The sequence below is a fragment of the Schistocerca cancellata genome, chromosome 9, assembly GCF_023864275.1.
Source record: "Schistocerca cancellata isolate TAMUIC-IGC-003103 chromosome 9, iqSchCanc2.1, whole genome shotgun sequence".
NCBI lineage: Eukaryota > Metazoa > Arthropoda > Insecta > Orthoptera > Acrididae > Schistocerca > Schistocerca cancellata.
This window is the reverse complement of record NC_064634.1, coordinates 486,891,656-487,035,834: the sequence shown is the minus strand read 5'-3', so window position 1 is coordinate 487,035,834 and position 144,179 is coordinate 486,891,656. Positions and strand designations below refer to the sequence as shown.

General features: G+C 43.0%; 2 protein-coding genes across 3 annotated transcripts; one reads left to right on the top strand and one right to left on the bottom strand.

The window, feature by feature from the left end:
- Positions 1-77,431: 77,431 nt before the first annotated feature.
- On the bottom strand, positions 77,432-80,565 carry LOC126100291 (elongation of very long chain fatty acids protein 6). Its single transcript, XM_049910898.1, has 2 exons — positions 79,901-80,565; positions 77,432-78,758 (listed from the first exon to the last, which is right to left on the bottom strand). Exons 1-2 carry the CDS (start codon positions 80,218-80,220, stop codon positions 78,206-78,208), a joined length of 873 nt encoding a protein of 290 aa, XP_049766855.1. The 5' UTR covers positions 80,221-80,565; the 3' UTR covers positions 77,432-78,205.
- Positions 80,566-80,830: 265 nt separating this feature from the next.
- On the top strand, positions 80,831-138,215 carry LOC126100292 (fas-associated death domain protein). 2 transcript variants are annotated; one of them, XR_007522146.1, is made up of 6 exons: positions 80,831-81,253; positions 81,336-81,404; positions 113,362-113,492; positions 113,585-113,708; positions 138,009-138,092; positions 138,141-138,215. XR_007522146.1 is itself a non-coding variant. In XM_049910899.1 (5 exons), exons 1-4 carry the CDS (start codon positions 80,944-80,946, stop codon positions 113,705-113,707), a joined length of 633 nt encoding a protein of 210 aa, XP_049766856.1. In that variant the 5' UTR covers positions 80,831-80,943; the 3' UTR covers position 113,708; positions 138,009-138,215. The 2 variants fall into 2 exon arrangements, 1 of the variants encoding a protein (XP_049766856.1); XM_049910899.1 differs by having other exon boundaries at positions 138,009-138,215.
- Positions 138,216-144,179: the final 5,964 nt, after the last annotated feature.

Genomic DNA, 144,179 nt, shown 5'->3' with positions numbered 1-144,179 from the left:
CCGACCTTTATCAAAGTCGGAAACGTGATATTACGCATTTCTCCTCCTTACACGAGGCATCACAATAACGTTTCACCAGGCAACGCCGGTCAACTGCTGTTTGTGCATGAGAAATCGGTTGGAAACTTTCCTCATGTTAGCACGTTATAGGTGTCGCCACCGGCGCCAACCTTGCGTGAATGCTCGGAAAAGCTAATCATTTGCATATCACAGCATCTTCTTCCTGCCGGTTAAATTTCGCATCTGTAGCACGTCATCTTCGTGGTGTAGCAATTTTAATGGCCAGTAGTGTATTTAACTGGTTGTTTTTTTTACTAATATGTCGCGATTTACGAGGGTCCATTGACACACGTTACTTCGGTAAAAATCGATGCGGCCAAGACAGTCGATAGCAGTTGACAACTGTGCTGGATAAGCACACGTTATTTTGATGCCACTTCCCATTAAGATTCCAGTGAAACTAGCATTTCGCCTGGCTGTTGTGGTGAGTCTACAATCGCCATCTTAATGCATGCGCAGAATACACAAAGCGCATTAACAAACTGCCAGATGGAAGGAAAACTTTTGTCAGTTTACAATGTCTCACCAGAGAATGACTGTCAGGTGTTTGGTCGAAATATCGTGCAGTGAAGTGAACGACAAGCGCGAAGCTACTGTGAACAACGTGTAACAGCTCCGCAGGCGTCGCAACATTTGCGGTCCGCTATGACGAGGACCGAACACATTTCTGAATGCAGTAGCCGTCGACGAAATACGTGGTGCAGTGGCGAGGCGCCATAATCAGACGGCGGTTCGAATCCCAGTGCGGCCATCCAGATTTAAATTTTCCCTGGTTTTCTTAATACTCTTTGGGACACTGCTGCGGCGGTTCCACCGACTCACGCGGCCTGCGCGACTTTTACCCGCGCAACACACGGAGCAATGCTAAGTTAAAGAGTGCTACCGTATTTCTGTTACAAAATTTTAAAAAGGCAAATTATCTTCTTAAATACCTTAACTGACGCAAGGATGACGAAAAAGTGTTTGAAGGAAAGCAATTGTAAAATAATGAGCTTCAACTGAAAGAATATTTACTTAGAAGATAACTTCAAGCTAACGATAACATTTAAGTTTCATACCAAACACACTGCATAAAGTGCAATATTTCCATTTCACCATTCACCCATTGCACAATTTTGTTCTCCATAAACTTTGTCTTTCACTATCTTTTCTTATCAGTTTTTGCTGTAGAACCAGGGCCGATATCATTTAGCAGAACGTAACAGCCTTACGTGGCACAGTTCACCCAGTTCCCGTAAATTACGTGTCGGTTGATTGTCGGCGCGGAGCTAGCGCCCGATTAAGACGCAGATGCTTTACATCAGATTCAGATCAGCACATTTGGTGGCCAAGACTTCTACGTCAGTTCACTATTGAAACGTCGCCATGTGAATCGTTCCATTTGAACTTCTGCACGACTGTGCCTGCAGAGAAAGTTGGACGAGAGAGTGCGTGATATTACAGCGGCATTTCTCAAAAATGGTTCAAATGGCTCTGAACACTATGGGACTTAATATCTGAGATCATCAGTCCCCTAGACTTAGAACTACTTAAACCTAAGGACATCACACACATCCATGCCCGAGGCAGGATTCGAACCCGCGACCGTAGCAGCAGCGCGGTTCCGGACTGAAGCGCCTAGAACCGCTCGGTCACATCGGCCGGCGCGGCATTTCTCACTGGCATTTCAACGCCAAATGAGAATCTCTTTCTCCATTTCAAATTTATAGCTATGCTCTGTATTTATCTGTGTAATCCATTAGCACGCATTTATGTCATATCTTTCCTGTCCTGACAGTCGTCTGCTAGTATGAATGCTTGGTTTGTCTGTAGCTGACACTACGGGTTTTCTTAGTTGCAAGGAGGTTTCCTTGAATGTTAGGGGCAGTTTAGCCAACCTTCACGTACAGCTTTGAACACGGCTACGTTGGCTCAGAGAAGCATTAGTGGCCGCTGGTCAGCATCCATTGTTAGGTTGGTAGAGGTAGAAACCGCTTACGCTCTCTCGGCCCTTCCGGGTTGCTGCGTAGACCCCGATGACAAGGCAGGTTAGTTTTACACTTCCCTAGGACGCCGGTGAATGAGCATGCTAGTTGCTAAGTTGAAATGCGTAAGAGTTAGCTTCATCTGAGTTTCCAGTAGTCACTCTGGTTTGCGGCACTAACTAATTCAGTCAGGGAAGGATAATAATTTCATTAGTATTCAGTTTATTCGATGGGGTCTTTTGTGCAACTGCAATTTGGCGTGGACGAGCAGTAGCGCCACGTGAAGTACAGTTTTAGTTAGTTTCGTTTATCGTGTATGAATGTGTCGTGTGCTTTGTAGAATGCTTGTGTTAAATTTTTTCAGCTTACCGTCCAATTTGTGCCTATGTCCCACGGACTTAGTAGCTCATACTATGCTGCACTACATGCTTTTCTTTGCAAACCATGAGCCTCCAGTTCGACGTAAACACCTCTCGCGTTCGAATTGAAACCTCTGTTTCAGTGCGGAGTAGATGTGCTCACGTTTGGTAAATTTATTTACAGAATTAGTGAGTAGTACGGAATTTAGGAAGTGGGCTTTTTTTCCAGATATTGACTGCCTCTAAGTACGCAGTAACATTGCGAGGTCCCTAAAGAACATATACGTAGACGACTATAGAATACTCCTAATAATAGCTCCAGAAACGTTGTAATTTGACTTTTACTGGATAGTTGAAGTCAGTTTCAAGCGTCTGTGAGATCAGTTTTTTGAGCACTTCTGTGAAAATTTTTTGGCTATTCGGCTGCCCTTCTTTGTATGCTTCAGTATTTCCCCATACACCTGAGGAATATTCCACGACTTGCCGTAAGAACGTCTTGTGAGTAATCTCAACGAAGACAGACTACGTACCAAATATAGAAGAAGATCTGAAATACGAAGCAGAAACACCTGCAGTTTGTTGGCGATCGAGTGCGTAATGGTGTTTATCTCTCCTGCTGCCTTTGACGGTACCTCACGTGCGGACCTTTACACAGATTCACGGTTACGTCGGCGTGTTACGACACACGCAGGCTTTCGCGCCTGATAAAACGCCTTATCTCAACGCAGTCTGCGGGCACGGTCCGATTTCCGAGCCACGAAACGCAGATTTCAGCCACTTGACTGCGGGCCTGTAAACATAAGACCGGCTTCTACAACTCTGGCTGCACCTGCTGATTTCACTGCAGCCGGGTAATGCAGTAGCTCCCACACAGAGAGGCGATACCGCTCCATAGCAAACAGGTTGTGGGTTTGTTGTTTCTGGCTCCCCTGATCTTCTAATTACGTGAACGGTGTTGTTGTTCCTGAGATACAGCTGGTTCTTTTCAAATGGGTCAAATGGCTCTGAGCACTATGGGACTTAACATCTATGGTTATCAGTCCCCTAGACCTTAGAACTACTTAAACCTAACTAACCTAAGGACAGCACACAACACCCAGCCATCACGAGGCAGAGAAAATCCCTGACCCCGCCGGGAATCGAACCCGGGAACCCGGGCGTGGGAAGCGAGAACGCTACCCCACGACCACGAGATGCGGGCTGGTTCTTTTCGTCAATCCGTGAATTATTCAAGGAAAATATGAAAAACCCCGTGAATGAAAGAGCGTGTACGTTGTCAGTTCATAATGTTCTGATACTGGTTTTATTCCTGGCTTATAAGAGACATCAGATCAGTACCTGTAGTGGCAGCTTGAACAAATCATTGTAAACAACATATGTGGATTCTAATAGTAATTGTGGGCAGGCAGTCTTAAGTAGTGGACGTGAGACTCTAGTGTCTCTAAACCAAGCGTTGAAGACATTCTCCAGAATGTCTTGAGAAACAGAAAAGTGTGTGCAAAGTCTGTTCCGCACACACTGATTCCTGAAGAAAATGCAAAACTTGGATAATTCTTTTCTAGAAAAAAAAATGCTCAAGGTCACGACACTTGGTGTTGTCAGTAAGAACCTACCACAAAACGACAAAATGCAAAAAGTGACACGAAGGGTCAACCCTTTGACGGCGTAAGCGACATTCGAGCCAATGCGGTGTGCAAATTGAACAGCATCCCAAACAAGGATTTTTCTGACAGTTCCATATTGTTCTATGAGCTTTCTGCATGTTGTAGTCAAATAAAGGAAGACTATGCAGAACACTTCAAGCATTTGTAATGCCTGAGCACATGAAATGAGGAGTAAAGACTTAAGTACAGAATGACATACTGTACATACTTGTCTGTTGAGAAAACCACCTGCCGGATTTTTTTTTTTTCGGCTTGCGGTAGTTATCTGAAAAATATTTTCAACCGCTTCCTGAATTCGAACAGAAGGCTTAAGCTTACGGAATTAGAAGCATCGCCATTGAATCGCCATTTTTTATCAACTTCTGAACAATATTTCTCTGCAGGAATGCTGGAGTTTGGAAGTTGTTTCTAAAAAACTTTACTTGTCTTCTCAAAAGAACCAGTACAGATGCTTCGACTGATGATTGTACTTGAAGTATCTGTACTGGTTCTTTTGAGAAGACAAGTAAAGTTTTTTAGAAACAACTTCCAAACTCCAGCATTTCTGCAGAGAAATATTGTTCAGAAGTTGATAAAAAATGGCGATTCAATGGCGATGCTTCTAATTCCGTAAGCTTAAGCCTTCTGTTCGAATTCAGGAAGCGGTTCCAAATATTTTTCAGATAACTACCGCTAGCCAGAAAAAAATCCGTCAGGTGCCTTCTCAACAGACATGTATGTACAGTTTGTCATTCTGTACTTAAGTCTTTACTCCTCATTTCATGTGTTCAGGCATTACTCGCAACTGATAAGCAGAAAAGATCTAAGCATTGCGAGTAGTTGCTTAAAAATTCTGGATAGCTAACTGAACCAGACAAGGTATTTTATGAGTGCAGAATGTCGGTTTCACCTTTGTCGCCATATGAATAGTCACGCTGATCGCTACCAGTCCGCTGAAAAGCCTCAGACTCTGTATCAAATTCCGCTTTGCAATAAAAAAATCGCTTTTTTTGCGTATTTCTGGTAGTTCGTTATGTTGTTTCAAACAACTGACGATACGTTTATCTTCAAATTTTCGAGAACTTCTGGTTTCAGTTAAACGAACAAGAAACGGAAAGTCACATTACTACTGTAAATTGTAAGTTGAAACTGTGTTTAGCTCTATTTCTCGCCAACAGTCTGAAAACTAATGTCTAAATTTCGGTTCCAGATTCAGATCTAGAATCGACGTAGCTATCTTAATTTTGAACATGAACTTATTTATCCAAATTGTTTTTATGAATGTGATTTTAATAAATCTAAAATGCATCTGGCTCATTAAACTGAATAAAAGAAAAGTTCACAACAATATTCAGAATGACTGTTACGTAACTTAAATGCGCCCTATTACAAAAACGCATCTGAAATTTCACCAACGGAAAAATTTTCCTAAAATTCTGTCAGAATGTTCATTTAGGGGCTATAGCAAAGTCTTACCGTGTAACGGATAATTTGCCCTGACTGCACTGCAAATGAGGATCTAAAATAAGTCACTGCACGGCAGTTTCACTTCTTACTGTTATTTTTTTTAAGTTGCTGTTTTAGCAAATTAGTTTCTTATTCTTTTTTCGCAGTTGTTAATTATTTTTCACGCGAAAGTGCAAGGCGTGACAGTGAAAATTTTACCGAACCTGTTTCTTTGAACAGCAGAAAAAGATTTGTGAAATATTTATAAATGACAAAAGGGAGTTCTTTGACATTTAGTCCTTTTAATGACACAAAAGGAACTCAACTAACAGGAACAACCAGTACTGTCTCTCTGCGCAGTGCCACATTCGATAATTTCGGCCTCTACCAAATATTTCTATTATAAAATCTGTTTTCTTGAATTTCTAATTCAGTATTATTTATCTAATATAAATGGGAAAGAACCAGTTAGAACAATGAACACATGACTGGTGGTTCTCCCTGATTACCGACATCTAGATATTATTGGACACAATGAAATCTTTGCACACCAGTAATTATGGAACTCGCATTTGCAGATAACAATCTCAAAATAATTTACGTTCTTCTGGACTACTGTCTCTTAATACAGTCATCTTAGAAATCGTCTTTCATCTTTAGGCTACACATCATGGACCGCCCCCGTGCGGCGCCTTTGCTATCTAAGCTGCTCATTCCGCCATCAGCCAACACCCTCTCTTCATGACGTCACGCCTTCTACTCATTAATTCTTTTCTCATTAATGCAACCTCTGGAAAACAGAGACTGTGAATCGTTCATGCGTTCAGCGAGCAAAAATATTTAAAGATTCAACATTTCGAATAAACAGATAATTTTCATTATATTCGCATTCAAAGATGCACAAAGTGGTAATACACAAAACTCTGATTTATTACTATTTCATTTAGTGTATAATATGATAATTATATGATAATATGATAATATGATAATTATTTTTCAAATATGATAATTATTTTTCCAGCAAGACAGAGCCACGTACCCCACCTCTCGACAATTGTCTCATATTCATGTAACCGCCACAGCAGAACGAACAACAAGCAAACGTTTGTGGCCATCTCATTCACCGGACTTGTCTGATTGTGATTTTTATCTATGGATGTACTTAAAAGGAAAACTTTTACTTAAGTAACCCTTACACGATAGATAATATAAACGAAAAATTTGCGATGGAGTATTGACACAAGTGATGTTACGATTCTGCATTAAATTAAATCTCACTGTGATTCCACGGGCACAAAGAAGTAAGTAACTGCAAGGCGATTAGATTCAACAAATGTAATTTTTTAATTATAGTAATTTTAAGTGTTTTTTCTCATTTGAAATAAAATTGTATTTTACCTCGACTTGATGTATTTAACATTAACGCTGACCAGAAAGCAGGAGCAAATAAATGGGATCTGAAGTTTTCCCGGCGTATTTCCAATTTGAACAGTTCTCGGGTATCCGACCGGGTAGCGTCGTAATTTCTCCACAATATTTCGCTGCCATCTTCAGGTGGTTCCTGACGAATGCTGTGCTGTTCCTCTCGGCGCCCTATATATACTAGCCGTTGCCCCCTCCACCGTTCCTCTCCTGGTATCTTCGGTGCGGCCAGCGCGGCGGCTACTGGAGGTGGTGGGGGAAGCGGCGCCTGGGTCTGAATTGGGGTCTGCAGTCTCCCTGCTGCCGCCGTAGGGGGCGGTCCTCGATCTCTGGGACCGTATCTTTCCAAGCCGGACTAAGTTGAAGGCCGCTGTCTTTATTAATTAGATCGTCCTGTAGTCGGATTTCGCCTAGACAAACACATGAACTGGATGACTCACCTGAACTACCTTCTCGACAAGACTAGAAAACGCCAAAGACTTATATGACAAGTACAAGGACGCCTCCGTGGCTGCAGCATGGAAACAGCCATACACACTTACAAAACCTTTATCAGAGCTGTGCTAGAATACGCCAGCGCCCCGCTGGGAGGAATTCCGCACACGGTAGCAGACAGACTTTACAGTACAGAACGACGACTGCTCCGCAACCTTGCGAGACTCCCGGCAAGGGCGCCCAGCAACGACGTATACGAAATAGTTAACGTGGAACCACTCCAGACACGACTGACAAAACTGCGCGCGAACTACGGACAACGAATACTAACGCAAAGACCTGACATGGAAAACCTAATTACAACAAGACCTCGCACTCAGCGACTCCCCAAACACAAGTATATCTGCCCAGCGCGTACGGTAGCACAAAACACATCACACCACTTCCCAGACCTAGCCCCAACTATGGAACCGCTGACAACCCATACCACTACCCCTCCCCACCTAGACGTCAGACAATAAAACACAGACAGACATATACCCTCTCTCCCTCGTTCTCTCTCTCTCCCTCTCTCTCTCACTCTCTCTCCCTCCCTCTCTCTCTCTCTCACACACACACACACACAAACACACACACACACACACACACACACACACACACACACACACACAAGCAACAAAACGACAACACTCGCACAATTAAACAAGCCGGCACACTCTTCAACTACTCAATCCTGTTCTGCCACTGAAAAATATGAGAATAGAAAATAGCAATAATTGTACAACAAAAGCAAGTAACAATAGTAACACCATTATACACTACTCACAGACTAACATCCAAAACCTCTTCTCATATGCTCTTCTCATATGCTCTCCTCACCTCTGCTCCACAACCGAACACAGACGTAATTTCGGAAATATTACACACAAATCACACACAGAAACACTACACACTCCAACGTAAATAACCACATTTATATATCACCATATGTCAATGTTTATACCTTCAAACCTCACCAAATGCCAATGCTTAAATCTTTATCTCTTACTGTCACACCCCCAAATCTCTCCCTTAACCTCTCCCCTTCCATATTCTATTATTATAAACATTGTTAATTCTAGTACTATATACATTAAGAAACTAAAATATAACCTTGTAAATCAGATCTCGTTGTTAAATTCTTCTACTATATTCTTTGTTAAACCAAAATATAACCTTGTTAATTTTATTATAACATTGTTAATTATATAAACTTGTTAATTATGTAATGTAATACTAAATGTTAATTGTTAATGACCACATCAAAGTGCAAAAAAAAACTGTAAAGCACCTTTCTGCAAGCACTTTAAATTGTATAAAAAAGAAAATAAAATTGTAAATCTCGTTTAAGGCTAAAAAGTGCAAGGCAAGCACTAGAATAGCCCGCCCTCCCCCCTAAGGGAAGGGAATGAAATGTGCTAAAAAAAAAATAGCACAGCATTCGTCAGGAACCACCTGAAGATGGCAGCGTGTACGTCTGCCGAAATATTGTGGAGAAATTACAACGCTACCCGGTCGGATACCCGAGAACTGTTCAAAATAGCAAATAAATTTTTTGAGGCATCACCTACGAAAACAGCACAATATGAATGCGTGCTGTCTCTTCTCTCGGACATGGCCGGAAAGACAGACTCCGCGTAGGATAAACAGCTGTGACATACATTATGGAAATTGAAGGTAGACGGGAGAGAAGGAAAAGGAAAGTGAGGAACTAATGACATCAGCTGCATCAGGGGTACACGCAGAATCAGCGGCGACGAGCGAAAATGTGTCTTGACCGCGACTCGAACCTCGGGTCTCCTGCTCACTGGGCAGTTGCGTTAACCACTGTGCACCCGGAGACAATGTTCACCGCATACGTGCGGAACATCTCGGCACACTGGGGAGTGTGCTGACCCACATTCCCACCTAGCGCCACCGATAGGCAATCTCGTCCATGTCCTCCACGCTCGCTGATTCCACGTCCCTGCTGGAGGTCGAACGTAAACGTGCGTCCGCACTCAAGGTTGTGGGTTCATTGTCCACCGGGGCGATTCAGTTATGTAAATGTGTGGTGTCTGTTGTTTTGGATCCACCATGCCAGGCGTAAGTAGGATAGTAAGGAGAGTTCGGATAGTCGACGCTGCTGATAAGATAAGGACATCCGATGTCAGGTTATATTCGAGGCTACCCCCACTGCCTCTCATCAAGGTCACCTAATGGAATCATGTATTCAAGGTCATGACGTAACTAGATAGTGATCATTCCTAGCTACACTTCTTGTGCAAGTCGTCTCGATATGTTGTTGTGGTCTTCAGTCCTGAGACTGGTTTGATGCAGCTCTCCATGCTACTCTATTCTGTGCAAGCTTCTTCATCTCCCAGTACCTACTGCAACCTACATCCTTCTGAATCTGCTTAGTGTATTCATCTCTTGGTCTCCCCCTACGATTTTTACCCTCCACACTGCCCTCCAATACTAAATTGGTGATCCCTTGATGCCTCAGAACATGTCCTATCAACCGATCCCTTCTTCTGGTCAAGTTGTGCCACAAACTTCTCTTCTCCCCAATCCTATTCAATACTTCCTCATTAGTTATGTGATCTACCCATCTAATCTTCAGCATTCTTCTGTAGCATACTGATGACGTAATGTAAAATTTGTGGTATCGCCCTCTCCTCCCCTTGCACTAATGAGAGTCAGGCGACCCCTCATCGCCCTCCCCATCATCATCTTTTATAGCTGGACCACTTGGGTGAGTGCAGTTCACTCAGTTCACTCAGGAGCCCGAGAAAGCCGCGGTGTAAACCTCCCTCTCCAATCAGGTGGCCCACAACTGCTGCTGTATCAGTTCTGCCAGAGGGATCTCCCACCTGTGGTAAAAATGGCAAACGGACCTCAAGACGTCGGTGGAAATACGAGTGTCAAAGACTTCTACAAATGCACACCCAGATGACGAGGAGCTCAGACCAGCATTCGCAGATTGAGCAAGCCAAGTTGTAAGTAGGCTGTTTACGTTTTCTTTATGTAAGTAGGCTATTTATGTTTTCTTATTGGCAACGTTACGTAGCACTCTGTATGAAAATCACTGGCTGTGCTGTGTGCAGTCTGTGGCTAGTTTGCATTGTTGTCTGCCATTGTAGTGTTTGGCAGCGGCAGCTGGATGTGAACAGCGCGTAGCGTTGCGCAGTTGGAGGTGAGCCGCCAGCAGTGGTGGATGTGTGGAAGGAAATGGCGGAGTTTTGAAATTACATATATTATGACTTTTGATGATATTAAGGTAAATACATTGTTTGTTCTCTATTAAAATCTTTCATTTGCTAACTATCCCTATCAGTAGTTAGTGCCTTCCGTAGTTTTAATCTTTTATTTAGCTGGCAGTAGTGGCGCTCGCTGTATTGCAGTAGTTCGAGTACGGAAGATTTTTGGTGAGGTAAGTGATTTGTGAAACGTATAGGTTAATGTTAGTCAGGGCCATTCTTTTGTAGGGATTTTTGAAAGTCAGATTACGTTGCGCTAAAAAAATATTGTGTGTCAGTTTAAGCACAGTCTTGTATAATTGTTCTAAGGGGACGTTTCCAAGTAAGATGCTGGCCGAATACAAACCACACCATTTCCTCAGGTATAGTAGAGAGATTCGCACAATGTACGCGTAATCATGCCCAATCTCGTGGCTGGCGCAAAAGACAGTGAATCATTCAGGGAGGTGGACCACCACCTGGGCAAACCATCCGTAACTCCCAGATGCCTACAGACTCGCTAGACCAAACCAGTGAAGGCCTTTGTAGATAAACGATGCTAACTGTTAAAGCGACAAGCACTTCCATCCCCTCTACCCTTTCTCTCTGGACGAACCGGGAACATGCTGTTCCGCCTCCCTCAACCATCATACTTTTAAAACTAGCATGGGCAACCGGATTTTCAGCCGCACTACACTCCCAGGTAGAATGAAGACACATAATTACAATCACGATAACAAAAGCAAATAAACCCTCCGCTGAGATTAGTATATGAAACATTACTTTAAGTCTTTTACGTTAACTACAGCAAAATCGGTGTACTCGTCATCGCTATTAATCTAATTTCGCCTGAATCATAGAATTCCAAAGACACAGGCTGGTCAGCTCGCACACTGCTCTATGTGGCGATGTGTAAGACTCGTAAACACAATCCTGCATGAACACTGAGTGTGGACGACATCCGCCACGGATTCCAGGCAGGATATAAAGACCCGTAACACTGGCAATATTAGTGTGCGACGTCACTAGAAGACCAGTAAATAGATGAGGAAACAAGTACAAGTCCTTGCCACACACAAACGAGACTGAGTAAAGGCTACAGTACAACAAAAACTCTACCTACATACAAAGTCATAGACTCACAGAGGTCCCGACATCTACCCCGCTATACGATGAAAGATGCGACCTCGGAGATCGAGCACCGTCACAACAATATTCTCCAAAGACCGACTGACCCACCATGAACGTGATTCAGATTGCGAACAACTCACGCTCAATGAATGGTGAAAAAAAAAAACGGACTGCATACATGTGATAACAGTGCAGTCTCCAGCATATTCATGACGAGATGCTATCCGTCTCTACCGTTAGAGGGTGGTGACTCTTAACACAGTGAGCTCGTCACCTCGTCCGCTAAACTCGGGGGAGGGGGGGGGGGGGGGGGGGAAGAGCCGTGTCATTGGCTCGAAGTAACAGCACAAAAAATCATCCTGCGCAAACTGATAAATGGGGGGAGTTGTCGACCAGGGTATCCATCCAGTTAAGGTCAGAAAACTACTCCCCCTATACACCCGCTACCATTGCGTCCGGAAGACTGTGACTGCAATGCCGCCGTTATGAAACGATATCTGAGCAGCGCCCCACACGCTAGCAGTGACGTATGTAATCACCAGAATCTGTTGATAAGGCTATCGTTGTGTCACCTGTGAAAACGCGACGCAGCCAGACGAAACAGTATGAATAAAAATCTTCTCGCATTATTTTATAACACGTCTGTGAGCAGTTGGATACACCCATACAGTCTTATCATTAACAAAAGTGCATTGCTTAGTAGCAACGTGTAAACTGTTCAATGATGTTATTTCACCACGAATCCACCTATCGTCCGCTTCCCATATATCGCTAGAGGTCAGACAACGTCCCGTCTACGACACCGCCATTGATGTCGAAGCATAAATCAGGTAATTTCAGAGTCAAGTACAGAGCCGGATGCTGCCAAGAGAGGAGAAGTCTGTTGATAGGATATTACTAAACTTTTTTTCTTCTCGTTCTTCACAAGGTGATAAATGTGACAAATCATTTGGAAAATGCCTATAATTCCTGCATGTGACGTTTTCTTCTTTTAGCACTCTACTGCGTAATTTGTTCGGGGACCATACTCTTAAGACAGGCTCTGAGACAATGATATCCCACATCTATTAATCCAACCTGGTATGGGTGAGATTGATGAACAATTCCTGTAATGTCGTTTTATAAATTGATTAGCACACTTTGTAGCACTAAATCTTCTATCGCTGTAACACACGCCTTACTAAGCAGGAGACATCTCTCAAAACCAGTAAACTAGTGCTACACGTGTTACCAATATATTCAATCAAGAAGCTTGAAAACACTATTGTGAACAGGCATTCGCAGCCAACTTAAGATAAGAGAAATCAGAAAGCTTTCCTCCCTCCCTCACACTCTCTCTCACTCTCTCTCTCTCTCTCTCACACACACACTCTCTCTCTCTCTCTCTCTCTCTCTCTCTCTCTCTCTCTAGATCGTTTTTCGTGAGTGGTACCATACAAAGTGTATAGATTGTGTCTGTGAGTAGGCGGGGGCGGGGGAGGCGGGGGGGGGGGGGGTGCTAAGTAATTTTGAGGATAGCATTCAAAATCACGTGATCCGCTTATCCAGAAACATAAGCATTTAAAAACCTTAATGAATCTGCGTCTAATATTTGACCGGAGTTATACTAGTAAGCATTTGACTGTCAGTAAAATAGTCTTCTATGCAAGTGGTTCTTGCTATAATTATAGCCCATTAAACCAATCTCGTAAGACTGTCGATCAGATCTCGTTTTTGTTGTAACACACCACGAAAATTCTAAACATGTTATGTCTGTGATAAAAAAATTATTGATTCTAAGACCAATCGTAGGTGTTTATTTACGACACCAAACTGACACTAGCACTGCGTAGTGTAGCCGTGACACAACTGGAAAGGAAATGTTTCCGCCACCTATGGCTGCCAGTGGATAACACACAATCTTGGTTCTATAGGGAGTAACATGAGATGATACCAATCTTCAGTCGAAGTAACTCTGAATTGTACCACCAGATTTGACTGGAAAACAGGTGACAGTGTCGCTGTTTTTCGTGTAATCGATTTCCACGTTAAATCTACAGCCATACAGCGAATGGTTTTATAAAACCATTATATGTCGTAGCTGTCTTTTTTTTGGCTAATTATAGTGTCGTGGTATTACATCCCGCCATTACTGAATAAGCAATTAAAAGTACAGTCTACCACAAAATCTACACATCCACCTAAAAATATAACACTCACGTATTTCAATTGAAGGTATCATGACAGAAATAAGACGGCATGATGAACAACACTTAATCTACATTACTGGCCATTAAAATTGCTACACCACGAAGATGACGTGCTACAGACGCGAAATTTAACCGACAGGAAGAAGATGCTGTGATATGCAAATGATTAGCTTTTCAGAGCATACACACGAGGTTGGCGCCGGTGAAGACACCTACAACGTGCTGACATGAGGAAACTTTCCAAACCGATTGCCTGGTGAAACGTTGTTGTGATGCCTCGTGTAAGGAGGAGAAATGCGTACCATCACGTTTCCGACTTTGATAAATGTCGGATTGTAGCCTATCGCGACTTCGGTTTATCGTATCGCGACATTGCTGCTCGCGTCGGTAGAGGTCCAATGACTGTTAGCAGAATATGGAATCGGTTGGTTCAGGAGGGTAATACGGAACGCCGTGCTGGATCCCAGCGGCCTCGTCGTATCACTAGCAGTCGAGATGACAGGCATCTTATCCGCATGGCTGTAACGGGTCGTGCAGCCACGTCTCGATCCCTGAGTAAACAGATGGGGACGTTTGCAAGACAACAACCGTCTGAACGAACAGTTGGACGAAGTTTGCAGTAGCATGGACTATCAGCTCGGAGGCCATGGCTGCGGTTACCCTTGAAGCTGCATCACAGACAGGAGCGCCCGCGATGGCGTACTCAACGACGAACCTGGGTGCACGAATGGCAAAACGTCATTTTTTCGGATGAATCCAGGTTATGTTTACAGCATCGTGATCGTCGCATCCGTGTTTGGCGACTTCGCGGTGAACGCACACTGGAAGCGTGTATTCGTCATCGCCATACTGGCGTATCACCCGGCGTGATGGTATGGGCTGCCATTGGTTACACGTCTCGGTCACCTCTTGTTCGCATTGACAACACTTTGAACAGTGGACGTTACATTTCACTTGTGTTACGACCCGTGGCTCTACCCTTCATTCGATCCCTGGAAAACCCTACATTTCAGCAGGATAATGCACGACCGCATGTTGCAGGTCCCGTACGGGCCTTTCTGGATACAGAAAATGTTCGACCGCTCTCCTGGCAAGCACATTCTCCAGATCTCTCACCAATTGAAAACGTCTGGTCAATGGTGGCCGAGCAACGGGCTCGTCACAATACACCAGTCACTACTCTTGATGAAGTGTGGTATCGTGTTGAAGCTGCATGGCCAGCTGTACCTGTACACGCCATCCAAGCTCTGTTTGACTCAATGCCCAGGCGTATCAAGGCCGTTATTACGGCCAAATGTGGTTGTTCTGGATACTGATTTCTCAGGATCTATGCACCGAAATTGCGTGAAAATGTAACATGTCAGTTGTAGTATAATATATTTGTCGAATGAATACCCGTCTATCATCTGCATTTCTTCTTGGTGTAGCAATTTTAATGGCCAGTAATGTAGTATTACTGCCCCGGTAGGCACGTTGCAGAACGATCTAAGGAGTACATTTGCGAAAACCTTAAAAGGTAATGATCTAGGCCTGTATAACGAACATTTCCTCCTTTACGTATAAGGAAGGCATAATTTTCTCTGTATCAGCAAGACAGACAGGGCTCAGCTTTGCATTATCAAAATTACTGTCACTAGATTTTTTTTCCACATTTTTAACACACTAACAAAAACGTCTGGAGAAGGTTTGACAACCATAGTAACAGCAAATAACGAACATGTTTCCGACACTTCTAACTCGGCTGAGGGAGGATCAGATGAATAGACAACTATGGTGTCACCGCCAGACACGACACTTGCTAGGTGGTAGCCTTTAAATCGGCCGCGGTCCGTTAGTATACGTCGGACCGCGCGTGTCGCCACTATCTGTGATTGCAGACCGAGCGCCGCCACACGGCAGGTCTAGTCTAGAGAGACTCCCTAGCACTCGCCCCAGTTGTACAGCCGACTTTGCTAGCGATGGTTCACTGTCTACATACGCTCTCATTTGCAGAGACGACAGTTTAGCATAGCCTTCAGCTACGCCATTTGCTACGACCTAGCAAGACGCCATATTCAGTTACTATAATTACTATCTTCAAGAATGTATTCTGAACAGATAATATTGTGAATCATGTACCGTCAAGAGCGACGTTCGTCATTAATGGATTAAAGTTAAGTATCAAACTAATTACGTCCGCTTTCTGAATTCTCATTCCTTGTCATGTTCCAGACCTCACGTCAGTATAGTTCCTCCCTCGTCACGCCAGCCTGCGTGAGCTAAAACGCGTGCATTTCGGCCTCCACTCGTAACACGGTGTTGGCTCTTCTGCTAACACAAAAACAACCACATCCCTCTGCCATTAGCAAATCATTATAGGTCGCGACTGTCTTTTATTTAAGGAGAGCACTGAGGTATTGAATCGTGCCATTACTGTACTCTATTAAAATGCAGTCTTCCACAACGTGTATACATCCACGTAAAAAACATAACGCTTACTATTTTAATTTTAGGAGCCATAACCAGAAAATATGTCGTGATCAACACAATCTGAACTACTATTACTTCCCCGGTAGACAAATTGCAGAACGATCTTGGGATTACATACAGCCGGCCGGAGTGACAGAGCGGTTCTAGGCGCTACAATCTGGAACCGCGCGACAGCTACGGTCGCAGGTTCGAATCCTGCCTCGGGCATGGGTGTGTGTGATGTCCTTAGGTTAGCTAGGTTTAAGTAGTTCTAAGTTCTAGGGGACTGATGGAGTCAAATGTTGAGTCTTATAGTGCTCAGAGCCATTTGAACCATTTGATTACAAACACCGCACGGCACAGCGGACACACCAGGAACCGCGGTGTTGGCCGTCGAATGGCGTTAGCTGCGCAGCATTTGTGCACCGCCGCCGTCAGTGTCAGCCAGTTTGCCGTGACATACGGAGCTCCATCACAGTCTTTAACACTGGTAGCATGCCGCGACAGCGTGGACGTGAACCGTATGTGCAGTTGACGCACTTTGAGCGAGGGCGTATAGTGGGCATGCGGGAGGCCGGGTGGACGTACCGCCGAATTGCTCAACACGTGGGGCGTGAGGTCTCCACAGTACATCGATGTTGTCGCCAGTGGTCGGCCGAAGGTGCACGTGCCCGTCGACCTGGGACCGGACCGCAGCGACGCACGGATGCACGCCAAGACCGTAGGATCCTACGCAGTGCCGTAGGGGACCGCACCGCCACTTCCCAGCAAATTAGGGACACTGTTGCTCCTGGGGTATCGGCGAGGACCATTCGCAACCGTCTCCACGAAGCTGGGCTACGGTCCCGCACACCGTTAGGCCGTCTTCCGCTCACGCCCCAACATCGTGCAGCCCGCCTCCAGTGGTGTCGCGACAGGCGTGAATGGAGGGACGAATGGAGACGTGTCGTCTTCAGCGATGAGAGTCGCTTCTGCCTTGGTGCCAATGATGGTCGTATGCGTGTTTGGCGCCGTGCAGGTGAGCGCCACAATCAGGACTGCATACGACCGAGGCACACAGGGCCAACACCCGGCATCATGGTGTGGGGAGCGATCTCCTACACTGGCCGTACACCACTGGTGATCGTCGAGGGGACACTGAATAGTGCACGGTACATCCAAACCGTCATCGAACCCATCGTTCTACCATTACTAGACCGGCAAGGGAACTTGCTGTTCCAACAGGACAATGCACGTCCGCATGTATCCCGTGCCACCAAACGTGCTCTAGAAGGTGTAAGTCAACTACCCTGGCCAGCAAGATCTCCGGATCTGTCCCCCATTGAGCATGTTTGGGACTGGATGAAGCGTCGTCTCACGCGGTCTGCACGTCCAGCACGAACGCTGGTCCAACTGAGGCGCCAGGTGGAAATGGCATGGCAAGCCGTTCCACAGGACTACATCCAGCATCTCTACGATCGTCTCCATGGGTGAATAGCAGCCTGCATTGCTGCGAGAGGTGGATATACACTGTACTAGTGCCGACATTGTGCATGCTCTCTTGCCTGTGTCTATGTGCCTGTGGTTCTGTCAGTGTGATCATGTGATGTATCTGACCCCAGGAATTTGTCAATAAAGTTTCCCCTTCCTGGGACAATGAATTCACGGTGTTCTTATTTCAATTTCCAGGAGTGTACTATTGCGGACCGCCTGCATCCCTACATGGTTGAAGTCTTCTCTGATGGCGATGACATCTAGCAGTAGGACAGTTCTCCGCGACACGAGGCCAGAATCGGACTACAGTGGTTTGAGGAACATGACAGTGAACACAAACGATGCCTTGACCAGCGAATGTGCCTGATCTGTGCCCATTGCAACACATATCGACCGCCCGCGGTGGACGAGCGGTTCTAGGCGGTTCAGTCCGGAACCGCGAGACTGCTACGGTCGCAGGTTCTTATCCTGCCTCGGGCGTGGATGTGTGTGATGTCCTCGGGTTAGTTAGGTTTAAGTAGTTATAAGTTCCAGGGGACTAATGGCCTCAGATGTTAAGTCCCATAGTGCTCAGAGCCATTTGAACCATTTTTGAGCACAGATCGGGCGCTAGCTGCGTGGCCACAAACCACCGTCCCGTAATTCGCGGAAATTTAGTGAGCTGCGAGTAGACATCTGGTGCCACATACTTCTGGAAGCATACCAGGGACTTGAAGAATCCATGCCAAGCAAAACTGCTACTGTACTGTGCTTGAAAAGTGGACCGACAGGTGTTAAGCACGTGGTGACAATGTTTTGGCTCATTGGTGTATACGATAATATTAGTAGGTCTGGACAAAGCACACAGCCTCCTTTACGTATCATGAAAGTATAATTTGTTATATGTTTCTGCCATCAACACAATCATACCTCTACATCTACATACATACTCCGCAATCCACCATAAGGTGCGTGGCGGAGAGTACCTTCTACCACAACTAGCATCTTCTCTCCCTGTTCCACTCCGAAACTGAACGAGGGAAAAATGTCTGCCTATATGCCTCTGTACGAGCGCTAATCTCTCTTATCTTTGTTGTCTTTCCGCGAAATATTAGTTCGCGGCAGTAAAATTGTACTGCAGTCAGCCTCAAATGCTGGTTCTCTAAATTTCCTCAGTAGCGATTCACGAAAAGAACGCCTCCTTTCCTCCACAGACTCCCACCCGAGTTCCTGAAGCATTTCCGTAGCACTTGCGTGATGGTCAAACCTGCCAGTAATAAATCTAGCAGCCCGCCTCTGAATTGCTTCTATGTTCTCCCTCAATCCGAGCTGATAGGGATCCTAAACGCTCGAGCAGTACTCAAGAATAGGTCGTATTAGTGTTTATAAGCGGTCTCCTTTACAGATGAACGACATCTTCCCAAAATTCTACCAATGAACCGAAGACGACTATCTGCCTTCCCCACAACTGCCATTACATGCTTGTTCCACTTCATATCGCTCTGCAATGTTACGGCCAAATATTTAATCGACGTGACTGTATCAAGCGCTACTCTACTAATGGAGTATTCAAACATTACGGGATTCTTTTTCCTATTCATCTGCATTAATTTACATTTATTTATATTTAGAGTTAGCTGCCATTCTTTACACCAGTCACAAATCCTGTCCAACTCATCTTGTATCCTCCTACAGCCACTCAACGACGACACCTTCCCGTACACCACAGCATCATCAGCAAACAGCCGCACATTGCTATCCACCCTATCCAAAAGATCATTTATGTAGATAGAAAACAACAGCGGACCTACCACACTTCCCTGGGGCACTCCAGATGATACCCTCACCTCCGATGAACACTCACCATCGAGGACAACGTACTGGGTTCTATTACTTAAGAAGTCTTCGAACCACTCACATATTTGGGAACCAATCCCATATGCTCGTACTTCAGTTAAGAGTCTGCAGTGGCGCACCGAGTCAAATGCTTTCCGGAAGTCAAGGAATATGGCATCCGTCTGATACCCTTCATCCAGACCCTCTAGGGAGGTATAGTTGCTCTGTGCATTCTATGCACTCTCACTAGAATCTTCCCATATTGTTAACACCATAAATAAAATAAAAGTATTGGAAAGGTATTTTATCACATACTGGTTGGCTTATGACCAACAGACAGGCGTCCAACCTAGCATCGTTGATTCGTGGCTGAGTAGCGCCGCTATGAGGATCCAGATCCGGTTTGCTTTAAAGACACGCTGTAACGGTCATCGGCGTTACTTACCTTTGAGACTGGACGTGGTGAGCCGATGCTACTCAGTAATGACTTTAAGGCAACAAAGTAGCCATTATCAAAACCTCCAAACCTCCCTAAACTTGCACGACAGCCTGTAATAGGGCTACAGGAACCTGGAAGTTCCTTTCAACGCCTGGCAGGTATGTAGGCACTGTATCTGATTGCTGGCCTCCAGACGGTCACGTGGCACTACCGAGAGCGAAGATATTATACTTGACGTATGGCTGTGGCGCACCGTACTGTCTCTGCAGCAACAACCTGAGTTCCAGTTGCGGCCACAGTGACACAACGAACTGTTACGAATCGGTTACTTCACAGACAGCTGCGAGCCAGACGCCCTGTAATGTGCATTTCACTGACCCCAAGCAACAGCCATTTGCGACTTAAGTGCCGCCAACCGAGACCTCATTGGTAGGCAGGGTGGAGGGTCCGTTGTGTTTCCTGATGAAAGCTGGTTCTGCCTCTGTGCCTATGATGGGCGTTTGTTGGTTAGGAGGAGGCCATTTGAGGGCCTGCAACCAGCCTGTCTGCATGCTGGACACAATGGACGTACACCTGGAGTTATGGTCTCACGCACCCAAAATTCAAATTTGTACGTCAATCTGGTGATTCGCTATGTTGTGCAATCATTCATGAACAGCATTCCAGGAGGTGTTTTTCAACAGATAACGCTCTCACACACACCGCCGTTGAACCCAACATGCTCTGCAGAGTGTCGACATATTGCCTTCACCTGCTTGATCACCAGATCTGTCTCCAGTCGGGCACAAATGAGCGATCATCTGACTCACAAGTCCAGCGTCTTCCACAAAGAGCATAAATTGTTCCTATATTGACCTATCAAGCGCAGAAGGCATGGAACTTCACATCACAAACTGACATCCGATATCTGTACGAGGTGCATTCAAGTTCTAAGGCCTCCAATTTTTTTTCTCCAGACTGGAAAGAGATAGAAACATGTGCATTGTTTTAAAATGAGGCCGCGTTCATTGTCAATACGTCCCAGAGATGGCAGCACCGTACGGCAGATGGAATTTTACCGCCAGCGGCGAGAATGAGAACTATTTTAAATACTTAAAATGGCGACGTTTTCCTTACTTGAACAGCGTGCAATCATTCGTTTCCTGAATTTGCGTGGTGTGAAACCAATTGAAATTTATCGACAGTTGAAGGAGACATGTGGTGATGGAGTTATGGATGTGTCGAAAGTGCGTTAGTGGGTGCGACAGTTTAATGAAGGCAGAACATCGTGTGACAACAAACCGAAACAACCACGGGCTCGCACAAGCCGGTCTGGCGACATGATCGAGAAAGTGGAGAGAATTGTTTTGGGGGATCGCCGAATGACTGTTGAACAGATCGCCTCCAGAGTTGACATTTCTGTGGGTTCTGTGCACACAATCCTGCATGACGACCTGAAAATGCGAAAAGTGTCATCCAGGTGGGTGCCACGAATGCTGACGGACGACCATACGGCTGCCTGTGTGGCATGTTGCCGAGCAATGTTGACGCGCAACGATAGCATGAATGGGACTTTCTTTTCGTCGGTTATGACAATGGATGAGACGTGGATGCCATTTTTCAATCCAGAAACAAAGCGCCAGTCAGCTCAATGGAAGCACACAGATTCACCGCCACCAAAAAAATTTCGGGTAACCGCCAGTGCTGAAAAAATGATGGTGTCCATGTTCTGGGACAGCGAGGGCGTAATCCTTACCCATTGCGTTCCAACGGGCACTACGGTAACAGGTGAATCCTACGAAAATGTTTTGAAGAACAAATTCCTTCCTGCACTGCAACAAAAGCGTCCGGGAAGGGCTGCGCATGTGCTGTTTCACCAAGACAACGCACCCGCACATCGAGCTAACGTTACGCAACAGTTTCTTCGTGATAACAACTTTGAAGTGATTCCTCATGCTCCCTACTCACCTGACCTGGCTCCTAGTGACTTTTGGCTTTTTCCAACAATGAAAGACACTCTCCGTGGCCGCACATTCACCAGCCGTGCTGCTATTGCCTCAGCGATTTTCCAGTGGTCAAAACAGACTCTTAAAGAAGCCTTCGCGGCTGCCATGGAATCATGGCGTCAGCGTTGTGAAAAATGTGTACGTCTGCAGGGCGATTACGTAGAGAAGTAACGCCAGTTTCATCGATTTCGGGTGAGTAGTTAATTAGAAAAAAATCGGAACTGGAATGCACCTCGTACAACACGATGAATGCACGTTTGCAATGCTTACATTCAACATTCTGGCGTTTACACCGGTTATTAATGTACTGGCATTGCGCAGCTTTCTTGGTCGTTAGTGGTTTGGGGGGACAGTGTTCTGGCTATACCCTATACCTTGAGGGATCGGCTATCCTTCAACTGACATGCTTCTCGAAGAGGTTCTTGCAGATACTGCTCGTCTCCTTAGAGGCGTATTTTGTAGCACTCTGCTACACACGGAGTATCTTTGGTTCGTAACATGACAATTTTATTGTGACATCATACAATCTAGTAATGTAGTGGTTGTCTGGCAGCGGTTTGTCTATCGTAATGTGGTATTTCTGATACATACAATATCTTTGGTTAGAAACTGGTAGTGCTAATAGAATTTGCTGTAACATCATTTACACGATATAACGTTGTTATTTCTACCGATGTGTTCATTTCTGACATGTACACTATGATGTCACAAGTACATTAGTAATGGAGTGGTGGCTTAGCAATTATAAATATATCAGGCCCTTGCTCCATTGTGATTGGCTGAGAGCTTCATGTTGCTGGTGCGACGTCGTTAACAGTGGGGTGAATCTTGCTTAACTGGATAATGCAATTTTGTCATATGATGACATGATGGAGACCGTGGCTGTTGTTTGAAGACAAATGTTGATGGTGTTAGGACAGCAACCAGCCACAAATTTACTTTCAGTTCCTTTATTCAAAGGGTACCGTTACCGGTTTCGAATCGTTGGGATTCATCCTCAGACGGTTTACAAGCTGTTTCTTAGAGATTCATTGTCCTAAAATATAAATAATACATAATTATAAACACGCCACACACAGATGGTTGCGTTACAGATTTTCGTTGCATGTGACTTACGTGAAACGTCGGTTTGGAGTGGTTGTTTTCATAACATTCGTCGAACATATGTAAATGCATTCCCACTGCATTCTTATTGTTGCACAAGTAAATTGTTCTCACTGAACACTTTAGATTTCTCACTGAGAAGATTTCTACCACGCACCACATGTTTTGATACATACAAAGAGCTTACAAACATGAGTATCACAGATGTTATGATATATCGTAACATTTGACGATGATGTCCTATATTTGGAAAGGATCATATATTCATTTACGCAACTGTAATGCCTTTTACACTAGTACAGAGGCACTGAATTTTTGAGTTGATATTGTTAAATTAATTATGAAGTTTTTTAATATATATACATATATATATATATATATATATATATATATATATATATATATATATGTGTGTGTGTGTGTGTGTGTGTGTGTGTGTGTGTGTGTGTGAATGGGTAAAATAGTATATTATTTAATTACATTTAGCATCATGAAAATTATAGTAACGTATAAAATTTGCTACTTGAGCTGCAGATAGGTGTACTAATATTATTTGCTTTGGAGGCTGGAAAGTAATTTTTGGAAATTTTTCAGGAAAGGGGTGTTAGCTAACTCTGTTTGTTCGTTGTTTTTGTGTGTGTTTATTTCTAATTCTTCTGATATATTCATAGTGGCTCCTTTTTCTGCTAGATGCAAAATTTTTAAGTTGTCTTCAATGTTTCCCACTGAATGGTTTTCTTCAGCAATATGGGCTGCAAATGCTGATTTGTTCAAGTTACCAAGTCTTAATGCATCAATATGTTCTTTGTATCTAATTTCAAAACTTATGCCTGTCTGTCCAATATAGAATTTTGGGCATGTATCACATTTGAGTTTATATATTCCTGATTTACAGTAGGGACTTTTGGAGGTATTTACATCATGGATTACTTTTTGTTGTAATTTATTATTTGTGAAAAAGCTAATTGTGATATTTTTCTTCTTTTTAAATAAGTTTCCTATTTGGTATGAAAGTGGGCCTATGTATGGGAGAGTAGCATATTTAGGTTTGGCTTCAGTGGCACACTGATTTGGCTTGAAGTGACTGCTGTGAAGTGGATCTGTGGTTTTTGTCAGCATTTTGTTGTGGAGTTTTTCCATTATTGTGGGTTTACTGGATAATATTGGAGAAATGTGGGAAAATAAGGGTGTTTACATATCTGTCTGGGTGTGGTGTCTGTTGCTGCCTCAAATGACGAAATATTAAATTCTTATTAACAAATAGGCTTTGAGTAACGTAATTTGTTATTGACAAATACAGCCTGCAACATTTCCCAAGGGTGCCCACTCAGGTGACGCAATTATAAAAGACGGAGTTGGCAAGGTGCGCTTCATCAGCAGTGATAACTAATTCGGGCACATACTGTATTTGTGATTGCCTGGCAGCATCCTGACGTCAACGCAATGTCGTGAACAGTGTAGTGAATCGTGCATAATTCGGTAAAAAACGAAAAATCGTGGAAAGCCCAGTAAAAATACCAAAATGGGTAAAAATATGTAAAATTGGGGAAAATACGAAACATATAGAGAAGAATGTAAAATATGGAATAATGAGAGTACTTACATGTATGCCAGGATGTGGTATCTGCTGGTGCCTCGAATGTCGAAATATTAAACTTTCATTAACAAACAGACCTCGAGCGACGTAACTTAATCTAATTTGCTATTACCAAATAGACACAGTCTGCTCTTCTACCTATGCTGCCCTGCTTCTGTGTGATCTACACCCACTCAAGTATGTCAGTTATAAAAGATAATGAAGCGGAGGGAGAAGTAGGCGGTGCATGATCCTCATTGGTCCAGGGGAAGGAGAGGGGGTATACCCAATTTTATTTTTATTTTACACACCTAGTTCCGCAGGACCAAATTGAGGAGCAAATCTCCAAGGTCATGGAACGTGTCAGTACATGAAATTACAACACGGAGTAATAACAGATAAAACAAAATGTTTATGACTCCAAAAAGGAGAAGCCATAAGTTTATGTAAACGCAATCAATAATATAACACAGGAATCAGCTTAATTTTGTAAGGAACTCCTCGACAGAATAGAAGAAACTCTTCAGTTACGATTTGAAAGCGCGTGTATCACTGCTAAGATCTTTGAATTCTTATGGTAGTTTATTGAAAATGGATGCATCGTTATAGTGCTCACCTTTCTGCACAAGCATCAAGGACGTGCGATACAAAAGTAGGTTGGATTTCTTTCTAGTATTAACTGAGCGAAAGCTGCTAATTCTTGGGAATAAGATAATAGTATTAACAAGAAACAACAGTAAACAATATACACCCATGCTCATGAATTAAGGATAATTGCAGAATGTGGTGCCATACAACGTGGCACTACACAAAACTGGCGCTAATAGCATAGGCACATAGAGAACACACACGACACAGATCTGTAAGTCCACGGTATTGGTGATAAGTTGAGAAAACCGACCCGAAACACATGTGCTACAAAACGCTACTGTTTCCTGCGCATGTACCACTACATCAATATGGGATATGATCACCATGCACACGAACACAGGCCGCACAACAGGTTGGCATACTCTGGATCAGGTGGTCGAGCAGCTGCTGAGATATAGCCTCCCATTCTTGCACCAGTGCCTGTCGGAGCTCCTGAAGTGTCCTAGGGGTTTGAAGGCTTGCAGCGATACGTCGACCGAAAGCATCCCAGACGTGCTTGATGAGGGCTAGGTCTGGAGAACAGGCAGGCTACTCCATTCGCCTGATATCTTCTGTTTCAAGGTACTCCTTCATGATGGCAGCTCGGTGGGGCCGTCCGTTATCATCCATCGGGAGGAAGGTGGTACCCACTGCACCCTTGAAAAGGCGGACATACTGGTGAAAAATGACGTCCTGATACCCCTGACCTGTTACAGTTCCTCTGTCAAAGACATGCAGGGGTGCACGTGCACTAATCATAATCCCACTCCATACCATCAAACCACGACCTCCATACATGTCCCTTTCCAGGACGTTAAGGGGTTAGTATCTGGTTCCTGGTTCACGCCAGATGACAACCCGGCGAGAATCACTGTTCAGACTATACCTGGACTCGTCCATGAACATAACCTGCGACCACTGTTCCAATGACCATGTACTGTGTTCTTGACACCAGGCCTTACGGGCTCTTCTGTGACCAGGGGTCAGTGGAATGCACCTTGCAGGACTCCGGGCGAATAAACCGTGTCTGTTCAGTCGTCTGTAGACTGTGTGTCTGGAGACAACTGTTCCAGTGGCAGCGGTGAGGTCCCGAGCGAGGCTACCTGCAGTACTCCGTGGCCGTCTGCGGGCACTGATGGTGAGATATCGGTCTTCTTGTGGTGTTGTACACTGTGGACGTCCCGTACTGTAGGGCCTGGACACGTTTCCTGTCTGCTGGAATCGTTGCCATAATCTTGAGCTCACACTTTCCAGCACACGGAGGGCCTGTGCTATGACCTGTTGGGTTTGACCAGCCTCCAGTCGAGCTATTATTCTACGCCTCATAACGTCATCAAAATGTCTTCTTTGAGCCATTTTCAACACACAGTCACCATTAGCACGCCTGAAAACGTCTGTACATTTACTCGCTGCACCGCACTCTGACATGCACCAACACACCTCTGCGTATTTGGATTGCTGCCAGCGCCACCGTGCGACGACCGCAGGTCAAATGCACTGCATGGTCATATCCCGAGGTGATTTAAGCCCGCAAACCGACCACCAGAGCGTGGTTTCACCATGTATCAGCATTATACTTCATTTATGAGCATGAGTGTATATGTTGAAACTCTCGGTTCGGCGCACAGTTTTGATCTTCCAGGAAGTTTCATGTCAGCGCACACTCCGCTGCAGGGTGAAAATTTCGTTCTGGAATAGTATACAGGGTGTTACAAAAAGGTACGGCCAAACTTTCAGGAAACATTCCTCACACACAAAGAAAGAAAATATGTTATGTGGACATGTGTCCGGAAACGCTTACTTTCCATGTTAGAGCTCATTTTACTACTTCTCTTCAAATCACATTAATCATGGAATGGAAACACACAGCAACAGAACGTACCCGCGTGACTTCAAAGACTTTGTTACAGGAAATGTTCAAAATGTCCTCCGTTAGCGAGGATACATGCATCCACCCTCCGTCGCACGGAATCCCTGATGCCCTGATGCAGCCCTGGAGAATGGCGTATTGTATCACAGCCGTCCACAATACGAGCACGAAGAGTCTCTACATTTGGTACCGGCGTTGCGTAGACAAGAGCTTTCAAATGTCCCCATAAATGAAAGTCAAGAGGGTTGAGGTCAGGAGAGTGTGGAGGCCACGGAATTGGTCCGCCTCTACCAATCCATCGGTCACCGAATCTGTTGTTGAGAAGCGTACGAACACTTCTTCTGAAATGTGCAGGAGCTCCATCGTGCATGAACCACATGTTGTGTCGTACTTGTAAAGGCACATGTTCTAGCAGCACAGGTAGAGTATCCCGTATGAAATCATGATAACGTGCTCCATTGAGCGTAGGTGGAAGAACATGGGGCCCAATCAAGACATCACCAACAATGCCTGCCCAAGCGTTCACAGCAAATCTGTGTTGATGACGTGATTGCAGAATTGCGTCCGGATTCTCGTCAGTCCACACATGTTGATTGTGAAAATTTACAATTTGATCACGTTGGAATGAAGCCTCATCCGTAAAGAGAACATTTGCACTGAAATGAGGATTGACACATTGTTGGATGAACCATTCGCAGAAGTTTACCCGTGGAGGCCAATCAGCTGCTGATAGTGCCTGCACACGCTGTACATGGTACGGAAACAACTGGTTCTCCCGTAGCACTCTCCATACAGTGACATGGTCAACGTTACCTTGTACAGCAGCAACTTCTCTGACGCTGACATTAGGGTTATCGTCAACTGCATGAAGAATTGCCTCGTCCATTGCAGGTGTCCTCGTCGTTCTAGGTCTTCCCCAGTCGCGAGTCATAGGCTGGAATGTTCCGTGCTCCCTAAGACGCCGATCAATTGCTTCGAACGTCTTCCTGTCGGGACGCCTTCGTTCTGGAAATCTGTCTCGATACAAACGTACCGCGCCACGGCTATTGCCCCGTGCTAATCCATACATCAAATGGGCATCTCCCAACTCCGCATTTGTAAACATTGCACTGACTGTAAAACCACGTTCCTGATAAACACTAACCTGTTGATGCTACGTACTGATGTGCTTGATGCTAGTACTGTAGAGCAATGAGTCGCATGTCGACACAAGCACCGAAGTCAACATTACCTTCCTTCAATTGGGCCAACTGGCGGTGAATCGAGGAAGTACAGTACATACTGACGAAACTAAAATGAGCTCTAACATGGAAATTAAGCGTTTCCGGACACATATCCACATAACATCTTTTCTTTATTTGTGTGTGAGGAATGTTTCCTGAAAGTTTGGCCGTACCTTTTTGTAACACCCTGTATATATTGAGAGGCCAATGTCAGAATACACAGACTAATGAACACGGGTCGACAAGAGGTTCGCGGACATACACCACTTATTGACCGAACCGCCCGTTTCGGAGCCAAAAACGTCCTTTGAGAATGGGAAGAGTTACCCCAATATATGATACCATACGTCATAAGCTAATGAAAATAAGCAAATTAGACTACTTTTTGTGTCGAACCATCACTTACTTCAGATACCGTTCGAACAGTAAAAATGGCAGCATTAAGTGTTTGAACAAGATCCTGAACGTGGGTTTTCCACGACAGCTTACAATCTATCTAAACACCTAGAAATTTGAACTGTTCAGTTTCATTAACCATATGCCCATTCTGTTAAATTAAAACGTCGGGTTTTGTTGAATCCTGTGTTAGAAACTGTAAAAACTGAATATTGCTATGATTTAGTGTTAGTTTATTTTCTACACGCCATGAACTTATGTCATGAACTGCACTATTTGATACAGTGCCAAAGTTACACACAACGTCCTTTCCCACCAAGCTAGTGTTATCAGCAAACAGAAATATTTTAGAATCGCACTTTCCTTTCAACAATACCTGAACATATTTTACCCACAACGCTGATTAAAGGCATCAGTGTGGGTTTAGGCCTCTTAGAGGTTGTCAGGACCAGATCTTTAGCTTACGACAAATAATGGAGAAGTGTTTTGAGTGGAACAGGGAATTGTATCTATGCTTTATAGATCTAGAAAAGGCATATGACCGGGTTCCTAGGAGGAAGTTATTGTCTGTTCTACGAGATTATGGACTAGGAGGCAAACTATTGCAAGCAATTAAAGGTCTTTACATAGATAGTCAGGCAGCAGTTAGAGTTGACAGTAAATTGAGTTCATGGTTCAGAGTAGTTTCAGAGGTAAGACAAGGCTACAACCTGTCTCCACTGTTGTTCATATTATTTATGGATCATATGTTGAAAACAATAGACTGGCTGGGTGAGATTAAGATATGTGAACACAAAATAAGCACTCTCGCAGATGCGGATGACTTAGTTGTGATGGCAGATTCGATTGAAAGTTTGCAAAGTAATATTTCAGAGCTAGATCAGAAATGTAAGGACAATGGTATGAAGATTAGCATCTCCAAAACGAAAGTAATGTCAGTGGGAAAGAGATAGAAATGGATTGAGTGCCAAATAGGAGGAACAAAGTTAGAACAGGTGGACGGTTTCAAGTACTTAGGATGCATATTCTCACAGGATGGCAACATAGTGAAAGAACTGGAAGCAAGGTGTAGCAAAGCTAATGCAGTGAGTGCTCAGCTACGGTCTACTCTCTTCTGCAAGAAGGAAGTCAGTACCAAGACTAAGTTATCTGTGCACCATTCAATCTTTCGACCAACTTTGTTGTATGGGAGCGAAAGCTGGGTGGATTCAGGTTACCTTATCAATAAGGTTGAGGCTACAGATATGAAAGTAGCTAGGATGATTGCAGGTACTAGTAGATGGGAACAATGGCAGGAGGGTGTCCACAATGAGGAAATCGAAGAAAAACTGGAAATGAACTCTATAGATGTAGCAGTCAGGGCAAACAGGCTTAGATGGTGGGGTCATGTTACACGCATGGGAGAAGCAAGGTTACCCAAGAGACTCATGGGTTCAGCAGTAGAGGGTAGGAGGAGTCGGGGTAGACCAAGGAGAAGGTACCTGGACTCGGTTAAGAATGATTTTGAAGTAATAGGCTTAACATCAGAAGAGGCACCAATGTTAGCACTGAATAGGGGATGATGGAGGAATTTTATAAGGTGGACTATGCTCCAGACTGAACGCTGAAAGGCATAATCAGTCTTAGATGATGATGATGATGATGATGATGATGATGATGATGATGATGATGATGATGATGACGATGATGATGACTAGATGGCATATCATTTATGTAAATAAGGAACAATAGTGGCCCGAGCACTGATCCCTAGCGTATCCCCTATTTGACTGTGCCCCACTCACACCCCACATCATAGCCCTTCTCAACACTGTGGATAATGACCTTTTGCTGCCTGTTGTAAAAGTAACAGGTGAACCAACTGTGAGCTGTTCCACAATAGTTCAACTTCAGGAGGAATATTTTGTGATCAACACAGTCAGACGCCTTAGTTAAATGAAAAAAGATGCCTTGCGTTCGAAATCTTTTGTTTCATCCAGCCAGTATCTCACAGACAAAAGAGAATGTATCATTTCCAGTTGTTAAACCAGTCCTAAACCCAAACGGCACATCTGACAGCAAATTCTGTGAAACAAAATGATCAATTATCCTTGCATATACAGCCTTCTCAATAACTTTAGCAAACACTAATGGCATAGAAATAGGTCTAAAATTGTCTACATGATCCCTTTATTCCTTTTTATAAAGGACCTGAACTGACAGCTTTAATCATTCAGGAAACTGACCATTATTAACGGAAAAATTACAAATATGGCTAAGTACAGGGCTAACATGTGCAGCACAGTACTTCAATATTCTGCTAGGCACTCCATTATATCCATGAGAGTCCTTAGTCTTCAGTGATTTAGTTATTGACTCAATCTCCCCCTTGTCAGTATCACAGAGGAGTATTTCCGACATCAATCTCGGAAAGGCATTTTCCAAGAGAGTTATGAGATTCCCTGTAGAAACTAAGTTTTTATTTTATTCGCAAGCAATGCTCAGAAAGTGATTGTTAAATACTGTACATTTATCTGACTTATCAATAACAGAAATATTTCTACTACGAACTGACTTTATACCGCCGACCTTCTGCTGCTAACGCTACGGTCGCAGGTTCGAATCCTGCCTCGGGCATGGATTTGTGTGATGTCCTTAGGTTAGTTAGGTTTAAGTAGTTCTAAGTTCTAGGGGACTGATGACCTCAGATGTTAAGTCCCGTAATGCTCAGAGCCATTTGAACCTTTTTTTTTCTGCTGCTGACCAGGCACTTCCGTCACGACTAAACACACCGTTTTAATTTTGTCCTGCGAATTATCTGTTCAACACTGAAGAACCAAAGAAACTGGTACACCTGCCAAATATCGAGTTGGGGTCCCACGAGCACGCAGAAGTGCCGCAACACGACGTGGAATGGACTCAACTAATGTCTGAAGTAGTCCTGGAGGGAACTGACACCATGAATCCTTAAGAGTACGAGGGGGTGGAGATCTCTTCTGAACAGCACGTTGCATGGCATCCCAGATATGTTCTATAATGTTCAATGTCTGAGGAGTCCGATGGGCAGCGGAAGTGTTTACTCAGAAGAGTGTTCCTGGAGCCACTACGTAGGAATTCTGGACGTGTGGGGTGTCGCTTTGTGCTGCTGGAATTGTCCAAGTCTGTCGGAATGCATAACGGACATGAATGGATGCAGGTGATCAGCCGTATGCGTCACCTGTCAGCGTCGTATCTACACTCCTGGAAATGGAAAAAAGAACACATTGACACCGGTGTGTCAGACCCACCATACTTGCTCCGGACACTGCGAGAGGGCTGTACAAGCAATGATCACACGCACGGCACAGCGGACACACCAGGAACCGCGGTGTTGGCCGTCGAATGGCGCTAGCTGCGCAGCATTTGTGCACCGCCGCCGTCAGTGTCGGCCAGTTTGCCGTGGCATACGGAGCTCCATCGCAGTCTTTAACACTGGTAGCATGCCGCGACAGCGTGGACGTGAACCGTATGTGCAGTTGACGGACTTTGAGCGAGGGCGTATAGTGGGCATGCGGGAGGCCGGGTGGACGTACCGCCGAATTGCTCGACACGTGGGGCGTGAGGTCTCCACTGTACATCGATGTTGTCGCCAGTGGTCGGCGGAAGGTGCACGTGCCCGTCGACCTGGGACCGGACCGCAGCGACGCACGGATGCACGCCAAGATCGTAGGATCCTACGCAGTGCCGTAGGGGACCGCACCGCCACTTCCCAGCAAATTAGGGACACTGTTGCTCCTGGGGTATCGGCGAGCAACATTCGCAACCGTCTCCATGAAGCTGGGCTACGGCCCCGCACACCGTTAGGCCATCTTCCGCTCACGCCCCAACATCGTGCAGCCCGCCTCCAGTGGTGTCGCGACAGGCGTGAATGGAGGGACGAATGGAGACGTGTCGTCTTCAGCGATGAGAGTCGCTTCTGCCTTGGTGCCAATGATGGTCGTATGCGTGTTTGGCGCCGTGCAGGTGAGTGCCACAATCAGGACTGCATACGACCGAGGCACGCAGGGCCAACACCCGGCATCATGGTGTGGGGAGCGATCTCCTACACTGGCCGTACACCACTGGTGATCGTCGAGGGGACACTGAATAGTGAACGGTACATCCAAACCGTCATCGAACCCATCGTTCTACCATTCCTAGACCGGCAAGGGAACTTGCTGTTCCAACAGAACAATGCACGTCCGCATGTATCCCGTGCCACCCAACGTGCTCTAGAAGGTGTAAGTCAACTACCCTGGCCAGCAAGATATCCGGATCTGTCCCCCATTGAGCATGTTTGGGACTGGATGAAGCGTCGTCTCACGCGGTCTGCACGTCCAGCACGAACGCTGGTCCAACTGAGGCGCCAGGTGGAAATGGCATGGCAAGCCGTTCCACAGGACTACATCCAGCATCTCTACGATCGTCTCCATGGGAGAATAGCAGCCTGCATTGCTGCGAAAGGTGGATATACACTGTAGTAGTGCCGACATTGTGCATGCTCTGTTGCCTGTGTCTATGTGCCTGTGGTGCTGTCAGTGTGATCATGTGATGTATCTGACCCCAGGAATGTGTCAATAAAGTTTCCCCTTCCTGGGACAATGAATTCACGGTGTTCTTATTTCAATTTCCAGAAGTGTAGACGTATCAGGGGTCCCATATCACTGCAACTGCACACGCCCCAAACCATTATAGAACCTGCACCAGCTTGAACTGTCCCCTGCTGTTTTGCAGAGTCCATGGATTCATGAGGTTGTCTCCATACCCATACACGTCCATCCGCTCGATACAGTTTGGAACGCGACTCGTCCGACCAGGCAATGTGTTTCCAGTCATCAACAGTCCAATGTCGGTTTGAACTGCCCAGGCGAGGCGTAAAGCTTTGTGTCGTGCAGTCAGCGAGGGTACACGAGTAGGCCTTCGGCTCCGAAAGACCATATCGATGATGTGTCCTTGAATGGAAGGCACGCTGACACTTGTTGATGGCCCAGCATTGAAATCTGCAGCAATTTACGGAAGGGTTGCACTTCTGTCGCGATGAACGACTCTCTTCAGTCGTCGTCGGTCGCTTCTCGCATGGTCTTTTTCCGGCCGCAGCGATCTCTGATGTTTTACCGGATTCCTGATATTCACGGCACGCTCGCGCTACCTCGGAGATGCTGTGTCTCTAAGGTCGTGCGCCGACTATATACCACGTTCAAACTCACTTAAATCTTAATTACCTGCCATAAACAGCAGTAACCGATCTAATAACTGCGCCGGACACATGTTGTCTTATATAGGCATTGCCGACCGCAGCGCCGTATTCTGCCTGTTTACATTTCTCTGTATTTGAATACGCAAGCCGATACCAGTTTTTCAGTGTACTTGCGTACCACATACTCTTTGCCTTCCTAATAACATTTTTTAAGCTCGTTACAATATTGTTTGTAACGGGAAAATGTAGCTTGATTGTGACTACTTCTAGCATTTTGATATAACTACCACTTTGTTGTACACGATATCCTTATCCCAGTACTCAGCCACCCAGGCTGACTTTTACTGCTATTACCCTGTTTATCACATTATAAAAGAAAGCAACTTCCAAAGAGCGTGAGAAACGTGTTAAGAAAACCAATGTATTTGTCATCTATGTTATCGGCACTATAAACATCCTGCCACTGTTGTTTTGTTAATGAGATTTAAGAAGCTCTCTATTACCGCTGGAATAGCTTTTATACAAAGTTTGTATATATATATATATATATATATATATATATATATATATATATATATATAACGTCTGTTTGAATACAAAAACCTTTCAGTGTTAAAATATGCGCATCATGGTCTGACAAGCCAATCACCCTTCTACTAACAGAGATCAGTATCCCCTTGCATAAAGAGTTTATCTAGGACCACTTGATCACTATCGAGTTACGTCATAACCTTGAATGTAGCTAGCTCAATTGCCTTGGCGATTCGTCTGGGTGACGATCAATTCCCGATGGTTGCGCGGGGGAGAGGGAGTGGGGATGACCTAGAACGTAAGTCGCCAAAGTGTAAACACTGACATCGGACTCTATCTTATCAGCTGCGCCCACTATATTCCAAACTTGTCTTACTGATGTAAACTCGACCGGAAGATGGAAACAGTGTGAAACAATACCCTTCCGAACAAAGGACTTTCTTCCAATGCTCCATGGTTCAGGTTTCACGGCTGCGGTACTACGTTTTCCCGTTACGGGAATTTGCGTCATCGATGAGCGGTTCACTTCTACAGCGATTTTTTCAGTTGCCGTCCTCCCATTTTTTGCCACAATGCTCTTCAATGACTGACCCTCACAATCAATCAACTAACACTTTGGTTGGCTTTGCAACTTAGCGTTGGCTGTTTTACCGCTATATCAGCATGCGGTATAAATCTTCGATATGGCTCCTCTTGAAACACCAAACACTTCGGCTACCTTGGTTACGGAAGCACCCATCATGCGAGCACCAACAATTCGCCCACGTTCGAGTTCACTGAGCCCCTAAATGGTGGACTCAGAACTACACAGAACACGACTGATGCATTGAGGACACTGCGCAGCTGCCGTTCGAGATCAAATACACCGGCGAAACTTGCTAGCTTGACCAGCACCTCCATTTACGTCCAAGCGTGCCTCTCTCGTGGTGTTTCAATAGTTTTGTCCAAGCTCTGCAACTTGATACCATCGCCAGCACATCCTCCAGATTTGCCACCCACTGGACACTTCTGGTCATGTCTTTCTGAGGGACTGGCACGCCACCACAGACAGCCAGCAACACTGATGAACTCTGTCATGGAGATGCAACATTGTGGAATGACATACCGGCTAAGCTGGACTCCATCTATGTCCAGCATTGTTAGACTGATTCTTACTGCCAGAGGTGGTACATCCGTGTGGCCCAAAACAGCTCTAAGTTTAATTTCATCGTGTGTTCTTGCCGGCCGGTGTGGCCGAGCGGTTCTAGGCGCTTCAGTCTCGAACCGCGCGACAGCTATGGTCGCAGGTTCGAATCCTGCCTCGGGCATGGATGTGTGTGATGTCCTTAGGTTAGTTAGGTTTAAGTAGTTCTAAGTTCTAGGGGACTGATGACCTCAGATGTTAAGTCCCATATTGCTCAGAGCCATTTTTGTGTGTTCCTCGTACTACACTGCATACACACGATAAGGGAGATTTCCTTATTTCCTATACTTGCTGATGTCAGAGTTTCACGGTCAGCAGTGTGTGAGTATCTCATATTTTCTGTATACGGCATGAAAGCGATGTTTCTGATCAGGGTAATTACATGATGTGCAAAGGCCAAATATTCTTCACCGACAATATTTAGCCTAACAAAGTGACGTGGCGAAAATAACTTACAGCACATATAGCAAATTAAGATTACAACTTACGTCGAAAAAGAACTACTATGATTCTGAAACTTCCTGGCAAATTAAAACTGTGTGCCCGACCGAGACTCGAACTCGGGACCTTTGCCTTTCGCGGGCAAGTGCTCTACCATCTGAGCTACCGAAGCACGACTCACGCCCGGTCTCACAGCTTTACTTGTGCCAGGAAGTTTCATAACAGCGCACACTCCGCTGCAGAGTGAAAATCTCATTCTGGAAACATCCCCCAGGCTGTGGCTAAGCCATTTCTCCGCAATATCCTTTCTTTCAGGAGTGCTAGTTCTGCAAGGTTCGCAGGAGAGCTTCTGTAAAGTTTGGAAGGTAGGAGACGAGATACTGGCAGAAGTAAAGCTGTGAGACCGGGCGTGAGTCGTGCTTCGGTAGCTCAGATGGTAGAGCACTTGCCCGCGAAAGGCAAAGGTCCCGAGTTCGAGTCTCGGTCGGGCACACAGTTTTAATCTGCCAGGAAGTTTCATACCAGCGCACACTCCGCTGCAGAGTGAAAATCTCATTCTACTATGATTCTAGTGTCCTCCTATGTCACGTTCGTGAAAGAGGGCTGTGACTGGCACTTCGACTATCGAAGATGTCTCAACATACCAGAGTGTAAGAGGGCATTCAGGCCCACTAAATGAAAGAATTATGTTCGGTGACGAATTTAGCTCAGCTGAAGGGTTGATTTCACAGTAAGCGTTTAGTTGACTGGAGTGGGGAGTTGCTCATTTCACAAGGGCGCATGTTAAGCTGCAGAGGTGAAAGACTTATCCCGGAAAGGATCGCTAGACTGGGCAAAGCTATTTCTCCGAGATATCATTTCTTCTGGGAATGCTAGCTCTCCATCGTATGCAAGAGAATACCACTGAGGTTTGGAAGCTAGATCGCGACTCGTAGCTCGACAGCTAAGTAGGTAAGAGCATTGTAGGCGTTAGCTGAGGGTATGGTTTCCGGTGCTACCGGGTACAGAGTTTTAACATTGCCATAAACGTCTCGCAGCAACACAGACTCCGCTGTACACAGCAAGGTTACTCTGGGGACGTTCGGTCCGGTTTGCATATAAATTGGTGAAGTGTCGGCAGAAGTGCCAACACTGTTTTGTGTGAGGAGACCGAAATGCACGCTATATGCTCACGCAGGCTGGCGTGAGGTCTGAAACAGGATACGTAATAAATGCTATAAAGAAAAGTACGTAGCTTCTGGAATACTTAACTTTAATCCACATTTGTAGAACATCTCTCGTTACTGTACAGGCTTTATAATCACAATATCTATACTGGTAATGGCGCCTTGCTAGGTCGTAGCAAATGTAGCTGAAGGCTATGCTAAATATCGTCTCGGCAAATGAGAGCGTAATTCTCAGTGAACCATGGCTAGCAACGTCAGCTGTACAACTGGGGCTAGTCTAGTACGTCTCTCTAGACCTGCCGTGTGGTGGCGCTCGGTCTGCAATCACTGACAGTGGCGACACGCGGGTCCGTCGTATACTAGCGGACCGCGGCCGATTTAAAAGCTACCACCTAGCAAGTGTGGTGTCTGGCGGTGACACCACAATTGGCAAGGAGATATACGGAGCATGCCGTTTTTCTGGCTACTATTCGCTGTACGGGGATCTGCAGATGGGATGCGTCATCCGCTGCGTCACTGTCGCAGCATCAAATTATCGTATTCGAGAATTGAGAGCTTCTGTTAACAGCATAACAAGTAATCATGTTCGACGTAAACAATCCTCTATTCTTACAACATACAGATAACGGACATTATGTGATAAGAATCCGTGTAATCATATAAATATTAATAACGGAATGGAAGATAAAGTGTTGCCACTTGATATAAGTGAGGAAGCAACAGATATTTTTTTTCCATAGTTGCGACGTTCCTGATAATTTCTCTGTGCTCGTTTTACCTCGTGCAAGCATAAACAGTTGAATTCAAAACAAATTATGCAGAACACAAAACTGGCTTCTAACAACTGCGTCTTTCTTAATGTACATTTTGACTCACAGTTTCATACTATTAACGAACCCTTTCAATTAATGAATGAATAAACAATGTTTTACGTTAATCGACTGGAGTGGACTGACTTCACTGGCGAGCAATATTTCGATCCTTCAATGAGTACCAAAGAAACTTCAAAAGTGGTAAAATAATACATTACTCACCTGTCCATCGGCCATTAGTTCTGCAGTTCTCGGGGTTCTGAAATGTTAACTCTGTCACTATGAGAACTATAACCTCCCTGCAAATGTACCACAAGATATTCGTGACGAAAGAGTTTATACTGATTTTCACAACTACTTGCGGGAGCAGCATTACCATCACGCTGCCTCCAAACGTTTATAACAAACAAGTGAATGCGAATTTATGTACGACAAACTTGCGACTTACCCGTCAAGTTTCGAATGCCGTCGCGGTACCGGTGTTCTGGGCCCATAGTGATCCCTCTGCCACAGATAACAGTACATCAGTGTCCATACTCCACGTACCACTGTGAAGTGTGTGGCAGAGAGAACTTCCCATCGCATTAGGGTTGCGGTTCCTGTCCATTCTGTAGGCGTATGGAGCGCGGCCAGCACCCCCCGCCGTCCTTTTCCGTACACGTTTAGGACCCGCCGATGTAAGCCGCGTACACACCAAACCCACCGATCCGCGCAGACCACAAACACGCGGCGCAGAGCGGCCGAGGACATCGCAGCCTGGTGCGCAGGATTCGTGAACTGCAAATGCTGCGTTCGTAGTTGTTTATCATCAGTAGAAGACAGTAGAAGAGGGGTGGAGAGGAGGGAAAGGGGGCACAAGTACTGAAAAGTAGGAAGACATATTGCGGAAAAAAATCTTTTAAGTGATGTACGCATCGCCAGTGACGGAAAGTTTGGGACCCGCCACGTGAGCCGAGAGCGCTGATGCGCTGCTTCCTTGACTCGGGTAGGCGCGCCGGCCCCGGATCGGACCCGCCCGGCGGCTTAACAACGGAGGCCGGTGTGTCGGCCAGCCTGGATGTGGTTTTTAGGCGGTTTTCCACATCCCCCTAGGTGAATACCGGGCTGGCCCCCACGTCCCGCCTCAGTTACACGGCTCGCAGACATCTGAACACATTCGCGCTACTCCGTGGATTACACTAGCCACAGACAGTTGGGGTACACTAATTCTGGTCTGGGGGGTACGGGGTGGCGGCAGGAAGGGCATCGGGCCACCCTTTCCATTAACCTTGCCAAATCCGATTAACCATGCCGACCCAGCGTCGCTGCAGGAAAAAGGCGCAAGCTAAAGAAAGTAAGAAAGAAAGTGATGGAAAGTTTGGAAAATTTTGCCACATGACGTCGCAAGACTTTGAACCTTTGGTCAGTTTGATTGAACCAGAAATAGAGAAACACGAAAGTAATTCAGAATGAGATTTTCACTCTGCAGCGGAGTGTGCGCTGATATGAAACTTTCCTGGCAGATTAAAACCGTGTGCCCGACCAAGACTCGAACTCGGGACCTTTTAATCTGCCAGGAAAGTTTCATATCAGCGCACACTCCGCTGCAGAGTGAAAATCTCATTCTGGAAACATCCTCCAGGCTGTGGCTAAGCCATGTCTCCGCTGTATCCTTTCTTTCAGGAGTGCTAGTTCTGCAAGGTTCGCAGGAGAGCTTCTGTAAAGTTTGGAAGGTAGGAGACGAGATATTGGCAGAAGTAAAGCTGTGAGGACCGGGCGTGAGTCGTGCTTCGGTAGCTCAGATGGTAGAGCACTTGCCCGCGAAAGGCAAAGGACCCGAGTTCGAGTCTCGGTCGGGCACACAGTTTTAATCTGCCAGGAAAGTTTCAAGAAAGTAATTGTCGAAGTGCAACCTCTGTATACAGGGTGGAGAAAAAAATGTCGCACTTGGAGGTCGGCTTCCCGTTGCTCATCCAGATTCGAGACAAAAGTTTGTCTGGCAAAATCAGATTCTTTGAAAAAAAAAAAAAGAAGAAACATGTGTGAAGACGAGGCAACACTATCACAGCGTGAAGGGCAAAGGAATGTACAGAGGGATATGTACCGTCATTGTAGGTCACTGAGTAGCCGGCACGGTAGCTCAGTGTTTTCGGTTAGGGGGCAAGCAGCTCTCTCTAATAAAAAACTAAGTAAACGGATCGACGATGAACCTGAGCAGGTGTCATGGGACGTCTGCCCCGGACAAATACAACGAACAATAACGAATGAGATTAAAAAAAGTAGAAAATTGGGACATCAAATCCACATCTACTGTGAAGCCATGGTTGGAATACACGTCAGGTTCGTTTTTATTACTTTTTTAGACGTCTGTTCGTTAGTGCTCGTCATTTATATGTAGGACATCGTTTTGTCACATGACAAAAGTCTATCACAAGACAACGGAGTCCGTTAAACTGAATGCATACGTCTACGAACCGCACAGTGCACAACCATAACTACACTCCTGGAAATTGAAATAAGAACACCGTGAATTCAGTGTCCCAGGAAGGGGAAACTTTATTGATACATTCCTGGGGTCAGATACATCACATGATCACACTGACAGAACCACAGGCACATAGACACAGGCAACAGAGCATGCACAATGTCGGCACTACTACAGTGTATATCCACCTTTCGCAGCAATGCAGGCTGCTATTCTCCCATGGAGACGATCGTAGAGATGCTGGATGTAGTCCTGTGGAACGGCTTGCCATGCCATTTCCACCTGGCGCCTCAGTTGGACCAGCGTTCGTGCTGGACGTGCAGACCGCGTGAGACGACGCTTCATCCAGTCCCAAACATGCTCAATGGGGGGCAGATCCGGAGATCTTGCTGGCCAGGGTAGTTGACTTACACCTTCTAGAGCACGTTGGGTGGCACGGGATACATGCGGACGTGCATCGTCCTGTTGGAACAGCAAGTTCCCTTGCCGGTCTAGGAATGGTAGAACGATGGGTTCGATGACGGTTTGGATGTACCGTGCACTATTCAGTGTCCCCTCGACGATCACCAGTGGTGTACGGCCAGTGTAGGAGATCGCTCCCCACACCATGATGCCGGGTGTTGGCCCTGTGTGCCTCGGTCGTATGCAGTCCTGATTGTGGCGCTCACCTGCACGGCGCCAAACACGCATACGACCATCATTGGCACCAAGGCAGAAGCGACTCTCATCGCTGAAGACGACACGTCTCCATTCGTCCCTCCATTCACGCCTGTCGCGACACCACTGGAGGCGGGCTGCACGATGTTGGGGCGTGAGCGGAAGACGGCCTAATGGTGTGCGGGACCGTAGCCCAGCTTCATGGAGACGGTTGCGAATGGTCCTCGCCGATACCCCAGGAGCAACAGTGTCCCTAATTTGCTGGGAAGTGGCGGTGCGGTCCCCTACGGCACTGCGTAGGATCCTACGGTCTTGGCGTGCATCCGTGCGTCGCTGCGGTCCGGTCCCAGGTCGACGGGCACGTGCACCTTCCGCCGACCACTGGCGACAACATCGATGTACTGTTGAGACCTCACGCCCCACGTGTTGAGCAATTCGGCGGTACGTCCACCCGGCCTCCCGCATGCCCACTATACGCCCTCGCTCAAAGTCCGTCAACTGCACATACTGTTCACGTCCACGCTGTCGCGGCATGCTACCAGTGTTAAAGACTACGATGGAGCTCCATATGCCACGGCAAACTGGCTGACACTGACGGCGGCGGTGCACAAATGCTGCGCAGCTAGCGCCATTCGACGGCCAACACCGCGGTTCCTGGTGTGTCCGCTGTGCCGTGCGTGTGATCATTGCTTGTACAGCCCTCTCGCAGTGTCCGGAGCAAGTATGGTGGGTCTGACACACCGGTGTCAATGTGTTCTTTTTTCCATTTCCAGGAGTGTAGTAACGTCAAGTTCGTGTAGGGCGGCTTCCCGATGGAGTATACAAACGTTGACAACGTCGATATGCTTTTGATGGTGACTCACGGCACCCAAAAAAGGTTTTCCGTCGCCTGGAGCAACGCCTTCGGCAAACTGGTAACGTTCGTTCACAAATAAGGAAGAGAGGTCTTCCAGTGACTAGAGGTACTCCAGAAACAGGGGACGCGATTTCTGAAGTCCTTCAGCAGTCACCTCGGCGAAGTACCGTGATACTGGAAGGCAGTTTCAGATAGCTCAAAGACTGGTTATTGAAGTGCTGCACCATGAAGAACTGCATCCATATTATTACACGTTAACTCAACACCAGTGGCCAGAAGTCTCCATATGATGAATACAGTTTTGTGAACTGCTTTTGCACCAAGTGGAAGATCAGCGCAGAAACAACGACCCCCAAGCCGCTTCCGCGGTAACCACAGCACCGCCAGCTGGCGTGCATACGGAAAATACACTACTGGTCATTAAAATTGCTACACCAAGAAGAAATGCAGATGATGAACGGGTATTCACTGGACAAATATATTATACTACAACTGACATGTGATTGCATTTTCACGCAATTTGGGTGCATAGATCCTGAGAAATCAGTACCCATAACAACCACCTCTGACCGTAATAACGGCCATGATACGCCTGGGCATTGAGTCAAACAGAGCTTGGATGGCGTGTACAGGTACAGCTGCCCATGCAGGTTTAATACGATACCACAGTTCATCAAGAGTAGTGACTGGCGTATAGTGACGAGCCAGTTGCTCGGCCACCATTGACCAGACGTTTTCAATTGGTGAGAGATCTGGAGAATGTGCTGGCCAGGGCAGCAGTCGAATATTTTCTGTATCCAGTAAGGCCCGTACAGGACCTGCAACATGCGGTCGTGCATTATACTGCTGAAATGTAGGGTTTCGCAGGGATCGAACGAAGGGTAGAATCACGTGTCGTAACACATCTGAAATGCAACGTCCACTGTTCAAAGTGGCGTCAATGCGAATAAGAGGTGACAGAGACGTGTAACCAATGGCACCCCATACCATCACGCCAGGTGATACGCCAGTATGACAATGACGAATACACGCTTCCAATGTGCGTTCACCGCGATGTCGCCAAACACGGATGCGACCATCATGATGCTGTAAACAGAACCTGGATTCATCTGAAAAAATGATGTTTTGCCATTCGTGCACCCAAGTTCGTCGTTGAGTACACCATCGCAGGCGCTCCTGTCTGTGATGCAGCGTCAAGGGTAACCGCAGCCATGGTCTCCGAGCTGATAGTCCATGCTGCTGCAAACTTCGTCGAACTGTTCGTGCAGATGGTTGTTGTCTTGCAAACGTCCCCTTCTGCTGACTCTGGGATCGAGACGTGGCTGCACGATCCGTTACAGCCATGCGGATAAGACGCCTGTCATCTCCACTGCTAGTGATACGAGGCCGTTGGGATCCAGCACGGCGTCCCGTATTACCGTCCTGAACCCACCGATTCCGTATTCTGCTAACAGTCATTGGATCTCGACCAACGCGAGCAGCAACGTCGCGATACGATAAACCGCAATCGTGATAGGCTACAATCGGACCTTTATCAAAGTCGGAAACGTGATGGTACGCATTTCTCCTCCTTACACGAGGCATCACAACAACGTTTCACCAGGCAACGCCGGTCAACTGCTGTTTGTGTATGAGAAATCGGTTTGGAAAGTTTCCTCATGTCAGCACGTTGTAGGTGTCGTCACCGGCGCCAACCTCGTGTGTATGCACTGAAAAGCTAATCATTTGGATATCACAGCATCTTCTTCCTGTCGGTTAAATTTCGCGTCTGCAGCACGTCATCTTCGTGGTGTAGCAGTTTTAATGGCCAGTAGTGCAGCAACCTACCGACTAGGGGCCAATCACGGCATGCCATGCCACAGCGGACTCACCGGCGGCCTGTGAACACTCGCGCACTAGAACAGTTAATAGCGCACGCCCCACCACGGACGGCAGCGCAAGTCCGTTTGCAGTCTCACAAAGTGTTTGGACTCTCCGTTTCTAACTACGGATATATACAGACCTGAAGTGACAGTGTTGTACGTTTGTGGTCAGGACTCAGTATATAATACCGTCTGACAGTATTTGTATTCAGATATTGTGTGAATTTCAGACTTTCAAGACTAAACTTCATTTTCCACTCACGCCTCCAATCTTTGTTGTTCCGGACTTCCTGGACACTACAAATTAGTGGTGTCAGAGGCTGGCTGTTGGCTTCGGTTTTGGTTTCGTCAGTCCTCCCTTGCTTCTGGTCAGGTATCTCGTCGCCTCCGACGAAGGGTTCACTCTGCGTATCTGTCTTCTCTTCTTTTGTGCGAACGGCCTTTGTGAATATCCATTCGTTCCTTTGCTTTTGTCTTCCTTGTTTCTTCTCTCGTTTTCGCCACGGCAGCTGCCCAACCTGAGGAACCTGTGTCGCTCGAAGACCTTCTTAAGTACCAATCGATGCAATTGTCTAAACTGATGGCGAAGCTGACACTGTTGTTGGACGACCGGCAGCTACTGCAGCCAGCCCTGCATCAGCGCCTCGCCCGGGCTGACCAGAGCGGCAGCCGACACCGATGGGCCCCGACGTTCTGCAGTCGAAGAATACAATACGAATACAAACGGCAACTGTTTCAACACTTTGCGGGCTGCAATATTTCAGGTGATGTTCAGCGCTCTTACTTCTTCTCTTGGGTTGGTGCTGCGCATCTCCATTACGTTGTTTCACCTTACTCAGCCGGAAGCAGTTCCTTTCTCGGACGTCATTGATGCTCCTGGTAAATATTTCGACTCTCAGGTGTCGGTCGCCTCTGCTCGCTATAAGGTTTTTCGCAAAAAACGCCAACATTCCCACTCATATCGGCAATGGGTCATGGAGTTACGTGGTATGACCTGCTGGTGCAAATTTGTCTCTCCTTGTGGTAAGTCATAACCTGATGCTATGTTGTGGAACGCTATTGTTCAAAATGTTACTGATTTCCGACTTCCTGTGGGGATTCTCAAGCTCTCAGACCCTTTTCTTGAGGATGCCATTCGTATAAACGAGGCACAAGAATTATTCGACACTGCTGAACTGGAGATGTCGCACCCCCCCTCCCCCCCCTCGCCCCCCGTGGTTGCCGCCCTTAACACTCCTTATTCCTCTCCACACAGGACTTCTGTTTCCATTAGGCACTGTAAACAATCTACATCACGTCCGTGGCAGCTCCGTCCCACTGGCAAATTGCAATCCTGAACTCAGCGCTACATTTCTCGTCACAGGGATACCTGCTGTTTCCGCCGGTCCAAATGTTTGTTTTGCAAGAAGGCTGGCCACACTCAAGAAGTTTGCTCCAAGAAACTGCGTGGCCAGTCTGTCCACTTACGGCTCGGAGGAAATGGATGTCAATCAGGCCGATGGCGACGATGCTGTGTTCCTGTAGCAGTCAGTTTCTGACAAATTTTCTCCGGTTCAAGCCTGTTATAGTGTTTCCACTGCACCAGGTCAGCTCCAGTTTTCACTCATCTCCAGCGTCCCTCCTTGCGTATACGGGAACCGAAAAAAAGGGGGGGGGGGGGGGAGCCTACCGCACGGGGTAGCCGTGCGGTCTGAGGCGCCTTGCCACATTTCGCGCGGTTCCCCCCGTCGGAGGTTCAAGTCCTCCCTTGGGCATGGGTGTGTGTGTTGTTCTTTGCATGAGTTACTTTAAGTTAGGTTAAGTAGTGTGTAAGACTAGGGACCGATGACCTCAGCAGTTTGGTCCCATAAGAACTTACCACAAATTTCCAAAATTTCCAAAAAAGCTGCTCACCCAGTAGCGCATCTGAACAAGATAGTACAATGCCAGCTGGTTACTAGGGCTTTGGGGTCTTTGATTAATAGAGGCATGTATGAGAATCCCGGTTCTCCATGGCTCGATGCTCAAACCCAGGCTCTCACTGCATACAATGGGGACTGCAGTGCCGTCCTGGGCACCTGTTCTGCCTTCGCCGATACAATACCGATCTACCTCAAAGATAGTTCCGGTCACGATGCTCCACTCCTATGACAGTCCTAACATTTTTGGCCTGAACGCCCTTGACATTTTCGTTTTTCAGACCTCAGATAATGTGGCGCTGATTAGCTCTTATGACAGAATCACAAAGCTCTGTGACGAACTCCACCAGCTTTTCGAAGACTCTCTGCGTAGGGCTAAAAGTTGAAGGATGCGGCATAGGCAAGGTTTGTCAAAGCTCAGCAAGTTCCTCATGCTATTCCAGGCACTGTTGCAAACGAATTGCATTTACGCAGAAGCTGGAGGTCCTGTTTCTGCTAGTCAATGGGCATCCCTCCCCCCCCCCCCCCCTCGTCATTGTCAGGAAACCCAACGGCGGCGTTCGCCTGTGTGTGGATTTTAAGTCCACTGTTACTGCACTGTCAGTTATAGATTCCTACCCTCTCCCTTGTCCTGAGCAGTTAATGGACAAATTGCAAGAAAGGATACTCTTTTGCAATATCGATCTGTGAGATGCTTACTTGCAACTCTTGCTGGATGATGAGACAAAGTCCTTCCTCATCATCAACACTCACATCGCATTCTTCCAATATCAGGATCTCCCCTTTGGCAGCGCTTCTGCCCCAGCCATCTTCCAATAATTTCTGTGCTGTCCCACAAAGTCAGCGCCATGGACCACCCAACTGTCTCTGCAACGAAACTGCTTAACAAAGCTCAGGTCAACTACAGCCAGCTGGAGAAGAAGGCCTTGGCAATCGTCTATGGCGTTTCCAAATTTCATCAGTGTCTGTATGGATGGAAATTTTGTTTGCTGACAGATCACTAGCCCCTCACTAGTTTGTTCCACCAGTCTAGTCTGTATCTGTCTGGACGCCACAAAAACTTCAGCATTGGGCGCTTATCCTCGTGAACTATGATTACAAGATTCTCTATCGCTCCACTGCCTGCCATGCCAATGCAGATACCTTGTCTCACCTCCCTGAAAGTTCAGATACAAAATTTGATTCTTCTGAGTAGGCGTGTTTTCACACCGATCAGATTGAGGAAACTGCAGTGGCTTCGTTTCCACAATCAACTTGCCGCAGGACAAGATGCTACCATCTGGCTCCTCCGCCAGTTTTTCCAGTCCAGCTGGCCAGAGACTAAGAGACTAAAGCATTCCTTCTTACTGAGTCGCTTTGGCGAAGGTTTTACCGGCGTGATATCCGACAGGTGGTTTTCCTTTTACAGAGACCAAATGAGCTGGGGCATCGTCCATATAAAGCAGCTGACAAGGCATCACTGTACATGGTTAGGTATGGACAAGCACATTGTACACCTGATCACGAGTTGCAAGGATTGTGCTGAAAACTGCCTACTCCTCCCCATAAGTTTTTCGACAGGCCCTGACCAGATGGCCCCTGGCAACAGATTCACATCGATTTCACTGGACCATTTTGTAGTTCGTGGTGGCTTATCACAGTGGATGCTCTTCCAAATTTCCTTTCATGAGCCCTCTGACTTCCACAACGTCGGCCAGCATGATCCAGGCCTTGGTGACTATTTTCTGCCAAGAAGGATTGCCTGCCACCCTTGTATTGGATAACAGCCCACAATTCACATCTGCTGAATCTGCATCCTTTTGCAGGGCTAATGGCATCACTCATATCCGCTCATCACCTTTTTCACCACAGTCCAAAGGAGAAGCAGAGGCACCAAAATCAGCTGCATCCTTATGCTACTCCCAACCCTTCTGCTGATTACAGAGCAAGCAGGCGCCACCATAGTTCCCCGCAGTGGGTGTCATCCCACCAGCCCGGCACTCCCTGCAGGGCTTCAGCATTGGCCCACTGCTGTCGCTGCCATCACTGCCTTGGAGGCTTGCACTCTCTCCATTGTGGGCTCTGCTCCTTCCACCACTGTCATTGCCACCCCTGCCACTGCAGCCCTCAGCAGTGCCTCTTCTGACGTCACTGCCGGTGGTACCGCTGCCGATTCAGTTGCTGGCCCTGCCTTCATATCCACTGCCTACTTCGTCATCTCCACAGTCGCCCCTGGACCTAGACTTCCCTCTGCCACATTGGGAGCCCCCTCAGCTGGGTGAGCATCTGACACATGCTGCTTGTGGGTTTTCTTTCAAGTTCCATGGGAGTGGGCCAGCAGAACCCACACCAGGCCTGCCTGAAGCATCCTGCCTCCAGTCCAGACCTCCCCCCCCCCCCCCAATCGCTGCTGTGGCCATGAACATTACACTACCACAATGTGGTATTGGGGGGGGAGGGGACGGAATAGTGCAGTACCATCAATGACCACACTGTGGCACACAGTGTTTCGTGGCCAGGAACCAGACAGCATTCGGCTCACGGCCAATTGGTAGTGGCACTACTGCCACTTAACAGTGCAGGTGTAACATCCCCTAAGCTGCTAGTACATTATAATAAGAAGAATTCATGATCAAATCTGTGTATGATGTTGTGCAAAAACTAAATAACACATTTCCTGGAAGATGGTTAGGACGCCATGTTCCTTATGAATAACCCACTCAGTTTCCCGATTTAATACCAGTGGATTTCTTTTTGTGGGAATATCTAACGAATCATGCTCATGTCAGCAAACCCATAATCGAGTTCCTACTGCGAATATAGGAATCTTGTTGCTCTGTGTCACCAGCAACTTTACATCTCGTCCGGGGAGTCAAGTATTCAGGAAAATAGTCCACACCACAGGTGCCACACTGCACTGAGCCCCCTTCCTTGGTTTTGTATGGCACAGTCGACGTGGTGCAGCTTTAGTCCTATTTGGCCAGGTCTCGCAAACTTCAGCGAAATTCTAGGACATATCGCATGAGGGTTTTCTTCTTTTTTTTTTAATTTTTTGTAAAAACTGTCCTTCATAGACTGAATTTTCCCAGAATTCTACCAATGAAATGAAGTTTGCCTCCTGCTTTATCATCGATTCTGCCTATGTGATAATTCTATTCACATCTCAACAAATTGCTACAGCCAGGAATTAGCATGAGTTAAGTGATTCCAGTTGTAACTCATTTACATTGAAGTCATAGGATATTACATTCTACATGCTGCAGAGCCCTCATTTTTGAATTTCTGAATATTTAAAGCAATTTGTCAATATTTACAGCATTTTTAAAATTACATTTTTATATCGTTATTGTTTCACCTCAGTTGCTCATGTTCTTATTTAAATTTTAATTTTAAATATCAACGCAGTTGCTGAATTCTCTCCACTATGACGGCATAACTGATTTTGAATCTTATCAAGATCTGACTGAATGTTTGTGCACAGTCTGCGCAATAGATAATGGAATCATCTGCAAAAAAGATTGAGGTTACTATTAGTAGGCAGGTAGCGGGTGCTCAGGCATGCTTTGTATTCTTGCCACTTTCCCCCACCCCACCCCCCCGTGATGTAATCGATGTCACACGCTGTTGCAAGATTTCTGATGAAGCACAGTTGTCTTATGTATAAAATGGTGGGAAATTCAAAAGTTGGCAGCAAATTCAAAAATGGTGGCGTTTTCCCCAACTTCTAAGATGTAGGACTACTGTCCTAACTATAAACTGATGGGAAATTCAAAAATCTAAGATGGGACATTGTCTTGCTGGAATTCAAGGTGTCTGACCTGGAACACTGGCACTATGATGTCAGAATATTTGTTTTCCCAGCAGGTCCATGCCTATCTTTTAATCTGCTGACCTACTTATCCTGTTTTCCCCAAGCTATTATTCACTCAGACAGGTACGGACCGACAGTCATGGTTGTCAGATCACTTGTTCTAAGTATAGACTTCAAGGTGGTCGCTGGTTTCTCCCCTACCGTTACTGACCGTCTGCCCCAGGTTATAGTCCAGCTGTCCAAAGTTTAAACAATTTCCCCTCCCCTCTGACATACTTTAAAGAGTTAAGCTGCTACCGCCTCACGCATCAACTGGGAGATGCGCCACCATCAGCCAATGACAACCAACCATGTTTGCAGTGACTCGTGCAGGGCCGGTGGCTCCGATTCTCATTCACCTAGAGTTGCACAACAGTCAACCTAAGAGAGTTCCATGCAGAAAGACATCACCTACATACCACCAATTCAATAACCTAACATGAAGTGGTGTATAGAAGTTCCGATCACAATGCTAGTATCCTGTTGTGGCGGCACTGTAGCCACAGCCCGTATGACCCCATGTTAGGATAACAGGAAACACTAAAAATGTGTCGGGGATACAAAATTCTCGTAAGTTGAAAAATAACCTACTGAAAAATTGAAAAGTCGAGAGATGCACATTTGTCCTCTTGATGCTGGACAATTGAACGGGTGAGTTGAACAGAACAGAACCTTGCCTCCAGCAACAGCCATTTAATGGAAACGACTGCAGAAAGTACTAGATGTTCACTTGTGTGAGTATGGTTTATGTGCCATCACCATTGCAGCACCTTCCTGACGGCTCACCAAGCAAAGACCGTTCATGCCAGTCCACATTGGAGGAGTATACTGACTCCATCCACAAGTTGCTGCTATGCTGTTATTAGCCGGGTTCGATTTGTGAAGTATTTTCGTGACTGTAACCGATTGACAGTGGGTAATAAATGAAACTATAGAAGTTTCTCATCATTTTTGCGTTGAAACAGTGAATATGGTACCAAAATCAAGTGAATTTGTACCTAAAGAAGTGTAAAAGTACTCTCCAGGTTCAGTCTTATGCTTGTTACAACGAATACTGCATCGACAACATCGACTCTTGCGTTGAAATTGGCGAATATTCTACAACATAGTAAATTTTCTACATAAAACAGAGAATTTCCACTGCAGTTCTAGGTCCGCTACCGCTGGACATATACATCCAAGAATCAAATGTAGTTATCCACTCAGAAAATGACACAGAGGGCAACCACGTAACAGAATTTCACATCTAAGGGTTTCCAGCTCAGCACTGCACATTGCACACATAACACGGCATTTCTAAATAGAGACAGTTGACATACATACAGAAAATCATTGAATCTACGTCGAAATTAGTCAATTTTGTGCTAAAATTATTGACTGTTGTACCTAAAGAACAGAACTTCGTGTCAAATCACTACAAGTTCGTCAGAACTTGATATGTTATGTTACACTGTTACAGTCCTAGCAGAGTGTTGTTCGATATCTGTTATCATGCACTCTAGAGCTGACTGTACTAGCGTTGTCTTTACAGTACGTATCATTTTCCAACAACTCTTCCAGCAAATCTAAGTCTTCCGTTCGCCTCCCTGCTGCAAAGTCCAGCCTCACAGTCAAAGTTGTTTTGTAATATGCGTAGTAAGCTGGGAAAGTTGTTTTGTAGATATTTAAACTGTAGGGGACGTCAGCAGAATGCAGCACCCATCGATGTGCAGACGAGAGACCGCCTAATCGTGTGCCAAAGGCTTGCAGCCATAGCAGAGCTGATCTAGTGTTGAAGATATAATGATGTTTTGTGTGTAACTTGACGACAGAATCAGAGATTGAGTGAATTATGTTATAATAACAAGTCACTAAATACCTGACATTCCTTGGACATGGAGCAGCACATTAATTTATTTGAGATTGGTGGGAAGCAACATTATCATTTCCGCGCGTTTACATGACCGCGATGCAGTCAACCCCGTATCGACACTAAGGGACCAAAAGATTTACTGACTTTAAAGGAAATCAACACAACACAATTGAAAAGGATTGTTTCAGAAATGATAGGAAAACGATAATGTTCCTTTTGCGTTCGGTCCATCACTGTGATCGTAAATAATGGAGATAAACTGATGTAAAATGATTAACATTCAAGTAATGAGGAGATGGAGAGACTTGAGGATAATTTGTCTAAATAAGCACACGGCATATATAACACACATTTTTAATGTTACGTACCTTTTTATATTACAGTTACAATAGCTGGTGCGTATTAACAAAAGTTTTGCAGATCACAGGCAATACTTGATATTAATGCCCTCTTCATGGTGCCTGCTCGTAATTAATTACATAAAACGATATGTTTGCTGATTGAGAAGACAATTAGCACATTTACAGACTATTTTGCACAAATTATAAAATACAGATTGCGGGACGCAGCAAGTCCGCAGCCGCCTCTCATGGAATAGAAACAGTAAAAGGCCTCATTTGTCTTGAAAAAACAAAATTATTTTTATATCATTAATCGATACGTGTACATAGAGATTTATAGCCGCCGCGCAGCAGCGGCAAAGACAAAGAATAATAGATTCTGTTGCTGCTATGCGACGGTTCATTTCTTTTACATTACAATTGATTGATAACTTCAGGCCATCAGGCGTTTACTATTGAGCGTATACTAATGTTTGTGAGGCGAAAATTACCGATAATACAACAGACGCCACAGGCTATGCCCACTCAGCTAGTGCTCGAGAGACTGGCAGATTTCGTCAGATACTTCTAACCCATCCAACGAACGAAATGTGCAGCGTAATTGCATTTCAATGCTGTGACTATCGCCCTGCGAAAGCTACACCTGAATTTCTCGACATACATAGACGTTTGCTGGACAGCTGTGTTTGAAGTCCAAACTTAGACAGTATGCTGCATTCGAATTGTCATAGGATGGGTCGGCAATGAAACGTGTTTCTGAGGAGGAGATAACAGACGTTGCAGGACAGGTGGACAACGGTAGGGGTAGTTCTATCATATGGCAGTACTATCTGTTGAATTTTCACATTAAGGTGTTCCCATTTCTGCGACAACCACAAAACCACACATTTAGAAAACCGAGAGTTCCACACACTATTTTTTTTTTAGCAAATACTACCGCTAGTGATATAACGGTTTCTTGCTCCCACGAAGTCTAAGTCTTCTATTCGCTTGGCATGGCAGGGTAGCCCTTTTGATTTCGACTGTGAATGTCATACAACTCAATATACATAAACAGCTGACATGTACATCATTCGCTGAGACTCAGTAGTAGTAGAAGAATATTCAATAAATTCAAACAGGCGAATTTAGAGTGCAATAGGTACCCAAGTAGCTGTATTAGCAGATTCGTAACCAAGGATCGCTGCCAGTTGTACTGCAGCGGCCCCAAACGCTGCAGGTATACCTTGATGTGATGGAAATTTCATATCGATGTAGATGTGATGTTAAACTCCGACCATTCTTCCTAGAAACAGAATGTGATCTAATGTTTGGGCTAGCATGCATTTTGATGTGACTGCATTGTACATAGGACATCTAACATTTCCAGCAGATTTCTACCCACCACTTACCCATAATGTCCGGGCTTACTAGCCAACAAGAGTATAGACGTACCGTACCTAGTTTTACGGCAATATACATACTTCCTGGGGCTTGAAATATAGGAAGAAATGTAAAATCAACACAGCAGATGCAGCGTCAACAGGATGCAGAACTGGTTTCTGACAATCGCTACGATGCGTTGCAGCAGGACATGTAGAATTGTTTCTAGTCTTTGCTTTGATGAAACATAGCCGGCCGCTGTGACAGAGCGGTTCTAGGCGCTTCAGTCTGAAACAACGCGACCGCTACGGTCGCAGGTTCGAATCCTGCCTCGGGCATGTATGTGTGTGATGTCCTTAGGTTAGTTGGGTTTAAGTAGTTCTACGTTCTAGTGGACAGATGAACTTCGATGTTAAGTCCCATAGTGCTCAGAGCCATTTGAACCATTTTTTGATGAAACATGCTTTTCTAGTCTACACATCCCTATACCGCCAGGTAGTGACCAGCTTGGGTATGTCTAAACCAGAAGCACATGCCATCAGCTATTTATAGCTGTCCTGTTGCCACCTCAATACTGTTTCAAGTCTACATACAAGCCTTTCATTCACCTGGACTGTAACACACTATTCCATGTAGCAGGTAATGGTATTTCTATAACGTTACCCTACAGGTACTGACCTGTGTCAAAGTGTCTTACAGTTCCCAATGTAACGAGAGCACAAGTCAGTTACCGAGAAGTGCAGTACCCCTTTGTAGAACAAATCGTTACCTATTTCGATAAATAATACTCGAAATCGCCCTGGTCATGAAACTAGAGGCTTAAGGCTTAGATTTTCTGGTGCAGCTTGTAATGGTCGCCTGGTCGTAGATATTGCTAATTGCTATAATCGCACTATTTCACTCCCATTTACGGAGCTTGTTAGCACTTGACGTTAGGTTGGCACCATTAAAATGCATTGTGTTGTGGTAATCGCTGCTACTTGCTGGATCGCTGCTGTGTCTCGATGCTGACGCTGGCTCTAAATCTGGTTGTCTAGGGTTAAAAACATGAGGTCCCGTGTTTTTTATGTGCTTCTGATGATAAAGAACGAGCGAAACCAACAAATATGTAAACTTCAAATATTTATTACTCTGGTGGCCATCTTAATTCCACTGTCCACCAAAGATTATGACTCAACACAAAGTAGAACTTCCGTTACATGTTCTTTGCATTGTTTATCCATCTCAAACAATAACACACAAACACACTTTACCAAAGTGACATTCCGACTGCCTCTCGACCCTTCTTGCTGCTCGTATTTATAACATTGTCAAAGAACTACTAAAAAGAGATATAGTTTATAAGTCACATGTACATCTGTTATCATAATTTGTGCAGAAAAGTTATTAATTTGCATCGAGTGACATAATTTAACATGTTATTAAAATGACAGACAGATTTGTTGACTTGACAGAATAATTCTCTGTTACAAAAAGGCCGTTTTTTAGAAGTTTGTCAATTGACTTCTCTAATTTGCATAAATAAGTAAATGACATGAATTATTAAGAATTACATTGGTTTTCATCTAAAATAGGATTGATTTCGTGAATACTGAGTGAAACTGCTCCTAGTGAACAAATAGGTTTCACTGGGTGATTTTTATTGAAGGAGATCTAAAATACCTAAGTTGGCCACTATTTTTCGTACTTCATATTAATTATTTAAGATGAACTTAGTGTTTTTACATGATGACATTTGCTGTATCAGTGATCAAGTGATATAAACTTTAGTGTGGGTCAGTTACTCAGTATAATTTAATAGGTTGACTATTTATGCAGACATGTTATGCAATCATTGTTAACATACACAATACCTTTGCTATAATCATAAATACTCATTAAACTGGTTGAATTTGGAGGGTAACGCATACTTCGGTACAGTAAAGCCTTTAATATGTTCCGTTACAAGCTTCTCCCAGTTTTTTCCAGCATAATTACCACGTATCTTCCTACCATATTCCTGCAGTGATGGTGGAAATAATCTGCGACACATTCAGCTGTCGAGAAGGCAGGTTTCTGACAAGACAGTGAAAACGGGTTTGAAGTTTTACGAAAAATAAGCACAGGCTATAGAGAAAGAATTCTAATCAGCAACATATAAGTAGAACGTACTGAAATGTAAGTTCAAGAGCGAGAGGAAGTTACTGTCATACTAATCTACATCAAATAATAATCGAGAGCGAGTGTGGTATTCCAGACAGTTGCTCCATAACAACGCGAATCTTAACATAAGCCAAATCTAACTTGTATGGTATGATCACGGATCTTTTAGTTGTTTTCTTGATGATTTCAGTCGGCTATTACGTTGTCATCCCCCTATGGGAGAAACTATTTGCAACCTTGACCCTATCTCTCACAGACATGGCCTTGACGAATTTACCATCTAGGTAGCTGTTAAATGTATGACACACATTTGAAAAGCGGTCACCAATTGGACTCATCATTCTACCAGGAGGTTGAAGGCTGCTTATGCTAAGTATCGAACAGCTGAACAACACAAGGTGTTTGTAACACGGGGACAGAGACTGTCGATTGTGAGCGTCAACCTTACATACAGGTGGTAAAGTTCATTAGCTGGATGGTACAGTATAGCAGTGTACCCAGACGCGGTTTCAGATGGGATAGTACACCATGAACCATGGACCTTGCCGTTGGTGGGGAGGCTTGCGTGCCTCAGCGATACAGATAGCCGTACCGTAGGTACAACCACAACGGAGGGGTATCTGTGAGAGGCCAGACAAACGTGTGGTTCCTGAAGAGGGGCAGCAGCCTTTTCAGTAGTTACAAGGGCAACAGTCTGGATGATTGACTGATTTGGCCTCGTAACAATAACCAACACGGCCTTGCTGTGCTGGTACTGCGAACGGCTGAAAGCAAGGGGAAACTACGGCCGTAATTTTTCCCGAGGGCATGCAGCTTTACTCTATGATTAGACAAGAAGAGAATAGAAGCTTTCGAAATGTGGTGCTACAGAAGAATGCTGAAGACTAGATGGGTAGATCACATAAATAATGAGGAAGTATTGAATAGGATTGGGGAGAAGAGAAGTTTGTGGCACAACTTGACCAAAAGAAGGGATCGGTTGGTAGGACATGTTCTGAGGCATCAAGGGATCACCAATTTAGTATTGGAGGGCAGCGTGGAGGGTAAAAATCGTAGGGGGAGACCAAGAGATGAATACACTAAGCAGATTCAGAAGGATGTAGGTTGCAGTAGGTACTGGGAGATGAAGAAGCTTGCACAGGATAGAGTAGCATGGAGAGCTGCATCAAACCAGTCTCAGGACTGAAGACCACAACAACAACAACAGTACACAGCACCTTAGATGGACAGTTAAGTGCGGTACCCGAAAGCAGTTTCAAACAGGTGGTACAGCAGTTAGGTCGGGTGGTCGGGTGATACACTGCTCGCGACGGGCGCTCGCTCTCTCTCTCTCTCTCTCTCTCTCTCTCTCTCTCTCTCTCTCCGCCCCTCTCTCTGGAACAAACACCTTATTTTCGTCATATGCTTGAAACATATAATTCCAGTTATACATGACTGTGAATCATCACATAACATAGTATGAGCTGCCTTCAACCTCTTGGTGGAATGATGAGTCCATCTGACAAATGCTTTTGAAATGTGTGTGGTACATTTAACAGCTATCTGTACAGCAAATTCGTAAAATCCGTGTCTGTGAGAGATAGCGTCAGGGCTGCAAATCATTATGGGAGTGCCAATCGAGGAGATGAAGGTGGGTGTGTGCACTTTAGCGTTTCTCTACAACATTCAGTATTCTTGCACAGCACTGAGCGATTTCTCTGAGTCCACATGCAAGATTGTTTCACATTATATCTCCTAACACTCATACCACTGCAATTACAAATCAAATTTCGTAAAATATATTTCCCTCTATACAACAGCATTGTAAATCAACAATCTTTTAGTGCTGCTGATCAATCTGCTAAATTGTTTATGTATACTAAGACGTGTGACATTCGCCATCCAGTACAGCGCACTGTATTTCTATTGGTTAAATATTCCTTGACTACAGGCGCAAATTTTTTTAGAATGTCTCAAACTCCTTCCATGTGCGGCACACCAAATATAACTTTTACCCAGCGATATTCTGTTTTACTGACATGTATGACAAGGGCTGTTAGTGTTGATAGCAGGAAGCATTCCAAACTTGAAGGTAGGTCAGATGGTCATGGTATAGAAGGTCTGTGAACTATAAATAGTGATAGAGGTGTATTCCTGAAAATAGTTTCCCACAACAGTTATATCGTATTCCTTCCAGCACACGAGACAGCTATGTAGTTCTGCGACCTTGATTCATCCTAGGCGATCTCTGTTCATAGATGAATTTACAAAGCAACATTACTCCAGGATCATATTATTAAGCTGTTTTTTGCAACTCCACGGTGCTGCTAGGTATATTTCACGCTAAGAACCGGTATTGTAGTGCATCCTATGCCATAAGCTCCTGTGTGATATACACTGTGTAACGATGTCCTGTGACACGTTCGGGGGATCATAAGAAGACCACAATAGGCATCTACAAGCTGGAAAGTAGTTTGACGAGTTTTGAAACCGGCGGAGTAACTGCATTTCGTTTGCTATATTGGTTAACTTGCATGTAGACTACCTGGAACTCGACTACACATAGTCCGACACTATTTATGACTGTATAGACATAGCACTGAATTTACAAAGTGCCTGCATAAAACGAAGGACACAAGGTACTGGCGCAAGCAAATCTGTGAGGACGGGTCGTCAGCCGTGCTCGGGTAGCTCAGTCGGTAGGGCACTTGCCACCGAAGTTTGAGTCTTGGTCTGGAAGACAGCTTTAATCTACCAGGAAGTTTCATATCAGTCCACTGCAAAGTAAAAATTTCGTTCTCCTTGACTGAAGATAGAGGTGACATTAGAGTATGATTTATAGCCTCTGTGTTTGGTGGTAAATGGTAAGTGATACGAGGGCAGTTCAATAAGTAATGCAACACTTTTTTTTCTGAAACAGGGTTTGTTTTATTCAGCATTGAAATACACCAGGTTATTCCCCAATCTTTTAGCTACACAACACTATTTTTCAACGTAATCTCCATTCAATGCTACGGCCTTACGCCACCTTGAAATGAGGGCCTGTATGCCTGCACGGTACCATTCCACTGGTCGATGTCGGAGCTAACGTCGTACTGCATCAATAACTTCTTCATCATCCGCGTAGTGCCTCCCACGGATTGCGTCCTTCATTGGGCCAAACATATGGAAATCCGACGGTGCGAGATCGGGGCTGTAGGGTGCATGAGGAAGAACAGTCCACTGAACTTTTGTGAGCTCCTCTCGGGTGCGAAGACTTGTGTGAGGTCTTGCGTTGTCATGAAGAAGGAGAAGTTCGTTCAGATTTTTGTGCCTACGAACACGCTGAAGTCGTTTCTTCAATTTCTGAAGAGTAGCACAATACACTTCAGAGTTGATCGTTTGACCAGGGGGAAGGACATCGAACAGAATAACCCCTTCAGCGTCCCAGAAGACTGTAACCATGACTTTACCGGCTGAGGGTATGGCTTTAAACTTTTTCTTGGTAGGGGAGTGGGTCTGGCGCCACTCCATTGATTGCCGTTTTGTTTCAGGTTCGAAGTGATGAACCTATGTTTCATCGCCTGTAACAATCTGACAAGAAATTGTCACCCTCAGCCACATGACGAGCAAGCAATTCCGCACAGATGGTTCTCCTTTGCTCTTTATGGTGTTCGGTTAGACAATGAGGGACCCAGCAGGAACAAACCTTTGAATATCCCAACTGGTGAACAATTGTGACAGCACTACCAACAGAGATGTCAAGTTGAGCACTGAGTTGTTTGATGGTGATCCGTCCATCATCTCGAACGAGTGTGTTCGCACGCTCCGCCATTGCAGGAGTCACAGTTGTGCACGGCCGGCCCGCACGCGGGAGATCAGACAGTCTTGCTTGACCTTGCGGCGATGATGACACACGCTTTGCCCAACGACTCACCGTGCTTTTGTCCACTGCCAGATCACCGTAGACATTCTGCAAGCGCCTATGAATATCTGAGATGCCCTGGTTTTCCGCCAAAAGAAACTCGATCACTGCCCGTTGTTTACAACGCACATCCGTTACAGACGCCATTTTAACAGCTCCGTACAGCACTGCCACCTGTCGGAAGTCAATGAAACTATACGAGACGAAGCGGGAATGTTTGAAAATATTCCACAAGAAATTTCCGGTTTTTTCAACCAAAATTGGCCGAGAAAAAAAATGTGTTGCATTACTTATTGAACTGCCCTTGTAGATACAAATCCTACGACTTACAATACATCAAATACCGATACTTTCCGATAAATAGAGTGGTACTTCCACCATAACGGTCTGATAGAGTGACTTGGGTTTACTAGTAGCACCGTACACTATGTGATCAAAAGTATCCAGACACCTCCAAACGCATACGTTTTTCACATTATCTGCATTGTACTGCCACCTGCTGCCAGGTACTCCAAATCAGCGACATCAGTAGTCATTAGACATTGTGAGAGCAGAATGCGGCGCCCTGCGGAACTCACAGACTTCGAACGTGGTCACGTCATTGAGTGTCACTTGTGTCTTTCGTATGTATGTGTGATTTCCACACTCATAAACATCCCTAGGTCCACTGTTTCCAAAGTGATAGTGAAGTGAAAACGTAAAGGAACACGTACAGCACAAAAGTGTACAGTCCAACCTCGTCTATTGGCTGACAGAGACTGCCGACAGTTGAAGAGGGTCGTAATGTGTAATAGGCAGACATCTATCCAGACCATCACATAGGAATTCCAAACTGCATCGGGATCCACTGCAAGTACCATGACAGTTAGACGGGAGGTGAGAAATTTGAATTTGACGGTCGAGCGGCTGCTCATAAGCCACACATCACGCGTCACTTGGTGTTAGGAGCGTAAACATTGGACGATTGAACAGTGGAAAAACGTTGTGTGGAGTGACGAATAACGGTACACAATGTGGCGATCCGATGGCAGGGTGTGGTTATGGCGAATGCCTGGTGAACCTCGTCTGCCAGCGTGTGTAGTGGCAACAGTAAAATTCGGAGCCAGTGGTGTTATGGTGTGGTAGTGTTTTTCATGAAGGGGGCTTGCACCCCTTGTTGTTTTGCGTGGCACTACCACAGCACAGGCCTACTAGATTGATGTTTTAAGCACCTTCTTTCTTCCCACTGTTGAAGAGCAATTCGGGGAGGGCGATTGCATCTTTCAACAGATCGAGCACCGGTTCATAATGTACGGCCTATGGCAGAGTGGTTACACGACAATAACATCCCTGTAATGGACTGTCCTGCAAAGAGCCCTAACCTGAGTCCTATAGAACACCTTTTGGACGTTTTGGAATGCCGACTTCGTGCCAGGCCTCAATGCAGCACTCCGTGAAGAATGGGCTGCCGTTACTCAACAAACCCTCCAGCACCTGATTGAACGTATGCCTGTCAGAGTGGAAGCTGCATCAAGGCTAAGGGTGGGCCAACACCATATTGAATTCCAGCATTACCGATGGAGGGCGGCACGAACTTGTAAGTCGTTTTCAGCCAGGTGTCCTGGTACTTTTGATCACATAATATATCTGTGTGATCAGCGTGTCAGTGCCGCAGGTCTACCATGATGCAACAGTGGTCTGCTTGCACGTAATACCCTAATGTAATAAGCTGTATCAAACAACGATACAGAAGGATAAAGTGAAGTTTTTGCGTCCTGCAGACCAATGCAGTATTGTTCTGATGATTTTACTTCAAGATAAGGATGCAACAACTGTTGGATGGCATTAAATCATCAATAAGTTCACACTCAGAAGACAGTAACATAAGAAATCACCTGCATATGTAAAACATAAAACATTTATAAATTTGTACAAATGCATGCTTTGGCAGCAATATCCAATAATAAAATACACTCCTGGAAATGGAAAAAAGAACACATTGATACCGGTGTGTTAGACCCACCATACTTGCTCCGGACACTGCGAGAGGGCTGTACAAGCAATGATCACACGCACGGCACAGCGGACACACCAGGAACCGCGGTGTTGGCCGTCGAATGGCGCTAGCTGCGCAGCATTTGTGCACCGCCGCCGTCAGTGTCAGCCAGTTTGCCGTGGCACACGGAGCTCCATCGCAGTCTTTAACACTGGTAGCATGCCGCGACAGCGTGGACGTGAACCGTATGTGCAGTTGACGGACTTTGAGCGAGGGCGTATAGTGGGCATGCGGGAGGCCGGGTGGACGTACCGCCGAATTGCTCAACACGTGGGGCGTGAGGTCTCCACAGTACATCGATGTTGTCGCCAGTGGTCGGCGGAAGGTGCACGTGCCCGTCGACCTGGGACCGGACCGCAGCGACGCACGGATGCACGCCAAGACCGTAGGATCCTACGCAGTGCCGTAGGCGACCGCACCGCCACTTCCCAGCAAATTAGGGACACTGTTGCTCCTGGGGTATCGGCGAGGACCATTCGCAACCGTCTCCATGAAGCTGGGCTACGGTCCCGCACACCGTTAGGCCGTCTTCCGCTCACGCCCCAACATCGTGCAGCCCGCCTCCAGTGGTGTCGCGACAGGCGTGAATGGAGGGACGAATGGAGACGTGTCGTCTTCAGCGATGAGAGTCGCTTCTGCCTTGGTGCCAATGATGGTCGTATGCGTGTTTGGCGCCGTGCAGGTGAGCGACACAATCAGGACTGCATACGATCGAGGCACACAGGGCCAACACTCGGCATCATGGTGTGGGGAGCGATCTCCTACACTGGCCGTACACCACTGGTGATCGTCGAGGGGACACTCAATAGTGCACGGTACATCCAAACCGTCATCGAACCCATCGTTCTACCATTCCTAGACCGGCAAGGGAACTTGCTGTTCCAACAGGACAATGCACGTCCGCATGTATCCCGTGCCACCCAACGTGCTCTAGAAGGTGTAAGTCAACTACCCTGGCCAGCAAGATCTCCGGATCTGTCCCCCATTGAGCATGTTTGGGACTGGATGAAGCGTCGTCTCACGCGGTCTGCACGTCCAGCACGAACGCTGGTCCAACTGAGGCGCCAGGTGGAAATGGCATGGCAAGCCGTTCCACAGGACTACATCCAGCATCTCTACGATCGTCTCCATGGGAGAATAGCAGCCTGCATTGCTGCGAAAGGTGGATATACACTGTACTAGTGCCGACATTGTGCATGCTCTGTTGCCTGTGTCTATGTGCCTGTGGTTCTGTCAGTGTGATCATGTGATGTATCTTACCCCAGGAATGTGTCAATAAAGTTTCCCCTTCCTGGGACAATGAATTCACGGTGTTCTTATTTCAATTTCCAGAAGTGTATTCTCAGGTTTCAAACCGCTTCAAGTGTTTAACTGCTCACGAGCTTTCGGTAGAGATCTCCTCTGCCATTTTCATGTGGTTGTCTGTCATGCAAATGCCACTGCCATGCTCATATAGCCACGGCTCCACCACTGACATCACTGGTGCCCAGTCCCGCACCGTATATGACAATGCTACGGTAGCACGGCCACTGCCTGCATTACCTTGGACACAGCTCCTGCAAAGCATAGTTGTTTTTATTGCAATATTAATGATACCTCCGTCACATGGCCTCATGAACATGAAAAACTGTAAGAGTTCCTGGAACACTTCAACAGCATTCACGACCACAAAATGTTTATGATGGAAGTAGAGGGGGACTGTTCCTTGCCATTCCTGGACGTCCTTGTCTGCCATAAACCCAATGGGTGTCTCCGACACAGCGTTTAACGCATTCCCACCCACACAGATCGATACCTACACGCCGCTAGCTACTATCGTCCAGCACAAAGACGGTCTTTTCTGAGCACCTTCGCACATCGAACCGAAACTATGTCAGATGCCACATGTCTGCCAAGGGAACTGAGTCACTTACGCAAAGTTTTAAAGGAATATGGTAGCAAAAACAGACAAATTTTGCAATCAATTTAATCTAATCTGTGAAATCAGAAGGCCTCCAAATAAGACAAAGATCGTGTTTTTACTGTTTTGTGGCTCAATAACAAGGAAGAATAGCGTGTTCCTGAAGTAACCTAAAATCGACAGTCTTCAGGTCTCCAGCAAAGATCCAGCAAGTAATGAATCCTGTGAAAGGCGATATACGATTCAAATGGCTCTGAGCACTATGGGACTCAACATCTTAGGTCATAAGTCCCCTAGAACGTAGAACTACTTAAACCTAACTAACCTAAGGACATCACACACACCCATGCCCGAGGCAGGATTCGAACCTGCGACCGTAGCAGTCCCGCGGTTCCGGACTGCAGCGCCAGAACCGCTAGACCACCGCGACCGGCGGCGATATACGCTTCAGAACTCCTGGAATATACAAAATACAATGTGGGTGTGGTAGTTTGTCAGCCAGACTGTCCCCAACACTGAACAGTGCTGCACAGAACATGAAAGGTATTTCCGACTACGTTATCCCGAAAAAGTCCGCTGTAGCTGAGCATGAACTGGAAAACGGACACCGAATTGCATTGAATGATACTTTTTTTTATTAAACAGACCAATAGCTTCTGAGACAGCGTAATAAATGAAGGAACAGAGATCAAAACATCGGACAACACCTTTAATAAAGACGGTGGATTGCTGCTGAGTACGTGCTGGGCTACTGTGATAGGGGAGTTGAAGCTGGTGTGGTGGCCATGTCACCAAAACATTGTTGTATATTGTGCAGGATGAGGCACCAGTTATGTCACTAGCGGCAGCGCATGGCAGTGGTATTCACACGGCAGTCAACCACTTCACAATGGCAGAGATCTCTGCAGAAAGTTCATGGACAGGTAACTAGTTGGCATGGCGTGAAAACCGATACTATCTTATCAACTTAGGTTTTTGGTGAGGTTCTGCCAGCTCTATGCATGCGTTTCTGAAGTCAGTTATTGAGTGTGAGAGAGAGAGATTGTAGTGATCTACTGTTGGGTTTAGTCATGTTGTGCTGTTCTGTTCTCATTGTTACTGCAGGATACTGTACGTTCAGATGTCAAATGCTGCTGTACTGCACATGACAGTTTCTGTCAAGGAGTTCACCTACAGTTTTTGCAGAATGATAGCCATGACTTTCTTCATTCATTTGAGTGTGTGGAAACATGCAACGTCTGCCCGTGTCGCGTGCACCAGCAGAGGAAGCATGGCCAGCAGCATCGGTCAGCCCAAGCTATCACACAAAAATGATGAAATAGTTTCGGTTATGATGCTGGGCTTTGTGGCAGTCGGCGTGCAAGATGTAATGACCTTCACATGCAATGTTTGTTGAGATACGAAATGTTCCTGCCCTTTTCTATTCTACACGATTAAGATTTGTTACCAGTAGCTTCGAAGAGCATGTAAGTGTTATGGAGATGCTTTGGGAACTCAAATCGGAATCCCTGTGTGGAATGCTATGTTCTTATCGAAAATACTATTGAGAAAATTTAGAGAATCAGCATTTACAACTGACTGCAGAAAGGTTCTGCTGCCGCCAACATACATTTCGCATAACAGCCATTAAGATACGAGAAATCGGGACTCATATGGTGTCAAACAGTCGTTTTACCCTTCCTCTATTTGCTAGCAGTACAGAAAAGTGTGGCACAGGATACCCTCCACTGCATACAGTACATTGGCTTACAGAGTACATATGTAGACATAACACATTGACCAATGAGTTGTAGGTCTCATGCCTCCTCCCAGTACAGTCCGCGTCTAACACTGTTACATGACACTTTACAAAGAAACATATTAAACCATAAGTGACAACACTTTAGCGATGGCAAAACAGTTTTATGCCTTTGCACGAGTCACGATTTCTCTATCTTCGAGGTTCTTATGTGAGATGTTATTTGTTCTGATGCCTGCCTAAATTTTTCAGCCATAATGTGCAGAACTTGCCAGCTGAATGTGTATCAGGTGGTGGAAAGATATTTCCTACACTGGAACATTAATTGCGCTGCATTCTAGACGACTAGTGTAGGACATCAGTTCATCTTAGGGGAGGATGCCTAGAGGAGAGGTGGATGAAAGACAGATTCCTTGGAAATATGCTGTTACATCACCAGCACCACCATTCACCAAAAATGTGTGTTGATCTCTCTGTTTCGTCGTCGTCGTAGTTGTCGTTTTGGATCTATGGCAAAAATGAGAATAGTGGGCAAATCTTAAACTACCCTTCAATATTGCTGTCAGTATGTGTCAGAACTCCCGATCGGTGTTAAACATAGTTCAAAGATGTCAGCTGGAAATGAGGGTTAATGCTTCTTTAGGTGGAAATTTCAATATGGTGTTGATTTCAGCATAAAAGTCAAGGAAAATTCAATGTTTTGTTGTGTATATATCTGCCATGTCGTCATTTTGAAAAAGGTTGCAGTAGTATCCCTGGTTTCAGATCCTTACAAGATCAAGCTGCCAGTATGCACTGGTCAGCCAATGATAGTCATGTGCATTTCTCACTGTACGAGGTGGTGCCTGCTGCTCTATTCTTATGGGTGACAGCAACTTATTGTTAATGGTGCACCACACAGCAGCCCTGCGACTCGCGGCACACGGACGGTGTGACGTGCGCTAATCGTGGGGTGGTGGTGGCGGCAGCAGTGTGCAGAGATCAGGTAGGCTAGTCCAGCTATGGAATATCAGAACCATTCCATTGCCTTCCTCTAACAGAAAAGGATGCAATCCTATTCTAAAATTAGACTATGATTAAGTGAAAAATCTTGTCTTAGAAATACATCATAAAGCATGTGAACTATGATGTGGATGCACTGCCTTAGAGGACAAGGTGCTGACCAGATCATATAAGTACGTACTGTAGGTGAAAATAGCCTCTACGTAGCAGTGAATTTGAGAGCCATGTGACGACATGCTGTGAGCTCCAAGCAATACTGGTAGTTAGTTGAGACGTGATGTGTCAACCTGAGAAGATGCCTCCAATGTGGCACGGTGAGCTGGAGCAGAGATGACTTGAACCAGCGTCCACAAGCTGACCGACAGTCAGTGCAATATAAGATCAGTGTTCAAATGAAGATGCAAGTGAATGCCTCTCCTACTGCTTTCTCCTCCCTCCCCCAGCTACATACGACAGTGACAAGTGTTTGACAACCATACAGGCTGCATCGGTGGGCTATATAGTTTTAAGGTTAAGATGAGTGCATTATAGTTTGACAGCCAGCAGACTTCCCATAACTTGAAACTTTTAGTAAGTGGATTTTTAATTTTGACTCACTGTCATTTGGGTTAAAGTACATTTTTCATGTTTCCCAAGACGTTAACTCCAGTCATGCAGGCTATAATTGCAGTGCTGTCACAACAGCATACTAGCATTTGGAATCTGAACTTCTACACTCCAGTCAGCATTAAGTTATCAAATCTGTAGTATGTGCCTGTGTGTCTCTGAACTGAGTTGTCCCCAGTGCATTGTGGCATGACTTCAGAGTGACTTGGCTAGCCGCGGACTTCTCGACCAGTCTGTATGTCTATCCTTCTGATTTAGGGTTTGTGAGACTTTGGCCATTCGGTTATGTAACAAAATGAAACACCTGTACTATCGTTTTGATGTTATTTATTATACTGCAATGAGTTTTGATGACTCAGTACGCCATCTTCAGGCCTTAGCTGAAGCTGATGTGGTGAACTCTTTATTCATACTCTATTCCATCAGTGGCTTAGAAGATTCTGATGTCATAGAGGCAGGCTCAGTATTCCAGCTCTGGGACAGTATGTCCGAATTCCACACTGCTATAAACAGCCCAACAGGTCTAAGTTGGATCATGATGTCTTAGAGCTGCACTAGAATGTCTCAACTGCCAAGTGCAATAGCCAATTTTGTATTCCAGGTCCGCCATCTTGAATCCTCATGTCATAGGCTGGTGCTCACATTTCACGTCACTGATTGTGACATCACAGAGCCTGCACCCAGCATTCCCAGTCTGCCAAAATGAATGTGTTGTCTTGAATTTTCCACTAATTTATACTTTTGAACGAGTCTTGCTTCCTTAGGAAACACACTAGATCAATTGGTCTAATTTTTAATTTCCTTTTAATTTTGAATTTCCTACCAAAATCTGAATCCTCTTCCTTTTATACATAGGGCAAATGGCCTTTGTCAGAGGGAAAGCAGTGGGGTACGAAAATCCCATGAATAATTGGTGACATTAGTCCATGAATCGGCACTACTATACTACTACTGTTTTGACTGCACTGACTTAGAAGCCTAAATTTTTTATGATACCAAAAGATCCTAGACCTTGCTAATTGACAGATTTCAAATTGATATCTGTACTCATTCCTGAGAAAGAGTGGATGGACAGACAGACAAGGTGGTCCTATAAGCATTCCATATTTATCAGCTGGGATACAGAAGCCTAAAAAATAAAAGAACATGAAATATATAAATTCCCCGACAGATGCTAGAACAGATTACAGAACACTTCATTGTTTTTCCTGCAATGGACCACCATATATTAACATTGCTGTGATTATGGACGGCACTGAGGATGTTATTTCACCCATATGCTCATGAAACCAATCTAGTTTCCACTTGTGGATTCATTTGCAATGGCTGTCTATCTTAATTCTCAAGCTATCTGTACTACTGAAGTACACTCCTGGAAATTGAAATAGGAACACCGTGAATTCATTGTCCCAGGAAGGGGAAACTTTATTGACACATTCCTGGGGTCAGATACATCACATGATCACACTGACAGAACCACAGGCACATAGACACAGGCAACAGAGCATGCACAATGTCGGCACTAGTACAGTGTATATCCACCTTTCGCAGCAATGCAGGCTGCTATTCTCCCATGGAGACGATCGTAGAGATGCTGGATGTAGTCCTGTGGAACGGCTTGCCATGCCATTTCCACCTGGCGCCTCAGTTGGACCAGCGTTCGTGCTGGACGTGCAGACCGCGTGAGACGACGCTTCATCCAGTCCCAAACATGCTCAATGGGGGACAGATCCGGAGATCTTGCTGGCCAGGGTAGTTGACTTACACCTTCTAGAGCACGTTGGGTGGCACGGGATACATGCGGACGTGCATTGTCCTGTTGGAACAGCAAGTTCCCTTGCCGGTCTAGGAATGGTAGAACGATGGGTTCGATGACGGTTTGGATGTACCGTGCACTATTCAGTGTCCCCTCGACGATCACCAGTGGTGTACGGCCAGTGTAGGAGATCGCTCCCCACACCATGATGCCGAGTGTTGGCCCTGTGTGCCTCGGTCGTATGCAGTCCTGATTGTGGCGCTCACCTGCACGGCGCCGAACACGCATACGACCATCATTGGCACCAAGGCAGAAGCGACTCTCATCGCTGAAGACGACACGTCTCCATTCGTCCCTCCATTCACGCCTGTCGCGACGCCACTGGAGGCGGGCTGCACGATGTTGGGGCGTGAGCGGAAGACGGCCTAACGGTGTGCGGGACCGTAGCCCAGCTTCATGGAGACGGTTGCGAATGATCCTCGCCGATACCCCAGGAGCAACAGTGTCCCTAATTTGCTGGGAAGTGGCGGTGCGGTCCCCTACGGCACTGCGTAGGATCCTACGGTCTTGGCGTGCATCCGCGCGTCGCTGCAGTCCGGTCCCAGGTCGACGGGCACGTGCACCTTCCGCCGACCACTGGCGACAACATCGATGTACTGTGGAGACCTCACGCCCCACGTGTTGAGCAATTCGGCGGTACGTCCACCCGGCCTCCCGCATGCCCACTATACGCCCTCGCTCAAAGTCCGTCAACTGCACATACGGTTCACGTCCACGCTGTCGCGGCATGCTACCAGTGTTAAAGACTGCGATGGAGCTCCGTATGCCACGGCAAACTGGCTGACACTGACGGCGGCGGTGCACAAATGCTGCGCAGCTAGCGCCATTCGACGGCCAACACCGCGGTTCCTGGTGTGTCCGCTGTGCCGTGCGTGTGATCATTGCTTGTACAGCCCTCTCGCAGTGTCCGGAGCAAGTATGGTGGGTCTGACACACCGGTGTCAATGTGTTCTTTTTTCCATTTCCAGGAGTGTATATTTGCACTCACACACTTCACAGCAAATTTTACATGACTGCAGACATGGCCATACTGAAAACAAAATTAAGAGATTGGACTTGTGCTAAACATATCGAAAAATCGTGTCCTATAAAATGGGAACGTTGCCAGCTCAAAGGCTCTACAGACTGTTTACACTACTGGTCAAAAGTTTTATCATCTATCAGAAGTATGGATTTGTGGTTAAAGAAGGATTTCATTTTGAATATTCTATCATATTCTGACAATAAAATAAGTACACACATGTAAACACTAAGCACCTCTGTTATATATTTACCTGACTGTTTGGCTAAAGAAGCACTGAGAAGTATCTACAACACCACTGATGTGCCTTTACCTAAGATGGTTTCATTCAAAGAGATCTCATTTCTTCTACTGTCTGTGTGGCAATCATTTTGCATGAGCTTACAGTACACTGTGTGCATCTTGCAGTGTGCTTGTACACCTGAACAGGGTCATACCATTATCTCCTAAAGGGACGTAAGTAGGAGACTGGAATTTAAAAACATGCTGTAATTTTAGTTCTGCATAAGGAAGGCTAGTCTAGTAAGACAATAGCAACAAAACTTGGTGTAGCACAATCTACAGTAGTGTATACATTGCCACAGTTTAAGTAAACAGATGTAAATGCAAGTGTGTTGCAAACTAGAGGACACCAGATAGCATCCTGCAGTGAAGATCAATTCATAAGTGTACCATGTAAATGGTAGAGGGCTCTTACAGTACCTGAAATTCACAAGGAAATAAATTGTATGCCAACAGCTCCAATCGCCACTCAAAACCACAATGCCATCTCTGTCAACAACATTTAAGGGGCTGCATACTTTATGCAAACAAAATAGGTAGGATTACAATGGGCACAGCAACATAAAAACTAGAGTTTACAGCAGTGGCCCGAGTGTTATTCACAGACGAATCCAAGTCTGAAGTTTCTGGTAGCCATCATTGAATGTCCGTTCATCACCTTTGTGGAGAACATATAAAAAAATCAGTGTGTGATGCCACGATGAAGCATAATGGAGGGTTGGTCGTGATGTGGGGATGTTTTGCGGGTCAAAGTCAAAAGTCTAATTGGGAAGCATAGTGATGGAAGAATATCAGAATCAACAATGCAGTTCCATCTGGCAAAAAAATTATTAGTTGTGGGTTTGTTCTGCAGCAGAACAATGGTCCCAAACATGCTTCTATATTGTGCAGGAGGTATGTCAGTATAAAAGATAAATGTGGGGGACTGAAGAATATGCTAATTCCATTCATTTCTTATGGGATGAATTTGACAGCGAGGTCAGAAAACTGAGGTCATTTAACATTCGAAGGTCTATGTAAAATCTAAGGCATATTGTGTTTTACTTAGAGATAGAGGGAGAAAATATGTAGTTTTTATGGTGTGTATATTGAAATGAAGTACATCATGAAATGAAGTATATAATGTATGATTGAAAATTTCTGACCAGCAGTGTAAGAAAATCTATACCTCAAAGATCTGGGCGATATTAAGCCTGAGATTTACTGCTGTATAAAACTAGGGTGAAGAACATGTAGCAGAAACTTTTACTGTCCAAAATGCCTGTGGACTTAGAGGAATACGAAATGTAAAGATCACAAGGACATAGTTGTAGGTGGTAGACTTTGATTTAGTAAGTAAACACAATGAAGTCCACACAAAAGGTTGCTTGCAAGACACCCATGTGACCCTTTCTAGAATAATGCACAAGCATGTGGCTCCCACACCAAAGAGTACTGAATGTGGATATTGACTGCATACAATAAAGAGCAGTATAAATGGTCACAGGTTTGTTTCACTCCTGGAAAAGTGTCACAGAGATGATAAAAAAATTAAATGGCAGATGATTCAAGAGAGAAGCAAACAATCCTGTAAAACCTTACTTGTAAACTTCCAAATATCTGTTTTACATGCCAATCTACACTTGCCCTATGTATCCCTACTGTAGGGAACATGAAGACAAGATTAGAATTTGTTAAAGCATGCACAGAGTCATTTAAGCAGTCATTCTTCTAGCGCTCCATACATGACGAACGAGAAGCAGCTCTAGTAACTAGTAAAATGTTACGCACTCTCTGCCATATATTGCACAGATGTTTGCAGAATATGGATGTAGAACAAGAGTTTTCCATCAGTGTGTTCTTCGTGTTTTAACTTACGACTGAGGAACCAGGAGGTTAAGAGAATTCACAAAAGCGAAATTTAGAAAACACAGGGGTGAAAAGATCAATACTAGGACTACGCCGAAGAGATTGCAAAAGTGACTATATTCATGTAGTGTACATATTCAGTGGTGTAACACAGCGGGTTGAAACACTGCAGTGGAAATGGTAGGGCATGTTGCAATACGAAATCGTGGAAGGACGATAAAAGCAAACCTCCAGTTGAGCCCAAGATAAAAATCACCAGACAGCTGGCATAAAGGACTGCAGAAGAGCCTTGGGTGTCAACTAGCAGCAGACAATTCGAGAATGACAGTGGCGTCAGTTTTCAAAAAATTGCTGCTCGACTTGCTTTCACACTGGCAACTTCGTCGTGGCGATTCAGCTGCGCTGTTCAGTCGTTGCAACACCCGACTACAGCGCGCTTGAAGTGCCGTACACACGACAACCGTGAGGCTGAAGCTCTGTGGTGAGAGATGTCGGGGCACTTGGGCTAGCCTGGTACAAAAGGTAATCTAAAGCGCAAGCGTTGCTCTTTGTTTTGTTATTTAGAAGAAAATACGTCGACGAAAGTGTTGGATTTTCGAAGTCCGGAACAAAGTCTTTTTACACGTCTCCTCCAAAGCATTACTTTTTCTGATCTTACTGCTGTAATTATTTTCCAAGTTCCAAACAGCAGGACGACGTTCATTTCGACGATGATGAAAAGTTCCACGTCGAAAGTCGTTTTTGTAGCAGGAAAGTACACAAAATTCTTTAAAAACGACAAAGGAAGTCACGTGATTCGACAACCGCAGCATAGACTGGCAATACGTGCGGGCGGCAAATGTTTTAAATTTAAATATCGTGCCGGAGCAGCTTTCGATTTTTTTTCTTGCGGATTATCGTCACACATATGTCCCATGTAACAGTTCTGTAAGCTCAAATTCTTAAACAGTTAGTACAAAAGTAACCGTGTTTCTAGTCATTAAGTACGATCCAAATCGGAGATTAAAACATCGAGGGGGGGGGGGGGGGGGGGTAACGCTTGGTGCTGGTCAAAGGTATAAGAAGTAACTAACGCCGTCAAGTACATCAGAAGAAAGCGTGGAGTACACTTTAATGAATTAACTTTGAGAGCAACCGTCCTTTGTGTATTATAGCTCCTCTAACTTCCATGCTTGCAAAGTAACGTATCACACCCGAGCTGGCGGTTGAAACCTAGAGTTTCCGTGATAAAATACGCTTGTAACTAACTACTGAGACACAAAAGTATTTCACCACGCCTACTAGAATTCTAAAATCACTGTGTCAGAAAACCATGATAAGCGGTATACAGTACTATATAACTCACACTACCGGTATAACTGGCAGCGTTATACAGATAATAAAAACATTGGAGATTACGCATTCAGTGCTGAGACGTGAACGACTTCAAAAAAGCAAACTGCCAGGCGTACGGAGGAAATTCCTTCCAGTTTAACTTCGAGAATGTCTGCGTCACGTGGGCCGCATTTGCTGAAAGTTGACGAAAAGCAACCGCGTAAAAGACTTTTCCCCATGAATGTATATTCTATTTTAGAAACACAACTGACTTTGCGCATTAATTTTCACTATGGTTAATACCTGGCAAGCCAACCTCCAACCTGATGAGGGCGTCTTACGATAAGATGTTCGTTTTTTCCGTGTTCCGGAGGTCTGAAATGAGGGCTATTATTCATCACTGGGGCTCTTTTCGTAGAACTGCCAACGAAACTGATAGCCAGGCCGTGAAGAATCGCCACTTGGAAAGGCTCGCTTCTGGCTGGAGGCCCCCCACTACATTCACTTCACCACTACAGAAGCCGGTTGCTGTGGCGGGAAAGAAGATAGAATCTGGTGTAATGTTCGTGACCAGCGTTTTCCTCGGATGCAACAGAAATACCTATTGATTAACTATAAAACTCTGTACTTACTGGATGAAAAATTACATGCAAAGATACTGTAAGTACATTGCAAGAGTTACTCACCTTTCTCCAATAGAATGTACTTGCAATAGAGGTTCTTTGGACACAGGAAAGCTGTGGGATTTAAGTAGAAATTGTTGGATTATCCACCCTATTCAACAGATCTGGCACTTCTGGGTTCCAGCTTATACCACATTAAAGAAATCTGAGGCTGTAAAAAAAGCCAAAAAAATGAGGTGGCAGTCACAGATGAATCCCACTTCAAGGGCAGGGACAAGGATTTAATAATTATATCTTTCACCAGCATGCAGCATAGCAGCCCCTTTCACTTGTACCCTGTACATTTACAGAACAGTTTTGTGTTTACACGTTTTACCGTTTCACACCATAAACTGCTCTGCATATAAACTATGCAATAAGCAAGTCATCGCTACCGGCCTACCATAGAGAGAGAGAGAGAGAGAGAGAGAGAGAGAGAGAGAGAGAGAGAGTGTGTGTGTGTGTGTGTGTGTGTGTGTGTGTGTGTGTCAGATAGCACAGTAAGCCGGTTTCAAACTTGTTTCCAGCTGTAAAGTTCAAGTATATAAGCTTGATCAAAGCTGGAATATTCAAGCCTGTTAGCTGGATTCTAACTTGAAATAAACATCAAAGTTGGCAGAGTTCAAGCTATATTTCAAGCTTGACTTATCAAGCTTGGCTCCAGCTGTATCTACACACGTGGAATACAGCCTGATATTTACAGCTTGTTTTAAGCTATATAAATATTAATCTGAATTTATTGAACCTAATTAATTACGTTACGTAATATTTAACATTTGTAACATTAACGTACCGAACTGTTTTCTAGTATAAAACAAACTTGTCAACAAACCACAACCATTAACGCGCGTCACAATGGTAAAATGGCCGTAAACATAGAAAGGCTCAGAAAAGTAAATAAAATAAGATAAAACAGAACTGGAGACAACCACACTCAAACCAAACTCCGCGCCATCATGACGTCACACACGACAACACCCTTACGTCACGGCTTATAAACGCTTGTGGCGCTTCCCGTGGACGTCTATGGAAGCTATGCTGCGCGCGCATCTGCTGTACAGCCTTCCAGGGAAATTACAGTTTATTTCAAGCTTGGGAAAATTATTTTAATTCAAGCTAAATTTTTACAGCTTGATATAAACTGTGTAACAGGTTGATTTTTCAATCTTGAATTTTCAACTGAACATAAACTCAATATCCACCTTGAAATAAGCTTGAGTGCTAGCTGGGGTGTGTGTGTTTTTGTTTGGAGGGGGGGGGGGGGGGGGGGGGTGGTAGCATACTCTCGCTTTATCTATATCTATGCAAGTACACAGAGGAAAATTTAATGACTACACTCCCTCTAACTGTAAATTTCATTTTAGCGTACTATTTACTGAGATGAAGCTAACCAATGCTATATTTACACTAAACTTTGGCTAGAGCCATTATACAATAATTCAGAATCTATTTTGGAGGTTCTATGAATGTATTGATAAATAATACATTTCTCGATGTCCAGCCAAATCTAAATTGTCAAACTACCTCAACTACTAATTAAGTACAGATTTTTATAAGTTTTAACAACTTATCTTTCATTAAACTACATTTGTGCCACTAACTTAGGTTGTCATTAACAAAATAATAATAATGCCAAAAAAGAGTATTCACTTATCCTGTATAATTTCCATTTTAATATTTTAGATTATCAATGAAGGTGTGTGTTAGTTATGCATTTTGTAATTTGTGCTTTCTTTTCTAATGAAACTTCATTGTTTACTTTTCCAAGAATGACAGACTTAAGTTACTGAGTCATTTACTGCAACTAGAACTCCCTATAGTTATGTATTTTCATATGATATTTGATTACCCACCCCTTTTTAAGCCTAAACATAGTACATAAAAGGCAAAACTAGGCAAGGAACTTACAGGCAGCAGCTAACAGAGTCCCACCCTACAACAACAACATTGCAGTACACACTTCATTTAACATGTCCCCTCAAATAAAAAACCTGATGGCAATGACAGTAAATGAAATTACTCATTTACTATCTGAAATGTCATGTACACCTTATCTATTCCTACTGGTGCATTCTGACTTTTCTGATCATCACTATCAACAAAAATGACTCACTGACTGTCAGCATATGACAGCAGCTGCCACGCCAATTTTGAATCTAGCTATTTTAATGATATTTTTAACATTACATTTCCACCTGGCACAACCATGTTTCACATGCAGCTTAACAGCATGCCAGCGTCACTGTTATAACTTTTTCCCTAGCTGCTTCTTACACTAAGCTGGAAAAAGTTATGTTATAGTAATGCAGTATGGTTCAGGACCATTAACACTCAGGACCATGGTAGGTGCAAGGAGTCTAAGAAAAGTGACTATTCAACACAACTTTCATTGACTTGATATTGGTAGGAAATAGTTCTGCAAACACCTTTTTAAACAATTTGATGCAGCCTGATACCAAGTAACACTACTTGTAAGTGCAGTGTAACAAAAACTGCACTGATGCAAGTACTATGAAAGTACTACTAGACACCTTTCCCTTGATATGTTACTCTATAAAGATTCAGTGTATCTGTAAAAAGAATATAGTAAAATAGTAACACAATAGCATGAACTAAGAAAAATCAGCAGCTTCATAACTGTCACACCTCTAAATGTGACAAACAGTATATTACAACTCTTGTCCAGGTTAGAGGGTCAGCAGGTAAATTCTCAGTTTGAAGGAGAATATGCACAACAGCAAGCAGCACACAATCTATAGATGCAATTTTATAACAAGTTTACAAAAATCAACATCTGTCTTGCTGCTGCTGTACCTATTCAAGAAACAAACGTGTAGCAACACTTTCTTACAGCAGAGAGCACCAGATTATTTTGATACAGCATTAATAAACTGCCTCCATCTATTACAAATTCATTACAGCCATAAATATTTATGTGAACTATCCCTACAGCAAATGAAAAACTTCGTAGTATACACTCACTAGACTGAGCTATGCCCAAACAAAGTAATGCAGTTAAAAATAGGGCACAAATTCTAGTTTTTACGTAGAGAACTCCATCGCAAGGTGGGTTAATATGATTACTTTCACAATGTACGGCACTATAACAAAGTGTTGCACTGCCTTTCCAATGCTCGTATTATTTAATATCAGACACTGTACCATCATAATTTTTTTCTTCCTTGATTGCAACTTATTCTCTGTCACAACTATCAAGTTGTCTATGTTCTGTTACAAAATCTTGAAAGGCAGACCTCCTAAGTATGATTTATGGACAGTATATGAAACCAACCAATTATGCTTTTACATTTGATACTGTTGCAGCAACCACACAAACAAGTCCATATGATTAAAAACAAAATTTCACATTTTCCAAAACTCATTTGCAAGAGATTCATGGGACTGGCCAATCACCGAAAACTAGAAGCAAGTAGATTTCAGTTTCAATACATGCTGAAAATCTATTTATGACAAAATATCACAACTATTCTAATAATATATAGCAATGCATGTTAATGTGTCTTGTTGATTAACTGCAATAACTGTGTGACATAGTGCAGAATGTAAACAATTTGGCACAATTATATTCCGAGTTAACTGTAGTGTTGTTACCACCATCACCATGCAAATATTTAAGAAGTTTCAGTATGCTGAACAGAAGTAAATTTTAAAACACCAATTCTATAAAACATCTGACTTATACAGAAAAATGAAGACTACAGGTCACTACCAGAGATCTATCACATTTCACTACATTTACAAGTTTTGATCTTATAGAGGAGCATACTATTCTATTGTTGGTTGGTTGTTTAGATTGTCCTCAGTAGAGCAAGTTGGGAAGATGGATGTGGATATGCAACAAAATTAAGTAATGTTAACTGTTATTTAATTTGAGTTTCAGTTTCTCACACATCTTACAGATGACAAATACAGTGTACAGAAATGCACAGCTATCAATTCTGTAAAACAAAAACAATTTCTGAGTGTCACCAGCACTCAAACATTTAAACAAATTTCTTATAAAAGATAAACAATACAACAAAAAACATTTGTATAAAATAGAACTCACAGGAATTTCTGATTTTATTACACAACTCCCTGAACTTCAGCAGGTAAGGAATGTTTGGCAGAAATTATACAACAGTTGTAGAAGACAACTGGTGTGACAGTGTCCATATTCAACCAGAATTATTCAATTCTGTTTTTTCCACACTTCAATAATACTTCCAACACAGAGTCCTTCAATAAATAAGCAACAATAAAGCACACAGCACACTATGTTCCAAGAAAGGAAAGGTAAATATAATGCACTTAGTTACCTGAGGAATGAAAATGTTTCATATAAATGCGAATGGGTCCCATAACTATGTCAGTATCTTCAATAGGCCCAAAATTTCTAAGCTGCATTCATAACAGACATATTTCCTCAGTACATACTATTGTGAACAACTAGACTAATTTATACTCCTCTGGCAATTTAGATGTGTTTACATTTGCCTTTCCTTTATGAAACAATGCCTTTAAATTTGAAAAGCACAGAATTTGTGTGTAGCAAACTACACAGCCATTTATTTTTAAGAACACATCTGTCACTCGACATTTATAAGCCAAAGAGCAAACATGTCAAAGCAAGACATTACACATTACTGTACCTTGGCTTTGCTTCCTATATACTTTGCAGAAGCTATGCCATTTGTTGTTGTAACCTTTGACTTATGCCCACCATCAATGTATGTCTTGTAGAAAAACCTTGCAAACAAAACGAAATAACTGAAGTACATCGCTATAGAAAGCTTTATATTTGTGCGTGAAATGTGACACTCTTGCTGCCCTGCCTCAAGGATCTGGTGTGCCCAAATATTTACTGCACAGCCAATTATCATTTGAGTTAACTGTAGTGTAGTTACCACCATCGCCAACTGACGTGGAGGTCTGTAACCCATAGCTCGCAGTGCATAATAGGAGTACATTACCGAATGCACGAAATAGTTCATCACAATAAACCATCTTGCTGAGGCAGTGTACTCGGTGTAACTGTACCAAGAATACAGCAAAACTGTAATATGATGGTACCAATGAAGAAAAATCAGAGGCTGCTTTCGTAACACAATGAACACTGTGTCTCCAAGCTCTGGTAGTTTTGATAGCACAAACATCCACGTCCAGAAGCCAGACACTCTGTCCTGCTCAATGAAGCTGTTGCAAAGAGAAAAGAAAAAAGTACTGTAAATGAAATCTGACGATACAATTTCAATTTCATAACAATTAAAAAACACTGATTTGACAGAAATTGCAGAATAAAGAGGGCACTGTGTTAAGGAAAATTGTGCTAAATATCATTCTGGCCAAAAAGGTCCAAATGTAGCAATCGTCATGTTACAGCAAATAATGCAGATTTAACTCACACTGTGATTTTTTTTTTTCCCCCGAGTGCTACACTTTTGACAGTTTGATGACGCATGATCGTTCGATTCCTTTGCGAAGAAAATCACACTGAACAGGCGTTTTCATAACTATGTACCCAGGGTGAATGTGATTATGAAACTTCACAAAAACTAAAAACCCACTTTATTTTACGTGAAACTCTACTGTCTCTACCGTATGAAACAAACGCTTACAGCGATTTTATTTTGACAGTAACTTTGGAAGATTGTTTCCCAATATATAAAGATGTCTTTAAGCATCAGTACTATTGTGTTCATGGCGCCTTTTTTCCTTACTGTTGGAATGAATCCAGTGTACGGCACTTTACGCATCAAGTCTTGGCAAAATTCACACTAGTACCACGACCACCCTCCAACATGATTATTTCCAAAACATATGACGAAAATGTAGAGCACAGAAAAGTGTGACACTATATACAGCTATCAAACAGCTGTAAAATTTTGTTTCAATCACTGAACAATCCCTCCCCCTCAACTGGTATATCACTTTGATACGTAAAACTCATTCCAAAACACTTCGCACAATACTTCAAATTAGTCTTTTCTTTCGTACAAATTATGTATACGCAATTCTTCCTTGGCAGTGCACGTTACTGCAATTATCAGAAATGGAGCTGTTTTACATGAGACACACCAAAGAGCATTACGCTTATTGCGATCGCATTAAGCATCGTCCGACACATACTGTACAGTAGGGAGAACCGGTCATTGAGGTAGATGGTTTCACACACAAAAATCTCAAGGATGGTAGTTTCGCCCCACTTCCGCTTGTTCTACTCTTACCATAAAAAGCAGTTTTCAGTTTGATCGACAAAGTAAACGTAGATGTACAAATGTCTATCCCTTAGTTTCTTAATGAATAGCAAAGTAAATCGGGAACAGTTTCGTACTCACCTTGGAATACACACGGAGTGATATAGACCGTAATTCTTTAGCACATGAAAAAATTCTGGGGCTGTTCGGCATGCGCCGATTATGCTAAAAGCTGCGAGCATTGTATTCCACAAAGATAGAATTCCACGAAGCTCGAATCGTGGGCGGCTCTGCATATAATGCTGACCAACGAAAATGAATATCATATAAATCCCGCAGTAATAAAACCCATTGGTCCAGTTTTTTGTCATCCATACTCTAGTGTCCTGGTGCTCAAATTCTTCTTCGAAGTTAAACACGTATGAGTAATTTGGCAAAGTTATTTCCATGTAGCTGTTCATCGTAGATGGCTAAGATCTTGAACCGGCAAGAAAATTTTCCTTTGGTCGCAAATTTCCGCAACGTGCACGATGCCGATAAATAAGCGTATAACATCAAACCACTGCAGGCAGTAGGAGATAATCACAACACTTCAACCCTACCGGCACACTATCGGCACGTAATGAAGATACACACTTTCTATTTTACTAAGTCGAGCTAATATTTCCCGGCAGGTGAGCCGCGTTCAAAGACCCTGTAGCGAGTCGCTACGTTCTTCTAACGCCGCTCTCCTCCTTCCCTACTACCTCCAGCGTTGCGCCTTCACTGACTCAACAACCGTCATCCGTTCCATTCAGTATTCACAGATTTCGCCGTCTGCCACCAGATGGCGGTAAAAACCAATCAATGTTTGTCACTGTCAAAGAACATCCTAGCAAAATTCATACTCCGTATCAGTGACAATACTTTCACATTTTTCTAAAGAAAATGTGTTGAATACAAGAAAGATTGGCGGGCAACCTCATTGATATATCACCCAACTAGATAGTCTCGGTAATTGCTTGCGAGGAAGAAATTAGCAAAGAAAATCTGCTATGAGTAAAATATGCACTATGTTATCTCTGTATATCGCTGTCTGACATCTTTGATCGTGTTTGGCGCAGGTGAATGTGTACTGTGTGTCTATATGTTCTTAGTTGTGATGTTTATATGCGATTTGGCATAATATTTATTATTTTCTAAACATGCCACCAAATATAAACACATACATTCAGTTAAGGGAATCTATAATATCAAAGTCTAACTATGTTAGTCCACCAGAACTCAATAATTTTGTGTTAGAATACGCGCAGATAATAAACTCAAAAAGACGTTGTAGCTCGATAAAAAATTTGGAAGAACTGATTTGTTTGTTAGAAAAACGAGATTATATAAGCGCAGACAACGTGAAACCTCTGCTATGTATTAGGGACAGAATCCGCGATCCGCAACGCTTGCATTCGTTCAGTAATAATGGAGATTCAATATCAAATGGAATCTACGACGATTTTTATGGTATGTGATAACATGAAAAGTTTCTAAAATTATGGACTGAAGTAAACCGTCTTTATAATATGGTGTTTTGCTCTGCATCTAGGAAGACAGATGTCGAACAGTACTGAGAGTCAGGATGACGTCTTCAGAACGCGATCTCTTCCGCCTAGAGGTTCGTAGTTGTTGTTGCCTCACTAAAGATAAGGTAGTATAGGTGATCCACCTGTTATTCAATAAATCATATTTTTATGATGCACACACTGCCTTAGCTCTGCACTTGTACCTGACTGTACTTTGTAATTTTAAATTTTAGTTTTTTGTAAAGGAAGTAATAAAATCTAAGTATATTGTGATTAACACTGAAGTCACATAACCATAAATTTCTTTACGGTGCGGTGCTGTCTATATACAGAAAAGAATATCAAAAAATGCCCTGCATGTAGACAAGTACTGCTCATAAATTTCCTTGTTCGTTTATTGCCAGGTTTGGGTAAGCAGTCTACTGTGTATCTTTGCACATTACAGTTTTGATTCAAGATGGATTTACATGTTCATTTATTGTTAGATTTTAAGTAAGTTCTCTGTATTTTGTGACTTCATTGTTGCTGACACTTTTCTCTTCTCTGTTAAAATCAGAGTGGGGAAGTAGAGCACAGGAAAATAAAAATATGCCATTTATATTAGTAGAGTGATCCAAACCTTGTTATTTGTGTTTTATGAGTTCCACAAAAACTTTTCACTTTACAAAATTCTTAAGGCTTTCGTCCCCACTTGTTGACAAACTGCCTGTTGGCTTCTGTCTAGGGTTTTTCGGCCTACACTCGTCTCATGATTTTTCTAACATTTCGCCATCATGAGTAGTTGGCATTGTCAAAGTTTCACCCTCCATTGCTGGTGGTGGACTGGTGAAACATTAGAAAAATCATCAGACGAATGTCGGCAAAAAAAAACCGAGACAGAAGCCAACAGGCAGTTCATTACTTTTCACTTTGCTTATTTTATCGTAAAACCCTACATCTTACACTCTTCCCCTTTCATTTCTCATCTTGTCGTGTTGTTGTTGTTCTTGTTCTTGTTGTGGTGGTCTTCAGCCCGAAGACTGGTTTGATGCAGCTCTCCAAGCTACTCTCCCCTGTGCAAGCTTCTTCATCTCCATATAATTACTGCAGCCTACATCCTTCTGAATCCTCGTACTGCATTCATCACTTGGTCCCCCTCTATAATTTTTACCCCCCACACTTCCAACCAGTACTAAATTGGTGATCGCTTGATTTCTCAGAATGTGTTTTGTCAACCAATCCCTTGTTTTAGTCCAGTTGTGCCACAAATTTTATTGTCTCTCCAGTTCTATTCAGTAACTCTGTAATACTTACATGATCCACCCATCTAATTTTCAGCATTCTTCTGTAGCACCACATTTGATAGCTTATATTCTCTTCTTGTCTAAACTGCTTATCGCCCGTGTTTCACTTCCATACATGGCTACACTCCAGACAAATAGTTTCAAAAAAGGCTTCCTAACACTTTGCTTACCATTACCAGTCTACATTTTATATACTGTCTGCTTCGGCCATCATCATTTATTTTACTCCCAAATAGCAAAATTCATCTATTGGTTTAAGTGTCTTGTTTCCTAATCTTAATTCCCTCAGCATCACCTGAATTAATTTAGCTGCATCCCTCATTTTTGCTTTTGTTGATGTTCATTTCTCGTATATCTTCCTTTCGAGGCACTGTCCATCACATTCAACTACTCTTCCAAGTTGTTTGCTGTCTCTGATAGGATTACAATGTCATCAGCAAGCATCAAATTTTTTATTTCCTCTTCCTAAACTTTATTTCCTACACCAAATTTTCCTTGGTTTCCTTTACTGCTTGCTCAGTATGCAGATTAAATAACATCAGGATAGTTTACAAACTTGTATCACTCCCTTGCCAACCAGTGGTTCCCTTTAATACCCTGTGACTCTTATAATTACCATCTGGTTTCTGTCCGAGTTGTAAATAGCCATATGCTCCCTGTAATTTACCCCACTCCTTCAGAATTTCACAGAGAGTATTCCAGTCAACATTGCCAGAATCTTTCTCCAAGTCTACAGACACTATAAACCTAGGTTTGCCTTTCCTTAACCTATATTCTAAGATAAGTTGTAGGGTCAGCATTGCCTCGTGTGTTCCTACTTTTCTCGGGAATCCAAACTCATCATCCATGGAGTCGGGTTCTACCTATTTTTCCATTTTTCTGTAAAGAATTTGTGTTTTTCATATTAAACTCATAGTTCACTAATATTCACACCTGTCAGCACCTGCTTTCTCTGGAATTGGAATTATTACTTTCTTCTTGAAGTCTGATGGTATTTTGCCTGCCTGTCTTGTACATCTTGCACACAAGGTTGAAGAGTTTTGTTATGATTAGCTCTCCCTATGCTATCACTATGGAACATTGTCTACTCTCGGGGACTTGTTTAGACTTAGATCTTTAAGTGCTCTGTCAAGTTGTTCTCACCTTATCATGTCTCTCATCTCACCTACGTGCTCTTCCCTTGCCATTATGTTGCCTTCAAGTTCATCTCCCTTGTATAGTCCCTCCATATACTCCTTCCACCTCTGAGCTTTTCTTTCTGTGCTTAACACTAGTCATTCATCTGAGCTTTTGATATCCATGCAGCTACTTCTCTATTCTCCAAACGCTTCTTTAATTTTCAGGTAAGCAGTATCTGTGTTACCCCTAATGAAATATGCTTCTAATCCTTACATCCATCCTGTAGCCATTCTGCTTAGTCACTTTGCACTTCCTGCTAGTCTCATTTATTAAACATTTGTATTCCATGTTGCCTGCTTCGTTTGCTGCAGTTTTATATTGTCTGCATTCATTATTTAAATTCAGTATCTCCTGTGATATCCAGTGATTTCTATTAGTCTGTTTACGTACATGATCTTCTGCGGAAATACGGAAGCGTCCGATCCCACCCGTCGGCTTTGACCCATGACGTCACAAATATGGCGGAAACGACCATAAACGACAATTCCAATATGGTGGATATAAAATCGTTGCATACGTATCATAAAGACGAAAATACATCGAAAAACAAACACACACACGTTTCACAAAAAGCCTAATGACTCTAACGGGACAAGCATGGGAAATTGGGGGTTTTGGGGTGGGGACAAACTAAATATAAACAAATTTAGCCAGCCACCCCCATACAAAACCACACAAAACGACGAAAAAAAATCGACATCACAAAACTCACCAAATACCACAAAACACAATATTATCTGGAATCGGACACTTCCCTTGACCTATATAGCTCAACAGCAGCTCCCAATCCCATCTCCCAATACAAAAACCAAACTGCACCGCCAAACATTACGAACAAACACTTCCCTTGACCTACATAGATCTACAGCAGCTCCCGATCCCATAAATTGGGATCGAACACTTCCCTTGACCTATATAGCTCAACAGCAGCTCCCAATCCCATCTCCCAATACAAAAACCAAACTGCACCGCCAAACATTACGAACAAACACTTCCCTTGACCTACATAGATCTACAGCAGCTCCCAATCCCATAAATTAGGATCGACCACTACCCTTGACCTATGTAACTCAAAAACATCTACCAATACCAACCTTCACAGCCACAAATTTCAATGAAACACTTCCCTATACCCCAATACACAACACATACGCCAAAAACAAAAAAAATGAGAACTTACCCTACAAGAAAGTTCCAGCCCCACAAACTAGATTGGCCACCACAACCACACACAAATGCACACGTAAACACACACACACACGCACACATGCAAACCAACGAAAAAATACTAAACCAAAAGAAAAACCCAACCCATCCACACCTCAACCCCCCCCCCCCCCCCCCGACTCCAAAATAAAAAAACTACAAACAAAAACCAAATGCAACATAAAAAACATCTCAATCACACACTACAACTCAACAAAAACTTCAACAAAATAGATCCTCCACAACTAAAACAAAAAACAAACACACTCCCCCTCTCCCCCCACCCACCTTAACAAATACTATACAACAAAATAAACCAGCCACCCCACCCTGAGCCACAGCCACCCACCCACCTACCCAGACCACCCCAACTAACCACTTTCGGCCTATACATTTTACCCACAGCCCTTAAGAAAACCCGAACAATACAATAGCCCTCTGGGACACTCTTCCGCCAACAGTACTCATTTAAATGAGACTGAAGGTTGGAAGAGCGCCTCTCCCCCTCCCAAGAACTGACTTAACCGCCCCCCACATCCCCTCTATTGTGTTAGTACAAGCCCCTGTCTCATATTTCTTAAACTCTAAACTATGATTCACTACTAAATGATTAAATCCCCTCTCACCCAACCCCCTGTAAGAACCAAAAGCATCAAAAACTATTGTGGACCCCGGCTCTATATATTCCTCAATTAACCCCGCTAATTGAGCCTTGGACCTCCCTTCCACAACCCTAAAAACACATTCGGAACCCCCACCCCCCGGAACAACAGCCCCCCACACCCAAAGACCAGCCACAGACTTCCCCCTCCCATACTCCCTTTTCCCAAACTGTGGCTTGTCCACCTCCACAACAACCCCATGCCCCTCCAACTTACCCGTGTACTTAATAAATGCCGAACACACTTCACGACAAAAGGAATACCAATCTAAAACGCTCCTCTCACTCACACCAGTCTCATGCGCACAAAAACTCTGTGGGGATCTATAACAAAAATAATATGTAACAAGCACAATCTCACGCATGCCCAACCTAGACTTCTTGAACCAGGTACCGCGCCGTATGGAACACCATATGCCATCTTTGCAACAGCGCCACATATAACCGTCCCTGGTCCGAGAGGCCGGAACTTTAACCAATTTCATTGGTTCACGGCACACACCGCACTTCACCACCTCAGCAATTAAGCCAAAAAGCTGTAGGAACTTAATCAGCTCTAAAACTGTGTCCCCCATCATAGCCCTCAACCGAGAACTATTGATCTTGTCTTTCATATCCATTCCTGAACAAAAAACCACAACCGATTAAACTTAATAACAAAACCACCTGACGTACAGCAATCATCACTACATTAACCTCACACAAAACCGTTAACTCACTGATACAAATCCCGCTTCAAAAATACGCAAGCAGCACTCGCCACTGAGCAACAGCAAACTGAGCCCAATACACCAAACAAACGAAAACCCTGAACATACCACCAGAGGGCACAACAAACCACAACACGACGACATCTACAAACACGCCACACTCACAAACCAAACTCCGCGCCGTAATGACGTCACACACCACAACACCCTTACGTCACGGGTCAAAGCCGACACACGAGACCAGACACTTCTGTCGACCCGTGCTATTTCATCTCTCAAGACTACCTGTTCATTTCTCCTGTATTCCTTTCCACCGTTCTAGTCAATCATTGCCTAATGCTCCCTCCGAAAATCTGAAAAGCCTCTTAGTCTTATCCAAGTACTATTGCCTTAATTTCTCACATTTTGCAGATTCTTTAGTTTTAATCTGCAGTTCACAGCCAATAAATTGTGGTCAGGTGTCACATCTACTCCTAGAAATGTCTTACAATTTAAAATCTGGCTCGAAAGTCTCTGTCTTACCATTATATGATTACCTTCGAGTGCCCCAGGTCTCTTCCACATACACAACCTTCTTTCACAATTACTAAACCAAGTGTTAGCAATGATTAAACTGTGCTATATACAGAATTCTACTAGGTGGCTTCCTGTTTCATGCTTTTCCCCCCCTGTCCATATTCATAACAATTGTTTATAAAACCTGTTCAACCTAAAAGTTGAAGCTCTCCTTTTGAGGGAATGTAGAACAATATATTGTACTATTCAACAGAAAAAAATCAAAACTTTATGCATTGGCATTTTTGAAAAAAAAAATTTTTTTCATAAATTATAAAAAAAGTTCTGAATGCTATAGTAAAAGAACTTTGACAGATAAGTCCAAATGGAGGATTTCTTTGTAATCATAAAGCAATTATCTACCAAATAAAAAAAAAAAAAAAAAAATATCTAGTACATAGAAAATTTTCTAAAATTTGCATCTTCAAAATGGTATGCACAGTATCCTCTTTGGAGGGCTGTATCTCAGAGCAGAAATTTTTTTCCTTACTAAGCTGTTCATTTTCACATCTGCTAAATTCAATATGATCCGTGAATATGAAGGTAACATTTTTTTCCTAGCCTGCCTGAATTGATATGGACTATGGCCCTACTATTTGTCCTTCTCTACCTTTTTCAGTTATCGAATTCTAGTCCCCAATCACAATTAAATTTCCATCTCCCTTAACTGTCTGAATAATTTCTTGTATCTCACCATACATTTCTTTAATATCTTCATCACCCATTGAGCTAGTTAGCATATAAACTTGTTGTGGTGCGTGTGGGCTTAGTATTTATCTAGGCTACAATAATGCGTTCACTATGCTGTTCATAAATAGCTTACCCACAACCAACTCCTGCATTGGTGCTTTTAACTTTGCATTTATAACCCTGTATTAACTTGAGCAGAAGTCTTGTCCCTCTTGCCACTGAACTTCACTAGTTCCCACTATATCTGACTTCAACCTACCCATTTTCCTTTTTAAATCTTCTAACCTTCCTGCCCAATTAAGGACTCTTTAACATTCCACGCTCTGACCTGTAGGATGCCAGTCTCTCTCTCTCTCTCTCTCTCTCTCTCTCTCTCTCTCTCTTGAAGACAGCATCCTCCTCAGTAGTTCCACCCACTCTCTCTCTCTCTCTCTCTCTCGAAGACAGCATCCTCCTCAGTAGTTCCACACAGAGATCCGAATGGAGGACAATTTTACCCAAGAGAATACCATAATCATTTAACCATACAGTAGAGCTACGTGTCCTCAGGAAAAATTACGGCTACAGTTTCCCCTAGCTTTCAGCCATTCACAATACCAGCACATCTAGACCATTTTTGTTGATGTTACAAGGGCAGATCAGTCACTTATCCAGACTGTTGCCCCTACAATTACTGAAAAGGTTGCTGCCCCTCTTCAGGAACCACACGTTTGTCTGGCCACTCAACAGATACCCTCCGTTGTGGTTACACCTACGTATCTCTGAGGCACACAGGCCACCCCACCAATGGCAAGATTCATGATTCATGTGGGGTGTCTTGTAATAAGATTGCAATAATTACATATGCTTTTGACTCTCACCATTCATATCTTTAACACCCTCCTTTCTCTTGTGTAATTCAGTTACGTTTTAGGAGATTTTCCCCTATTTATCGTCTTCTAGTGATGGACATCAGTAGGCTCAATTGTTAATTTTTTTGTGATTGGCAGTATTTTTGGTCTGTGCTTCTTCTTGCAAGATCTGAGCCCTCCTGCTTCAGCCTACCTACCAGCATTGTTGCATGCATTCTGTTCTGTTGTTGACAGGATTTATGTCTAGACAACTCTTAATATTGCATCTTTTGCTCTGAATAACTTACAAGAGACTTGTTTCTTCTGTTTGTCTTAAATGATCACTGCGTAGTTCTCCTACATTACAGAGTGATTTTATGCCTGTCACATTTTCGACCATCTAATTGTTGCTTATGTTGCATATTTCAATGAAAGTTGCTTAGTGTAACCCACCCTCAGTCCCTCTCTCCCAATGCCCTTCTTGCATTGTTCATAGTTGATAGCTGATTTATGTACATACTAATCACCAAGTTATTCATTGGAGATTTGTCTCTGTTATGTATCACAGTGTATCTGAGCGTGCCTGCAATTTCAGTTATTCATAAAAAATGTGCATTAAATATAGAGCAAATGTTAACTATGGTGGAATAATAGCGAAATTAGAAATTGTGGAACCAACCATAAAGCACTCCAACCCATATTGTCCATCCAACTGACTTGTGGAGGGCTCTACACTGAAGAAATTTTCACAGAGGCATAGGCATAATTTAGATGAGCAGATGCAGATGCTTACGTTAATTGGACTTTTTTAGGCTACATTAATCTCTTATAGTAACTTTTCATCATCAAGGATATTGTACTTGTTGTATGGATATATACTTCGCAATTACATGACTCTGGGCTGCAGCAGTGCTGTTTCCAGATGTCTATGCTGTTGCCTACTCTTTTTTAGTTATAATATGGATCTGTTGATAAAAATTCTTATGCTACTGACTCTGTAACAGAGCAAGAAGACTTAAAATGATCTGGAGAGTAAGGCATGTGAGTACCAGTTAACGAAGTGTGTGGCTTCCATGGTGTAGCTCACATGCCTTAGTGATACAGATGTCCATACTGTAGGAGCAATCACATTGAAGAGGCCAGGCAAATATATGGTTCATGAAGAGGGGCCTTTTCAGAAGTCTGGATGGTTGCCCTCTCTGGCCTTGTAGCTTTAGTCAACATGGTTTTGCTATTTTAGTACTGTGAATGGCTGAAAGGAAAGGAAAACTACAGCCATAATATTTCCCAGGATACGCAGCTCTACTCTGTGTCGAAATGGTGATGGCATCCTATTGGGTAAAATAGCCCTCATTTGAATCTCTGGATAAGGATTACTCAGAAGTATGTTGTCATCAGCAAAAACGAGGGGTTTGAGTGTGGAATGTTAAGATCCCTTAACTAGGTAAAAAGTTTAGAGAACTTAAAAAGAGGAGTGAGTAGGTTAAAGATGTATTATGCGAATTACTGAAATGTGGTGCCAAGAAAAAACAGGGCTGATGGTGAGGTGAATACAAGGTTACCAACAGAAAATCAAATAGAGGTAATGCAGGAGTAGGTTTAATAGTGAATGAGGAAGTTTGAATGTTATTAAGCTTCTATGAACAGCATAGAGACTGCATTATAGTAGCCAAAATAAACAGCAAAGCCAATGCTCACTGCAGCAGTGCAAGTTTATATAACAACTAGCTCAACAGATGAGAAAGAGATCCAAAGACTGTATGATGAGATAAGAGAAATTATTCAGTTTATTAAGGGAGAAGAATATTCGATTGTGAGGGGGGCGAGGGGAGCTGAAATTCATTAGTAGCAATAAGAAGCAAAAGAGTAATAGCAGGAGCATATGGTCTGAGGGAAAGGATTGTAAAGGGGAAGCCATCTGATACAATCATACATATACCGAGCAAGGTGGCGCAGTGGCTAGCACACAGAACTCGCATTCGGGAGGACGATGGTTCAATCCCGCGTCCGGCCATCCTGATTTAGGTTTTCCGTGATTTCCCTAAATCGCTCCAGGCAAATGCCGGTGTGGTTCCCTTGAAAGGGCACAGCCGACTTCCTTCCCCGCCCTTCCCTAATGCGATGAGACCGATGATTTCACTGTTTGGTCTCTTCCCCCCAAAACAACCAACCAATCATACAAATTCAACCATTGCTGATACTTTTGTAAGGTTGTAAGTGTGGAAATGACAAGGTGACACTAGAAGGTTCCATAGAGTGTACATAACAGTAAGACATAGAATCGAAACCAGATTTTTAAGTGTGAAGCATTCCAAGGGTAGATGAGGACTGTCTTGCCATAATTTATTGCAGATGGAAATTGCAGAAAGGTGGGAAATTAAAGAGATAGGATCTGGATTATAAATTGAAGGAATCACAGGTTTTTGAGAGTTACAAAGGGAGAATTTGGCAATAATTGACAGAAACAAGGGAAAAGAGAGAGAAATTGAATGGATAGCTTTGCGGGATGAAATAGTGAAGGCAAAATGAGAAGACCCAGTGGAAACTTTTGGGTAACTCACTATATCTCAAATTCAGTTGATGAAAGGAAAAAATATAAAAATGCTGCAACTGATGTGGTCTAAACGGAATACAAACTGCTAAAAAATGAGATTCACAGAAATAGCAAAGCGGGAATGGCTAGAGAAGAAATGCAAAGATGGAGAAGTGTACATGGCTATGGGAAGATAGATGCTGCTGTTTGAAAATTAAAGAGACCTTTGGAGGAAAGGGAAGCAGCTGTATGAATGTCAAGAGCTCAGACACCTAGCCAATACTGAGCAAAGAAGGGAAGACTATGGTGGAAAGAATATTTAGGACTGTACAAGAGAAATGAAACTGAAGGCAGTAATTTAGAAAGGGATTAGGGTTCAAATGAATATAGAAAATGTATTATGAGAAAAATTAGACAGAGCACTGAAAGAATTAGGATGAATCAAAGATGTTGGAGTAGCTAATATTCCCTCAGAATTATTTAAGTGCTTGGAACAGCCAGCCAAAATAAACTGTTCAACTTGCTGTGCAAAATATATGAGACAGGCAAAATAGACTCAGATTTAAAGGAGAATTTAATAATTCAAATTCCAAATAAGGAAGGTGCTGATGAGTGTCGGTATTATCTGACCCTCAGTTTAATAAAACAGTGAAAAATCTTGGGTGGAATAATGACATTATGGAAAGGATAGTTGCTACTCACCATGCAATGGAGGAGCTGAGTCACATGTTTGAAAAGGATAGTTGCTACTCATCATACAGTGGATACACAAAACAAAAAGACTGTGAAATATGTGAGCTTTCAGCCCAAAAGGCCTTTATCAGAAGTAGGCAAAACACACACACACGATGCAGTCTCTGGCTGCTGAGGCCAGATTGCGAGCAGCATGCATGATGGATGATGAGAGAAGCAATCTGGATGGTGGGGGTAAGGAGGAGGCTGGGGCACGGAGGCAGACAGTAAAGTGCTGCTTATGTGAGCACACAAGGACAAGGTGGGGAGAGGTTAGGGTTAGGTGGAGGGGCAGGGGGCACTGGAAAAGGAGAGAAGCAAACGGACTGTGAGTGGGTTGATAGAAAAGAGAGCTCTGTGGTGCTGGAATGGGAAAAGGGAGGGGGATTGGTGGGTAAAGGAAAATGACTAATGAAGATTGAGAACAGGAGTGTTACAGGAACGTAAAATATAGTTCAGGGAGAGTTCCCACCAGCGCAATTCAGAAACTTGGTGTTGGTGGGAAGGATCCAGATGGCACAGGCTGTGAGCAATCATTGAAATGAACATCGTGTCAGACAATGTGATCAGCAACTGAATGATCCAGCTGTTTTTTTGCCACAGTTTGTTGGTATTCATTCATGCAGACAGAGAGCTTGCTGGTTATTGTGCCCACATAGAATGCAGCACAGTGGTTGCAGAGCTTAGCTTGTAGATCACGTGACTGGTTTCACAGGTAGCCTTGCCTTTGATGGAATAGGCAGACTGGAGTAGGCGGTGGTGAGAGCATGTATGGGACAGGACTTGCATCTAGAATTATTACAGGGATATGAGCAATGTGGCAAGCGGCTGGGTGCATGGTTTACGTAGGGATGGGTTATGTAGGAAAGTTCAGTGGACAGTGGAATACCACTGTGGAAGTGATGGGAAGGATCATGAGTTGAACATTCCTAATTTCAGGGCACGACAATAGGTAGTCGAAAATCTGACAGAGAATGTGATTCAGTTGCTCCAGTCCTAGGTGGTACTGAGTCACGAGGGGAATGCTCCTCTGGCTGGACGGTGGGACTTTTGGGAGATGGTGGGTGTGTGACTGGAGAGATAAGGCATGGGAGATCAGTTTTTGTACAAGGTTGGGAGGGTGATTACGGTCTGTGAAGGCCTCAGTGAGACCCTAGATATATTTTGAGAGGAGTGCTCATCACTAGAAATGTGATGGCTATGGGTGGCCAGGCTGTGTGGAAAGGACTTCTTGGTACATAATGGGTGGCAGCTGTCAAAATGGAGGTATTGCTGGTGGTTGGTAGGTTTGATATGGACAGAGGTACTGATGTTGCCATCTTCGAGGTGGAGGGCAACGTCAAGGAAGGTGCCTCGTTTGGCTGAGTAGGACCAGATAAAGCAAATGGGGAAGAAGGTGTTGAGGTTCTGGAGGAATGTGTATAGGTTGTTCTCACCCTCAGTCCAGATCACGAAAATGAAATCGATGAATCTGACCCAAGTGAGGGGTTTGGGATTTTGAGTAATTAGGAAGGATTCCTCTAGGTGGCCCGTGAACAGGTTGGCATAGAATGGTGCCAAACAGGTGACCATAGCCATATTCCAGATTTGTTTGTAGATAATGCGTTCAAAGGAGAAGTAATTGTGGGTGAGGACATAGTTGCTCACAGTGACTAGGAAGGAGATTGTTGGTCTGAAATCCTTCGAGCTTTGGCAAAATGTTCAGTAGCGGTAAGCCCATGGGCATTAGGGATGTTAGTGTAAAGGGAGGAGGCATCAATAGTGACGAAGAGGGCACCGGGTAATAAAGGAACAGGAACTGTGGAGAGTCAGTGGAGGAAATGATTGGTATCTTTTATATGAGAGGATAGGTTGCGGGTAATAGGCTGTAGGTGTTCGTCTATGAGTCAGTCAGGCAGCAGTAGCCGACCGAGACAGATGCAGCAACAGGGAAGCAACCGCTTTTGTGTCATTTACGAGATCCTAACAGGGAGCAAATTTTATTGTATCAATTGTGTGCTTTAATAGTTTAGTTTATTGAGTTTCTGCATGTAAATTTAATATCTAATAGCCACAGTTGTCGCGTTTTTGTTTGCATTGGAAAGTAAACCAATTTTGTGACATATTACAAGTTCCTAATCAGGGGCAAATTGTTTAGTTTCACCTGAGTGATTCGGCAGCTCTTAAAAGCTGATATTGAAAGTACTGTCAAAATGCTCCATCCTTTGCTGAAGCATATTTGGCTTGAAGAGAAATCTCCAAAGGAGTGGAAAAATGGTTTGGTGGTAAAGCTCCCAAAAAAGGGAAATTTGTCAGACTGTAACAACTTGCGTGGTATTACATTGTTGTCAGTGCCCAGTAAGGTCCTCACCAGAATTATTTTAAACAGAATTAAAGAATCCCTTGAAAAGCAACTGCGTAAAGAACAGGCCGGTTTTAGGGCACAACGCAGTTGTGTTGATCTTATTAACACTCTTAGAGCAAAGCAAAGAATTTCAAGCAACCATGTACCTGGCATTCATTGATTTTCAAAAGGCCTTCGATTCCGTGAAACATAAAGTGCTCTGGTAGGTGTTGCGGAAGTATGGCATACCCCAGAAGATCTTAAACATCATAAAAGATCTATATGATGGCTACAAATGCTGCGTACTCCGCAAGGGAAATATGACAGAGCCCATAAAAGTAACAACTGGAGTCCGTCAGGGTTGCATTTTGTCACCAACACTTTTTCTACTCGTTCTAGACTCTGTTATGAGAAGAGTCACAGCAGGCAGGAGACGAGGAATCCAGTGGGGGATCCACAAACGTCTGGAGGATTTGGATTTTGCAGACGACATAGTTTTACTAGCTCCAAGGCTGACTGATATGCAAGCTAAATTAAACTTGCTGAAAGAAGAAGCAGAGACTGCTGGCCTCAAGATAAATATAGGCAAAACAAAGGAAATGAGAGTAAATTCAGGGAACATGGAGGTGCCATTGTTAATAGGTGAGCAGCGGGTGGAGACTGTCAACTCATTCCTGTATCTGGATATTATAGTGGCGGAAGATGGTGGAGCTGGAGATGACGTGAAAAACCGCATTAAAAAGGCAAATGCTGCCTTCATACAATTGTATCCAATATGGAAAAATAGAAATATCACGTACAAAACAAAAATCTGTATTTTTAATACAAATGTGAAGGCTGTCCTGTACACCAGTGAAAGCTGGAAAATGTATAAAAAGATAACATCCCAGTTACAAAGCTTCATAAATAGATGCCTTCGACGCATCATGAATATCTGGTGGCCAGAAAAAATATGTAATGAGGAGCTCTGGCGAATAACAAACCAGATACCTATAGAAGACCAGATACGAGAGAGAAAGTGGGGCTGGTTGGGGCACACCTTAAGAAAGCCAGATGGAGCCATCGAGAAAAAAGCATTGGAATGGAATCCCCAGGGAACAAGGAAGAGAGGAAGACCAAGGGGCACATGGAAGAGAACAGTGGAAGGGGAAGCAAAAAGAGTTGGCAAGAACTGGGCAGAATTGAGGCAAATGGCCAAAGACAGAGACGGATGGCGAGTTCTCCTGGATGCCCTATGCCCCCATAGGAATTAAGTCAAAAGTAAGTAAGTATTACTAGACACAGTTCGTGCAATTTCGTCAGGGTCTACAGTAGAGTTGCGCTGCACATGCCGATAGTCTGTTTATCTGCATAGTTTAGTTTTCCATGGTCTTTAATATGAACAGGAACTGTGATTGTTGTGTGCATATGCGAGCCGAGTTGGTGACACTTCACTCTCAGCTTCAGGCTGTGATGGCTGTGGTTGCACAGCTTGAGGCTGCAGTGGATGAGCACCACTGTTGTGGGCCGGCCGTGGGGATTGAATGGACATCCAGCATGTCCAAGTCCTCCGACTGGTCCTCACCGGTGGCCAACCCAGTTACTGCTTGCACTGAGGCTGACCCCTCACCTGTGGTCGAGAAGGAGGTCGCCCTGGTGCGAAGTAGGCGGCGAAAGACTTCCTAGGGAGCCGCACATAATACCTCCCCGGTTTGTGTGACAAACAGGTTCCAGGTGCTGTCTGTGATTGACACTGCCGCTGAGTTAGATGCTGTCGCCTGTCCTGTTTCAGAGGAAACCACTGAGCCTGCAAGATCCGGGCAATCACAGAGGGTGGGATTATTGATAGTTGGGAGCTCCAATGTTAGGTGCATTATGGGGTCCCTTAGGGACTTGGCTGACAAGAAGGGTAAGAAAACCAATGTGCACTCCGTGTGCGCTCTGGGTGGAGTCATTCCAGATGTGGAAAGGGTCCTCCCGGAAGCCATGAAGAACACAGGGTGCAGCCAACTGCAGGTGGTTGCTCACATCGGTACCAATGATGTGTGTCACTTTGGATCAGAAGATATTCTTTCTGGTTTCGAGCGGCTAACAGGAGTGGTAAAGGCAGCCAGTCTTGCTTGCAAATTGAAAGCAGAGCTGACCATTTGCAGTATAGTCAATATGACCGATTGCAAACCTCTGGTACAAAGCCGAGTGAAGGGTCTGAATCAGAGGCTTAGGCAGTTCTGCGACCATGTAGGTTGCAGATTCCTTGACTTGCGCCAGAGGGTGGTTGGGTTTCGGGTTCCACTGAATAGGTCAGGTGTCCACTACCACTATACGCAGGAGGCGGCTACACTGCTAGCAGGGGCTGTGTGGCGTGGACTGGGTGGTTTTTTAGGTTAGAGGGTCTCGGGAAAACCCAAGATAGGCTTCAGCCACAAAGGGTGCAGGCTGAACACAGGAAGGACGTAGATACAGGAACCATTGATATCGTTATAGGCACTGAAAGCTGGCTGAAGCCAGATATAAGCTCAGCCAAAATTTTTGTGAAGAACCTAACGGTGTTCCGAAAGGATAGGTTAAACACGGTTGGTGGTGGTATGTTTTGTTGCTGTCAGAAGTAGTTTAACTTGTCACGAAATTGAAGTAGATACTTCCTTTGAGTTAGTATGGACAGAGGTCATTGTTGGCAACCGGAATAAAATAATAATAGGATCCTTTTACCGACCTCCCAGTTCAGATGAAAGGTTCAAAGAAAACTTGATTTTGATTTCAAACCCATAACCGATTCATACGATAATAGTAGGTGGTGACTTTAATTTACCCTTGATATGTTGGCAAAAATACATGTTCAATTCCGGAGGATGCATAAAATATCATCCGAAATTGTGAAAATTATTTTGAGCAATTAGTTCATGAGGCCATATGAATAGTAAACGGTTGTGAAAACACACTTGACTTCTTACCAACAAATAATCCTGAGTTAATAACGAGTATTAAAACTGATTCAGGGATTAGTGAACACAGGGTTGTCATAGCGAGATTGAATATTGTAATCCCCAAATCCTCGAAAAATAAGCAAAAAATATACCTATTCAAAAAAGTAGATAAAAATTCATTTGACACCTTTCTGAAAGACAATCTCCACTCATTCCAAATTAATAATATAAGTGTAGACCAGATGTGGCTTAAATTCAAAGAAATAGTGTCGGCAGTAGTTGAGAGATTTATACCAAATAAATTAACAAACGACGGAGTTGATCCTCGTTGGTACACAAAATGGGTTAGAACACTGTTGCAGAAACATGCCAAATTTAAACAGATGCAAAATCCCCAAGTTTGGGGATCTTTTACAGAAGCTTGAAGTTTAACGTGGACCTCAATGTGAGATGCTTATAACAGTTTCCACAACAAAACTTTGTCTCGAAACCTGGCAGAAAATCCAAAGAGATTCTGGTCGTATGTGACATACGTTAGCAGCAAGAAACAATCAATGCCTTCTCTGCGCAATAGCAATGGAGATACTATCGAAGACAGTGCTGCCAAAGCAAAGTTACTAAACACAGCCTTCCGAAATGCCTTCACAAAAGAAGACGAAGTAAATACTCGAGAATTCGAATCGAGAACAGCTGCCAACATGAGTAACGTACAAGTAAACATCCTCAGAGTAATGAAACAACTTAAATCACTTAATAAAAACAAGTCTTCTGGTCCAGACTGTATACCAGTTAGGTTCCTTTCGGAGTATGCTGATGCATTAGCTCCATACTTAACAATCATATACAACCGTTCGCTCAACAAAAGATCCGTACCCAAAGACTGGAAAGTTGCACAGGTCACACCAGTATTCAGGAAAGATAGTAGGAGTAATCCACTAAATTACAGGCCCATATCGTTAACGTTGATATGCAGCAGGATTTTAGAACATATTGTGTTCAAACATTATGAATTACCTTGAAGAAAATGGTCTATTGACACACAGTCAACATGGGTTTAGAAAACATTGTTCTGTGAAACACAACTAGCTCTTTTTTCACATCATTTATTGAGTGCTATTGGCAAGGGTTCCGTATTTCTGGATTTCCGGAAGGTGTTTGGCACTGTATCACACAAGCTGAGCCACAGATATGCACTCCCACCTAGGATTATCACTATCCACATCCTCTACAACAACCTTCGAACCTCCCTTAAGTTCCCTCATAACTGACAAATCCTGGCTCTCAAAGCTACTACACTTACTTCACCCTCAAAAACTCCCTTCCACCACCACCGCACAGAATCCAGAGCCTAAACAGACCCAAAACACAGTCATGAACCTTTCCTACAAAAGCCTTACTCCCAAAGAAATATCAGACATTTCCATAGGCCTCACCTTTCGCGCTTTCAGCTCGTAGTGAAATTGCGTGCTTATGGAATATCATCTCAGTTATGTGACTGGATTTGTGATTTCCTGTCAGTGAGGTCACAGTTCGTAGTAATTGAGGGAAAGTCATCGAATAAAACGGAAGTGATTTCCGGCATTCCCCAAGGTAGTGTTATAAGATAGGACTGGCGGAGTACATCGAAAAAGTCCAAAGAAAGGCAGCATGTTTTGTATTATCGCGAAATATGGGAGAGAGTATCACAGAAATGATACAGGATTTGTGCTGGAAATCCTTCAAAGAATGGTGTTTTTCACTGCGACGGAATCTTCTCACAAAATTCCAATCACCAACTTTCTACTCCAAATGCGAAAATATTTTGTTGACACCGACCTACATAGGGAGGAATGATCACCAGGATAAAATAAAGGAAATCAAAGCTCGTATGGAAAGATATAGATGTTAATTCTCTCCGCGCACTATACAAGATTGGAATAATAGAGAATTATGGGGGTGGTTCGATGAACCCTCTGCCAGGCATTTAAATGTGATTTGCAGAGTATCCATGTAGATGTAGATATGAGAGCAGAGATTATGTCAGTGCAAGCACAGTAACCACCAAAATGGGGTGTCCTGGGTGGTTGGGATTATGGACTTTAGGAAGCATGTAGAACGTAGGAGTACGGGGAGTGGTTGGGATAAGGAGAGAAATGGACTGCGGGGAGAGGTTCTGGGAGAGAAATGGACACTGGGGAGAGGTTCTGGGAGAGAAATGGACTCTGAGGAGGAGAGGTTCTGGGATGGGCCTAAGGATTTGAGGAGAGACTGGAGATCGAGCTGGATTTCTGGAATGGAGTCACTGTGATAGGGTCTGTAGGTGGATGAATCTGAAAGCTGGTAGAGTCCTTCTGCCAGATAATCCTTGTGGCTCAAAACAACAGTGCTGGAGCCTTTGTTCAGCAGGTAGGATCAGTTTTTAGGTGGCAGATTGCAGGTCTTTCTGCAGATATAAGGTTAGCATGTTGAGGGATTTGGGGAATGATGTTGAGGCAAGGTTCAAGGTTAAGAAATTCTTGAAAGTTAACAGGGGGTGATTTGGGGGCAGTGTGGATGGATCATGGTTGGATGAATTCTGAGAACTGAGGCAGGCAGAGTTCAACTTTGGTCTTAGGTTGAATCTGATTGATAGGGTTGGTGGCAAAAAAGTGTTTCCATTGTTGGGACCGGGACAAGGATAGAAGGTTATTAACAAGTCCTGCAGAATTGAAATTGGCAGTGGGGCGAAAGGTGAGGCCTATGGAAATGTCTGATATTTCTTTGGGGGTAAGGCTTTTGTAGGAAAGGTTCATGACTGTGTTTTGGGTCTGTTTAAGCTCTGGATTCTGTGCGGTGGTGGTGGAAGGGAGTTTTTGAGGGTGAAGTAAATGTAGTAGCTTTGAGAGCCAGGATTTGTCAGTTATGAGGGGACTTAAGGGAGGTTCGAAGGTTGTTGTAGTGGATGTGGATAGTGATAATCCAAGGTGAGAGTGCATATCTGTGGCTCAGCATCTCCAATGTATGGTAAGTAGCTATTATCCTTTTCATAAGTCATCAGTTTATTATTTACAGAAGACTGGAAAAACTTTCAGACACTGATCTCAGAGAATATTAATTGGGATTCCAGAAAAATGTAAGAACATATGAGGTAATACTTGTGACTTACCTTAGAGGACATGTTGAAGAAAGGAAAACCACAGGATTTTTAGATATTTACAGGTTGCACAGAAACCAGACTGCTGTTATAGGAGCTGAAGGACATAAAAGGGAAACAGTAGTTGACAAAGGACTGAGACAGGGTTGTAGACTACCTCTGATGTTCTTAAATCTGTATGTTGAGCAAGCAGTAAAGGAACCAGGGAAAACACTGCAAAGGGAATTTCAGTTCAAGAAAAAGAAAAACTTGGTTGTTTGTCATTGACATTGTAATTTTGTCATAGATTTCGAAGAACTTGGAAGATCAGTTGAATAGAATGGGCAGTGTTTTGAAAAGAGAGTGAACAGGCCAGGTGTTTCAATAATTAATTGATGATTTGCTTCCCCGACATGTGCGTGGTATAACATGTCAAAATATAAATAATTTTTTTCTGTAAAACGTGCCTGTGATCCAATTTGTATTATCAAGCATTTGTTCAGAATACTAGTTACAAATAAATGTGAACACACCATAATTAGATTTTCACTGTTTATTGTAAAATAATAGTTTTACTGATTAACAATTACATTAACTTGTGAAAATTTTATATTCCTAATGAGTAAACAATGCTTCACATGAAAACATAAATTACTTTAATACTACGCAGATTCAGACATTACTAGAATGTTGTTGGCAATATTATGTTAAATACTTTAAATATAATTGCTGCTTTTCTGCCTAAAATTTTGAGAAGTCAGAATGTTTGGTTCTGTTTACATTCCAATTAAGATTCTTACCTTTAATGAATAGAAAATGAAATAGAAAATGAATTGAAATTACAATGTAAATCAGGTAACTATTCTGCATAATCTGATTTTGTGCAGAGACATTGATGTGTAAAACATATAATTGATTATAATAAACATACAGATTGGGTATCGTAATTTACTGTTGGCACAGTATTGATGTATTCTGAATATGTTGTCCTATTCTGTCACATTATAAGAGTATTATATATATAAAAAAATACAGCAATAATGGAATGTAATCTAATTAAATCAAGTGGACGAATGCTTAAGTAGGCATATTGACTTGTAGTACTATGGTGGTTGTTGGCATTGTATCTATCTTGGCTACGGTAATGTGGTCACTATGCTGTTCACAGTAGCTTACCCACATTCCTACTTTTTTATTCATTATTAGACCTACCTCATCGTAGAGGCCTGGGGCGGGTCCCTCTGCAGTGGCATGGTTCAGCTGAGCTGTAGGTTGTCACCAGGATGTTATCCAGTGATGGCTCAACAAAACTTCATTAATATTCACACATTTTATTAGAAAACAAGCTATGGTACTCATAGTGTCATCCCGCAGTAGCGACACCCCTTTGGAGTGTGACAACAGTGGCAAAGTTGGCAGGGCTGATGCCACTGATAACCGGCCAACAGCTGGGCCGGAGTGCTGACACCTAACATCTGCAGCAACACTCACACCACCTTGGCGCAACTCAGGGCAGTTGTGAAAACCCACGGTGATTCTTGCATAAGAAGGCAACCCCCGACAACAGTGTGCAGCACTAGGAGCAGAGGCATAAAGTGTAAATTTGCCTGCACAAGTAGGGGCAGATGGGTGGCTGCACTGCCCTTGTTTCAAATGGCTATCCTCTGAGGCAAAACCCCAGCTGCAGATAAAGTTAGCCAGAAGATGACGCACCAGCTGGAAGCACCAAGTCGACAGGAGTGGGCTTAGAACCAAAAGTCGGCTTTTTGGTGATGCTTGCAAAACTGTGTTGCTCCATCACCTGCTATGAACCATTTCTTGTAGCAGTTGCTGCCAAACGTTGATGCATTTGGCTAAAAATGATGGGTATGTATAGTTTCAGTGCTCACTTGTTGTACCAAGGCACCACTTCTGATGGTGCACCAAAACGGGGCTGTGACCAGAACATATGGCAAATGCCATGCTGTTTCTATGGTCAGCATGCATTTCTGCTGTGTCATCAGTACTGCCAGTTCTGGCCCCTGTTGGTATAGCTGTATCTGATGCTACAGTGTTTTGGTCCACTGTGCACTTATTGGCATCCACAGCCAGTTTGCAACAGCTGTGGCATTGTTGCTGTTTTACTCTAGTGCTGAAAAATGGTGGTGGTGCTACATTACCTCCTCCCTCTGGTGGTTTCGGAGCCTGAAACTTAGCTCATTGTCATTCTGCAAAACACAGCACACATTTCCACACTGGTTATGGTGTACAATACATTTTCTTAAGTGCAGTCAGTCTTAACCACAAGATACGTCAGCGGCATACTTTAGCCCACTGGCTTTCATTTACAAATGCTCTGAAACCGTTAAGTGACTACTTATTGACTAACAATGTAATGTTATCAAACTCTTCCCTTCTGTTGGATATCCCTTAATTGTAAATTGGCTTAATAGGTTCCTACACAAAATAGAATACAAATGTTACACTGACTCCTACTTATTCACACACCACTGGCAACTTGTCAACATGCCATAAACTGATTTCATCCCTTATAAATTATTACACAAAACTCGTTTAGAGCACTATGATAGTAATCCCGTCAGCATACTTTAGTACAAGAAAAGAATCTGCAATGTCTTCTGTAACGTATCCTTAATACTAATTACACATATTCCTACCATTGATCACAATGTATATAGAACAGACTGACATAAAACTGGAAAAGCCTTCCCATCTTTACAAACCCTTGAAGCACATTATCCCTGACAAATCACTGTTAACAGTAAATGGTCCAACTCCACTGATTTCTTATGTTCAGAATTTCTATTCATCTGTCTAATGATATCTTTACTCACTACTTTGGTGCACCATTCATAAATTTGCATCTATGGCCACAGTTTCCCTTATGCCTTCCCATAAAAATCCCCCTAATATCATGGTCACACATAAACTACATACAGAACTACCATACATCATATGTTGACAAGTAGTTTCATGTATTTCCCTTTCTGTAGTGGTAATAACAAACTGAATTCTCCTTGGGGTCTAGGCTTTCTCCTTCCGTGTCTCACCCAAAGCCACTTACTGGTGCCTTGCAGCACTATACCGTACAAATTAAGTCCTACTGATGTTCCCAATATTTTAGCTCTTATTCCCTTAGGATAGACAAACGTTGTGACAGTATCTCAATGGTGACAGTTTGCCCTAGCTGGAAAATGTTCTCTCAGATTCCACTGTGCATCACACAAGGTTAATTTTGGTGTGATGCATGAACTGAAAGCCCCAAACTTGTGCAGTATTCTTCACCTATATTATACTTGCTGTGCACAATGAACCATGGCTGCATTTGTGCAGTATTCTTCACCTATATTAATATTCACTGTGCACAATGAACCAAGGCTGCGTTGCAAACAGCTCACCGTCTGCATTGGAAATAAATGTCTCTCTACCACTTCATTACTCATAACATCTGCAACACTATCAACTTCATCAATAACTTCTTGTGCACCCTCTGCAGTATCTACAGCAACATTACTGTCTGCAGTTCCACTGTGCACAACACAAAAATCATTGGAAAGTATGCTGCCCTGTACATACTTCACATGGTACTGCAGCTATTCCAGGTTCCACATTTTCAGAAGATCTCAGAGCAGCCCTATATTACACCCCTTAATTTCCACAACATTACTACTGTGCGCATTGACTAAACTTGAACTGCTAACTTCTTTCTCCTTACCCTCTACTTTCTTCTTCATTTATAATCCCTCCAAACTCCTTATATTTCCTACCCCCCAGTAAAACACTCGTTTTCAGCCAACCACCCATAAAATATTCTCTTCCTTTTTTTCTTTTCTTCTATACACCAAATTGTACTGTTGTTCGGCCTTTATTTCCTTAAACATGCATGCATTGTTTGCCTGCAACTGAGCTTCCTCAGAAGCTAAAATCCGTAATGTTTCATTCAGGGCAGTACCCGTTGGTATTGCAAAAGATATGGGTAATCCTTCACCAATCGAACAACAACAGAAAAGAGTAAAGCAGAATGACAACAAAGAGACTTAGACCTAAACAAACTACTATGCTGTTACTTATTGCTATTTTATGTGCTTACATAATGAGCCATATTCCTTGCTCAAAACCAAATATCTTGCCTGTTCTAAGTGGCCCAAACAACCACACGTTTCCTAAAATTCTCAGTCTCTTATATCATGGGAACACTATTCAATAAATACAGCAAAATAAAATAAAATTATGTGACGGACACTTAATTGTAACACTATCATAATACTTCTAGATAAAAGTTAGCTTGCTATATGTGTTTAACAATCTAAACACTTGCCGGCCGCGGTGGCCAAGCGGTTAAAGGCGCTACAGTCTGGAACCGCGCGGCCGCTACGGTCGCAGGTTCGAATCCTGCCTCGGGCATGGATGTGTGTGATGTCCTTAGGTTAGTTAGGTTTAAGTAGTTCTATGTTCTAGGGGACTGATGACCTTAGAAGTTAAGTCCCATAGTGCTCAGAGCCATCCTCAATCTAAACACTTCTATACCATGAGCCACACCCCTTGCTTGTGATAGGCAGTATTTAGTATCTGCAGTAAGTGTGACAGCACCGCTACTCGACATGGTTGGTGTGGATACTACACAGATTTATGGTGACTCGGTAAGAACCGGGGAACAGAACCCTATGAGTGGAACAAACGCACCTGCTTGTTGAATTATGGGAAGGGGAGTATCCAAACCCAAACAGATTGCGCACAACAATATTCTCGGCCCACGGCTGGTACTGCCGGCTAGCCGCTGAGCACATGACAACTCTTGACACAAGCGAAAGGCTAGGTCTGCGGCAATTGAACTCTGCAGAAACACTGGTCTGCTACAATTATGCTGCTCACAAGTAAACATTTCCATCAGTGGGTCTGCCTGTATGAGACAATGTGCGTGCCCTCCATGGTATGTTTCTGAACTACTCTGCTGTTCTGCCCATTCCAGTACATCTGCCTCCATCAGGATGTCCACTAACGGGAATCCCAAAGCACATAGTAATCAGTGAAAGTTAACATTATATTTATACATCCACATAACTGTCTGATTTTACCTGCACATACTTAACGTGTGAATAGTCTACAATTTAACCTCTGGCAAAAGACCAACTGACTTACCATAATAAGTGCAGTAAAAACATAAAGTATACTTCACTCACCCTACATGGCCGATAATGACATCGCTTGAAACATCCAGGCTAATAAGCCAAGGTCAATGTATAAAACATTCTCGTAACGTTTCCTCTCCAACTCCGGGAGACGTCTACACAGATAAAGTAGCAAACTGGCAGTTCACCACTTTACCTCTGAAGATGTCTCCCGCAGTTGGAGAGGAAGTGTTAGGAGAAAGTTTTATACATCAATCATAGCCTATTAACCCAGAAGTTGTAAGTGATGGCTGAATCGCCTCCTGCTCAGAAACATCCTGCATCCCATTGTGGAACCTTTGCTCCAAGTACACAACCAAGCATTATAAACCAACACCAGCAGGAAGATACCCAAAAACAATCATAGAATACTAGCTTACATGTTACGTCTTAAGCCTGCCTAGCTGTATGGCCATAACAGTAGCATGTAAAGCACTGTGTTTCAATGGTAAAAGTGTTTCTCATGAAGTATGTTGTTGTTGTTGTTGTGGTCTTCAGTCCCGAGACTGGTTTGATGCAGCTCTCCGTGCTACTCTATCTTGTGCAAGCTTCTTCATCTCCCAGTACTTACTGCAACCGACATCCTTCTGAATCTGCTTAGTGTATTCATCTCTTGGTCTCCCCCTACGATTTTTACCCTCCACGCTGCCCTCCAATACTAAATTGGTGATCCCTTGATGCCTCAGAACATGTCCTACCAACCGATCACTTCTTCTGGTCAAGTTGTGCCACAAACTTCTCTTCTCCCCAATCCTGTTCAATACTTCCTCATTAGTTATGTGATCTACCCATCTAATCTTCAGCATTCTTCTGTAGCACCACATTTCGAAAGCTTCTATTCTCTTCTTGTCCAAACTATTAACCGTCCATGTTTCACTTCCATACATGGCTACACTCCATACAAATACTTTCAGAAATGACTTCCTGACACTTAAATCTATACTCGATGTTAACAAATTTCTCTTCTTCAGAAATGCTTTCCTTGCCATTGCCAGTCTACATTTTATATCCTTTCTACTTCGACCATCATCAGTTATTTTGCTCCCCAAATAGCAAAACTCCTTTACTACTTTAAGTGTCTCATTCCCTAATCTAATACCCTCAACATCACCCAACTTAATTTGACTACATTCCATTATCCTTGTTTTGCTTTTGTTGATGTTCATCTTATATCCTCCCTTCAAGACACCATCCATTCCGTTCAACTGCTCTTCCAAGTCCTTTGCTGTCTCTGACAGAATTACAATGTCATCGGCGAACCTCAAAGTTTTTATTTCTTCTCCATGGATTTTAGTACCTACTCCGATTTTTTCTTTTGTTTCCTTTACTGCTTGCTCAATATACAGATTGAATAACATTGGGGAGAGGCTACAACCCTGTCTTACTCCCTTCCCAACCACTGCTTCCCTTTCATGTCCCTCGACTCTTATAACTGCCATCTGGTTTCTGTACAAATTGTAAATAGCCTTTGGCTCCCTATATTTTACCCCTGCCACCTTTAGAATTTGAAAGAGAGTATTCCAGTCAACATTGTCAAAAGCTTTCTCTAAGTCTACAAATGCTAGAGACGTAGGTTTGCCTGTCCTTAATCTTTCTTCTAAGATAAGTCGTAAGGTCAGTATTGCCTCACGTGTTCGAGTATTAGTACGGAATCCAAACTGATCTTCCTCGAGGTCGGCTTCTACTAGTTTTTCCATTCGTCTGTAAAGAATTCGTGTTCGTATTTTGCAGCTGTGGCTTATTAAACTGATTGTTCGGTAATTTTCACATCTGTCAACACCTGCTTTCTTTGGGATTTGAATTATTATATTCTTCTTGAAGTCTGAGGGTATTTCGCCTGTCTCATATATCTTGCTCACCAGATGGTAGAGTTTTGTCAGGACTGGCTCTCCCAAGGCTGTCAGTAGTTCTAATGGAATGTTGTCTACTCCCGGGGCCTTGTTTCGACTCAGGTCTTTCAGTGCTCTGTCAAACTCTTCACGCAGTATCATATCTCCCATTTCATCTTCATCTACATCCTCTTCCATTTCCATAATATTGTCCTCAAGTACATCACCCTTGTATAGACCCTCTATATACTCCTTCCACCTTTCTGCTTTCCCTTCTTTGCTTAGAACTGGGTTTCTATCTGAGCTCTTGATGTTCATACAAGTGTTTCTCTTATCTCCAAAGGTCTCTTTAATTTTCCTGTATCTATCTTACCCCTAGTGAGATAAGCCTCTACATCCTTACATTTGTCCTCTAGCCATCCCTGCTTGGCCATTTTGCACTTCCTGTCGATCTCATTTTTGAGACGTTTGTATTCCTTTTTGCCTGTTTCATTTACTGCATTTTTATATTTTCTCCTTTCATCAATTAAATTCAATGTTTCTTCTGTTACCCAAGGATTTCTACTAGCCCTCGTCTTTTTACCTACTTGATCCTCTGCTGCCTTCACTACTTCATCCCTCAAAGCTACCCATTCTTCTTCTACTGTATTTCTTTCCCCCATTCCTGTCAATTGTTCCCTTATGCTCTCCCTGAAACTCTGTACAACCTCTGGTTCTTTCAGTTTATCCAGGTCCCATCTCCTTAAATTCCCACCTTTTTGCAGTTTCTTCAGTTTTAATCTACAAGTCATAACCAATAGATTGTAGTCCACATCTGTCCCTGGAAATGTCTTACAATTTAAAACCTGGTTCCTAAATCTCTGTCTTACCATTATATAATCTATCTGATACCTTTTAGTATCTCCAGGGTTCTTTCATGTATACAACCTTCTATCATGATTCTTGAACCAAGTGTTAGCTATCATTAAGTTTTGCTCTGTGCAAAATTCTACCAGGCGGCTTCCTCTTTCATTTCTTACCCCCAATCCATATTCACCTACTACATTTTCTTCTCTCCCTTTTCCTACACTCGAATTCCAGTCACCCATGACTATTAAATTTTCGTCTCCCTTCACTATCTGAATAATTTCTTTTATTTCATCATACATTTCTTCAATTTCTTCGTCATCTACAGAGCTAGTTGGCATATAAACTTGTACTACTGTAGTAGGTGTGGGCTTCATATCTATCTTGGCCACAATAATGCGTTCACTATTCTGTTTGTGGTAGCTTACCCGCATTCCTATTTTCCTATTCATTATTAAACCTACTCCTGCTTTACCCCTATTTGACTTTGTGTTTATAACCCTGTAGTCACTGACCAGAAGTCTTGTTCCTCCCCCCACCGAACTTCACTAATTCCCACTATATCTAACTTTAACCTATCCATTTCCCTTTTTAAATTTTCTAACCTACCTGCCCGATTAAGGGATCTGACATTCCACGCTTCGATCCATAGAACGCCAGTTTTCTTTCTCCTGATAACGACATCCTCTTGAGTAGTCCCCGCCCGGAGATCCGAATGGGGGACTATTTTACCTCCGGAATATTTTACCCAAGAGGACGCCATCATCATTTAATCATACAGTAAAGCTGCAAAATTACGGCCGTAGTTTCCCCTTGCTTTCAGCCGTTCGCAGTACCAGCACAGCAAGGCCGTTTTGGTTATTGTTAAAAGGCCATATCAGTCAATCATCCAGACTGTTGCCCTTGCAACTACTGAAAAGGCTGCTGCCCCTCTTCAGGAACCACACGTTTGTCTGGCCTCTCAACAGATACCCCTCCGTTGTGGTTGTACCTACGGTACGGCTATCTGTATCGCTGAGGCATGCAAGCCTCCCCACCAACGGCAAGGTCCTTGGTTCATTGGGGGGGGGGGGGGGGGGGGGGGGGGGTCATGAAGTATAACAACGCAAATTAGAATCCTGGTGGTATTTTCAATTTGCCATAGCTGTGTGCTGACCACATGCCGCTCCATATCCGCATCCAGTGATGCCTGTGGGCTGAGTATGACATGGCAGCCAGTTGGTACTTCATGGCCTGTTCAGGTGGAATTCAGTTTTTTTTATAACAGTAAACTGAAAAAGTCTTTCCTTAAGGAAAGTTAGAGTTTAACATATCCTTTCAACAGAATGGTCTTTGGTCATGGCACACTAAGTGTGTTAGATTGGGTAGTGACAGTGTTAGGAATTTCTAATTGCTGCATTGAAAAACACCCAAAATAAGTCTTGGCCAGATGGTGGCATGAGTCCTGCTTCACCAAGACAAAAGCCTAATGTCAGGAGCACTTTGCACCTTGGTGCTTTGGTTCATATAAATCTGAATGTCATTGTAAAGAACGAAGTTCGAATGCCTAGTGTGTGTTACTCTTGCCCCGTGTAGCATGCAAAAAAATTCTTTATTGAGTGTGAAAAGTTGCAACAGAAGAATGGAAAAACTGGTTTAATCTGACAGTGGGGGAGATCAGGCCAGGTTCTGGAGAAATGTAGGAACGAGCAAGACAGTACTAACCCCAAGACTTCTCTTAGAAAACAGGTTAAGGAAAGACAAAGTTACATTTACAGTATTTGTAGACTTACAGACTGCTTTTGACAATGTTGACTTGAATACTCTCTTTGAAATTGCTTCATTTGACCTTTGGTGCGCTCAGCGACATCCGTCATTTGAATAAAGGTAAAAACGTAATTCACCAGACCACATTACGTTCTGCCAGTCAGCTGCTTTCCACTCTCTGTGGTTTTTAGCACATTGAAGTCACACAACTTTATGTGCCAATGTGAGCAATGGCCTCTCTTGAGGTCACCGACTCCATATGTTGATTGCATGCAGTTCCCATCGCAATGTTATTTTGGTTGCAGGTTGGGATCAACCTTCATTCACTGCCTGAAGCAATATCTGTCAGGTTTGGAAGCAGTTTGATTCACAAGCTGTGAAACATGTCTCCAGTCTTTTTCCAGCCACAGTTCTGACATCCTGTTTTGTGGCCATGTGTATTGAACCACTGTTTGTAGATACATTGAACAGTTGACCATGAAAACCTACAAATCCAGCAACTTCCCACACCGTATGGCCATAGGCGTGACCAAACATGATTGCCCTTTTTTGGCACTTTGTCACATCCTTATATTCAGCCACATTTTCGTACAGTGTCTACTTGAAACATAAATGTCTCATTGATTGCTACTTCCTTATGCTAACAAAGAGACAGTGTGCATGCGGTTGAGCACATGACTGTCGCTGCACCATCTGTAAAAGTTAATGATTTATCTGTGTGTTCAAATTGGGGTGCCCAATTTTTTGCCTGGTGAGCTTAAACTGTAGACTGGCAATTGAAAGAAAAGCATTTCTGTAGAAGAGAAGTTTGTTAACATTAAATACAAATTTAAGCATAAGGAATTATTTTATGCGGGTATTTGCGTGTAGTGTAGCCTTGCATGGAAGTGAAATGTGGGCAATAAGCAGTTCAGACATGAAGAGAACATAAACTTTTGAAATGTGGTCCTCCAGAAGAATGCTGAAGATTAGGTGGGTAGAGCATGGAACTGATGAGGAGGTAGTGAATTAAAGTAGGGGAGAAAGAAATTTGGGGCACAACCTGACGAAAAGAAGGTATCGGTTTGTAATCTTACCCTCCCACACATCACCAGTAAATTTTCAGTCTCTTAATTAGTTTGAAAAGCTTTGAGAAGTGTAAGATGTACAAAAAAAAAATTACTTATCTTCATTTTCTCATTGTTGGCTGCAGTACATCTGGGGGTAGATTCTTGAAGCTACAGTTTTGACTTTGTGTGTTCCAGTTGACATAATAATTGATGAAGTACTTTCTGTTTCTATGACTTTTTTTTAATTGTATCCCATTCTTGTATATCACACTGACTTCGCAATCTCTATTTTCATAAAACCAAAATTACATTATTATTGCCAAAATTAAAAACACGTCTGTTTCCATCAGAGGCAGGCCCACTACTACTAACTCATTCTGCAGTACTAAGACATTCCAAAGAGTTTACAAAATGAAAAGAGTTTACAAACTTTTTTGACAAAAGAAGAATCTTCACCAAGTTATATAATTAATTTGGAAATGAATCCAGAAGTAAAGTTAATAATTAGCAACAGATTGCATGATTAATAATCATACGCATTTGCCACCGGATCATGTTGTGCACGAATCCACCGGGAAAACTTGAAGAGTCACAGCTGAGATAATATTCACCTACACAAGATTCAAAAATATTCCTGGTATCGGCTGTTTCTATAAAGAAAGGTAATGTTAGAGGAGTGTGTCCCATTACATGTTGAAAGGACGCATTCTGAGACATTAAGCAATCACCAGTTTAGTATTGGGGAGAAGTGTGGGAGGTAAAAATTGCAGAGGGAGATCAGGAGGTGAAGGCAGCAAGCAGGTTCAAATGGAAGTAGGTTTTATATATATTAAAACCAACATTGTAACTATTCTCTGTTTTTTTTATTAATCAAGTTTAAATTTTTTTAGAATGACAGGTTAGGCCATTTGTGGAAAACTATTTTGTCAGAAAATTTGAAAAATCATTTCTTAAATTGCATCTGTACTGCACTTGATAGGCAGAACTCTTTCTGGTTTATCAGTATAAGTTGGGATGTCATCTACATACAGCAGGAATAGGAATAGACCCAATTTTGAACCATGTGAAACACCATTATTGATCTGTACTCAGGAGAAAATGATTTCGCTTGAATATCACCTTGGCTGTTATGCGTAACTCTCTGCTTCCTACCAGTGAAAAATGATTGAGCTAGTTACTCGTACCCTGGAAGCTATAAAATTGATGTTTGTCCAGAAGGATGTTTTAATTCTCAAAAATGACTGTATAATTTTAGATTATAAAAAAAAAATCTGTGGGTGAAATTTCCTCATTTAAACATTTTGATACATGCTCAGTGAAATTATGGATGGCAGTGTTGTAAGTGAGCGTCTGGAATTCATATTTTGATAGACTTAAAAACTTAATATTTGTAGTTATTCTGTACTACTAAAAAGTACGTTACTTTTTGAAAGGAAATTTCAATATTCTTGATTTCTGTTCTAATATTCTTTTTAAAAAGGGGCCAAACAATGAAATTATTCAATCTTTCTGGAAAAAATACCATGTGAAAGTAATGATGATTTGCACAATAGCTGTATCAGGAGAAAATGCTTGTAACATTTTTGTTAAAATGTTATCAACTTCTTAAGACAGATTTATTTTCATGATTTTCCTGGAAGAGGCCATTTAATAATTGCTTGGTTTTCTTTTTACTATTTTCGTGAAGACACTTCTATCTCTATGTATATATGTTGTACCTGTTTGATATGGGTGTACAAGAAGGTGTTCACAAATGTTTAAATTATTTAATCTGCCTTCAGTGGGGTTTACATGTATAACAATACATATATTAACTTAGTAAAATATAAGATGTCCTCAAAGAGCTTCATTTGAAAAAAATTGTTTTTTAAAAGAAACCAGGTGCCTTGTTTATGAAGCTCTGGTTTGATTCTTGTTCTCCCTTACCGAGTGTCAATTAATCTGTGGGCAATGATCAGTTTCCCACTTAATTCTTTTGAAATCCCACTTGCTCCAGCCCCTCCTCCCCCTCCCTCCCCCCCCCCCCCCCCCTGAAAAAGGAAGTGCACATTCTGAAAGGTAGCCAAGCTCTGTACCTTTCATTTGTGTATCTATCAGTGACGCAGTGCTTCTGCCTTTTGGCCAGTTATCTCCTTTATTCCTAAATAATTCAATTTTATACATCCTATATTTTGATGGCAAAGACATATTTACACCACTCTTCTAAGATTACAACTTCTTCTTCTTCTACTAATACTAATACTAATTGTTGTGTCTAGGAATCCTGCTTACTCGGTTCACTAGACAAACAATCAAGCAACTCGTATTAATGAGTTTTATTACAAACAAGACAGTTACAATACTTAACTTTGATGTGTGTTGCAAGCAAAGGGTGACATACAAAATAATCAGTCTTCTTCAGAATAGACAACCACAAGTCTGTGCTACATAGAGAGTGCTAAATAAGTCACTAACGTTGACGCTACTATTGGAGTCTCTAATCTTGAAGCTGCTATTGAAGTGGGCTGTCACCAGTCGGGTGTGGTGCTATTGTCCTTCACATATGGGCCACTGCTGTCGGTTTGTCATCTTGAAGGGAGGTCGGTTGGTAGGTCGGTGTGCAATTGGCTGATCTCTTCTCAAAGCCTTCTCTTCCCTGTCATTCCCGACTGGTGTGCCGGCACTGACTTCATGCCATAACACTAATACTAATACATGAAATGTTTTCATTTACAGTGTTGGAGTTAGTGAGTGAAGAAATTGGAAGAAAGTGGAAAGATCTAGCCCGCCAGTTGGGCCTGAGAGAAGGCAAAATGAACGAGATTGAAGCAAGATACCCCAATAGTCTTAAGGAAAGGGTGTATGCCGTATGTAGTTCTTGGTTCTCTCTTTTTTTCTGTAGCTGTAACGAGCTTCAGGTAGCAAAACCAATTATATAACTGAGTTTTCTTTATTCTAGTGTTTGGCCATATTCCAAGAAAATAATCCTGATGGCATGGAGAAAAAATTACTGAAAGCATTAGAGAAAGCCCGCAGAAAAGATCTGAGGGACCAGGTTGAGGCAATACTGAGGCCGTACTGAGGTATGAAACATTATTTTTCTTTTTTTCACTTACACATTAATATCAGTTTGCTTTGGATTTAATTTTCAAGACTGTGATTTTATCTTATCCTATTTCATGATGTACAATGTCTATTTCTATATAAAGTAAACAAATCAAGTATCATTATAGCACCCATTAATATGATGACCACCAGTTTTCATTGTATACTTCAGAGTGAAGAAAGCAAATTTAATATAATTATAGCATTGAAGTAAACATATCCCTGCTGTAGATGTGAAACCTAATTTAACACTGTAGGAAAAGATAAATTGCTACTTATCATAAAGGAGTACATGAAGTTGCAGGCAGGTACAATTAAAAGCTTTTGGCCACAGCCTTCATCAGCAAAACAGAAACATAAGCAAACACACCTCATGCATAAGACTGCCAACTCCAGCAGCCTGGGTCAGAATACAACTATCACATGGGATGGAAGCAGCAGTCTTTAGGTGGCAGGGAAGGGGGTAGAGAGGAACACTGTCTGGGGAGTAGAATGCCAACAGGCACAGTGTCAGGAGGTACTGGGGCAGGAAGATGGGGAAAAAAAGAGCGAAAAAGAAGAGGAGCAGGAAAAGATGGTCAGATGTGTTAAGCAAACAAAAAGGATGGGAGACGAGATTGGGGACGAGATGATAGAGCAGAAGGGGTGTAAACTGTTTGATGGATGGTGGGGGTCAGTATGTTGGTGTAGGTTCAGGCCATTATAATTACGGGAGTAGAGAATGTGTTGTAAGGATGACTCCCATCAGCGCAGTCCGGAGAAGCTGATGGTGGAGGGGAGGATCCAGATGGCTCAGGTAGTGAAGCAGCCATTGAAGACAAGCATGTTATGTTCAACTGCATGTTTTGCCACAGCATGGTCTACTTTACTCTTGGCTACAGCTTGGCAGAGACCGTTCATCCCGATGGACAGATGGTTGGTAGTCATACCAGTATAAAAAGCTGTACAATGATTGCAGCAGTACTGATAAATGACATAGTTGCTTTCACAGATGGCCCAGCCCCTGATGAGGTAGGATAAACCTATGGCAGGACTGGAATAAGTAGTGCTAGGTCGGTGGACTGGGCAGGTCTTGCACCTCAGTTTTCCACAGGGATACGATCCTTGTAGCAAGGGGCTGGGTTTGGGAGTGGCATAGGGATGGGCTATGATGTTGTTGGGTGGGCAATGAAATACCACTGTAGGATGGATGGGAAGGACCTAGGGTAGGATGTTCCTCATTTCAGGGCACAATGATAGATAATCAGAATACTGGCGAAGGATGTGTTTCAGTTGTTCCACTGAGATGGTACTGGGTGATGAACGGGGCTCTCCTCTGTGACTGGTTCTTGGGGGTGGTGGAGGAAGGATTGGAGGTATGAGAGGAAATTGCATAGGAAATCTGTTTGTGAGCTAGGCCTGGGGGATAGTGCCTGTCTGTGTAGGACTTTTTTGACCATCAGCATGCTGGGCATCCTTTTTACTCCTGTTCTAAGTCTTGGGTTTCTACAATTTCCTCCCTTTTATGGTTTTCCTGAAGAGGCCTACAATTCATTTGTGAGTATTTGCTTGACTCTCACGGAGCCTCAGTCTTTGCAAGCATACTTCCCTCTGTGTGCTGCAAGCCTATGCTTCCACTATCCATTTCCCTGTGTGCCTTTCCATCAGAAGTTTTCTTGATGCAGACCCGTCTTGGACCTGGAACGTGATTCAGGAACCTAGTTTTCCATTTCACTTCCAGCACACTACACCTTTTCATTAATAAATACATGGTCCTCATTGTTGGGTCTGACCTGCCACCCCTCTTCCAAATAATTTTTCAGTAGTGCAGATTGTGCAGGGAAGGTCAGCCAGCGTAGGGGAGGGGGGTAATCAAGTACATGCACAGTGATAGCTCCCTTACCATGCAAGTATCGCACTGTTGGTATCTGGGCTAGAAACGTCACATGTGTACCATGGAGCACGTACCTGTCATGACTGGGGCATGGGGACTTCGAGCAACAGATTACTGGCCAGGTAGCTGTTTCTGAGGCTGAGTTACACTCACAGGGACAGAACCTGTTTGTAGTGAGTGGCACCATGACAAATGACTTGTATATGAAGCAGATAAAGCTTTCTCCCAGTGGTGGTCATATGGTGCCAGCAGTCTCTTCAGAAGGAAAGAAGTCATTCAACACAGAGAGAAATGACCCCAGAATGTTTTCTTCCCTGGCTATGCTGGAAGATGACCATAGGTCCAAGCGACAAACAGAGAAATATTCCTACCAGTACCTGGTTTGTAAAAGGACAGATGAGGATTGCCCCTCCCCCCACAAGGCCTTTGTTCTTTGTAGTGAATATAGAGGAAAAGTTGGTGGAAATTACAGCCATACCCAAACTGAAGAGTGGCTCAATTTTTATTAAAGTAGCATCCCTTGCCCAATTGTGAGCATTGCTCGCTTGTGACAAATTGGGTGACATTCCAGTGACTATCACTTCCTCCAGTAGTCTAAATATAATTCAAGACATCATTTTCCATCGTGACCTCTTCTTGCAGTCTGATAATGAGCTACATGTTAACTTGGAGTAATGGGGTGTACACTTTGTCCATCGTGTTCGTAGGGGACAAAAGGAGAATAGGATCACTTCTGGGGCCTTCATCGTGGCCTTTGAAGGCGATTTGTTGCTGGGAAAGGTCAAGGTGATAATATTCCAATGTGATGAGAAACCAAACATTTCCTTCCTCCTCCCTCCACCCCCTCTCACCCCTCGTGCTGTGCAATGTATGAAATTTGGGCACATGTCTTCACGTTGCGATACCAGCCCAGTCTGTAGGGACTGTGGATGACTGTTGCAGGTGAATGTTCCTTGTGCTCCTCCCCTCGTCAGCGACAACAGTGGATCACGGTCCTGACCCACAGAAGACTATGGCCATTGAAATCACCCAAAATTAGGAAAGGAGGGGGAGGGGCAACCAATGCAGACAATATGTTCTGAGACACTCCACCTTCAGGAGGGAGATAAACATTACGGATAGTAAAATCCTAAAATACCCTTACCCATAGTTGCCCGAAGGGGAGTGCAGAAAGCAGAGGAACAGCTTAAGAAATGTTGTAGCTCAGCCAGGTGGCAGAAAAAGCCACTGGAATTCCATTGGAGAAGCATGCAGTCGGTATACTGTGAGGATGTGAAGGGACCAAGGAGTCAGTTTATGCTCTATGGTCACCTGCTGCCACAAATTGAGTGGTTATGCTATCAACCCATGTAAGTTCTGAGATACATTGTGTGGTGTGATCTGGAGCCTCAGGTGCCATTGGGATTGCAGCGTGAGCCGAGGCAGCCTCAGCCATATAAGCAGAACGTATGGGATCTGGTGGCATTGGGGCCACTGGAATCTCCTTCATCTTGGAAGACTTCTTTTTATCTTTCTTCTCCTTAGATGGTTTAGATGAATGGGAGGGCATCCCCAAAATAGTTTCAGCAACTGAGGAAGATCTCAAAGCCGTACGACCAGCAAACTGTAGCTCCTTCAGCCACTATCTGGTTGCAGAAAACTTGCTGGCAGCTCTCATCCTTATTTTCTTGAATACTGGTGCTCCCATACTCTTCATTGTGGCACACGGAATTTACTCAACCATTGATCTTTCTATTTGTAGCCCTGGTTTTCTCAAATACATCCATTGTAGATTCCACAATGATTCCAAATATAAGTGTAAAATATACCTATTCAAAAAAAGCAGATAAAAATTTGCTTGACGCCTTCCTGAGAGACAATCTCCACGCATTCCAAATTAATAATATAAGTGTAGACCAGATGTGGCTTGAATTCAAAGAAATAGTATCGGCAGCAATTGAGAGATTTATACCAAATAAATTAACAAACGACGGAGCTGATCCTCCTTGGTACACAAAACTGGTTAGCGAACACTGTTGCAGAAACAATGAAACAAACATGCCAAATTTAAACAGATGCAAAATCCCCAAGATTGGCGATCTTTTACAGAAGCTCGAAATTTAACGTGGACTTCAATGCGAGATGCTTACAACAGTTTTCACAACAAAACTTTGTCTCAAAACCTGGCAGAAAATCCAAAGAGATTCTGGTTGTATGTGAAGTATGTTACCGGCAAGAAACAATCAGTACCTTCTCTGTGCAATAGCAATGGAGATACTATCAAAGACAGTGCTGCCAAAGTAGAGTTACTAAACACAGCCTACCAAAATGCCTTCACAAAAGAAGACGAACTAAATACTCGAGAATTCGAATCGAGAACAGCTGCCAACATGAGTAACGTAGAAGTAAGTATCCTCTGAGTAGTGAAGCAACTTAAATCACTTAATAAAAGCAAGTGTTCTGGTCCAGACTGTATATCAATTAGGTTCCTTTCGGAGTATGCTGATGCATTAGCTCTATACTTAACAGTCATATACAACCGTTCGCTCAACGAAAGATCCGTACCCAAAGACCGGAAAGTTGCACAGGTCACACCAATATTCAAGAAAGATGATAGGAGTAATCCACTAAATTACAGGCCCATATTGTTAATGTCGATATGCAGCAGGATTTTAGAACATACATTGTGTTCAAACATCATGAATTACCTTGAAGAAAACTGCCTATTAACACACAGTCAACATGGGTTTAGAAAACATCGTTCCTGTGAAACACAACTAGCTCTTTATTCACATGAAGTGTTGAGTGCTATTGGCAAGGGATTTCAGATTGATTCCGTATTTCTCGATTTCCAGAAGGCTTTTGACAATGTACCACACAAGCGGCTTGTAGTGAAATTGCATGCTTATGGAATATCGTCTCGGTTATGTGACTGGATTTGTCAGAGAGGTCACAGTTCATATTAATTGACGGAAAGTCATCGAGTAAAACAGAAGTGATTTCTGGCATTCCGCAAGGTAGTGTTATAGGCCCTTTTCTGTTCCTTATTTATGGAAATAATTTGGGAGACAATCTGAGCAACCGTCTTTGGTTGTTTGTAGATGATGCTGCCGTTTATCGACTAATAAAGTCATCAGAAGATCAAATCAAATTGCAAAATGATGTAGAAAAGGTATCTGAATGGTGCAAAACTTGGCAGTTGACCCTAAATACATTAAAGTGTGAGGTCATCCACATGAGTGCTAAAAGGTGTTGTGACTTGGCAAGACAGCCAAGCCACTAGGAGAGGAAGCCGAAAGGCACGCGTTTAAGCTCACACAGGCTGGCGTGAGGTCTGGAACAGTTAAGGGAATTTATAGTAGCAAAGAACGTAAGTAACTACTGGGATACTTAACTTTAATTCATAATTGGTGAACATCGGTGTGACGGTACATGCATCACAAGATAAATAGCAAATGATAATGGCGCCTTGCTAGGTTGTAGCAAATGACGTAGCTGAAGGCTATGCTAACTATCGTCTCGGCAAATGAGAGCGTAATTTGTCAGTGAACCATCGCTAGCAACGTTGGCTCTACAACTGGGGCGAGTGCTAGGACGTCTCTCTAGACCTGCTGTGTGGCGGCGCTCGGTCTGCAATCACTGATTGTGGCGACGCGCGGGTCCGACGTATACTAACGGAACGCGGCCGATTTAAAGGCTACCACCTAGCAAGTGTGGTGTCTGGCGGTGACACCACAAAAGGAATTCATTAAACTTCGGTTACACGATAAATCAGTCCAATCTAAAAGCTGTAAATTCAACTAAATACTTAGGTATTACAATTACGAACAACATAAATTGGAAGGAACACATAGAAAATGTTGTGGGAAAGGCTAACCCGAGACTGCATTTTATTGGCAGGACACTTATAAAATGTAACAGATCTACTAAGGAGACTGCCTACACTACACTTGTCCGTCCTCTTTTATAATACTGCTGCACAGTGTGGGATCCTTACCAAATAGGACTGACAGAGTACATCGAAAAAGTTCAAAGAAGAGCAGCATGTTCTGTATTATCGCAAAATATGGGGGAGAGTGTCACAGAAATGATACAGGATTTTGGGCTGGATGTCATTAAAAGAAAGGCATTTGTTGACACCGATCTACAGAGGGAGAAAGATCATTACGATAAAAATAAGGGAAATCAGATCTTGTACAGAAAGATATAGGTGTTCGTTCTTTCTGCGCGCTATACGAGATTGGAATAATAGAGAATTGTGAAGGTGGTTCAATGAACCCTCTGCTAGGCACTTAAATGTGATTTGCAGAGTATCCATGTAGATGTAGATGTATGGTAGTGACCATTCCCGATCTTCCTGTCCCTTAGCGTCACTCCCCTGGGCGCCTGCCCAGACAGGCTCTCAGCAGTGCCGACTGGGATGCTGTCACCTCCATTGTCATTCTTAGCTCCCCACTAGACGGAGGTACTGAAACAGCTGTCCAGAATGCAACAGCAGTCATTCTGTTGACAGCTGACTTAGCAGTTCCCTGTTTTTCAAGATTCCTCTGTTGGATGACAGTACCTAGGCGGACCATAGACATTGCCAAGGCTATTAGAGATTGCAGGTGAACTCTCCAATGCCGTAAGTGGCATCCTTTTTGGAGCACATCATTGCCTTTAAATGGCTCTACGCCTGGGACTGCCACCTAATAAAACGATGGAAACAAAATTGCTGAGAACAGCACATTTCAACCATTTGACCACATACACCTCCTTTGTAAGTATGCACCTTCTATTATGCTGACCTTGGTTTCCATGTTATAGAAGAGTTCGTAACTCTGCTAGGAACTGCTCATGTGGTACCACCTTCATTAATTGGGTTTGGATGGGAATATTTTAATTAATCTAATGCAGAAATAATCCTTAGAATGTGATCTTTAATTACCAATATTCACTTTTCCAAATAATCACCAGCCGATTCAATACATTTCTGTCAACGACGAACGAGTTTTCTTGAGCCGTCACGGAAGAAGTCGACACTCTGTTTCCGCAACCCCAGTTTCACAGTTCTCTCAATGTCTTCATCAGAGGCATAATAATGTCCCCGGAGATGGTCTTTCATTGTCGGGAACAGATGGAAGTCAGACGGTGCTAAATCTGAGGTGTATGGAGGATGCCGTGTAGTGGGGAGATTCAATCTCTGAAGTTCTCCTGTGATGGCATGTGAAGTGTGTGGTTTGGCACTGTCGTGCTGCAGAAAAACATTTCCCTTTTCCTTTTGGACCCTTGTTAGCCGTCGTTTCACAGTTTGCAGTGTTGTGATGTAACACTATGAATTTATTGTTGTTCCACGATCAAGGAAATCAACATGGATAACACCATCTGCGTCCCAGAACACTGTGGCCATGATTTTTCCAGCGGAGGGCTGCGTCTTGAATTTCTTTTTCTGGGGCTAGTCTTTGTTTTGATATTCCATAGATTGACGTTTCGTCTCTGGGTCATAATAGTGTAGCCACGTTTCGTCTCCTGTCACAATTGAATGGAAAAGGGCATCACCTTCATTCTCATACAGCGAGAGGAGTTCCTGGCAAATTTCAAGTCTATGCGCTTTCATTTCAGGAGTCAGCATCCGGGTTACCCATTGTGCACAGATCTTCCGATAGCCAAGCAAAGCAATAATGTGACCCACACGGTCTTGCGAAATGCCCATTGTGCTTGCAATTTCTCTCCGAGTGATATGACAATCTTCCTGAATCAATCTGTCGACTTTTGGTTGTGAAACTTGGTGGTTGCTGTCACAGGATGTCCAACTCTTTGTTTGTCATTCAGGTCAGATGTTCCTGCCTCATTATCTTTATAAACTTACTCACCCAATGACGTACAGTACTCACATCAACACAATCACCATAAACTGCTTTCATTCTCTGATGAATCTCCTTTGGGGCAACATTCTGCTGTCAAGAATTCAATGACTGCACATTGCTTAAATAGCATTGACCGACCATCAGCGCAAGGTTCCGTACTTTATACTGTAACAACACAACCATTCAATGCTAAGGCTTCTTGCCAACTGGAGCTGTAGAGAAGAGGCTACGGAACAAGCTAGTAACTGCCGCATACCAATGCTGCCAACTGTTGAAGAGTTACGAAGGTGGAGGCATTACTTTTCAGTCACCCCTCGTAGTATGGATGTTACATGTCCCCGAGCTGTGTGTAGCAGCGCTTCTTGGTGTGCAGTAATTTCTATGCGAGTGTCGATGATACTATCTGAGAGAGTGCAGAGCAGCCTGGCAATTGCTAATTGTGTATCTACATTGTCTTGGTGGTCCCTCAGTATACCTAAGTTGTGGTTTGTGGCATCTGCTGCAGATTGTACATGGGACAGCGGTGTTGTTGCTAAGGATTCCAGTTGTCTGGTGTTATTTACCACTTCATTCTTTAGGCTGGCGAGCCAGGTGATATGCAAGTCTGTTTCATTCTGGTTAGCATCTTCATCAGCTTGCAGCTGTCACGAGGTGTTGTTGATCTTTTATGTGTGCTCTGAATTGGCTGTACCAAAGACAGTTTTTACTATGCAACCACCTGCCTCTATCTAACACCTCCTTTGTTGTACCTATGGGACTACCTCTGTGGTCTGGCGAAGCTGACTGTGTAGTTGACTAAAAGCTGATTGTAGTTATTAGTACTCCCCATGGTCATCTCCAAACTCGTGTCTTGTAGCCTATGATAGCTTGTAGCTTATCAAAGGTACCCTCCAGCCACCTGATTTTGGTTTTTACTGCCTACATATTGATATCTAGTTTTAATGTCCTCTGATGGTCTGACATGATTATGTCTCATGTCGTATAAATAAGACTCCTCCCATCATAGGATGTACCTCAGGTGCTTCTGTCATCCCTGCACCAGCTCAGCAGACCCATTAGTGTGAACATCTACTCCTTTTCCTCACCATCCCTAGCTCGATACCTGGTGCTGGAACTGCCTTACCTTCCTCCAGGGTCAGACCATTCCATTCCGTAAGGGTAAGGAAAGTGTTAGCATACTGTTCCAGCTCTCGGTGATGCGTAGCGATGCATCAGGTTAGAGAACTGTTTTTTCTTCTTCTAATCTCAGATACTCCCCCTTTCCCTTTGGTGAAAGTTGCAAATGGAAGAGATAGTGGATCTATGACACCTCAAAAAGGGTGGACACTACTGATCTGAACAGTCTTGATATGATTTAGAAGCTGTAGCTTTACATCTACTGGTAACAGCATCTCGATAACCAAAAAATTTAACGGCCTCTGATAACACAACACAGATTTCATTATCTTCCCTTTAGGTACATAAGGGTTGGTTAATATGACCCATTGATATTTTAGTAATACTGCTTTTTTGTTATGAGCCCTCTCCTACTGCTCTAAAGTTTTTGTGTTCATTTGTGTACCTATCACCAAAACATTTGAAAACGTTTTGAAAAATCTTTTACTTGCGAAACATATAAATGACCTAGTAGATAGTGTCGGAAGTTCCATGCGGCTTTTCGCGGATGATGCTGTAGTATACAGAGAAGTTGCAGCATTAGAAAATTGTAGCGAAATGCAGGAAGATCTGCAGCGGATAGGCACTTGGTGCAGGGAGTGGCAACTGACCCTTAACATAGACAAATGTAATGTATTGCGAATACATAGAAAGAAGGATCCTTTATTGTATGATTATATGATAGCGGAACAAACACTGGTAGCAGTTACTTCTGTAAAATATCTGGGAGTATGCGTGCGGAACGATTTGAAGTGGAATGATCATATAAAATTAATTGTTGGTAAGGCGGGTACCAGGTTGAGATTCATTGGGAGAGTCCTTAGAAAATGTAGTCCATCAACAAAGGAGGTGGCTTACAAAACACTCGTTCGACCTATACTTGAGTATTGCTCATCAGTGTGGGGTCCGTACCAGATCGGGTTGATGGAGGAGATAGAGAAGATCCAAAGAAGAGCGGCGCGTTTCGTCACAGGGTTATTTGGTAACCGTGATAGCGTTACGGAGATGTTTAACAAACTCAAGTGGCAGACTCTGCAAGAGAGGCGCTCTGCATCGCGGTGTAGCTTGCTCGCCAGGTTTCGAGAGGGTGCGTTTCTGGATGAGGTATCGAATATATTGCTTCCCCCTACTTATACCTCCCGAGGAGATCACGAATGTAAAATTAGAGAGATTAGAGCGCGCACAGAGGCTTTCAGACAGTCGTTCTTCCCGCGAACCATACGCGACTGGAACAGGAAAGGGAGATAATGACAGTGGCACGTAAAGTGCCCTCCGCCACACACCGTTGGGTGGCTTGCGGAGTATAAATGTAGATGTAGATGTAGATGCTCCATTGGGGCAGCTTGATAAAGTCAATGGGCGAAAGCATCTTTCGACCAAAAATAACATTGTAAGGGGATAGCCCGATGCTCTGATTGACTTCTGAATCGTTCACCCCCGTTACAAAAGGAAGTGGACAGTGTGCTGTGAATTAACATAATAACTTAACATTTTACTTATAGTTCTGTGAACCTTCTCAGTGCAGTCATTCTCCTGTTGGTGCAATGCACTGGTCTGTAACTTCTTAATATGCAGTAAATGGCACAAATGTTTCATTAGATCGGCGATTTAATTTGTCCCTTCATCAGTTATTATTGTTTCAGGTGTGCCATACTTCAACGCCCATTGATTCACCAACGTGTGAGGCGTGGTTTCTGCCTGTTGATTAGGCACGGATATTGTAGTTATAAAACATGACAAATGATTGATAATTTGAGCACATTCCTGTTTCCCAATGATGTCCAGGCAGATGGCTTGCACACATCAGTCCCAAGCATTTGAAAAGGCATTTCGCCTTCAGGTAGTCATAATGCAATCTTTCAGTGGCTTTGATCTGCTCTTTGGGTGTATGGAATGCACTTCTTGACATGACACTCAGTATCTTGTTTCTGCGTCACAATAGTAGGCCTGCGCTACTTTTCATTCGATTGCCCTACATCCCAAGTGACCGGACAGATTTGAGTCGTGGTCACGCCTCAGTACTTCAATTAACAACTCAGCTGGTACTACCACTTAACCCACATCTTGTTTGCATGTAAAGGAGACTGTTTTCTGTGCCTAACTGAAGCTGCCTTGTGAATCGTTGACAATGTGGGTCACGACTGTGTTTGCCTCCAAATGTCAACATCAACAACTGCGCATTCACAACACAAATTTTGCGAGTCAGCAAGTTCGAATTTTTGCGTTATCTGCCCGGATGATGTATCATTTCATAATAAAATTTGCTGAGATGTAAAGGCCATCTTGTAGCCATTGAAGTGCTGTACAATCAGTGACCTATAACCATCTTGAAATGTCTGCCACACAAGTAACGTCTGAAATATTTTATACCGATTGTGAGTGTGAGCATTTCCTTCTCCATCGTTGAATAGTTTTTCTCAGCTGAATTTAATTGCCTAGATGTGTATGCTGTGGAATGCTCGTGACCGTCGATTTCCTGTCTCAGAATGCAGCCAGGAGCAAAATTGCTTGAATCACAGGATAATGTGAACTGTTTTTGAAAATCGGGGAAAACAAGAACCAGACTTGAAGTGAATAAGTCTTTTAAGTTTTGAAAAGCCGCTTCACAGTTTTCAGACCATTGAAATTTAACCTCCTTTTGCAATAATTGTGTTAGTAGTCTTGCAGCTTCAGTTAAGTGCAGAACGAATTTTGGTAGGCGTTCACCAAGTGAAGATATGACTAATTCTTTAAGTGAAGTAGGTGTTGGAAAATTTTTCATAGCTTCCACCAGACAACCTTCAGTGCAAACGCCATTGTGTCAAGTGATGCGCACTAAATAATGAACTTCAGACCAAATGAAACGGCATTTCTCTAAACTAAGTGTCAGTCTTGCTGAACATAATCAATCAAAAACTTCTCCAAGTATGAAAGATGTTCCGTAATGTCTTTAGCAAATACAGTTACATCATCCAAATATATGAGACATTATTTTGGCTTTAAACCTTGCAGTACTCCATCCAAAAGCCTCTGAAAAGTCTCTGGTGCATTCTTTAGTCTGAAAGGCATGCACTGATTCTAATAAAGTCCAGATAGTTGGGGGGTGGGGGGACAGTTTTTGGACAATCTTCAGGTGCCACCTCTAATTGATGATATCCAGACTGTGGCTGCCTTGCAAATCAGTGATAGTCTGAGCCATGACTCTGTGCTTGCCTCTAAATGTCAGTATCAACACCACCTCATTCCACAGAGTGAATTTTGTTACTACTAAGGCTGTACACATTCGCATGTTACTGGCCCACAGTTGTGAAGTAATGACGTTGTCCCAGATAATCAAGGGTATGTAAACCCTGGATTTTCCATTGTTTGATAATCTAGGGTATCATTTATGTCAGACATACATATCTGAAGTTGTTTTCTCATTCGAGAAATGGTAGTCACAACAGAATCTATATCCTTTCCTACAATCTGGTGACTTTTTTGGTACAATGACCACAGATGCCAGTCACGGAATAATACTAGGTTCTATGATGCCATCCCTCAGCTGTTGATTAATGAATTATGTCATAACAGGCTACATCATGTGGAACCTGGTATGGTTTCCTATAGATATGCCCTTTGTTCCCTCATGGAATATGGTGCTGCCAAATTGGTGTGGCAGGCGAAGGTCCAGAAGAGTTAAATATATCTATGTATTCTTGTAACAGCTTTTCTATGCTCTCCCTCTCTTTTCGTGCAAATGTGCTATTTTTCTCTGCAGTGCATTCAAATTGACAGAGTGACTGGTGCTGCACAGTGGGGTGTGAATTCCCTTTCCAATTCATCCTCATCCACTATTTCTAAGTATGAAAGTTTCGCGACCTTAGAGCTGAAATTATCGGTACTTATTGGTACTACTTTACGTCCTTTAATTTCTCGAATGTAGGACAAGCTACATCATGCAAAACTTAAATTTTATCCATTTCCTCATTTTCTGACAATGTATCAACAGTATGCAATGAATTTATTGGCATATGAGCTTCCACATCAGTCCAGATCAACGTCTAGTCATACCACAAATTGACTCTAAGGGAACTTGTACACAGTTTATGCAGCTTCTGAGTCAACTTTTGCATGATGCGCAGCTAGGAAATCCAACCTGAGTATGACATCGTAGCCACTGGAGAAACTAGGAAGAACATCAACATCCATCCGGAAGTTACAACCCCACTCAGAAACTCATTACCATTGACCTGAGAGAATCCACATGATCGCCATCTAACCACCTATATTGCATAAAGCCCAGTGTGGTGGACTTAATACAAATTATCCAAATACCCATACGTGCAAAAGACACCTGAGATGCTCTATCCAACAGAACTTTACCTAACTTATTACTTAAGCACTGAGTCAGAGTGCCCCTTTCTAACCATTACTGGGGGCATTGCTCAGTGGTCACAGCTCCTTCTGTTTTGTTTAACAGTGAGTTATGCTATCTCTTTTGAGGCTGCATCCCATTGTTGTTGTTGTTGTTGTTGTTGTCTTCAGTCCTGAGTCTGGTTTGATGCAGCACTCCATACTACTCTATCCTGTGCAAGCTTCTTCATCTCCCAGTACTTACTGCAACCTACATCCTTCTGAATCTGTTTAGTGTATTCATCTCTTGGTCTCCCTCTACAATTTTTACCCTCCACGCTGCCCTCCAATGCTAAATTTGTGATCCCTTGATGCCTCAGAACATGTCCTACGAACCGGTCCCTTCTTCTCGTCAAGTTGTGCCACAAACTCCTCTTCTCCCTAATTCTATTCAATACCTCCTCATCAGTTATGTGATTACCCATCTAATCTTCAGCATTCTTCTCTAGCACCACATTTCGAAAGCTTCTATTCTCTTCTTGTCCAAACTATTTATCGTCCAATGTTTCACTTCCATACATGGCTACACTCCATACAAATACTTTCAGAAACGACTCCCTGACACTTAAATCTATACTCAATGTTAACAAATTTCTCTTCTTCAGAAATGCTTTCCTTGCCATTGCCAGTCTACATTTTATATCCTTTCTACTTCGACCATCATCAGTTATTTTGCTCCCCAAATAGCAAAACTCCTTTACTACTTTAAGTGTCTCATTTCCTAATCTAATTCCCTCAGCATCACCCAACTTAATTCAACTACATTCCATTATCCTCGTTTTGCTTTTGTTGATGTTCATCTTATATCTTCCTTTCAAGACTCTGTACGTTCCGTTCAACTGCTCTTCCAAGTCCTTTGCTGTCTCTGACAGAATTACAATGTCATCGGCGAACCTCAAAGTTTTTATTTCTTTTCCCTGGATTTTAATACCTACTCCGAATTTCTCTTTTGTTTCCTTTACTGCTTGCTCAATATACAGATTGAATAACATCAGGGAGAGGCTACAACCGTGTCTCACTCCCTTCCCAACCACTGCTTCCCTTTCATGCCCCTCAACTCATAACTGCCATCTGGTTTCTGTACAAATTGTAAACAGCCTTTTGCTCCCTGTATTTTACCCCTGCCACCTTCAGAATTTGAAAGAGAGTATTCGTCAACATTGTCAAAAGCTTTCTCTAAATCTACAAATGCTAGAAATGTAGGTTTGCCTTTCCGTAATCTTTCTTCTAAGATGAGTCGTAAGGTCAGTATTGCCTCACGTGTTCCAACATTTCTATGGAATCCAAACTGATTTTCCCCAAGGTTGGCTTCTACCAGTTTTTCCATTCATCTGTAAAGAATTCACATTAGTATTTTGCAGCTGTGACTTATTAAACTGATTGTTCGATAATTTTCACATCTGTCAACACCTGCTTTCTTTGGGATTGGAATTATTATATTCTTCTAGAAGTCTGAGGGTATTTCGCATGTCTCATACATCTTGCTCACCAGATGGTAGAGTTTTGTCAGGACTGGCTCTCCCAAGGCTGTCAGTAGTTCTAATGGAATGTTGTCTACTCCCGGGGCCTTGTTTCGACTCAGGTCTTTCAGTGCTCTGTCAAACTCTTCACGCAGTAGCGTATCTCCCATTTCATCTTCGTCTACATCCTCTTCCATTTCCATAATATTGTCCTCAAGTACATCGCCCTTGTATAGACCCTCTGTATACTCCTTCCACTTTTCTGCTTTCCCTTCTTTGCTTAGAACTGGGTTTCCATCTGAGCTCTTGATATTCATACAAGTGGTTCTCTTTTCTCGGTAGGTCTCTTTAATTTTCCTGTAGGCAGTACCTATCTTACCCCTAGTGAGATAAGCCTCTACATCCTTACATTTGTCCTCTAGCCATCCCAGCTTACCCTATTTACTCGAATCTAAGCCGCACCTGAAAAGTGAGACTCGAAATCAAGGGAAAAAAATTTCCCGAATCTAAGCCGCACCTGAAATTAGAGACTCGAAATTCAAGGGGAGAGAAATGTTTTAGGCCGCACCTTCAAATCGAAACAAAGTTGGTCCATTGTAATATGAACACAATTTAGGTTGAATGAATGACGATACAGCTACAGTAGTTTGGTTCGAGACGTAAGCTTAGCAGTTAAGCTTTACCAGGTAGCCATTGTTATGTGTCAGGCGCTCCGTCCGTATTTATACGGGTACCCTTCCGTTTTCACGTGCTTAGTCTGGTTTGAATTGATTGCTTATTTTTCTTTGATCTGTTATGTGCCGTTCTCTTTGTTATAGGTTTTTACGTCACTCTAAGCTGAAGATGCATTACTGTACTGTGTCATGCATTGTTTGTCGCATTCTGATAGTGAGTGTTTACGACCTGTCGCTGCTCGCGGCATGGCTTGCTTTTGTGCGCGCTACTGCCGCTTTTTTTAAAAAAAAGAGAGAGAGAGATAGGAATCATCTCATTACCGAAACACTGGCAAGAGACTGCTATTTGTTGTTACATACACTGCTGCTTTCTTTGATAATGATCAACAAGAACCAAATAATAGAGTGCGTATGATTGAAAATGTTCTGAACGAGAGTTTAGCGAAAATTTTTCTCCGTTTGAAAATCTTTTCAGACGCCTCTTTAGTATATTACATTCTGCACAGAAATTAGTCATCTTAGATGTAAAAATCAAGTCAATTGCCGTGCTTCATTTCAGACTGTATCACTATTACGCATAAGAATAATACGAATATAAACATGACATGATATGTATATTCTTCCGCGTTTGCTGTTGTCTCACTCTAGTTTCGTAGTTTATCAGGCAGACAGAATTTAAATGAGATAGTAGCAAACACGAAAGAATACGTGGAAAAATGTTTATGTTCATATTATTCTTATGGTGAAGAGAATACTGTATGTGATTCACAATTCATAAAAGTTCTTATTAGCAACTATCTCTTCTCACAGGGAGGAAAAAATTCAGAACGTAGAGTTGGCCGTATTGACAAACATGCCTAACAGTCTTGCCAGTTGGATTTTCGTAGTACATTGAAACGCTGCAACATTCGAAGAAGAACAATACAGAATTTGTATTTACTTCGATGGATAATTTAATTTATTTACTGACGCAGAGGTTTTGGCGCCAGTGCCTGCAAAGCATGCCTGTGTAGCGCTACATATATTCGGCGGCAGAAGTTTGTTGTGGTGGCACCGACCAACATTTTTCTGAACTTCCGCGTACTTTGCACTCAATTCTAAGCCGCAGGTGGTTTTTTGGATTACAAAAACCGGAAACAAAGTGCGACTTAGATTCGAGTAGATACGGTAGCCATTTTGCACTTCCTGTTGATCTCATTTTTTAGACGTTTGCATTCCTTTTTGCTTGCTTCATTTACTGCATTTTTATATTTTCTCCTTTCATCAATTAAATTCAATATTTCTTCTGTTACCTAAGGATTTCTACTAGCCCTTGTCCTTTTACCTACTTGATCCTCTGCTGCCTTTACTTCATCCCTCAGAGCTACCCATTCTTCTTCTACTGTATTTCTTTCCCCCATTCCTGTCAATTGTTCCCTTATGCTCTCCCTGAAACTCTGTACAACCTCTGGTTTAGTCAGTTTATCCAGGTCCCATCTCCTTAAATTTCCACCGTTTTGCAGTTTCTTCAGTTTTAATCTACAGTTCATAACCAATAGATTGTGGTCAGAGTCCACATCTGCCCCTGGAAATGTTCAACAATTTAAGACCTGGTTCTTAAATCTCTGTCTTACCATTATATAATCTATCTGATACCTTCTAGTATCTCCAGGATTCTTCCATGTATACAACCTTCTTTTATGATTCTTGAACCAAGTGTTAGCTATCATTAAGTTTTGCTCTGTGCAAAATTCTACCAGGCGGCTTCCTCTTTCATTTCTTACCCCCAATCCATATTCACCTACTATGTTTCCTTCTCTCCCTTTTCCTACTCTCGAATTCCAGTCACCCAGGACTATTAAATTTTCGTCTCCCTTCACTACCTGAATAATTTCTTTTATCTCATCATACATTTCATCAATTTCTTCATCATCTGCAGAGCTAGTTGGCATATAAACTTGCACTACTGTAGTAGGCGTGGGCTTTGTGTCTATCTTGTTCACAATAATGCGTTCACTATGCTATTTGTAGTAGCTTACCCATTCTCCTATTTTATATATATATATATATATATATATATATATATGGTTATAATAGAAGGAAACATTCCACGAAGGGAAAATATACCTAAAAACAAAGATGATGTGACTTACCAAATGAAAGTGCTGGCAGGTCGACAGACACACAAACGAACACAAACATACACACAAAATTCAAGCTTTCGCAACAAACTGTTGCCTCATCAGGAAAGAGGGAAGGAGAGGGAAAGACGAAAGGATGTGGGTTTTAAGGGAGAGGGTAAGGAGTCATTCCAGTCCCGGGAGCGGAAAGACTTACCTTAGGGGGAAAAAAGGACGGGTATACACTCGCACACACACACATATCCATCCACACATATACAGACACAAGCAAAAGTCTTGTTCCTCCTGCCACCGAACTTCACTAATTCCCACTATATCTAACTTTAACATATCCATTTCCCTTTTTAAATTTTCTAACCTACCTGGCCGATTAAGGGATCTGACATTCCACGCTCCGATCCGTAGAACGCCAGTTTTCTTTCTCCTGATAATGACGTCCTCTTGCGTAGTCCCCGCCCGGAGATCCAAATGGGAGACTATTTTACCTTGGGAATATTTTACCCAAGAGGACACCATCATCATTTATCCATACAGTAAAGCTGCATGCCCTCGGGTAAAATTACAGCTGTAGTTTCCTCTTGCTTTCATCCGTTCGCAGTACCAGCACAGCAAGGCCGTTTTGGTTAGTGTTACAAGGCCATATCAGACTGTTGCCCCTGCAACTACTGAAAAGGCTGCTGCCCCTCTTCAGGAACCACATGGTTGTCTGGCCTCTCAACAGATACCCCTCTGTTGTGGTTGCACTTACGGTACGACCATCTGTATCGCTGGTCCATGGTTCATCCCATTCTCTTGTGAATTCCGGGTCCTACAGTTCCTTTCATATGACATGTGCGACCACCCTGAAACACTTAATGTCCGTGTTAAATACAACCTTCCTTTCTTTTGCTCGCAGTTTCATCTATTTCTGCAAATACTGCTGCAATCTTCACTATTTCATTCAATGTTTTTGGCAACTTCATTTACATATCTTCAGGAAATATCAACATATAACCCCTCAAGAATGCTGCTTCAGCATCAACATCTACATGATTAGTCAGCAATTCACAATTAAGTGCCTGCAGACGTTTCATCAAACCACCTCTAAGCTACTTATCTACCGTTCCAGTCTCGAATAGATTGTGTTAAAAATGAACACTTAAATCTTTCTATGTGAGCTCTGATTTCTCTTATTTTACTGTGATGATCATTTCTCCTTATGTAGGTGGGTGCCAACAAAATATTTTCTCACTCTGAGGAGAAAGTTGGTGATTGAAATTTCACGAGAAGGTCCTGCCACAGCGAAAAAGTCTTTGTTTTAATGATGGCCACCCCAGTTTGTGTATCGTATATGTGATGCTCTCCCCCTTATTTCTTATAGAACAGCGTTGTTTGTTTTATTATTGTTTGTAAGTTCATACATATTAACATTGATTTTACAAAGGCGATCAGCAAACTTTTTCTGACATAATTCGTTGAGTTATTCATGGTAATACCTGGCCATATTCTTCCTCCTATACCTATCAGTTAGCCCATCCAGAGTGTGTCAAAAGATTAAACCTTTCATAATTGCTCATGGCATATCAAATAAAGTCTAGCATCGTCTGTTAGTTTAAGCTTGGCCATGCTTAATAATTGATCTTCACTCCAATCCTCTAAGGAGGCAGCCATATGCAGATTATCCAAGAATACCAATATATTCTTCCCACAGGTAAAGTAGGAAGTTGCCTTTCCCATTTCTCCTACCTTAATTGACTCTGCTCCATTTGTAAGTGTGCTATGGTCAGTTTGGTGCTGTATTGGGTTTTGCACTGAAACTTCCTTCGCCGCCCTTTCCGTATCCATAATGCTTATTAACCACTAGTTCACATGTACACCCAAAACGACGCAAGGTAACAAAGGATAGGTGATAACGAAACAGATCCCAGAAGAATTCTTCGAACTTGGCACTTATTGGCAATGGAGCACAAGATCACCTGTCGCCGAACCTCAGACGTCTTCCATCTTCAATCTCGGCAGTGTAATGACACCAGTTGTATGAAGCACAGGGTCACTGGTGGTGGACTGCTAGTTGCTGCTGGTGAAGCAGTAGGTCCAACAATTGATGATGGCATTGATGATCTGCAGTGCTACTTAATTATTAATGTATACAATGGATAGCCATCAATTCCACCAGGCCAAATGGCATCGGCACCCGGCTGCTGAGCAGGCGCTCATGCTGGCTGCATAAACTGTGTCACAGATAGGCCCATAACGCTGGTTCACAGCATGGCAAGAAGCGGTGATGGCCGTGTCACCCTCGAGTCCCAGAGCCCAGGAGACCCTAATTATAGCCCCGGTGGTTGGATCAGGCTGGAATGTGATGTCCCCTGCCAGTTGTGCGATGTTGGCATTGTTAGTGCATCACACTGGAGTCTCTCATTACGACCGTATTTGGTAAGGTATCGGTGTCTTCCCGAAGGTGACTGGGTGTCATAACTGGCAGTAAGTCACTTACGATAACCGTTCCGGGTGTGCGGTCTGATATAACAGCTTACCCTGCAAGGGGACAGGTGGCGTGAAGTGTCTCCATTTCCACATTCCACACTTGGTGTTTTACTCTATTCCGACCTCTGCACTGAGTTCTCGGTTTCTACGTTATTGCTGCTACCTGCTCCCACTGAGTTTCATTATGTTCCGTAGCAATGAGTGTACAGCTGTTGTCACTTTTCCAGTCTTTCGTAAAGTGTTTATGGATTTTTTTTTTCCCAGTCCCAAAGGATTTTTCCTGTTGGTAGATGTTGAAAAATATACTCAAGTGTATTTTCTTTGCCAGTTGTGTAACTGAGGATTTGAATAAGATTTAGTTAACCAGGGAGAAGACTGTTGTGACCTTAGCAAGTAGGATCATAAAAATTTTTAAAATATAATGTGTTTTAAAAATCCATCAAATGTCACACTTTACTGAAAGTTGTTCGAAGGTGTGCACCAAGACAGTCTTTCAGAAAGCCGCACAAAAATAAATCGCATACCATTAGATCCGGCAAACCTGGTGGCCAATGCTGCAATGTGCCCCTTATGCCTTAGGAGGAGCAATGCCAGTGAAAATTGTGATGCTCATTTATAACTAAATTACACCTGTTGGAACGGAGAATATAATATGCCTTGTGTTTCTGTGTTATTGCCATCTCAACTTGAAGCACATTGGCTTATGAATGATTGAGGCACTTTCTTGACAAATTAAAAATCTGCATCGTATCTGTGGTGTCACCGCCAGACACCACACTTGCTAGGTGGTAGCTTAAATCGGCCGCGGTCCATTAGTACATGTAGGACCCGCGTGTCACCACTGTCAGTACTTGCAGACCTAGCGCCACCACATGGCAGGTCTAGAAAGACGGACTAGCACTCGCCCCAGTTGTACGACGACTTTGCTAGCGACTATACTGACGAAGCATCGCTCATTAGCCGAGCAGATAGTTAGAATAGCCTTCAGCTAAGTCCATGGCTACGACCTAGCAAGGCGCCATTAGCCTTACATAGCAATTGATAATTATCGTCTAAAGCATGTCTCAACAAGAACGATGTATACCAGAAGGATGGATTAAAGTTAAGTAAACAGACATTACGTTCTTTTCTTATTAGCATTCATTGAGCGTCCTGTTTCAGACTTCACGATATTCTGGGTGAGCTTATAGCGTGCATATCGGCCCCCTCAAAATAACACTGTGTCGGCTCTTCTGTCGACACATCAGTATCCTTCCTCTCAGAGGCGCTGCTCCAGCAGAGTAAGCAAAAAGCACCATGCCCAAGAGACATCGTGACAGATTGGAGCTTTTAGTAAGGCTCTGAAATGCACTTGAATAGGTCAGCCTGTGAGAGCATTGTCCATGTAGCACAAGGGTGCAAGTTCAAAGTCAGTTCCAGTACAAGCACTTCAAACTTTCGCCACTGCAGAGGTCCCCCAAAAAAACGAGTAATTGTCAGACAATGAAACTTTGTGGAAACATTTGTAAGAACATGTAGAAGAAAACAGCGAATATACCATTGAAAGAAACATTTTAATTTCCACATGAGGATATAACATTTGTTAATTGTGTACCCTATTTACGTTTCAGGTTACAAATGTTGTCCAGTGTAATGACCATCTGCATCCATGACAGCCTGAAACCACACTAGAGATTGCTCTACTGCTGCCCAAAATATCTCGGGTGTGATGTTGGCTACCTCTCTCATTATGCTTATCTTCAATCTTTTAATGTACATCTACATTTACATTGATACTCCGGAAGCCACCATAAGGTGCGTGGTGGAGGGTACCGTGTACCACTACTTGCCATTTCCCCCTCTTGTTCCACTCACAAGTAGAGTGAGGGAAAAATGACTGGTCCTTACTCACGATGTATGTTGGGAGCAGTAGAATTGTTCGGCAGTCAGCTTCAAGTGCCAGTTCCCTAAATTTTCTCAATGTTTCTCAAAAAGTACCTCACCTTCCCTCTAGGAATTCCCATTTAAGTTCCCAAAGCATCTCTGTAATACTTACACATTGTCCAAACTTATGAGTAACAAATCTAGCAGTCTGCTCTGAATTGCTTCGATGTCTTCCTGCAATCCAAGCTGGTATGGATCCCAAACACTTAAGCAGTACTCAAGAATAGGTTGCACCAGCATCCTATATGCGGTCCCCTTTACATGTGAACAACTGTTTCCTGAAATTCTCCCAAAAAACCGAAGTCAATCATTTACCTTCCCTACCACAGTTTCCACAAGCGTGTTCCACTTCATATCACTTCACAGTGCTATGCCCAGATATTTAAACATCATGGCTAGTGTCAAGCAGGACACTAGCAATACTTTATCCAAACATTACACATTTCTTCTTCCTACTCACCTGCATTAACTTACATTTTCCCACATTTAGGGCTATCTGCTATTCATCATACCAACTGGATATTTTGTCTAAGTCCTCTTGTATCTTCCTACAATCACTCAACTTTGACACCTTATCGCACACCATGGCATCATCAGCAAACAGCCGCAGATTGCTGCCCACCCTGTCCGCCAAATCATTTGTATATAGAGGACAACAGTGGTCCTGTCACACTTCCCTGGGACACACTGATGAACACTCGCCATCAAGGACAACATACTGGGTTCTATTATTTAAGATGTCTTCGAGCCACTCACGTATATGAGAACTTATTCCATATGCTCATACTTTTGTGAACACCCTGCAATGGGTCACCATGTCAAACGCTTTCCGGAAATCTAAAAATATGAAATCTGCCTGGTGTCCTTCATCCATAGTTCTCAGTATATTACGTGAGAAAAGGGCAAGCTGCATTTTGCACGAGCAATGCTTTCTAAAACCGTGCTGATTCGTAGACATAAGCTTCTTAACTTCAAGAAAGTTTATTATATTCAAACTGACAATATGTCCCAATGATAAACTCTGTCCTTAAGGTAATCCCCCAGCCAGAAATCACACAGGTTCAAATCTGATGATCTTGAACGCCACACAGTTTGGAATGATCAGCAAGTGATTTAGTTTTCTCCAAATGTGTTACAGTGTAATCCAGTTACCTCCCAAGCTCTGAGAGGAGGAGTTCCATCATCCATAAAAACAGTTGGGTCCAAAACATCTCTCTGCTCAAGAGCAGGGATTACATGTTGGTGAAGGAGATCACAGTAACGTGTGCCGTTCACATGGCGTATCCTTGATCCTTGGGTTCAGAGTTCCCCCCCTGTCGCTGTGCCAGTAGCATTGCTTAGCAGCAAGTCACGACACCTACACTATTAACAACACAAATCCTGCAGTGCACAGTCTGAATGTTATTCCTGTGAGGTTAGGTATCTGTATGATAAATAGTTTGCCTCTACACCGGTTCAAGTAGGGAAAGCGTAGTTATAACCACTCTGCAGTTTCTTTACTGTGTGTTCTTCATTTGAAAGTGACAAATTCATTCTGGAAATAGCTTTTATCTATTAGTAGCATACTGTAGACCCCATCCCTTTCCGTGCCCATTTCCCATCTGCAGCTGCTGCTGTTGTTCGAATGTTATTTTCGTTCTGGCAATTTGTATTTTAAGTTGAGTTGTGTTTGCCTTCAATAAAACTTTCCTAGGTTGTTGACCGCACTGTCATTTTAGCCACTATTGTAAATGGTCAAAACATTGAACTATACATAACATGATTATGTGGTCACATCTCTGGAACAATTTTACTGAAGATGACAATGACCATGGAAGTCTACATATGCACAGGACATCAACACATCATGAAACAAATAAAATTCGTATTTCTCGTTTGAAAATCTCATAAATAAAAGATCAAAAAAGTTTACAACTAGTATACTCTTCAAAATAAAAATGTTTTCCTACTTGTTTTTCTCAAAACCATTTATCTTCATCTTAATATGAACTCTCCAAAGGAAGTACAGTAGATTGAAATCCACCTTTCATATTCGTGAAGGGATCTAACATTATCTACTTTCTCATCTCTTTTCGAATTTTGTGAGTTCAGATGAATGTTGTTTTGTCTTTTGTGCTAGCATGGAAAGAAATTATTGAAGGCCTTAATATCATGTAATAGTCTGTCAAATTCATATTTTCCATAAAAGTAAGCATGCAGCAATTTTTCCAACGTAGAAATTTCATTTTCCACTTTGTGCCCCCCTTTTGCATATAAAGGGAAATCTGTGCACACCATCCTTTCACATCTCTGTTTATATTTTGCTCCTTTCTACATATTTATATTGTAGTAATTTATACATTTATTATTTCTTCTCTGTCTAAGAGGCAAGCCATATTTTTAATATTTATGACATGTGACTGTTTCAGATAAACCATAGCCTACAGTATGGGTCTCCATCAGATCAGCGATCTGCTTATTTAAAAATATTCCAAGGTGAAGAAATGTTGTGACATTCATAGGCTTCATTTCTTGAGTCCATGAATGTGATAATATTGTGATATGAGTGCCTAAGCTAAATTGTATGTTGTAAATGAAATCTTATTTTTGTAAATAAAGTGAATAATTAATCTGAAGTAACTTTAATATTGTGGTACATTTTAGAATCAATAGAGTTCTCTTGCATTTTGATTAAAGGTTAAGACTATGTATGTCATTTGAGACTACTATTATTCACATTGATAACCTTTAATTTTACTCTGAATTATAATCTGCTGCAACCAGTTACATATAAAGAGTTATAAAATCTCGTGCTACTTCTTATTGTATACATTCATTGTTCATTATTTCACAAGCAAAAGGTTAATTACATCCACAGACATGTAGAACACAGTCCAGGATGGATATATTGATTTTGCGTAACTGACTTACACAACTATACGCTAACAGCGAAAGTAACAAGGAAAAATGTTAATTCATACAGGGATCTTTTTTGAACTTAAGAGAAATATATTGTAGTACAATAAAAAATATGTTAAAAAATTTTCTTTCGTGGGACAATGAAGCACTCTAGTGACTTGTAATTGGCAACACTGTATCTGTCAGTCTCTTGGATAATCACATCATTGGGTGTTTTTTTAATTGAGAGAAAGGTAACTCTGTGCATGGTGATTTTTTGCAGTGGCCACTGACAGAAGCAAGAGAGCAATGTGAATTTTTGCATGAAAGCAAGGAAAACCTTAATGGAAACATTTGAACTTTTAAAGGAATCTCATGTAGTCTCAACTGAAAAAAAAGGACCACTGTAGACAAAATGGCAGAGAAATCGGATCATGTGGCAATAGCATCATAAAAACCACACCAGGACGTGATGTCAGAGAGGCTAAGTGGGCCATTGATTCACTAAATGCTAGATATCAATGCTCACTCTGTATTCACCTAAGCCCCACGTGCTAAGGATTGCTTGCTTTAGAACGCATATTATGGAACTAATTGACTACTCAAATTGCAGTGACAGCATATGTATGCCAATAAATATGCGGCACAGGGGTTATAAATCGTCTAATAATGTGCTTATAAGGGCTCACTATCTACCATTCAGTCTAACTAAAAATGGAAGACTAATTTTGCCAACAAGTTTTTTTTTTTTATTTCTGAAGCCACTCAGGTTGATCTTTTGAAACTTGAAATTATAACTTTGTATGTTTTGGAACAAAAATTAAAACCACAAAATTATCTTCTGTGAGCATATGGAATCACATTCAAAGAGACTACTCTCACATCTGTTGGTCATGACGTAATGCATAGAAGAGTGTTAAGCTCAAGGTGCAGCATTCAAAGCTGTGCATTTCCCCTTTTTTTTCTATGTACAATTTACTAGGAAGAAAAAGACGGCAATATTTCAGTGTTTTCCCAAATTATGAAATTGAGTGAGAGAGAAATAAAATAGCTGCCCTTGCTGCATATCGACTTGTTTACCCAAATTATGAAACTGAGTGAGAGAGAAATGAAATAGCTGCCTTTGCTGCATATCAACTCCACTACAATTCCATAGCTGTCAACTATTGTGGATTGTCGATAATTATTACGGATTTATCACATTCATTACATAGTTACAGAGAGGTACTGAAAAATTATGGAAATGGACATTATCGAATCCATGTTTAAAAAAAAAAAAAATGGAAAAGATACTGTTTGTTTTCCGCCAGTCATATGCTACTAAAATACTTTATAGATTGTAATGTTTTCTTTGCAGTGTATGTAGTAAACATGTCTATGAATGATTTTGACGTACAAGTCTAGAGTGACAGCCATCTAGCGGTGGAACTAAGAAAATTGGTAGACACATCATCCGCCCCCGGAAGTTGTAACCATCTGTGATTCTTTGCATGTGTACTTGGCAATGATAATGTGCGCATGCGTCCAGTACATAATTCCGTAAAAGAACAAAAATTATGTAATTAACAAAAAAATATGTAAAAACAATTAATAAATAGGAACCCTGAGCTCTCTTACATTTTTAATTTGAATTGGTGACTATAAAAAATCAGACAGTCCCTTTCGAATTTTATGTAGTAGTTCCAGTGATCAGGGTATTTCCGTTTAGTGTGCAGGCACAGAAACGCGTCAGGACTGTACTGTGTGAATTGTGTATGAACTGTGTATAGACCGCTGATATTTTCGGTAATTGTTACAGTGTGTTCAGTGCTAATATTCATCCATTTAGAATTCAAAAACACTGTGTTTGCTGCTAAGGAAAGTTTTAGTTGTTTTTAAAAATTCAAGGAATTAGACTTCTTTTTCCTTCAGCAACTGTTAACAATGTCTTTAAGGAAAAGCATGACAAAAATGATAATGAACAATTAAACAGTGTGAAAAAATTTTGGAAATAGTATAGTAAAGAATGGCCAGGTTTGGCTAAACCAAATAAATCAGGCCAAAATGTGTTTTATGCAGTGTGTTCACGAAACGTTTCTATAAAGTACGTTGGTCTTGATGATTGCTACTGTCATCATGTTCTGCCTAAATAAAACACATGTAGACCTAACAGATCTGAAGACTTCATATTTATCGTCATCATTTGGAATAAAACCTTATGGGGAAGACTGTCACCAATGCAGAAATGGTTTTTAGTTCATTTATTGTTGAACATGACCTGCCATTTTGTGTGCAATCATGCTTCACAGCTGTTCAAAAAATGTTTCCTGATTTTCAGATTGCTAAAAAATACAGTTGTGGAACAACTAAAACAACTGCAGTTCTACAGTCTTTATCATCTAGAACACAGAATGATGTAGTAGAAAACTTAAAAGAATCACCTTTTCTCTCGCAGCTTATGATAGCACAGACATTAAAGATGTGAAACTATATCCAATTGTTGTTACATACTTTGATGTTAAACAGGGAAAGATGTGCACCACAATACTAACCTTGCTGCAATCAAGTTTAAATAATGGTGAAGGAATTTTTAATCTCTTGAATGTGGACTGCTAAGAAAAGGAATTTCCTGGAAAAATTGCATTTCATTTGCATGTGTAATGCAAATAAAGTGGTGGGACATATAAAAGGAGTTGTTGCTTCTTTGAAGAAAGGTCAACCACACATAATAATTCAGTCTTGTTCCAGCCACTTGCTTCATTTAGCTGCACAAAAGGGTGTAAAAACGTACAGTATTTTGACACTGAAGAATTAGTAATGGACATTTTCTACTTTCTCCTACAGAGTTCAAAAAGACAGTCTACTTAGTCAAAATATATATGGGACTAAAACCCATAAAATACCAAAGTATGTTTGTAAAACTCCAATCAGTAGGAAGAATAATTGAACAGTGGGAACCTCTTGTAAAGTTTTACAATGAGGAAGCTCCAAAAAATTTAAACAACTCTCACTTATCTAGAGTGTGCCCTATTCTAAATGATCCAGTAACTAAGATATATCTTCTTTTCTTGCATAATACCATTTTGTTATTTATCAGAGCAAATGTATTTCTTCCGAAAGAAGAGCCAGTAATTCACAGACTTTGTAGCATGCAAAATAACTTATTTACACATTTGATTGTGAGATTTATCAATCCTTCTGCAGTACCTACTTCTGGTAGCCTGCTGGAATTGAATTTCAAAAAACTAAATATCACAAAGGGGATGAAGATACTGTCACTCGTGTAGGCACTAGAAGCTTCATTTGTCCGCTATGTCGCTACTACTGGTATTTAGCAACTTTATGGCACAGTTATCAATTATTTGTTCAAATTCAAGCAAGGTTTTTAAGAACTAGTTCACAAATTTTTATTCAGGGACTAGCACAGGCACACAAAGGCGAACATAAACTCAAGACAAAATTGTTCATGCCGTGGTGGGATTCGAATCCACAACCCCTGAGGAAGCATCTCCGTCTTGCCCTATGTGGCCTCATTTTCTTCCTCTCTAGACATTAGCATAAGAGTGGCAAGCAGAAATAAAATCACAGTCAGTCAGTTTCTGTGACTCACTAGCAGTGTTCAGTTCGAGATAGTCATTGCTCTGATTGAAGAAGACAAGTTTTTGATTAAGAGATCCTGTCAGGGTGTATGGTGTGCCATCCACTACTGTAAAGAGATGGTGGAAGAATTATGTTGAAAGAGGCATTACCAACAGAATTCCTGGTGCAGGCAAGGAGAGACTGGATGCACAGCAGGACGACACAGAGCTTGTTACTAAGAGCCAATTGCTTCCCTTCCTAGGTGTGAAGCAGTTGTGGTGAGAGACCAACTTCCCCAGTTCCACTGACACAGTTTGCTGAGGGGTGAGGGAAGATGGACTGCACGTCTGAAGATCCACCGTAAAACAGGGACTCGGTAAGGAAAATGTGTTATACCAGCTGGCATTCACAGAGCTCCATCTGAAGGCGGCATGGGAAAACATAATTTTTCATGGGTGGGTGAGAAGGTGTTTCCCATGAGCAATAATGGTCCAAGAATGGCTTAATGGCCACAAGGGACAAGATATTGTGGAGAATGTGTAGCAATGACAAGAAGTGGGTGGCTATCAGTTTCCCACCCAAAACAGTAATAAACACTAATGTATAGTATTAATAACGCCTTCAAGATAGCTCTTCAGCCCATTTAATGTGAGCAGGTATTAGTGTTCACCAGGTCTCTTTTAGCTGAAAAACTTAGTTAAACAACTAATCCAAAACCAGAATGAGCAGTAAACATGAAAATTAGCAACCTCTCAAGTGACATTGTCATGGACATACACGAAAAAGTCATTGGGAAATAGAAAACATGAAACAGAAACTTTCTTTGCTTAACCCCCACCTGATATAGAAATATGAGCAAAACACAAAAGCCATCAAACATAATTTTATTTTCCCACTTTAAAGACCCTAATAACAAAAATCAGCTCCCATAGCTAGTTATTTGCTATACCAGTCTCCACTTAACTCCGAACTAGAATACAGGAATGTCATCAAAACTGTGAGAAAAAAATCTCAAGACCAATATTCAAAGCAAGAAACATTCAACAGCCAAAGGAAATCAAGCACATCACTTCTCACAGAAATAATGTAGTCCATTCTTCTTTTAAGAAGATGCCAACTGCTAGTGATTTTCACGATGTGCTGCCTTCAGTTAAGAACACCACCTTCTATGTCTCTAATTTCCCCTTCTCTGCTTTCAACTACAAAACTGCCAACTAACAGTCGCTACTGGGAGCTGTTGCTGTAGTGTCTCGCACCTCTACACTCAATCAAAACACGCTTGGCCACAGAGACATAACACATCTTTATTTTTCTGTCACCAAGTCATCATCCACTCACTCTCACTGACAGAAAATTGAGCAGAAGAACAAGTAAAAAAAATGCTCTCAGTGCTCTAATATTTTGTCCAGATCCCCTATCAATCATACATCCTGGCACAGAATCAATGAAGCACTGGACGTAACGGCCAGAAGAGGCAACGTCTTTCCAGGCTTCAAGTATGCAGTCCCAAAGGGTGTTAGTTATAACTGGTTGGTTTCATGGCCATTTCTCTTGACAGTGTTCGTGCTACCTCCACCCACATATCAGCAGCTTGTGGTGGCCAATCCATAGTGTTAACGTCCATGTTGGACAGCTGCTGCTGAATGAATGCTGACTTATGCACAGGCGAATGGTCTTCCTGTAGCATGAATTCTCCTCTACTATATACCATTCACACTGAAGGCAGCATCACAGTCTTCAATATGTGGGTGTACTGCCTGCTGTTAAGGGTTCCCTCAATTCTATCAAGCATTCCTGCTCCTCTCGCAGAAATCCAATCCCTGCAGGAAACCGATAGCAGACCACTTCTTGCAATCGCTACATATTCTTCGCAATGTCTTGTGCCTTGTGGTTGGTGAACTATTCTTGAGCCATCATTGCTCGTTGAAAACACCTTCTCATCTGTGAAAACTATGTTTTCTCATATTGCATTCGGATGAAGCCCTGCAAACACTTCACTGTGTTCCTGTTTTACAGCAGATCTTCGTGCATGCTGTCCAGCTTCCCACACCCCTCAGTGAACTGTGTCACAGGAACTGGAGAGGTTGATCTCTCGCCACAATTGCTTCATGATTAGGAAGGGAAGCTGTCAGCTCTTACACACA

Coding starts and splice junctions, on each gene's coding strand:
- LOC126100291 (XM_049910898.1), bottom strand. CDS start 80,220: ATGAACAGCTACATGGAAATAACTTTGCCAAATTACTCATACGTGTTT. Junction 78,759..79,900: donor CACTCCGTGTGTATTCCAAG/GTGAGTACGAAA, acceptor TCTTTGCAACAG/CTTCATTGAGCAGGACAGAG.
- LOC126100292 (XM_049910899.1), top strand. CDS start 80,944: ATGCCACCAAATATAAACACATACATTCAGTTAAGGGAATCTATAATA. Junction 81,254..81,335: donor AATCTACGACGATTTTTATG/GTATGTGATAAC, acceptor CTCTGCATCTAG/GAAGACAGATGTCGAACAGT. Junction 113,493..113,584: donor TTAAGGAAAGGGTGTATGCC/GTATGTAGTTCT, acceptor TCTTTATTCTAG/TGTTTGGCCATATTCCAAGA.